The 135,140-nt window shown below is 42.9% G+C and overlaps 10 protein-coding genes across 17 annotated transcripts; 7 read left to right on the forward strand and 3 right to left on the reverse strand.

Annotated features, from left to right (window-relative positions):
• The first annotated feature begins 13,367 nt into the window (after positions 1-13,367).
• thumpd3 (THUMP domain containing 3) lies at positions 13,368-23,961 on the forward strand. 6 transcript variants are annotated; one of them, XM_084542982.1, is made up of 10 exons: positions 13,368-14,175; positions 14,286-14,363; positions 14,452-14,871; positions 15,395-15,525; positions 19,195-19,264; positions 19,679-19,794; positions 19,891-19,995; positions 20,171-20,294; positions 22,027-22,111; positions 22,557-22,621. In XM_084542982.1, exons 1-9 carry the CDS (start codon positions 13,930-13,932, stop codon positions 22,069-22,071), a joined length of 1,335 nt encoding a protein of 444 aa, XP_084399108.1. In that variant the 5' UTR covers positions 13,368-13,929; the 3' UTR covers positions 22,072-22,111; positions 22,557-22,621. The 6 variants fall into 6 exon arrangements, with proteins under 6 accessions (XP_084399108.1, XP_084399107.1, XP_084399105.1 ...); XM_084542979.1 differs by lacking the exon at positions 22,027-22,111 and having other exon boundaries at positions 13,373-13,453; positions 13,851-14,175; positions 22,557-23,961; XM_084542978.1 differs by lacking the exon at positions 22,027-22,111 and having other exon boundaries at positions 13,444-13,500; positions 13,851-14,175; positions 22,557-23,961.
• Positions 23,962-24,924: 963 nt separating this feature from the next.
• On the forward strand, positions 24,925-32,810 carry LOC311486676 (prostacyclin synthase-like). The gene is made up of 10 exons (XM_084542629.1): positions 24,925-25,484; positions 26,067-26,190; positions 27,184-27,359; positions 27,878-28,021; positions 28,521-28,648; positions 29,187-29,368; positions 31,171-31,324; positions 31,648-31,829; positions 32,238-32,389; positions 32,515-32,810. The coding sequence occupies exons 1-10, from the start codon at positions 25,426-25,428 to the stop codon at positions 32,663-32,665; spliced, it is 1,452 nt and encodes a 483-aa protein (XP_084398755.1). The 5' UTR covers positions 24,925-25,425; the 3' UTR covers positions 32,666-32,810.
• A 2,167-nt stretch (positions 32,811-34,977) lies between these two features.
• Positions 34,978-71,086, forward strand: LOC311486294 (potassium voltage-gated channel subfamily B member 1-like). The gene is made up of 2 exons (XM_084542092.1): positions 34,978-35,550; positions 67,357-71,086. The coding sequence occupies exons 1-2, from the start codon at positions 34,996-34,998 to the stop codon at positions 69,205-69,207; spliced, it is 2,406 nt and encodes an 801-aa protein (XP_084398218.1). The 5' UTR covers positions 34,978-34,995; the 3' UTR covers positions 69,208-71,086.
• A 4,754-nt stretch (positions 71,087-75,840) lies between these two features.
• On the forward strand, positions 75,841-78,682 carry LOC311487355 (retinol dehydrogenase 10-B-like). The gene is made up of 5 exons (XM_084543608.1): positions 75,841-76,627; positions 77,806-77,904; positions 78,020-78,165; positions 78,239-78,370; positions 78,461-78,682. The coding sequence occupies exons 1-5, from the start codon at positions 76,178-76,180 to the stop codon at positions 78,579-78,581; spliced, it is 948 nt and encodes a 315-aa protein (XP_084399734.1). The 5' UTR covers positions 75,841-76,177; the 3' UTR covers positions 78,582-78,682.
• Positions 78,683-80,292: 1,610 nt separating this feature from the next.
• On the reverse strand, positions 80,293-89,801 carry cse1l (CSE1 chromosome segregation 1-like (yeast)). Its single transcript, XM_084542958.1, has 25 exons — positions 89,717-89,801; positions 88,823-88,915; positions 88,523-88,665; positions 87,325-87,426; positions 87,081-87,226; positions 86,897-86,987; positions 86,644-86,751; positions 85,881-85,973; positions 85,618-85,785; positions 85,398-85,527; positions 85,189-85,254; positions 84,784-84,986; positions 84,597-84,681; positions 84,429-84,490; positions 84,209-84,345; positions 83,776-83,879; positions 83,577-83,674; positions 83,317-83,467; positions 83,017-83,225; positions 82,765-82,862; positions 82,560-82,645; positions 82,380-82,461; positions 81,674-81,820; positions 81,048-81,279; positions 80,293-80,938 (listed from the first exon to the last, which is right to left on the reverse strand). The coding sequence occupies exons 2-25, from the start codon at positions 88,905-88,907 to the stop codon at positions 80,849-80,851; spliced, it is 2,916 nt and encodes a 971-aa protein (XP_084399084.1). The 5' UTR covers positions 88,908-88,915; positions 89,717-89,801; the 3' UTR covers positions 80,293-80,848.
• Positions 89,802-89,989: 188 nt separating this feature from the next.
• On the reverse strand, positions 89,990-101,069 carry LOC311486933 (protein polybromo-1-like). 3 transcript variants are annotated; one of them, XM_084542956.1, is made up of 29 exons: positions 100,397-101,069; positions 100,169-100,266; positions 99,904-100,051; positions 99,674-99,823; positions 99,155-99,271; positions 99,005-99,073; positions 98,816-98,914; positions 98,641-98,726; positions 98,472-98,557; positions 98,058-98,274; positions 97,108-97,249; positions 96,889-96,983; positions 96,499-96,778; positions 96,176-96,281; positions 95,416-96,055; positions 95,112-95,323; positions 94,830-95,015; positions 94,535-94,692; positions 94,179-94,430; positions 93,956-94,101; positions 93,569-93,726; positions 93,299-93,482; positions 92,939-93,140; positions 92,643-92,844; positions 92,386-92,538; positions 91,724-91,882; positions 91,258-91,310; positions 90,660-90,870; positions 89,992-90,416 (listed from the first exon to the last, which is right to left on the reverse strand). In XM_084542956.1, the coding sequence occupies exons 1-29, from the start codon at positions 100,535-100,537 to the stop codon at positions 90,253-90,255; spliced, it is 4,914 nt and encodes a 1,637-aa protein (XP_084399082.1). In that variant the 5' UTR covers positions 100,538-101,069; the 3' UTR covers positions 89,992-90,252. The 3 variants fall into 3 exon arrangements, with proteins under 3 accessions (XP_084399083.1, XP_084399082.1, XP_084399081.1); XM_084542955.1 differs by having other exon boundaries at positions 89,993-90,416; positions 91,724-91,885; XM_084542957.1 differs by lacking the exon at positions 91,724-91,882 and having other exon boundaries at positions 89,990-90,416; positions 92,470-92,538.
• A 3,794-nt stretch (positions 101,070-104,863) lies between these two features.
• Positions 104,864-107,725, forward strand: wdr77 (WD repeat domain 77). The gene is made up of 10 exons (XM_084542170.1): positions 104,864-105,261; positions 105,586-105,771; positions 105,861-106,002; positions 106,089-106,138; positions 106,326-106,396; positions 106,482-106,539; positions 106,808-106,879; positions 106,985-107,093; positions 107,177-107,245; positions 107,327-107,725. Exons 1-10 carry the CDS (start codon positions 105,153-105,155, stop codon positions 107,472-107,474), a joined length of 1,014 nt encoding a protein of 337 aa, XP_084398296.1. The 5' UTR covers positions 104,864-105,152; the 3' UTR covers positions 107,475-107,725.
• Positions 107,726-108,767: 1,042 nt separating this feature from the next.
• On the reverse strand, positions 108,768-118,181 carry LOC311487328 (uncharacterized protein). Its single transcript, XM_084543570.1, has 5 exons — positions 117,933-118,181; positions 115,828-115,916; positions 113,529-113,619; positions 109,867-111,988; positions 108,768-109,768 (listed from the first exon to the last, which is right to left on the reverse strand). The coding sequence occupies exons 1-5, from the start codon at positions 118,009-118,011 to the stop codon at positions 109,678-109,680; spliced, it is 2,472 nt and encodes an 823-aa protein (XP_084399696.1). The 5' UTR covers positions 118,012-118,181; the 3' UTR covers positions 108,768-109,677.
• A 5,052-nt stretch (positions 118,182-123,233) lies between these two features.
• Positions 123,234-126,150, forward strand: guca1ab.2 (guanylate cyclase activator 1Ab.2). Its single transcript, XM_084543969.1, has 4 exons — positions 123,234-123,705; positions 124,400-124,549; positions 124,806-124,896; positions 125,709-126,150. Exons 1-4 carry the CDS (start codon positions 123,508-123,510, stop codon positions 125,837-125,839), a joined length of 570 nt encoding a protein of 189 aa, XP_084400095.1. The 5' UTR covers positions 123,234-123,507; the 3' UTR covers positions 125,840-126,150.
• Positions 126,151-128,248: 2,098 nt separating this feature from the next.
• Positions 128,249-133,025, forward strand: irf6 (interferon regulatory factor 6). The gene is made up of 8 exons (XM_084543455.1): positions 128,249-128,542; positions 128,877-129,055; positions 129,694-129,889; positions 129,995-130,090; positions 130,204-130,476; positions 131,015-131,407; positions 131,509-131,627; positions 131,947-133,025. Exons 2-8 carry the CDS (start codon positions 128,882-128,884, stop codon positions 132,184-132,186), a joined length of 1,491 nt encoding a protein of 496 aa, XP_084399581.1. The 5' UTR covers positions 128,249-128,542; positions 128,877-128,881; the 3' UTR covers positions 132,187-133,025.
• The last annotated feature ends 2,115 nt before the right edge of the window (positions 133,026-135,140 follow it).

Genomic DNA, 135,140 nt, shown 5'->3' on the forward strand with positions numbered 1-135,140 from the left:
TAATGTGACTGTGTATACAGATTTAGGTCCCCAACAAACATGATTAGTAGACACTTTCTCACACCCCAACCTTGTTCCAAACTTAAAAGTTGTCTTCAACTTAAATGTAATATGGGCACTTGATTCTGTCCCTGTAAGGAAGATGTGTCCCCATAATTTGACTGTGCTTAGAGTAAACACTACCACAACACTAGAATTCATGGAAGACACACACGCACTCTGACCATAAAACATGTCTTTCCCTTTAAATTTAATGAGCTATGGTGACATATCCCCATCTGTGAACAGATTAAGGTTAACACAATACTATTAATATCTGGACCACGTACACTCACCTACACTTAAAATATGTCATAAAACCTTAAAATGTAATGATTCACCATGGACACTTGGTTTTGTCCCTGTAATGAAGACATGTCCCCATAACGTGGCCATATTAGATGCCCAGCAAACATGATTAATTCAGACTCTCCCACACACAACCTTGTTCCAACTTTAAAAGAAGTTTTCAACTTAAAATTTCATGATTCACACATGGACACTTGGTTTTGCCCACATAAGGGAGACATGTCCCCATAATGTGACCATATAAGCAGATTTAGGTCCCCAACAAACATGATTAATACACACTCTCTCACACACCAACCTTGTTCCAACCTTAAAAGATGTCTTAAAATGTAATGATATACACTACGGACACTTGATTCTGTCCCCATAAAGAGGACGTGTCCCCATAATTTGACTGTGTTTATAATACACGCTACCACAACGTTATAAATTCATGGACCACACACACATACTCTAACCATAAAACATGTCTTTAACTTTAAATTTAAAGAGCTATGGTGACTACACTTTTGTCCTCATATAAGAAAGACACATCCCCATACTGTCAATGTGAACAGATTTAGGTTCCCACAATATGATCAGTACCTGGGCCACATACACTCACCTACGACTTAAATATGTTTTAAAACCTTAAAATGTAATGATTCACACTATGGACACTTGATTTTGTCCCCGTAAGGGAGACATGTCCCCATAATGTGACTCTGTAAACAGATATAGGTCCCTATTAGATGACTGATAATTACACCATACACACTCTCTCTCACACACATCCTTATTCCATCCTTAAAAATTGTCTTGAGCTGAATATGTAATGACTTACGGATATATTGACACTTGATTTTGTCCATTTGAGGAAGACATGTTTTACATAATATGAATGTCTTTTTTAAAAAAAAGAAAAGAAAAAGAAAAGAAAAGATCGCCACAACAAAACATGTCTTTGCCTTAAATGTAGTAATTTACGCAATGGACCACAGATTTAAGTTCACATAACATGAGTAATACACACACATGCACAAACACACACACACCCTAACCTTAACACGTGTCTACACCTTAAAATCCAACTGTTAACACATTGGAGACATGAGTTTTGTCCCACAGGGAAGACATATCCCCATAATGTGACAGATTTAGGTCCTTAGGTCCCCGCTACATGAGTAAGACCTGGAACTCGCACACATGGACACTTAAACTAATCTTAAAACATGTCTTTGCCTTTAAACTAAATCATTTGGAATTGATTTTTGTCGCCATATGGGCAGGTCCCCATAGACTGACTGTGTTAACAGATTTAAGTCCCCACAACGGAAGTAACACCTGGGCCACACACGCTCTTACATACACTGTGTTACATCAGATGAGTCACCTCAGCGGACATTACATTGACTTTAATTCACTTCCTTGAACTATAACCCCTACTCTGCCAACCCCTGATCTAAACCCTAGAAGGGAGATGTTTCATGTCCCTAAAGAATGAGGGACATGATAGAAGGACACACATTTGCATTTGATGCAGATGGATTTCATTATGGACACCCTTTCTGTTCACATTGTGCATGCCATGCTCAGAGGATGATTATCACCATGTCTCTACCTGTACCCACCACCTGTATGCTCAAAAACAACCATATTAAATTTAACTGAGCTAACAATAACCCAACCTAACAACGTGCCCCTCTTTACGCTTCATCACCATGGAAACCTTGCATTTTTTTTTTTATCCCAGCATTACTTTCACCATGGCTCCTGTTTAAGAGGTGTGGCACATCCCTGCGGAGGCTGCGAGGGATAATCTGGTGGTTAAATGGCTCAGGCACGATGACACACCAGCAACTCAACCACCACACATGCTTTGATGTGTAATCATGAAGGCGCTGCTGCGGTTGCTGAAAATGTACACAAGCCATTGCATTTTATAAGACAATTTGTCTTGTGCACCACCCTACTTTGTTCCTAACATGTGCATCTTCTTGCCCGTGATGCCGTCACTATGGGCTGCACCTATTCTTGCTGACAAATCTGATTCTGACAATTAAAGACAAGCATGAAAACAGGAATGTCCTTAACCGCAACTATGTCTTTTGCCTCCTGAGTATGTGAAGGTTGGGAAATGTCCAACATGCAGAGAATGAATGGAGAAGAAAAAAATCCTATTGGAAAAATCGCTTCAAAACACTGAATGTTAAATTTGATCACAATGCTGTTAAGTATTTTAAGAAAGGAATGCAGAAAATCCAGTTCAGTTTTGTTCAGCTTTGTGTTAAAATAAATTATGCCCGCACTCGTGTGTCAACATGATGACAGTGATGCATTCCAAACACGAAAGTAAATCTAGCGTATTTGAATTTACTCTCTTGAAGGAAAGCATTATATTGACGGGAGCTGATGCCAGCAGTGGGAAGAATAGAAAAGAGAATCACATAAAGAGCTTTACGTGCATTTTTCTCAATGACCAGCTGGTGCCACGAGACAAAAGAAAGATTAAGCTGCCGAGAGCATTGTGGTAAGTAAACAAGTCAGTTAGGGAGAAGAGTCTGTAGATCAGTCCTGCAAATCTAAAACTCTCCACACTCTTAGAGGCCCAGACTGGTGCACGACTCGAAGGGTGATCAGCTTAAGCCCCCCGAGATGTAACACAAGTGAAACCACAGAGCACTAATGGGTCCGCGGCCTTGAAACTGAACCCCGGCCCCATTTAGAGAAACGTCCACTCACTGGGAGTACACTCTCTGTTTGTGTGCAGTGTTGAGCAGATCTCTTTATCTTTACACTACCTGGCAGAATCACATGTCACTTAAAAGGGACCTTGTGATATTTTATCAATAAATTAAGATGACACGACAGCAAAGAAAGACGTGAACATCACAGCAAATTACCCTTTTAAATGCTTGTTTTTTGAGCTCTTAGAATGATGTTATAGTAAAAGAAGTGCGGAAGAACAAGTGAGGTTAAATCAGAGAGTGTGTTACCCGTGTTGCCAGGTGAAAGCAGTGAGACAAAAAAACACAATCGGTGACAAGCAACCAAAGGCAACACAAGAGGAGTAGGATCAGCCCAGAAGACGCGAAAAGAGAAAAGAAAAATGAATGCCTTTTGAGGCCGCGCATCATGTGCATTAAATCTATTCCCAAATATTTATCCATCATCTGCAACCACACCAACCACAGCAAGCCAAACACAGGGGCCCACCGCGTGAAGGGAGTAGGGGCGCACTAAAGCGGCACCGATTTCAACAGCGTCTTCACCCAGCAACAAACCAGGATCCTAACCACATTATGACAAATTAACGTTCATCATACAGAGATCCCACAGGCTGCTGGTGAAAAAACGAAGGGAGCCTTTGCACACGGGGCGTGAAGAAAACACTGATGCTCGTGTCATTGGATTGACTGTCACAGTCAGTCAGCTGTTAATGCTGCATGTTTTTTTTACCAACGTAGATAGCAAATAAAGGTGAATGCATTTAAGTCTGCTGTAAAAAGAAATACCAAGGAAAGCAGCAGGACCGACACACTGGCTCTAAACGAGGCAGGGTCGACGCTGCACGGACAATGCACACAAACATCACACTCACACCGCACCTTTCACTTGGGTCTCATAGTCGGCTATGATCTCCTTGTCCTTCTTGTATTTCGTGGATGACATGGCTCCTCTGGTTCTTAGGGTGAGACCCTATTAGTCGAGGACTCTCCTGGCTCTTCGGCGTTGATCTCCGACTCGCAGCGTTGCAGCGCGATCCTCCTTTTTTCTCGCTCTCCTGCTTTCTTTTCTAGTGGCCGTGCACCGGAGACAACAAAGGCTTTAAAGCTGCTGTGTTCCTGCAGCCCTGCAGTTTAAACAGAGGGAATCGGTGCATAGATCACACTTGAGCAGCAGGGTAATGTTGCATTCTCTTTTTTCTTTTTTTTCTTTGACTGCCTTCTCTGGCAGGAGTCCTCCTCCTCCTCCTTCTTCTTCTTCTCCTCCTCCTCCTCCTCCTCCTCCTAGTACCAGTCAACTCGCACGGCTTCAGCGGGAGGAAAGAAATACGCGGACGGGCTCGAAACTATAATAACAACATGATGAAGAGAGAGGGAGACTGAGACGGAGACAGGGAGCGACGCTTGAGGGTTTCAAGCAGTCAGGTCCTGGTACCTTCTATGCCCGAAATGAGCGGACATGCGTACGAGGAGCGAAGCAGCGACACAACACACAATTCAGACTCTCTGACAAATTGCGCTGCAGGGAAACAGGAATTTAAAAGATCGTCACGTGAGCCTCCTCATATTGTCAACCATGCCTCCTTCTACTCCTTCCCCCGCCCTCACACACACACACACACACACACACACGTACTCTAACCATAAAATATGTCTTTACCTTTAAATTTTATAAGCTATAGTGACTAGAATTGTAGAAAAACACATCCCCATTTAGATTTCCACAATATGATTAGTACCTGGACCACATATATGTTTTAAACCCTTAAAACATAATGATTCACACTATGACACTTGGTTTTATCCCCATAAGGTAAACATGTCCCCATAATGTGACTGTGTATACAGATTTAGGTCCCCAACAAACATGATTAGTAGACACTTTCTCACACCCCAACCTTGTTCCAAACTTAAAAGTTGTCTTCAACTTAAATGTAATATGGGCACTTGATTCTGTCCCTGTAAGGAAGATGTGTCCCCATAATTTGACTGTGCTTAGAGTAAACACTACCACAACACTAGAATTCATGGAAGACACACACGCACTCTGACCATAAAACATGTCTTTCCCTTTAAATTTAATGAGCTATGGTGACATATCCCCATCTGTGAACAGATTAAGGTTAACACAATACTATTAATATCTGGACCACGTACACTCACCTACACTTAAAATATGTCATAAAACCTTAAAATGTAATGATTCACCATGGACACTTGGTTTTGTCCCTGTAATGAAGACATGTCCCCATAACGTGGCCATATTAGATGCCCAGCAAACATGATTAATTCAGACTCTCCCACACACAACCTTGTTCCAACTTTAAAAGAAGTTTTCAACTTAAAATTTCATGATTCACACATGGACACTTGGTTTTGCCCACATAAGGGAGACATGTCCCCATAATGTGACCATATAAGCAGATTTAGGTCCCCAACAAACATGATTAATACACACTCTCTCACACACCAACCTTGTTCCAACCTTAAAAGATGTCTTAAAATGTAATGATATACACTACGGACACTTGATTCTGTCCCCATAAAGAGGACGTGTCCCCATAATTTGACTGTGTTTATAATACACGCTACCACAACGTTATAAATTCATGGACCACACACACATACTCTAACCATAAAACATGTCTTTAACTTTAAATTTAAAGAGCTATGGTGACTACACTTTTGTCCTCATATAAGAAAGACACATCCCCATACTGTCAATGTGAACAGATTTAGGTTCCCACAATATGATCAGTACCTGGGCCACATACACTCACCTACGACTTAAATATGTTTTAAAACCTTAAAATGTAATGATTCACACTATGGACACTTGATTTTGTCCCCGTAAGGGAGACATGTCCCCATAATGTGACTCTGTAAACAGATATAGGTCCCTATTAGATGACTGATAATTACACCATACACACTCTCTCTCACACACATCCTTATTCCATCCTTAAAAATTGTCTTGAGCTGAATATGTAATGACTTACGGATATATTGACACTTGATTTTGTCCATTTGAGGAAGACATGTTTTACATAATATGAATGTCTTTTTTAAAAAAAAGAAAAGAAAAAGAAAAGAAAAGATCGCCACAACAAAACATGTCTTTGCCTTAAATGTAGTAATTTACGCAATGGACCACAGATTTAAGTTCACATAACATGAGTAATACACACACATGCACAAACACACACACACCCTAACCTTAACACGTGTCTACACCTTAAAATCCAACTGTTAACACATTGGAGACATGAGTTTTGTCCCACAGGGAAGACATATCCCCATAATGTGACAGATTTAGGTCCTTAGGTCCCCGCTACATGAGTAAGACCTGGAACTCGCACACATGGACACTTAAACTAATCTTAAAACATGTCTTTGCCTTTAAACTAAATCATTTGGAATTGATTTTTGTCGCCATATGGGCAGGTCCCCATAGACTGACTGTGTTAACAGATTTAAGTCCCCACAACGGAAGTAACACCTGGGCCACACACGCTCTTACATACACTGTGTTACATCAGATGAGTCACCTCAGCGGACATTACATTGACTTTAATTCACTTCCTTGAACTATAACCCCTACTCTGCCAACCCCTGATCTAAACCCTAGAAGGGAGATGTTTCATGTCCCTAAAGAATGAGGGACATGATAGAAGGACACACATTTGCATTTGATGCAGATGGATTTCATTATGGACACCCTTTCTGTTCACATTGTGCATGCCATGCTCAGAGGATGATTATCACCATGTCTCTACCTGTACCCACCACCTGTATGCTCAAAAACAACCATATTAAATTTAACTGAGCTAACAATAACCCAACCTAACAACGTGCCCCTCTTTACGCTTCATCACCATGGAAACCTTGCATTTTTTTTTTTATCCCAGCATTACTTTCACCATGGCTCCTGTTTAAGAGGTGTGGCACATCCCTGCGGAGGCTGCGAGGGATAATCTGGTGGTTAAATGGCTCAGGCACGATGACACACCAGCAACTCAACCACCACACATGCTTTGATGTGTAATCATGAAGGCGCTGCTGCGGTTGCTGAAAATGTACACAAGCCATTGCATTTTATAAGACAATTTGTCTTGTGCACCACCCTACTTTGTTCCTAACATGTGCATCTTCTTGCCCGTGATGCCGTCACTATGGGCTGCACCTATTCTTGCTGACAAATCTGATTCTGACAATTAAAGACAAGCATGAAAACAGGAATGTCCTTAACCGCAACTATGTCTTTTGCCTCCTGAGTATGTGAAGGTTGGGAAATGTCCAACATGCAGAGAATGAATGGAGAAGAAAAAAATCCTATTGGAAAAATCGCTTCAAAACACTGAATGTTAAATTTGATCACAATGCTGTTAAGTATTTTAAGAAAGGAATGCAGAAAATCCAGTTCAGTTTTGTTCAGCTTTGTGTTAAAATAAATTATGCCCGCACTCGTGTGTCAACATGATGACAGTGATGCATTCCAAACACGAAAGTAAATCTAGCGTATTTGAATTTACTCTCTTGAAGGAAAGCATTATATTGACGGGAGCTGAGTGTGTTTCTTGACAGATGCTGTCATCTGAATGCTCCACTGCTTTTAGCAGTCCAGAGGACTCCGTTTGTTGCCTGTCACCTCAGCTATTCTCAGTTCAGAAGGAACCAGGCTGTTGACTCACAATGTGGCAGCACAAACCTGCATACCGACACACTGTAGAGGCTGCTTTTTATTTCCATCTGCAGCTCACAAGTGTCAATGTATATTTTTGAGCTGACAGGTAGGAAGATATTTTTGACAGATTTTTATTCTACCTTATACTGCATGTTAAAAAAAAGAAGAAAGAAACAGATCGAAAAAAAACGGGGAAAAAAGGGTTTTCCTTAAACATCTTCAGTGTCACAAACTGTCATATTCTAACTTAAATTTTTAACTATGGACTTGTGGCTTGTAAGAAAGTAATAAACCAGTTAGCATTTGTTAAGGGTATTACATTTACACAGGTATCTGCTTTATTCAAAAAAAATAATGAAAAGTAAATCACATGTTCTTATATACCAGGAGCCCTTTGTCTTTGATTTTTGAATTTTGTGATTCAGCTCGTTCAACAGACATATAAATCAGCATTTTATGTGGTGATGATATTAATGAGTTTTCAAGAAAATATGATTTTGCCTAAAAAAGCGTGTCGCTCTAAGTCTCATATTAGCATGCAGCAAGCCACACCAACCTAGAAGACAATGAAAAATGAAGATATTACATTTCACAAACGAGGCGGAACAATTAGTTTGTCACCCTGCAAGCATCTAATTCAACAATAATTCAGTCAAAGAAGACCTGTGCGGTATTTATCTCACTAACACTGTACGTGAAGACTTACTATAGCCCTGCTGCTGCTTCCTCTCCTGTAATGACTTAAAAAATCAGGTTTGGTTTTTTGCTACCTTTGCTAGCACAGCATGCACAAACCTCTTCACATGAGTAAAAGCCCCAGATGAATTTGAAATGGCCTCTGGAAGTACAATGCCTGGCCAAAAAAACGTCACCACCTGGATTTCACTAAGCAAATAGAATAATTATTGCATGGGTGATTATCTTTCAGCTGGCAACAAGTTATTTAACCCCAACTGATGCAATGAGGAGTTTCTTATTTCTTAAACAACCATGTCGAAAGACACATTCCATGGTCATTGAAAAGATGTTAGTCTGTTCGAGAAGGGTCAAATCATTGGCATGCATCAAGCAGAGGAAACATCTAAGGAGATTGTAAGAAACTACTAAAATTAGGTTAAGAACTGTCCAACACATTATTAAAAACTGGAAGGATAGTGGGGAACCATAGTCTTTGAGGATGAAATGTGGTCAGAAAAAAATCCTGATAGATCGTGATCGGTGATCACTTAAACATTTAGTGAAATCATATCAAAGAAAAACAACAGTAGAACTCAGGGCTATGTTTAATAGTGAAAGTAAGAGCATTTCGACACGTACAATGTGAAGAGAACTCAAGGGATTGGGACTGAACAGCTGTGTAGCCTTAAGAAAACCACTAATCAGTGAGGCTAACCGGAAAAAAAAGGCTTCAGTTTGCTAGGGAGCATAAAGATTGGACTCTGGAGCAATGGAAGAAGGTCATGTGGTCTGATGAGTCCAGATTTACCCTGGTCCAGAGTGATGGGGGCATCAGGGTAAGAAGAAAGGCAGATGAAGTGATGCACCCATCATGCCTGGTGTCTACTGTACAAGCCTGTGGGGGCAGTGCTATGATCTGGGGTTGCTGCAGTTGCTCAGGTCTAGGTTCAACAACATTATGTATCCAAAGAATGAGGTCAGCTGACTACCTGAATATACTGAATGACCAGATTATTCCATCAATGGATTTTTTCTTCTCTGATGGCACGAGCATATTCCAAGATGACAATGCCAGGATTCGTGGGGCTCAAATTGTGAAAGAGTGGTTCAGGGAGCATGAGACATCATTTTCACACATGGATTGGCCACCACAGAGTCCAGACCTCAACCCCATTGAGAATCTTTGGGATGTGCTGAAGAAGGCTTTGTGCAGTGGTCAGACTCTCCCATCATCAATACAAGATCTTGGTTAAAAAATGGATGGAAATAAATCTTGTGACATTGCAGAAGCTTATCGAAACAATGAGCGTGTGCTGTAATCAAAGCTAAAGGCAAAATATAAGAGTGCAACTATTTCTTTTTTTTTGGTGGGAACTTTTTTTTTTGGCCAGGCAGTGTATATGTGTGTATCAATGTCTGTTTGTGTGAGTCTGAAAGCAAGAAAGAAACCAAGGAAGGGTTAGTGTCCTCTTCCAAGTTTTCAGCCCTTATCTGGAACCTACACTGAGGAGTGAAGCCATGAGAGAGTGGACACATCACTTGTGACAACCATGAAAGAGGCTGGGGTTCTTCTTTTGTATGTGTTTACCACAGACGAGTCAGGAGTGGTGACCTTTCGGCCATCCCTTCATCCCATCCATCATCCCTCTGTCGCAGCTACATGCAACATGCAGAACAGCCGGATTAACTTTCCAAATCATAATGCCTTTAATATGTACAGTACTGCATAGTCTGAGAGTAGAAAGTGGCAGAACCACCCTTAACCGGCTGATTACACACATTGTAAATCACTCACTCACAAGGACGAGTGAAATCACATATGCTCCAGATCATTAACATCAAAGAATTACAATTCTGTAAATTATACTTGCAGATCAGCACTTCCACCAATTTAAAGAAGTACATCTTCAGAATAATTCACAAAATACAGTATGTTGGGGGAGAAAGGGTCCGTTCATAAACAGAACAGAGCATTCTTACTGTTTCATTTCAACAAGGCTGCTGTGGAAAAAAAAAAATTGACCTTTTAATTGAATCTCTGCCCTGTGGGAGTCTTTAACTAGGCAGCACGTGTCATGACAGCCTCTGCTGTCTGAATCCAGGACAAGAGTTTTAGGAGAAGCCCGATTTGGATTGAATACAGCTACGTGACATTTGATCAGTGGAGACAAAAAGGGGGGTTGTGTTGTTATGATGGTGCAGGTTCACTTGCAGCATAGACAGAGCGGATCACTGTCCCGAAGTTTTGTGTGACGTTAATAATGACTGAAGCTTAATCTATGAATAAGGCAGATGTTTATATGTATGATGCAACACATTGCATGCATACAGTAAGTACATGTGCTATACACTGGTCAGCCACAATATTATAACCACTGACAGGAGAAGTAAATAACATTGACCATCTTGTGACAATTCAATGTTCTGCTGGGAAACTTTGGACCCGGCATTTGTGTGTATGTTACTTAGACAAGTAGCACCCACCTAGACCAGACCAGGCACCCCCACCCCATAGCAATGACACTCCTTGATGGCAGCAGCCATCCCCAGCAGGATGCAGCCTGACACAGACACACACACAAAAACGGTTTAGGAACAACTCAAAAAGTCACAACGGTTTTGGAGACCCACACAATATTAGGAAGGTGGTTATAATGTTTTGCCTGATCAGTGTAAATATTAATACAAAGATATTAAGACAAAGATTCTAGCAAATTGAATTTCACACCGATAAGTTACACCCTTGTGTAGTGAGCTGGACAGTAGTGCTTCACATCTTAAACCCAGTGTATTGCCATACCTTCCAACGTTTTGATTCGGTACTTGTGCAGGTTATTTACACGTGCAATAGGTTAGTGATCTTTAGCCTCTGGATGTAAGGTGTACAGTCTTATTAAGGAGTACATTGCACTGCACTGCTATATGTTTTTAAAGCTTCGTAATATGTCATCAAATCCTATTTAAACACATAGGGCACATACAGGTTATTTCTTGAAGCTGACTTTAAAGCATAAATGCAGATACTCTGACTACTGCCCTTTGACACTGATTGACGTACTTTTGTTAGGGATCATTGCAACATTCGACAATGAACTGCAAACCACTGACTCGCAGCACTGTAGTATTTGACAGTTTTTTCCGTGATGAGGAATTACACTGTCATCATCAGTGATTAAGTACTCACGCTGAGAGAGAGAGAGAAGGTCTCTGTGTGCATTTACCTTTCCAAAAATAATGGGTTTACATATATATATCTGTCATATCAAGTATTCTGAGAAAAAGTTCTGAAGAATAATGTCAGTGGGGGCCTTTTCAACACTGTGAGAGAATACTATAGCAAAATCCCGCAGGGTTTAATATACTCGCTTTGACGATAATCCCTCATGCTTGTAGGCTCGTCTTTTCTTCTAGTTGCATGTTATTGCAGCTGAGGATGAGAGCGTCTCAGCAGGTCTCTTTGTGATGCACGCAGGTCAGTGAGGGCTGGCATCCACTGTCTGCAGGGGGAATATATCTATGCATTATGCAAAAAGTTGTCTTTGCCAACGCCTTTACAGCATCGTTGTGTTGCCAAAAAGTTTTCTGCGGTGTCTGACTGTACTCTGTGCAACACTGGCCATCTGTTGTGCAGGACTATTCGTTCCCTGACATGAACAAACGCCCACTTGTCTGTCAGACTTCGCGCTGACTAATCAGTTGACCTGTGACAAAGAGTTAGAAAACAGCAACACGTTTTTAATAAACATAGCGTATGCAGTGTGAAGAGGCATGCGACAAAAAAAGAAAAAAAATGACATGATGCAGACAAAAAAATATAAATTACAATCACATTAATTAAGAGAAGCAACGAGGATAGACAGCACTGCAGATAATCTTCTTCCACAAGAGTTTGTTAAAGAGAGAATTATCTTTGACTTCCCGCTGGCAGAAGTTCAATTAATCACAAAGGGAAACGTGACACAGAGGAGAAGACGGTCAATTCTTATCATAAACCTCATTAATCACAAATGACAAAAGGGGGAAACGAGATTATGGATGACTGTAGAAGATCTCGGATGGGCCACTGGAGGGATGAATAATTTTCATTAAAAGTGGCATAGTGCTGGCATTATGAGACACTGGTCTGATAAATGTTTGAACTCAGTATATTTGTCTGGTTGCTGACACAAGACGAAACACAAATATCAGGAAACAGTGTTTTTTTTCTTAGCTCAGTGTCCATGTGCAAATTACTGCTACAAGTAAATGTGAATGACAATCCATAATTTGTCTAAAGGCGGAAATAGATTTATAGATTTCCACATAGTCTTTTTGATGTCTCTATCTTTCTTGTTGTGCCTCTCTGGTGTTTGTTTACATGATGTACTGGGTAGCTCAGTGTTCTTGTTCCCCGCTCAAACCATTATATCATGGCGCCCTCTGCCGTTCATTGACGGTAGATACCTACCCGGAAGTTTTAGCCGGCGAAGAAGAGTTGGCATCAACGAGATTTCCTGTTAGAAAGACTTTCAGAATAAAACAAATACTAACGCAGTGATTTAGTTATCAGCACATTTACCTGATGAAAGTGTCAATGAAATGACTAAAATGCTTCATATAAAGAGGATGACAGCAGTAATTACACGTCTGGCCTGATCAAACGTCTATCGGCTTTCCATTTGTCTTCGTACAAAATGTAATATGCACCCTAGTGTACCCTAGTACCCTACCCTAGTAGAAGTGCAGGCTTTTAAAAAACATGTTCACATTTTTTTCCCCCGTATAGCATTTTGTTTGTTCATGGAAATACGGTTTGAGTTTATTTATTTACTCATATTGTTGTATTGATTGAGTTTCAAAAAGTCACCATTTAGTGATTTTATTCTTAAAGAAACATAGTGAAAGTTTAGTGTGAGGACTCAGAATCATGTTTTCGTTTTAATCTTCTCTTCATGGTTTGTTTCTGAGGTGATGCTTTTATTCTGAAGTGACGTCGCCGGAAGCGTCGGTCCTGTAGCTGCTGAGCGGAAACATGTTGTAGCCTCCTCGTGTGTGACAGGTTGGTCCGACTCCAGTTCGCTAATAACAACAACACAGTCTGTCAAGGTTATTATCGGCTTTGCAGTTCAATCGGTGGGCACTTTGCACAAGTGCACATTATTATGGGGCAGAGGTTTAACCTAGAGGCCGTGTCAGTGGCTAACATTAGCTTGCTGTTTACATGTAACCAACTTTTTGGTTCATTGAAGCTAATGCTAGCCTGCTAAGTTAACTGACAGCGTTATTTATCCGGCAGTGAAGCCAATAGCATCTTATTGACCTTATAAAAAATCACAGTATTTCATGCTACGTGATAGTGCACAACCGTTTTCTAAAATACACCCTTGTCTTATACAATATGGCTGATGATAAAAAATGTATTGAAAGAATGCTCTCTCATAATTCTCCCTCCCCAGGTGCACCAGCTTCCACGCACATTACCCAGCCACACATACATTACTTGTGTCTAATCAGGGGCAGCCCCACAGATCCAACATGTCTTCCCATGGGGATGAGGATGCAGAGCAGGGCTCTAACACAGTGGGACCTTCCACTCATTCCTCCACTGAGACAGACGGCACCAGTGGGGACATCATCACTGTCACCATCGGAGCCACGGTGCCAACAGGGTTTGAACAGACTGCTGCAGAGGAGGTCAAGGAGAAGATAGGTGTTGACGCGCGGATCAGTAAAGACCGTGGTCGGATATACTTTCCAATAACTACTGATAAGCTTTTCCTGGTAAGAAATTTGCTTTCTCATTGTCACATTGTGCTGTTAACATAGAAAATTCTCCTCAATGAAATAAAAATCTGTTTTTCTGGCTGATTATTGAACCCCCCCCACCATAGGTCCATCTTCTGAGGTCTGTAGACAACCTGTTTGTTGTGGTTGAGGAGTTTGAACACTACCAGTTCAAAGAATCCAAGGTAAGCTGGGCCTCACTCTGCTCTGTTGTTGCCGATGTTCAATGCATATTTGTTGTTGTCAGCGTAACAAACACGGTGGTTTCTGTAGGAAGAGACACTACTGGAGTTGCAGCAACTTGCCTCCAAGCTCCCCTGGACCGATGCCCTGGAGGTGTGGAAACTGAACAGAGGCCTGAAAAAGAAGAAGGGTCACCGGAAAGGAGGAAATGCCGCCAAAGTAAAAGCCAACAACGATTTAGCTGTTGCGGATGCTGATAAGATGGACGTCCCTCAGGTGGTGACAGCTGCTGAAGGTGACACGAAGGTGGAGAGCGCGCCCGACCCGGAGACCTGCGAGCAGGACACGGAGGACGCAGCACCCGAGGCCAAAGTCCTCAAGTTTCGAGTGACGTGCAACAGGGCCGGTGACAAACACAGCTTTTCCTCTAACGAGGCAGCCAGAGACTTCGGCGGGGCCGTACAAGAGTTCTTCCAGTGGAAAGCTGACATGACGAAGTTTGATGTTGAGGTAGGGATTCCTGTTCAGACTGGAGCGTTACAAGCGGAATAACATCACACTTGCCAAAAACAACTGTGCTTGTTCAGATTAACTTAAAAACAACAACAATATTTAGTAGCATTCTTTCCTTCAGATAAGCTGTTCTCATGAGGTAACACGTTGAAAAATGCTTCATTGTTTTAAACACTGGACATCACGTTCCTTAAAATGTGGGAAGAAAAGGTTTTCACAAGGTCAGTAAGAGTAGGAGTAATATCCTTTTACTAAAGATAAGCTGCTGATAATTATAAGTACTGCTGGTTTTGAGCAAGGAGTGGCAGTAAGTGAAAGGATGCAGAAACAATGAACTAAAACTTCTTATCTTAACCCAAGTCAGAATGGCTTGCAGTGATTTAATTTGGATGTTTCGTAGAAGTTGTAGCAGGGCAAGAAAAGACTGAAAAGTCGTGCAATTCTTAAAAAGACCCATCTTGTGTACACAAATGTCTAGGCCGAACAGTCTCATCATATACCTCATCCTCCTCTACTGCAGGTCTTACTAAACATACACAAGGAAGAGGTGGTCATCGGCATTGCCCTCACTGAAGAGAGTCTTCATAGGAGAAACATCAGTCACTTTGGACCCACCACGCTGCGCTCAACCCTGTGCTATGGCATGCTCAGGTAAGAGTCCACGATGCCACATTTTCAGCAGCACTGTCCAAGTCTGTCCCTTCCAGCACTTCACACATTTTGCACCCTGCCCGTTCGTTTCTGTCCCTCCCGGTAACCCGCGTGTCGCGTGACGTGTACTCCACAGGGGAGCAAACATTTGCAGAAAGAATTTGTTTATTCCGCTCACAGAGAAACGATTGCATCGAGCGTTTACGTAATTATCAGGCACTGAAGTTTTCCCTTGTAAATCATTATTTACAACAAACAGGCCGGTCTGTTTTGAGCGAGGTTGTTACACGAGACATTTTTGTTCTGATTATTGTGATAAGTAGTGGAATAATACACTGCCTGGCTAAAAAAAACAAAGTCACCGCCTGGATTTCACTAAGCAAATAGGTATGAGCCTCCTAATGGATAATTACTGCATGGGTGATTATCTTTCAGCTGGAAACAAGTTATTTAACCCCAACTGATGCAATGAGTAGCTTCTCATTTCTTAAACAACCATGTCTAAAGACACATCCTGTGGTCGTGGAAAAGATGAAGGGTCAAATCATTGTCATGCATCAAGCAGAGAAAACATCTAAGGAGATTGCAGAAACTACTAAAACTGGGTTAAGAACTGTCCAACGCATTATTAAAAACTGGAAGGATAGTGGAGAACCATCGTCTCTGAGGAAGACATGTGGTCTGAAAAAAATCCTGATTGATTGTGATCAGTGATCACTTAAACGTTTGGTGAAATCAAATCAAAGAAGAACAACAGTAGAACTCAGGGCTGTGTTTAATAGTGAGAGTAAGAACATTTCCACACGTACAATGAGAAGGGAACTCAAGGGATTGGGACTGAACAGCTGTGTAGCCTTAAGAAAACCACTAATCAGTGAGGCTAAATGGAAAGAAAGGCTTCAATTTGCTAGGGAGCATAAAGATTGGACTCTGTTCCTGAGTGATGGGGGCATCAGGGTAAGAAGAGAGGCAGATGAAGTGATGCACCCATCATGCCTAGTGTCTACTGTACAAGCCTGTGGGGGCAGTGCTATGATCTGGGGTTGCTGCAGTTGCTCAGGTCTAGGTTCAGCAACATTATGTGTCCAAAGTATATTCAGCTGACTACCTGAATATACTGAATGACCAGGTTATCCCATCAATGGATTTTTTTCTTCCCTGGATTCCCCGGAGTTAGTTTTTTATTATTTATTTAGCATTTAATTGCAGTTTCATTTGAACATTTTAATCAGCTGGGCCATCTCGGTTGAAAAGATGTGTTGACATAGGCGAGACTGGGTAAGTCTCCAGATAAGACCCATGGTTAGGGGACATTGAGGTATGCATACAGGTAGATCCAGTACTATCGCACACTTTTTTTTTGTTTTTGTTTTGTTGACATGCATCTGCAGGGCACACCCCGGCTTTTATATTCAGGCCTAACAAAAGAGACGAGGAGCTGCTCGGCCTACTCACATTTTCCCGTGAAGATAAGCACATATGTTGAGGGTATGTGGCAAGGTCGTGTTTTTAGCGTGTCCTTCTGACAGAGGCGATGATCTGTGTAGTGTTTTTGGATGCTGGCTTTGGGCGCTGTCAATGTATTAGAGACCAACTCATCAATTTCACATCCATGAATTATTATCCAGCTAATAGTGAAAAGGGGATTTCAGTTGCACTAAATAAATGTTATGCAAACACCTCGATGTCAGGTGTTGCTGCAGTTGCACAGGTTAAAACTAATCCATATTTTGAAGTGCATTCTGAAAGAACAGCGTGAGTTATGAGAAAAATAACAACTGACTGTCAACACTGTATAACTTGGATCAAGTTCAGGTATTTGACATTCAGAGAGCTGACTAACAATGTTTTAATTGTATTTCAACGGGGTAACGCCTGCGCATGAAGATAAAAATAATGCTGCTGATCGGTGAGAGGTGCAGGGGGGATGTAAATTACAGTAGGGAAGTATCGTTTAGTAGCTGAACCACTTCATGTTTATGAGAGTTCAGTATTCTGGCAAACGAAAAACCATTTGTCCTGGGGCAGAGGTTGTTATCGAAGGAAGTCAAATTAGACCTCAAATTAAAAAAGAAAGAAGAGTTTTTAAAGGTTAAAGTGGTGAGTTGGCAGTTAGTAGGCCAGTATTTAAAACCTGACTGGACAGATCCCTTGTTGTCGTGACTTGTCACAGCAGGGAAAGGACAGGTGTGTTAATGATGGCTTGGAAACGTTGCACCTCAAGGGAAGACCTGGTGGTGAAATGGCATGCGCTAAAAAAAAAACTCCCCTGAGTGGAATGCGGCAAACATTAATTCACCTTTGCTTCCCCTCCTGTGACAACTCAATACATCTGCTGTCAGGAAGGTAAAGGCTCTCGAATGTCAGAATAACGTCGTCGCAGCTGAGGCGAAGCTGTGAAAATGGAACCGCTGTACACGAAATGCTCCGCATTCACGCGGTAACATCAGCAGTAAGTGTGGCGTTACTGCTTGAGCGTCTGACGTTACCAGAGCCTGGTGTGTGTCAGCCGTGGGAAAGTAGCTGCAAAGGAAACTGTCGACATATTTAGCAACATATTTAGAAACGCAAAGGCTTGTGGAAAAGACGACACCATGGGCAATATCAGCATGTGTCACTGACAAAACATTTCAAAGAACACTCTACACAGCCAAAGCCCTATTCGCACAGGACTGGTTTTACCTGGGGACGTCCGGTAATTTGTAATAATTGCAGAGGTCGTCTGTGATTCTAATCCCGTGCGAACTGGCCATGTCCTTAATTTGTAAAGTAAAAATTACACCGCACTCTCGCCCGACGACAGCTGGGATAGGCTCTAGCGCCCCCGGGACCCTTCACGGGACAGGCGGTTACAGAAGATGAATGAATGGATGAAATTACACCGCATATAACATACCTTATTTCTCGTAACGTAGAGGTCCTGTGATAATGTTAATCCAGTAAAAAATCTGGATTTGGGGGTGCGTTTTTACTTTTTCCAAGACTTTTGTTTGATTCGCATCTTTTTTCTGCCTCTTGTCACTTGAGAATTACGAAGAACGTGCTGTAAATCAAAGTTTGGACAGATGTTAGGGTGCAAAGTGCAGATGTCTCTGGCCCATTCACCCATTTAGGCGAATGAAATCCTTAAGTCAAGCATTAATGTGTTCATCGGCAAAGGTGGGACTGATTGAAATACTGCCAGGTTGTTCATGCTTTCTTCCTCAGGATCAACAGTCTCACCGCATCATGTTTTATATTTAAAAATATATATGTTATTATCAATTCAATTCAGTTTGCATGTAAAACGTCCTCTGACATGCAGCGGAGTGAAGCGGAAAGTAGCAAAGACATCATAACTACAGATAGTAAATTTATGCATTTTTTTAGGTAAGTAATCTGAATAGAGCTTAAATTCCAACATGTTTTAAATTACCGTCTACCTCTGCCACGTCTCGAAATGGCTGAAAAGATGTCACAGCTCAGAAGGGGACAGCTGATGTAGACTTTTCCCGTGAACACCGTAAACACAGCCCCCTTTTAAAGGCAGCGAGAGTCTGAACGAGGTGAATGCTGGAGGCGTCCGGGTGACGGTGTCGCAGAAAAAGGTGGAAGCTGCATGTTGGCTTCATGAGATGAGATAAAATGCTAATAAAACCCTTGATGTTCTGTTCTGTTGTCTGTTGCCAGGCTGTGTAAACCTCAGGTGTCTGATGTAATACTTGATCCTATGTGTGGGACTGGAGCCATACCGCTGGAGGTGAGACATGACTTCCAAATAGCAATGTATACACGCCCTTGCCAGTTCACTAGGCACACTGGTGAAAGTGGATCCTCCTTAGTGATAGGTTATACAATCCTGTTTATGTTGGTACAGCGTTAGAAAGGTGGTAATTCAACTGCTGTGTTTAATTAAACACAGTGTTTCTGTTATTTAGCCCAGCCCGCTGAATAAAATGGTGTTTTCAAGATAATAGAAACGTGTCGATACAACAGATGTCAATTCAAATCTAAATCTGCTCTAAATCTTAGCTTCACGAGGCTGCGACTTTAAAATAAGAATAAAACAACCTGCACAACTGCCTCAGATCTAAGACCAGTGAGCTACACAGAATGATCAGCTGATTAGCAAGTACACTGCAGTGCCCTCAGAAAGTTCATTTTTCCTCTACAGGGCGCCATAGAATTCGGCAGTTCCTTCTACATCGCCGGCGACAACAATGACATGGCAGTTAACCGCACCGTCAACAACATATGCCACATCCAGAAACGGAGGGCGGACAAGGGCAGGTGAGAGTGAACAGCGGAACATCTCGGGAGGAAGTTGTTTTGAATGTCGTGCACGCTGCTGATCATCTCCACAATGGCTCTTTGCTTTTCGACCAGCTCGCCCGGGCTGCCCATCGACACGGTGCAGTGGGACCTGTGCAGTTTACCCGTGAGGACCAGCTCTGTCGACATTATCATCACTGACATGCCCTTTGGGAAGAGGTACCATAATAGCAGTGGTGTGAATTGAGGTCACAGAATAATGAAACGTCCACGTGACTGAACCCTTTGACCAGCACCGATCAAATAAATTAGAGAATGCATGAAAACCCACAGTAAACCAAAGCAGTACAGTGACTATGTGGCTGTGCTTTTGTCTCTTTTCTTTTCTTTGAAGAATGGGCTCTAGGAAGAAGAACTGGGACCTTTACCCCTCTTGTCTCAGGGAAATGGCTCGTGTGTGCAGACCGGGCTCGGGGAAGGCCGTTCTCTTGACCCAGGACAAGAAATGCTTTGCAAAGGTAACCGTTGAGCTCATGCAGAAGAGTGGAAAATTGTGCGGAAAAAGTGAAAACCAATATTCCAGTTAGTGATACCTAACGAAGAAATCACTGCGCAAGCCCTGTCCTGTCGCTGTCTTCCTGAGAACTCATGTTAGCTGTGGTTCTGCTTAATGCAGATGCCTGGGTTTCGACTTGTTGGCAGCCTGTGCACGCACCCGACTACTTCTGCAGAGGCCTTATTATTCAGAAACGGAAGCCAAATTCCAACTAATTAACGCAGGTTAATTTATTTCTGTTTGCGGTTATCAGCTGGCACACGGGTGACACACTAAACTGCACTGTCGTCTCTTTCTCGCAGTGATGAATCCAGTTTCTCGAGTTTGGAAATTTGCCGCCACTTGCATTGTTCTGGACAAACGTGATCCCTTCTCAGACATGACCCTGTCGTCAGCCCGCGTTCTGTTGCAGACATTTGTGCAGTGATGATTACATTAAAGGTGGAATTAATCTTTTATTGGTGCCAAGGTGCTATAATAGGTGCCGTGTTATAAATTAGTATTAATTTACACTAGGAAGGGAACAGGTGGATGCGCAAGCTCAGGATATCACTGTTAGCTCTACCATTAATTGCTAACGGATGCGCAACTCCTGCACAACTTCGAATACTCCGCCGCTTGCACGTAGCACGCACGCGTTCCTGGCGCGCTAGGACAATACACAGTGTACACGCTCCACCCGAGGACAGTTGGACTGATTTGCATCAACACCCTTTCATCATCTATTGTTCTGCCTTTTTCACGCTTCGTGATTTTGAGATGGAGGCGTGTCAAGATAAAACTAAACCTGTTTCCATGAAGTAATTCTAAAAATAATGCGTTTAAATGTTACGTGGTTCGGTGTTTTGAAGTCCCTGGCCGGCAGAGCTGACGTCAAGCAGGTGTACTCTGATGTGTTGTTTTACGTGCCAAGAATTTTGACGTTGGCGCTAACTTTATCACGCTTGAGACTGATCGGGATGACGTTAGTTTTGTTGGCATGCCAAAGCTTTCTCTGCTGAGCCAGTTGTGATTTTGAACTGCCGTTTGTTGGAGCTGATTAAGGTTCAATAACAGCGTCAAATTATATGTTTTGCCCAAGCGGAGACAAGTAGGAGCAGAGAGGAAAGTTGCATGTGAATGTTAAAGGTCTTTCTGGATGTAAATGAATGAAAAGTCAGACCGACTGGTGCATCCTCGCGCTGCAAACATCCCTGGAAAGGTTCGTGGGTGGTCCAAGCTGCAGCAACCACCTTAAATACAGATGTGTTGACACCCATCGTCCCGATGGCCACTTCTGATCTGATCACGAATAACGCTGACATCACATAGGGTTTGTGTGCATGGTAAGTTAAAAAAAAAAAGGTGAAAGCTAATGAGCCAGGAAGTCTCTTTCACTCACTGAAAACACACACGCATCAAGATTTTATGTATTTATTTATTTATTTATTTATCTATCATTCGCTCAGATTATGACAGGAAGGAAACGCACCGCTACTTAACACACATCAACATGACGACATCGCTAATATGTTGTTGTATTTAGATAGGAAGTGCACGTAACCCCCTCATATTCAATAATTTCATTTGTTAAAACTCGCTCAACTTTGTTAATTTAGTTTGTTAAGAGATACGACATATTAAAAGACAGCACTTACGGTGATTTGTGTCAGTTTGTAGGCATCGCTCAAAGTCACGGATGTGTGTCTTACCAGAAAGAGGCAGCAATCTGCTTATACAAGAAGACATCCGATGAGTAGGCGTTGTGTCAGCGTTTCCCGGACGCTTTGTGCAAATGTGGTCTGGATAAACATATCTTAACATATCTGCACCTTGGGTGTGTTCGCTCCTGTACTTTAAGCCGCTCACTTGCGGTCAGATCACTCAGGGTGCACATGAATGCAAAGTGTGAACAGGGCCAATGAGGTGACAGGTGTACGTGATTGTTTTTAGCAAAACCATGAAACCGTAAAATGAAGGAATTCACCAAGCTTTATGAAAGGTCCTCTCCATGATCACCGCAGTGTCTCAGCTGTCATCACTGGTGAATGTCTGTGGTTTTTGTATTTACCCAGCTCTCCAACGAGTTTAAACAACCTAATCTGGCCCTTCCATCCTTCATCCTCATCTGAGCAATGCATGTTTAAACCCACCTTAGTCGACGCATCATGGAAAAATCTTCTTTTACACAAAACAAATGTCTCATTTGTTAGTTTGCCCCTCAAAAGATTTATGTCGTCTCCAGGCTGTCTCGAGGATGGGAGGACTATGGAGGAAGCTGTTCACTGTTTGGGTCAATGTCGGGGGTTTACACGCTGGCGTCTACCTCCTCAAGCGGACCAGCGCTGTGTTTGGCCAAACTCCTGAAGATGTCTATGAATCACGAGGAACGGTTAAAACGCAGGAGGACGAGAAGGATGAGAAGGAGATGTCTTAATTTACATCCTGCATCCGAGCTCCGGATTCGTGTTTGAGGCCATGTATTTATATGTTCTTTGCCGATTCAGCTTCTCAGTTCATGTTCCAGGATGACAAACAGTTTTTATGCATTATTTTTGTATCCGTCATTCGGTTAAAAACGGGAACGATGCTGTCATGTTCAGCAGCTTTACTTTATTTGTCATATTGCTGTTCAGAAACGGACGGAAGGATGATTCGTTACACTCCTCTGACTGACCATGTCCATCATACAGGAACTGCTCATTGCCATTTGATCAATAAAGGTTGAGTTTCATTCCATGTAGGAATTCGTACATTATGGTTGCTCACATAGAAACTAATCCCGATAAGAGAGGGGAGTCTCACTTCAGACATTTATATTTCTATACATTAAAAAGCAACGTTTAAGTGAAGCTGCAGTTGTCATCATCCTTTGTCCTCTTTGGTAGAAACACAACAGGTATAAAGATCTGATCTAGTTTATTGTGGACCTTAAAAAAATATAATCTTTTATGTTTAATTATGCAAATAAATTAATATGAATTGGTAAAATACACCGAACAGCCATAACATTATGACCACCTTCCTAATATTGTGTAGGTCTCCCTTGTTGCCTCCAAAACAGTTGTGACTCATCAGAGAATGGACATGGGCCTTCTGAGGGTGTCCTGTGGTGTCTTTTAACAGAATGTTGTTGGTGGGGGCCTTTGGGTCCTATGGGTTGAGGGGAGGGGCCTCTGTGGATCATCCCACAGATACTTAATCAGTTTGGGATCTAGTGAATTTGGAGGCCAGGTCAGCACCTTGTGCTGTTCTTAATGTTTTATTTTATTTTTTATTTATTTTTTTGAGCTGTTCCTAAACCTAGCCCTGCGATAGACTGGTGACCTGTCCAGGGTGTACCCCGCCTCTCGTCCAATGACAGCTGGGATAGGCTACAGCCCTCCTGCGACCTTTCACAGGACAAGCGGTTACAGAAGATGAATGAATGTTCCGAAAGCTTTTTTGTGTCTGTGTCAGGCTGCATCCTGCTGGGGGTGGCTGCTGCCATCAAGGAGTGTCATTGCTATGGGGTGGGGGTGCCTGGTCTGGTCTAGGTGGGTGCTACATGTCTAAGTAACATCCACATGAATGAATGCCAGGTCCAAAAGTTCCCCAGCAGAACACTGAATTGTCACAAGATGGTCAATGTTATTTACTTCTCCTGTCAGTGGTTTTAATGTTGTGGCTGATCGGTGTATGTGATAATTACAGATGTATACAATTACAGGAATAAACTGTTAAATATATATAACTGTTTATCCAAGTGTTACTGAAGCAGAGTTTGAGGGAAAACAACTCTCCAGTAAAGATATGTCTGGTAAAATTCCATATAGTTTTATTAGAAAAGTGAGGTATTCTACAGTGAAACACTGAATAACTGGCATCAATTTTCCAAATGCTTATATTGCTTCTATTGAGACGTGAAATAGAATCAAAAATAATTTCAAAAATCAAAAAGAACTTTCCATTGCGTAAAAAACCCAAACTATCTCTCTGCCTGTAGTACCTCCCATCAGTGATGCATCTTCCCTCACTGCTTCATGTTCGACGTGACGTTCGACGAGTGGGGACCTGAGACAGACGACGTTTAAGCAAAAGGAAGTGTGTGAGTCAGTGAGTGTACGTGGAGGTCTGCAGGCAGGTAGACTTTGAATAAATTAATGCCCCACGCGAAGGAAGGGATATTCCCAAAAAGGAAGTAATGCGGCGGTTTTATTTACCGGTTGTTGTCATAATTCATAAGAGAAAAAAAAGGAGAAGTTTCCAATTTCCAGAGTGTTGAAACTGGAAAAACTGAAGTCTGGCAGCAAGTGATAAACTGCACATACACTCACTTGGTGGTTTATTGGGTACACGTTATAACAGTCATGCATTAATTATATCTTCATGAAGATTGTGGCATTCAGTATTTGTTTAAAATAACTTACAGAGCTGTATTGTGTTGTATGGCCACGTGTTTCTATTATTCTGATAACCCCATGTTGATGGGCTAGACTAAATAACAGAAACACTTAATCCAGTTGAACGCCACCACACACTACATCCTCCAAAATAATTATATAATTAAATTCGAAAACACTTTATTTTATTATTATTATTATTATTATTATTATTATTTTCCACGGTTTAATTCCCACCTTTCTGACACCGGCTCAACATAAACTGAACATTATCACTGTCATGAAGGAGGATTTTGGAGCAGAGCTGCTATATATATTTGTTTTTCACCGGTGTACCTAATGAACTGGCAGGTGAGTTCAGCTCTGTCAGTATTCTTGAACTTCAAACGAACCGTTTATCAGACATGCGGAGTTTTGTGGATGAATTAAAACAAACAAACAAAACACTCGTTTCTAGGTCACAGGTTATCAGGAAGAAGATTGAAGAGTCACTGAAATGTGCGTAAATCGGGACCGAGTCCACATAGTTTTATTCCTGTCGATCTAAAGACTATTAGTCAGATGTCTGTTGTGATTAGGATGACGTCGGTGGCTGTGGGCAGCGCTTGTTGTAATGTTGTGGTAGACGCTGGACACGGAGGGTGTGGGCTGAGACACGTTATAAAAACTCCGCGCCTGAGCTGAGGGGTCCCCAAATTGGTGTGCGGAGAGGAAGAGAAGCAAACCCGCGAGATGATGTGGACCATTCTCCTGCTTGTCCTGCTTTACATGATTTTCAGACGCAGAACGAGGTAAGTGGCGCTGGTTCACCTGTGCTGGCTGTCCTTTACGCACGATATCGTTCGAGTCAATCGAGCCGCTTGTGTGAACAGCTCCTGTTCCAGCTGCTGTCTTCTCATATCACTGTTTATGTGAAATCCACGCGATGCTGCAGTACTTTTATATAGTAAAGTTTATATGTAACTATAGTGTTAATTGTAATAACGTTGTCTTTCCCGCACTGGCAAATCCATTCAGTTGAGTGGCTAAGCTGTTCCAGTTAAAGGAATGTAGTTAAACTAGTTAAATTTTAAGTCTCCTTAAGCTTTTACACCCTGGCTTTTGTTTTTCTTTGAGGCAATTATACAAAGAAGGCTGTGATGTAACTAATCTGTCATTGTTGCAGGATCTTGACTTATATAACCATACTTTAATGGTTAGTTGTACATGTATGTATGGCTTTGTGCACATGATCGCCTGAAGATTAAATGAGAAAAAGTAGTTTAACTCTGGATGAGAATAACTGTATCAGCCACACACGAGCTTTTCTTTCAGCTCAGGAGGAGGATATAATCCTACAGCACTCACAGTCCGTTTGTTTATCTTCTCTTTAGGTCAAAGAATGAGCCTCCTCTAGACAAAGGAATCATCCCCTGGTTGGGCCACGCACTTGAATTTGGGAAAGATGCTTCCAAGTTTATAAGTCGAATGAAGCAGAAACACGGCGACATTTTCACCGTGAGTACAAAAAAAATAAAAAAACAGCATCTGACTAGACCAGTTCACCTTTGAGCGCTTCAGGAACTTTGCTTCCATGTTGTGACAAAAAGCTCTTGTGTGCTTTATTGAGACGTACAATTATTTGTCTCCAAAGTCAAATATGCACTTTATGGACATTTATTGTCAACAAACATTACTATGAAAGTGAAATTTCACAACAGATGATCCCGAAAACTATATCGGTATGAGATTATGAAGCGATTGCAACATGTGCAGCTCTGAAAAAGGGAAGTAAATTGTGGTGTGACATAAAAAAAAAAAGTCTTCTTGTTTCTGTTTAACAAACTATAGTCTGCTGATATCACTGCTGTCTGTCCATTCTCCAATGGTAGACAAACAAACATCTTGGAAATATGTTCACATTGATGTAGCAGTTATACATGAATTTGATGCAATCATACAACATAAAGTTGCATCTATTCAAGATTCAAGATTCAAAGGGTTTATTATTATCACGTGCACAGTATAGAAACATGTTTCCCTATACAAGTAAATTCTTCTTTTGCCGTCCACCCAATGTAAATGGTAAATGGTAAATGGCCTTGCTTTTATATAGCGCTTTTCTACCTATTGGTACTCAAAGCACTTTACAGTCATAGACACATCCACCCATTCGCTCACACAAGCACACACACATTCACACACCGGTGCCACGCACTGGGAGCAACTGGGGGTTCAGTGTCTTGCTCAAGGACACTTCGGCATGTGGCACATTCCGGGGATCGAACCGCTAACCCTCTGGTTCGTGGACAACCCGCTCTACCTACTGAGCCACAGCCGCCCCCTGTAATGTAACATCTTAGAAGTAGTTCTTTGAGTTCATGAGATCTTTGAATTTTGTGCTCGTTCATCCCTCAGAAATCTAATAAACTCTGAGAAGACAGAAATCAGTAACATATTAAACACATTTAACGGTTGCTATTGTCTCCCTTTTGGTCTGATCGTCCGCAGGTGTGCGCAGCCGGCCACTACGTGACGGTGCTGCTGGATCCGCACTCCTACGACGAAGTCATCAATGACCCCAAGTCCCTGGACTTTACCCGCTACGCGCGGGTGCTCATGGAGAGGATCTTCAACCTGCGGCTCCCCCATCACCAGCTGGACAAAGCGAAAGAAGTGATGAAAAGGTACCACTTTAGAAGCATCATGTGTGAACTCTTCATTTTCATGTAAATGTGGAAGTGAAAATGTTTGTGGGCATCGGCCCACTCAGGTCTCATGAGTCAATGTGGATATTCATATAGAGCAGCCTTTATTTGGGGAATATTTTATATATTCTTTCTGCTGTTGCTCATTTGTACTTTTTTTTGACGGTATGATGCAGAACAGAAAGTAATACAGAGTCTCAGATTATCTCACTGAAAAGGAAGCGAAATCTTCTTTCAGCCCTTTTGTTCAGATTGCTTCTGAGTTATGCAGATCACCCCTCCTTTCTTCGCAAACCAGCAATTTGCTAAAAATAGTACGTAAACTATTTTAGCTCTCTAAATCAACAGGTGCTTTCAGTAACAAAACAACAATGTGTGTCACTTGGTAATTTATAGGTTTTCCACCCGTCAGTGTCACGTGATTTGCAGGATTCCCTTCCATGGAACAGCCTCTAATCTTTTCTTCCGCTGTACTCTCTAATCTTTTGCGTCCTCAGGCACTTGCTGGGAATGAATTTGGCCAGCCTCAACTGCTCCATGAGCCGACACTTGCAGGCCTTGCTGAAAGGCGAGACGCCCCAGAACCAGAAAGACTGGAAAGAGGAGGGACTGTTCAACTTCTCCTACGGCCTGCTCTTTAAGTACGAAAAAGCCCCGTTCTCCCGCTCACGCACACACACACACCCACACACACACACTGTGTCAAAGGAAGTGTGTGTTCACGTCAAACTTCCTCAGCTAAACAGTTTACACACTAGTCAATCTTGTGGTCCCCTGTTTGTAAACTCATCAGGAAGAAATGCAGGATGATTACACTGTTTTGCACAAGTGTTCGGGGGGCCCCTTTTCCGGTTGAGCGTCTTAGCCGAGCGGATGTGAATCAAACGATGAGGGACACTCGTAAACAAAGGAGAATTTAGATCCTGACCATTATCTCTAATGCGAAACTGTATGCAACCGATGGCGGTGTTTACTATAGCCCAGGGAGACGATGTACGAAGGTGTGCCGTTGGAAATTGTGTAGGATGGTTATTTCTGCATCACGGCAAAAAAGGGCCCGCGCCTTTTCCTAGGTATCTCACCTGTCGCTCTCTCTCTCTCTCTCTCTCTCTCTCTCTCTCTCTCTCTCTCTCTCTGCAGGGCGGGGTACCTGACGCTGTTTGGAGGAGAGCAGAACAACAACAGCACCGATCCCTCAAGTGTCTACGAGGAGTTCAGGAAGTTTGATGGACTCCTAACCAAAATGGCAAGAGGCACTCTAAAAGCAGGTAAAGCCTTTGGGACTCAAATGACTCACTTTCTCCGACTTCTGATATTTCCAATTACCTGATCAGAAATTTAACAGCGCAAGTCGTGACTCAGGAGGTGTTGTGCATGCCTTCACTACTTACATCTCCCTTGGTTAATGTGCGATGACATAACTTATTGATGCTCCCTCAGGTTTGTTTTGTGGTTGCCATGGCTCGGTGCACTTAGTCAATTGATTACATAGTGTCTCAGGGTTTGTGTGTTTAAAGACTTCATCTCAGACGATAACAGGTGATCTAACTTGTGCCCGTGACTTATTTCATTGCAGCAACTTACTTTATCTCCCCCGGGCTTTGTCTCTCTTTATTGTATTTTGATTCCACCAGTTCCGCCCATGCTGCGCTGAAAGACAGCTAGCCACAATATTGTTAAGTAGCTCCTTCAGCTGCGTCTGTCAAAAACTGAAATATTGCTCCTTCGCCTCTGGCGTTTTTTTTCCCGCCGATGTTTTTTTTGAGCCAAAGTGTTTACATTTGGTGTTTTTAATCTGTGCGACAGAGGAGAAGAGGACGGCGCAGAGAGTTCAGACGAGGCTCTTGGAGCTTTTGGCTCCAGCGGGTCTCACTGAGGAGTCCGGGTCGAGCCCCTGGCTTCACGCCTACAGGCGGCTGCTGCAGGAGGAGGGGACGGATGAGGAGATGCAGAAAAAGGCTGTGCTGATGCAACTCTGGGCCTCACAGGTGAGTCACTGCTCAATGCATGCGCTGAGCAAGGGCTTAAGTTGGTGATCCCATCTAGTGTCGAGTCATGCTCTGACAGCAGAACTTTACCTCAGCGTCTGTGTGAGGTTGTTTCTGTCCTACGTGTCTCCAAGGAAACTTCAAATTCATTCATTCGTTTTCTGTAACTGCTTGTCCTCTGAAGGTCTATCACAGGACTGACACAGAGAGACAGACAGCCACACTCACACCTACGGCCAATTTAGAATCACCGCACTGATGCCTCACAGCAAAAAGGTTCTGGGTTCAATTCCATCTGGGGCCTTTCTGTGTGGAGTTTGCATGTTCTCCCTGTGTGTGAGTGGGTTCTCTCCGGGTACTCCGGCTTCCTCCCACCGTCCAAAGACATGCTGGTTAGGTTCATTGGTGATTCTAAATTGGCCGTAGGTGTGAGTGTGAATGGTCGTCTGCGACAGACTGGCGACCTGTCCAGGGTGTACCCCGCCTCTCGCCCGATGACAGCTGGGATAGGCTCCAGCTCTCCCCACGACCCTCCAGAGGACAAGCGGTTACAGAAGATGAATGAATGATATAAAAGTGCAATACTCTTGCTTGACACACGGGTGTACTGTTCAACAGGACTTGGACTCTGAGTGGGAAAGCTATGGGAGGGATAGGGCCAAAATTCAGTTTCTGTGTTTTGTTTTGTTTTTGTCACAGTTAAGGGTGTTTCTCCCAAATAATCTTTATATAAAAGTGCTCAAAAAACTATTTGCATAATTACGGAAAAGCCTTTAAATTGTGTATACACATACATCCCCACCCGCTTCTTATCCCATCTAAAACAAATGAGTGGGTGAAGTATTCCCTCTGTTCATCTCGATCTTCGGGATCCGAGCCGATCCTGATTTTTGTGAAGGCTGAGTCTTAATCACGTACAACTGCTGGATGCGGTTCTGACTCACCCAGTGATGCCTGTGGGAGTGCTGGAGGGGTTTATTGCATCAAAGGTGTTAATCAGATATTTACTCACTCGTGCTGGCCACTTGCTCATCCCTTTCTTGCACTTGTCACCTTGGTTCATTTCCATTTTATCACGGCATTCTGAGTCACACCTGCAGTTGTCAAATATTCAGATTACCCTGAAACCTCACAATGCGCCGAGGACTCGCGGGACAATTAAAGCAGTGGCTAGAAACAGGCGAAACTCAATCAGCCAGCGTTCTGTTAAGTTTGACTTTACGGTGAGGTGTTTCTGTTACTAGCAAGACCTTCCTCCCACACTCTGTGATAAATCCTCCACAGGTTTGGGTGATGTCATGTCTTCACTTGAATCAAGTTAAAAGGCAAATTTGCCGTCATTTGTTCACTACGTTCCCACAGTGCTCTGCATTTTGTGTTTTCACTCTCGGCAAACGGCCTCATTGTCCTGCCCTTGGAGGCAGGCAGATGGCAGGGGACGCCAGGTTTCCACTGGCTTTCCTTTTTAAGTAAACCATTACTGTGCTGAGCTCCGCCAGTAGTGAAACAATCCAGAGCATGACTCTTCTCATCCCAGACACATGAACGGAATCCATTGTTTTGTTTTTGCCAGCCCTTTAAAAAAAATAATAAATCATTAAGCTTTTTGGTTCATATCAACTCTGTTTCGATTAAAAATGTGCGCTTCGTTACGACTCTGGCAGAGGATCGATACAAGCAGTGTGTGGGTCACGTGACGCTTCTATTTGCTGTTACCAAATAACCACCTGCGCTGTCACTACGCAACGCCAGAGTGGGAGACCTTATCGTCGGTCCTCATGTGAGCCTTTGTTTGTTTCCAGGGTAATGTTGGTCCTGCTGCGTTTTGGCTGTTGGGCTACTTGTTGACAAATCCTGAAGCTCTGGCGGCGGTGAGGAGGGAGTTCAGCCAGATCTCACAGATGGAAACTTCGGAGACTCCTCTCATGGACAGACCCGTGAACACCCCAGTGTTTGGTGAGGGCTTTTTCCAAGACTGTGTAATCAGACCAGCATTGTTCCCATTTAAAAAAAAATAAAAAATACAGCATAGACTGTAGTTTATAAACCTAGAATAATGTGAATTATGCACAATTTTGCATTAAAATGTATTGAGAGAGTGTGTTGGAGCTAGAAGAAAACTTTTTAAACCGATAAATTAGAAGTTACATGATTATATCTGATTATGATTGAAATATGTGACTGAAATAAACTGAAACTTTGCAAAAGTTCATTAAAAGCAGAGAAACACTGCAGAAAGTTGCCGCCGTCTATTAACAACCACTTCCTTCCCTTCTCAGATAGCGCCCTGGAGGAGGCACTGAGACTCACTGCCGCCCCCTTCATCACGAGAGAGGTGGTGCAGGACAAGATCCTCCACATGGCTGACGGCCAAAAGTACCTGCTAAGAAAAGGAGACAGAGTGTGCATGTTTCCCTTCGTCAGCCCTCAAATGGACCCCGAGATTCACCACGAGCCGCAGGTTTGTTGCCGTTCCCAGCTCACTCCGTCAGAAGCTTCCCGCGCCGCCAGCAGGAATAGTAGTAGTAATTGTCTTAGGGGCTCGATGGAGGTAGACTTAAGTGTTATTAGCATCGGCGGTTGTTTATGCGAGGTGGAATCAGCGCCTACACAGAGCTGACCCTGTGTTACTCAGCGAGAGGTCACACCCAGAGCATGTGGGCCACCGAAGGATTAGCAGAGCACGGGAACAGAAACATAGCTAATAGGCGTGGGAAGGACATTTCAAGGCTGCATTGAAAAAAATAAATAAACAAAAACTAGACGTTACATCTTATGACTAAGAGATTTGTTTTCTTTTCTGCTTGCTTGCATCTAATGTTGTCAGTGCACATTTTTCATTTATTTATTTTTTTTCCCCCCTTTCCAGAAATACAAGTACGATCGCTTCCTCCACGAGGATGGATCGGTGAAGAAGGACTTTTATAAAGGAGGGAGGCGGCTGAAATATTACACCATGCCATGGGGCGCGGGGACCAACGGCTGTGTGGGAAAGCGGTTCGCCATCAATACCATCAGACAGTGAGTGCCCCAGATTTATTCCGCCTGTTAACTTTAGGACATCCAAAAGCATCCCAACAGCAGAGTTTGACGCTTTCGCTGAAACGTCCTGATTTCACCGTTTCGTCTTTGTTTCATCTCCTCAGGTTTGTTTACGCGGTGTTGACTAACTACGACTTGGAGCTCTGTGACCCAAATGCTCAGATGCCGGAGATAAACGCCGGCCGTTATGGATTTGGGATGCTACAACCTGAGGGGGACATGCTCGTCCGCTACAAGCCCAGAAGTACACACTAGGAAAACGAACAAAATCACATCAGAAGCACATTTCAGCAGAAGAACAATGTTTATAGTGTCAATATGCCCCTTTGCACTTTCATATTCTATTTTTATATAAAACAGTATGTAATTATTTTTGCTATTTATCAATAAATGTAAATAAGGCATTGTGTAAAATCTGGTGTTGTTGAACTTCTTCAGAGTTTTCGGGGTGCAGAGCTCGACCAGCAGGCTTCCCCCAAATGTTAGGTTTAACCCTAACCGCGACAAGTTTGTCATTTTTTTCTGGGGAGCTGCAAAAAAAAAAAAAAAAGTTAAGCCATCTTCTTGCAGGACACGATCAAGATGCGGGGACTGCCTGTACTGTAAACAGAGACGCTCTCACATCTGTCACGCTGACACACGCCTGCTGTTTGCAGAGTGAATCACAGTGGAAAGTTTGGATTTACATGTTGTTTGCAACTGATCACAGTTTTTTGGGGTTATTTTAATATCAAAGAACATGGATTGTTAGGTGTTTGAGTGACTCGTGTCACTTAAAACGGTTTGCCTCGGTCCCAAAATATGGACTCAATCATGGATGAAATATGAGCCCATTGATTTATGTCTTCTTAATATTTTCCTAGAAAATCTGTAATGGAACCAAGCCAGCCAAGGTTGTCTGAATTATTTATTTTAACATTCAAGAAGCATTCAGGGACAGCTAAGATCAGTGTGGTCCTCCAGGGGGACCTGCTGCTAAAAGGACTTACAGCATGCCTGCCATTTATAGTGCACTGACCTATATTTATCTCCCCTTCTAGGGGGACAGGTAGTATGTTTGGTATGATCTGTGGTAATCCTCCTAAAGTTAATGCAAACAGTTCAGTTATGACATAGTAACTTTATGGTAAATATTTTTATCCAGCTCCGTGCAAGAATACATTTAATGCCGGCCTTTAACTCTGGTGCGAAAAGCAGAAAGGTAGTAGATGTGGCGAGCTGTTACTCGTTGGCTCTGTGAGGGTTAACTACACACAGGCTGAGCCGCTGGAGGAGCCTGTGTGGAATCAGCCCCTGCAGGATCCCGTTCACAGTCACAGGCGCCGGCTTGGAAGCGCGCGCACACACACACACAAACACACACACTAGTACGCAGGTGGAGGAGAAGCACCCGAGCATTCCCGGCCACTCTCAGGAGTCTACTTGTTGATGCGCCTTGGGAGTGGTGCACAGGACAGACGCGGCATCTTGATCTCTGAGTTGATACAGTTCTATATACATATATATATATTTTTTTTTCATCATGTCGGTACACAGCTCATGATGCCTCCATCGGCTCTCTACAGAGCGCCGAAGACACGGACAGGAAGTTTGAACGCATTCACTCTTGAAATGTTGCTGATGTCGTTCCACGAGGTGAACTGGGACACAAATAAGACACGTATGTATTGCATCTGCTTCTCTTTTATCTGTTTCAGCTTTTAAGTTTAGTTGCGCGTTCTGCTTCTGCACCCTACTTGGTTTCAGTTGTCCTCTCTCTGTTTGGCGCAGCTGGCCATCTTTACAATGTTTACGACAGCGATTGATCAGAGATTTGTTTGGATGCTCCCCCAGCACGGAGTTCTGGTGGGTGATTCAGACGTGTGCAATGCAGCAATTGCCTGTGCAAGCGTTCGGATTTTGAAAATAAATAGTCGTTATGTAAACAGTGAGCCATAAACTTGGAGGGCAGTCTGGAGGCTGGTCTCAGGGGGTGGGGGTGGGTGGGTGGGGGGGGGGGGGGGGGGATGATACATTCTGTTATGGACTCCTAATCAAAGTTGATAATCGGTGTCAGCATTAGCGCAGATTAATGCCTCTCCAGAGAACAGTTCAGAAACACGCAGCAGTACCTGCGCGCGGATCGGGACTGATCGCTGTCCCGCCCGGAGGTGAGGCGTTTCAGCACCGGAGTCCGTGGACAGCGACAGACGCCGGTGCGTGGAGTGACAGGCGGGCGTTTCAGCACCGGACAGCGCTCACAAGTGGAGTCCAGTTTATCATTGGCCCGGCTCTCTAACCCCCACACACACCGCCACCCGTGTCAGCAAGAAAATCGGCTGTGCCTCTTAAAGCTGATTAAAATATCTATTTGCTTCTCTGATGAGTGGATAAACCACCTGACATTGCTGCTGTAGGACACCGGCAGCGTCCGTTCAGCACCAATAATTTCTCCCGTTTCTTTTTTATTTTTATTTTTATTTTTAATTTCAGGCACAAGGAACGAAGAGGGACCCTGATGTGGTCTTCTACAGGACCATGTCTTCTTAATCTGCCAGACGGCCTCTCTTCCAGTCTTTCAGAGTGACCGAGTGACTTGAGTCAAGATGATCAAAACGGGGTCTCGGGTGGCCACCACGCTGCCACCGGATACGATGGACATCATCCGGAGCAAGACCCACGCCCGAAGAGTGAAGCTCAACGTCGGGGGGCTTCTCCACGAGGTCCTGTGGAGGACGCTGGACAGGCTGCCCCGCACACGGCTGGGCAAACTGAGGGACTGCAACACCCACGACTCTATCATGGAGATATGCGACGACTACAGCTTGGATAACAACGAGTACTTTTTCGACAGACACCCCGGCGCCTTCACCTCCATTCTGAACTTCTACCGCACCGGGAAGTTGCACATGATGGAGGAAATGTGCGCCCTCTCCTTCAGCCAAGAGCTGGACTTCTGGGGCATCGACGAGATCTACCTGGAGTCCTGCTGCCAGGCCAGGTACCACCAGAAAAAGGAGCAGATGAACGAGGAGCTCAAACGGGAGGCTGAGAACATGAGGGAGAGAGACGGAGAGGAGTTTACCACCACATGCTGCTCCGAGAAGAGGAAGAAGCTCTGGGACCTCTTGGAGAAGCCGAGCTCATCGTTTGCTGCTAAGGTAGTGTCCAACTCAACATTTCACCAGTGCCAAGCTTTCCTGTGCAGATCAAGTGAAAGTAGTGGGTAACCTGAGAGTTGGATTACAGCCAGCTGCAGGCCTCTGGTAGTTAAGACTTAAATAATGAGGTCTCCATGTCTGGATCCTGCCCAATGGGGTTTAAATTTAGAAATCAGTTAGAGACAACAGCAGCAGCAGCAGCAGCAGCAGCAGCAACCAGTTTAACATCCAGAGGGTAGCGCAAACTTTTCTTGGCTGGATCTGCTGAGTGACTTTCTTTTAGCCTGAACAAGTGCTTTTAATCTGTCACTTCCAGCAGGTGAAGGGAGAGAGAGTGAGCGATGGCTAGAGAGGAAGATGTTGTGTACTTCAGAAGCTCTCTGCAGAGTTTTGCTTGCTCATCAGCCTGAATAGAGAAAGTATGACATTGGAAACTAATTTGGTTAGTCTTCTGTAATCTAATCTATAACAGCATTCTCTCCTTTTTTTGTTTGTGCTCTTTTGCTATGAAAACACGACACCCTTTATTGTCTCCCTTAATTGGTTTCAGTCTGATACCTCCCGAGCCAGTAGTGTCTGCACGCAAGGAGTAATTATGTAATGTTTGTTTTTCTCGTCCCTTGCTGTCAAAGTTAAATGCACGTCAGGATTGCAAGAAACCTCCCCGTGCAAACCTCACTCTCCCTCACCCCCAACCTCCTCGCCCCAACCCCCCTCTCGGCTTCATTAGCCACCCCTGACTCATTTCCAGTCCTGTATTCAATCATCCAGTTCATTAACAAGCTCACAGCTCACAGTCCAGGAACCAGAGGACTTCACTTTGTTGGATCAATGAATGTTTTCATTTTAATAGCATTTTTTTTTTTTTAAGCGAAACCAACTTGCTTAAGATGCGACATGAGTCAATATTCACTTAAAATGTTAAATAACTTCCCAATTCCTAATTTTACCTCTGCAACTGATCGCACATTCAGAAATCATGTCCCCTTCGGTCACTTTACAGAGAGAGGGAAAAGTTCAATTACTTTTTCATGTGTCTTGCGTCGAAAAGCCTGATATAGGTAATGGGCAGAGAGCATGCTGAGCTCTCCAGAAACAAAAGAGATCATGGTCAAGTCATTACTCAAAGAAATTTCAAACACCTCCTTGAACAGGGGACATTGCATAATTCATGTGACTCGTCTGTTCAGAGGACCTGCTCTCTCTCTCTCTGACCTTGAATTACTGAAGCTCCGAATTATTTTTCTTAAATATTCAATCCCGTTTGCTTGAAGACCCGTCGTGACGCGCGGTTTTCTCTCGAGCTTGGTGATCTCGTATGTCTGCCCAGCCTTTGGGCAGCAAAGGAACAAGCCTGTTGGATTAAGAAGCAACAAAAGCTTGCTTTCTCTCTTTATGTCAAACTTTTTTTTTTGTCCAGTTTAGTGATTACAGCAAATCTGGCGGACCAGCAGAGGGATTTTGACCTGATCTACATCTGTTCCCACCCAAATCAATTTTTGTTGAGGCTGCCATTTAGGAAGCTTACGGTGACTTTATAATCAAGTAACTTCAGTTTATTTTTCAGTCTGTTCTTAAAACAGACAATCACGCTTCAGTTATTGTCAGCTATTTATACTAGTATTAACTTTTATGCAGATGACTTTGCTGTGTGTACACCAGCAGCCTGTAGTTGACATGCTCTTGCTCCTGGGCTTGGATTTCATTATCTGTTTTAAATTAGACTAAATTATGTATCTTCACTAAAATGAGAAAAAATAAGCCGCAGAGGTAAGTTAATACCTAAAATAAATAAATATGTACTGCATATATATATATAAAGCACAAAAATATGAAATATTCATAGGATGCACTGTTGAATAATTGTTTTATATGCTGTACTTCACAGTGCTGACTAGCATTAGATATTATGCACCTTGTTAGTGAAAACTGATTACGCCGGACCTATAAATAGATTAATATAGGATGTTATAGCCGTTTGCATAATTTTTTAATATTCTTTAATTAATTTTTTTAATAACACTGTAATCCATGTGTGAACGCCGTCCTTTATCTTGTCGCTCTCTGGTCTCTTTGAAAAATAACCGTGACAGCGGCGAGGCATGAGTAAACATGTGTTTGAGACCTTGAATATTTACTCGGCTCGGCTGCTCTTCACTGAGCTCAAATTATTGTGAACTAAAGACCAGCGGCGTGACCAAATATTAATAATTTTCTTACGTAATCGTGTTCACCTTGCAGATTCGTAATGGGCTCAGGATGTGGTCCGCAGCACAGTCTTTAATGAGCATTTTGCATTTGTGCAATATTTAGCAAACTACGACAGGTTTTAAAAGCTCATGAAGTGCCTGTAGGTGCTTTACAGTCATTACTATGCAATATAACACAGGCCCAAGTCTGTGGTTCACTGCGCCAAAGCTCCTATCCTCAACTAAACACATAAGAGCTGTGCATAGTTTACAGTGTGTACAGTTAAAGGGGCCCGGAAACTTTTGAGCGAGAGAGAGAAGGGAGAAGGAGGTGGGAGTTGTTTGACAAATGGACCCATTTCCTAATGGCTTTGTTTTCTTTGTGAGACGGAAAACAGAAAAATGTCAAGCTGAGGTTAAATGGCAGCCATTAAATGCAGTCTTGTTTCTGAAGCTTAATCGAGGAGTTGCAGTGAAAAGGCTACTTTCCATACACATATTCTACCTCATTTATTTTTCAGAGCGGATAAAACTTTTATTGCACATTAATAACACTTGACTAAAGGCCATAGAGAGGAGGTGTGATCCAGAATATCTATAGCTCCAGGTGTCTCCATTCCGGGGCCCCTTTGGAGTTATAACCTACCCAGAAATACAAATGGGCACCAGCGTGCTCTCTCTCAGACAAGTAATTTTTCATATCAAAACACAAGTGAAGGACACAATGTGTGCCGCATGTCCTGCACGGGAGTGTTGAGTCCGTATTTGTACCTCCCTCAAACAAGGAGAGAACTTGTAGGTAACCGTGTCATCAATAAAAGATCGGCTCTCGTTGACACAGAACAGTATGTGCCGAATGCAGATGTCGTAATTTTTATGGTGGGGACCCGGTTAAACCAGAGTATGTGAGCCGGCAAGCAGCAGCACGTCTCTGTTGCTCAGATGAAACACAAACAAACAAATGTAAACTCTGAAACTTTATTTATTCCAAAACCAGTTTTGTCACGGTGAGCAATGGTATCACACAGGAGGGGCAGTTTCTACCTAAGTTAGCTTTCACCAAACATATCAACACTTGCGGCATATATTAGAAATTAGATTAAGTTTTAGGTGGGTCAGAATTAAATTATAACACATTTAGTTTCAGCGTTGAAGCAACATTTGAAAACTTTGAGTTATGTTTTTTAGGTCTGATTGCTCAGGCCTGGTTGAGTTTTAGAGAACAAAACTGTGTCTCCTTAAAGCCTTAATGCTACCCGCTGAAGATGCACACTGCTGTATACTGAGCTACAAAAACTGACACTCATTTCATTTGCCTTGGCAGCGGCTATTTGAACCAATTGCGTGGAAACTTCTCTTCCCAGCGAGCCGGCGAGAGCCATGACTAGAGGCGGTTAGCTGCACGTCTTACCGCACATCAGATATGCCCGATTGACTTCACTGTAAGCACTTTGCTGTGTTGTTTGTGAAGTCTGAGCTCTGCGTTGCGTCGGGGTGGGGTGATCCTCCGCCTTCCTGTTACCTGCTGCACGCTCACCCGAAATGGCCTGGCGGATGACTTTTTATAAGAATGGGAGGAAATCAATGGCAAAGGCATTAAGATGTAAGGGAAGCTGGGTTCGCTGCGGTGACACAACCCTCACCGGCCATTTGAGAGGGTCTGAGACGTTTGACTTCCCAAGGACCGTGGCCTGCTGATAGCGCCGCATTAGCGTGCACTCAGTCACGCCAACTCTGGTAATGTGTTGCAGGGGGATCAGAGGAGACGCGGCTGCACAGTCACTGTGATGTCGGCCTCTGTTGTTATTGTCAGCGGTGATGAGTAATGGAGCAGAGAGTTTCCTCTGTCTCTGTGCGTCTCTGTTTCCCCTTACCTTTCTCTTTACTGTCTTTGTGTGTGTACGCTAACAACCGCGTTTGGCGCTAGCCGACAGGGCGCATTTTATGAGTTGTTTTCAGGGGTTGTTGCTGGGTGACAGCAACTCTTCCGTTGTGCTTAGGTGAGCTCTGAATAGCTATAAATCAATGGCTCACAGTTACCCAGCTGCCAGACTGATTGCAGTGCCATATATCGCCAAGTGGGCTAACACAAAGTCACAGGGACTGCTTGGCAGATTGACAGAACGAAGCAGGCTCTTTTTCTCTTTCTTGTCCTTGCTCTTTTATCATCCTTTCTGTTTTCCTCCATTGTATTCCCTCCTCTTATTAATAAACACAAGCGACCTAGTCAGCATGTAAACACTTGTTATCGTGCAAATCCCAATTAAAGGTAGGAAGAACTCTATAAATATATTTGTTTTATTCATTTATATGCACAGAGATAGCGGCTATCCTCATGCTCCTCAGGGGAATTTCATTTTTTAGCATGTTCACCTCTCCATAGCTTTAATCTGCACAAACCAAATTTCTTACTAATGCCACGAGGTTTTGTAATACTCGCACACATTCACATTATGCAGTACACTTTGTTTTACATGTTGACACCATTCTCATCCACAGAGGTAAGCCTTTGATTGCTTTGTTCTTGTTGTTTCGTGATGCCTACCTTCCCCTCCATCTTTACCTGAAAGAAGCCGCCCTCGTGCAGCGGCTGCCACGCAGGCTGTAATGAAGCCGTGCTCCAAATCGAGCGAGACATTAGCGCCATTGATCTAAAACACGCCTTTGATGCCGTTTCATTAACACGAGGAAGCACATGAATGGGGAACTCGGTTTGGGAAGTGACATGTCTCGTCAGAGTGGCTGCAAATCTGTGGAGAAAATCAGCCCATGTGTGAGCTGCAGGATGAGGATTAAATTGTTTGCCTATTGGTCAGAGTGCGGTCCATATGCATCTTATCTGTTAAGCCTTAATGATTTATCGGAGACTTCAAAGCCTCCTGTTGCAACCTGAACTGCCTCGTTGCTAAAGTTTAGCTAAAGCTACTTTCTGTTGCAGAGTCTTGAAGAACCGTACTGTTCAAGAGTTGGAAACAAAGTTTTACCCGTGCATGCCTCTTCTGTTTCCTCAGAAAATAACCAATGAAGACGGTTTCAAAGAGCAGGATTCAGTTCCTGTGGTCTATAAATGACTTCCCTCATTGATGGAGGTGCTGTGTTACCAGCGCAGACACGCTGCTCAATTTGCCTGCCAGCAACTGTCTTCTCCTCCTGGACCTCTTTCATGTTTGACTGATTATGTGACTACACAAATGACCTAATGCCCAGGCAGGCTATACATTATTTAATTTCCCCCGTGTGGCTATGCATCAGTTCGTTCGCAGATTTTTGCACACAGCGGACAGATAAAAACACTTGACTGATGAAGATGACATTTTGGAGGAAGATACATATTTTCATGTATGTTTAAACATTGTCAGTTAGTCCACCATAGATGATGGGATGGTTACATAAGATAATGGTCTGCAGGAGAACATGATGTTCTCCGTTTGGTGTTATAACATGAAATACACTGCAGAGTTAAAGTGGAAGCTTTCTTTTATTAATAGTCATTGTCATGTCTTCAACATGCACCAGCTTTGCAACTAAACGACTGACAGACACTCAGCAAACAGTGCATGAACACAGCATCAATGAACACAGTAAAGCACTTAGCATCTAAAGATCCAGAAATTTCCATCAAGAGCAAGTGGAGGACAAATGCAGACCTAAAAGGAGAGTGACTATTGACCTTAAATGCATCAGGTGCACCGAGACATGACTTCCTCTGTGTCTGCTTGGTCATGTAAAGGTAACACTGAGTGTACGTAAAGAGGGACCAACCCTCCATGACGTCACCTGAAGAGCGGTTTCAAAGATCAGAGTGGCTCCAGCAGCTGGAATTTCGTCGGCGCCTGACTCCGCCTGACATCAAACTAGTTAAAAATTGGTCAAATAGGTGGAGCTGAGGCTTGTGGGTGACTCCCAGAGGCCTGTGACAGCTCCCATCAGGCACGCATTTATGCATAACATTTTAAACGTGTGAGTTATTATACACAAAAAAAAAAAGCCGTAGGGACAAAACTTGTTTTTTGTTCCAACCTGTTTATTTCTGTTGTAAAGTTGGGCATTTTGACACGTTAGTCAATGGCGCTTGACTTACTTTTGGAGCCAAAAGTGGTCTAGTGGTCATTTTTTTGGCTATGTTGTCACATCACAGCAAGAAGGTTCTGTGTTAAAATCTACCGGCCGACTGGGGCCTTTCTTTTTGGATGGTGGGCTTCCTCCCACCGTCCAAAGACATGTTGAGTTGATTGGTGATTCTAAATTGGCCGTATTGTGAGTGTGAATGGTTGTCTGTCTCTCTGTGTTAGTCAAGGATTCAAGGATTCAAGGATTCTTTATTGTCATTTCAACACATGTTGGTACATGAGGTGGAACGAAATTAGTTTCTCTGGTCCCGATACAAGCCAATAGCAGAAACAGTAAAAAGTATAAGTATAGCATAAAATTAGCTAAGTATAGTACAAAAACAGCAAGAAGTAAGTAGTATAAATATAGACAGTAAACAAAGTGTCAGCACTGTAATAAGTGGAGATTAACTGCAATGACAAGGAATAACAGTAATATCCAGCAGTCCTGTACCACTGAGGTAGTGTGCAAGTGGAAGTTTAAAGTGACATTTGTGCAAAACAACTGCATTCTGTGCAGATGTGTCTGTGGGTGTTTGTTGGAGGGGTGCTGCGCTGAGCTTTGCAGGTTTTCCATGTGTCCGCCACTGTACTAGAGTGTGTCAGTCCCCTTCATAGTTCAAACCAACCTTTCAACTAATCAACATTCAACTGTCATCAATGCACTGTTAACTTGTTGGAAGGCTGCACACACCTGTGTCACTGTAGTCTCCACTTTGGTTGCGTACCCATAATCCTTCACTCTGCTCAAACGGTGAGCCATGCGCAGTACTTTTATTTATTTAGAATGTCTTGATTTGACATCGCGTTGGCCAGACACCGGCATTTTGATGTGAGCAGGTGGCGTGACAGCTGATGAATTTATCATTACCTTTCTAACCAGACAAAACATGGCTTCTTTCTACTAGTGCCTCCTGACACATTTCATTGCCGGTTTCCACGGAGAGAGGTGATCTTGTACGCTACATTAGCTTATCACACAAGCCAGCTGGGGCGACACAGCGTGCTATACATGGACACACACACACACACTACTGCACAAAACCACGACATGGTATCTCAGTGTGACAGACCTACAAAATCCATGCTTTATTTTTAGTACAATGCCTTATCTGACTTTTCCCTATACTCCTCACACATTGACGGGCTTGTGGCTTTAGAGGGTCCTCTCTGACTTTGACCTATAAAAGGTGAGAGGTCAATAGTGAGGGGAAGAAGGCACGACTACTTTGCTGCGGGCCTTCATTCATTATTCAGTCGGGCTTGTCAGCGAGAGAACATCACTCAAGAAGATATAGAGTGGTGTGGGGGAAAAGTGGCCACCCGCTGAGTAACAGAACTTTCCATAGAGTTAGACATTAGGACCCAGAGCCAATGCATGCAAACGCTACTTCTTCTTAAGCTACAGTCGCACGCCAAGGTGTTCATCACTCGCTCGGCTGGCCGAGATTGACGCGACTGAATAATGCAATGAAATCCAGCTGTCAATCCGATGCATATTCCGACAGCAGAGACATTTTCCGAGGACCTTCAGCCTCTGCAGTCCCTCACTAAGCATTCATAGAGTTTTCTTTATGTGACACTCTCCGACTTTCTGCCTTCATCTTAGCTCGAGTGCTACAAGTGTTTTACTTCACTTGTCATCAGTTGGAGACGGCAGAGCAAAAAAGATGGCTTGTGCATTTTTAACCATCTGCCTTCGTCATGCGCACCTCAGCCTGGGTCACGTAGCTGTCAAGCAAGTAGGAAAGAAACACAATGCAATGACACTGAAACTGAGACAGTTCATAGCTTTGGCCTTATGTTTGACTAAGGAGTCAACCGGTTTGCTAGATATTTCACTTAAATCCACTCTTATGCTTCCCCACCAAGATATAATTGTGATTATTTGAGATGATTGAAATGTTTTTTAGAGGGAGATAATATTTCACTGCAACTCTCTCACACTGAATCACTCAGCTGTCTTCTGATTCTTGAACTGAGAGCTGCTTTATAATGACTGAGTGTGGTTTATTGTCACGAGAAGACAGTACTACTGAATATATAGTAATTACTCTCTCACTGTGATGGTTTGCTGAGCAGAGGAGTCATCTTTTGAGTAATGATCGTCGACTGCAGGCCTCTTATTTGAGAAGGGGCTGGTCACATGATACACCGGGGGCAGATAAGGTTTAGCACACATATTCAAATCAGCTTCTCCACTCTTGGTCCATTAGCTAATGTCGGAGATGAGCCTTGCCATAAGAAAGTGTAATATCGGAGCTGCGTGGATGTTTTTTTAGGACAATACAGACTCGATGAACATAACCTGAAACACTTGCAGAGATTCAAACTGCAACAAACACGAGATCTTCTTGGAGTAGGAGTAAATCCACGTGCACACCAGCTGCTCACAGCACCAGACTGAGGAACAGTAATTAACCGAATTTGATACAGAACCCAACACCTAAAGGCCTGCTGGACAAACAGTCAACAACAGGGTTCAGTTAACTCAAGATCACCTTCCGTCTCTCAGCGCGGGGCATCACCTCTGCCATGCTAGACAGGCTGAATTAAAGAAAGCATCGGGTTACAGATGCGGCGAGCGTATCACCTTGCGCCGCTTTGATAGAGGCTGGCGTTCAGACATGAGAGCGCAGTAAACAAAGCAGACATTTCCACTTCCAGCGTGTCATCTTCCCCGGCTAAAGTTTCCGAATGAACCGATGCACACGGCAAAAGAGAAAAACTGAGGCTGCAGGCGCGCACTGTGTAACGGCCGAGAGGGATCGTTCTCATTGTTCTCCAGACGCGCCTCACTCAGTGGCCTCTGATCTCCAGCAAACAGAGTGAGAACGAAGAGCAAACACAGCGGCCATGTTTAAATCATTTGGCGTTCTCGTTTTACAGCTCGCAATCAGAGTGAGACGGGCTCATTCGTGTATAAATACCGATCCAGTTGTGATTGGGAGTGTGAAAATAAAGGAGACGATGGGTCTTCTGCAGCGTGAGGACGCTGAGTTCATCAGGCCCTCATGTGGAGCTTGTGATGGCGGGTGTCTGGTGGTCTGATGGAGGTATCGTGCAGTTGCAAAGGATAACGCGGCTCTTCGGGGTCAGGTTGGTTTGAGTGGGAGTGAAGTGAGAGGCTTTCCAAGCGATCCCACATCTTAATGATCGTCGCAGATTAAGTCAGGGCGGGGGGTTGGGGTTTATGCTTTGCTTTGTTTGTTTGTTGATCTCCTCACCCCCTCTCCTTACCTGTGTGGACTTAGAAGGAGCAGCTGTTGCATCAGGAATGAGTCTGTCTGTCTGTTTGTTACCAGAACTGAGGTACTCTTCTTAGAGAGAAACTGTCATGGGGAGTTGAGTTCGATTCCTGGATCAATGCGTCCTCCTACTCCCTTTAATTCCCATGGAACAGAATAACTCATTCAAACGCATGCGGTCAATAATGACTGACAGAGAGAGAGAAAAGAAATAAAAAAAAGAAGAAAAATCTGCTGGTTAGGGTTTTTTTATTTTTTTTTATTTGCCTTTTCATTAATTTTGTGCAAAAAGTAAGAAAAACAAACACTGAGGTATTTTCAGTTTCAGTTCCTATATCCAGAGGAGTTGTGCTATTTGTTCAGCAGTGTTTACACTAAGACATTTGGAGGGACAATGCCGAAAAGATGCAGTTGTTAATATTACACAGGGTGTTGCTCATCCTAATGAGGCACAGCTCGATGAGTGATGAGGCCACGTTGGTGTGACATCCAGCAAAGCGTCCACCAGATTTTCTACCTTAGCGCGATAATGACACCCCGCTCCCAAGGGGCTTCTATAAATAAATGCGCTGTCATACACATCATATATGCACACGCACGCACTAACGCATATGCGCGGAATAAGTTGCACAATTTTCCGTCTTGTCTCGGGCTTGTTATTTTCCCACTCATTCTCTCCGCGAAACTCACACGTCTTTAAATAGACGCGCTGACGTCGTAATTTTGACGATTGTTTTTCGTTCCGTCTGGAACCGTCGTCTAATTTCCTATCAGAGGACTGTCAAATGCGCAAATACGTTTTCTAAATCAGAAGTAGGTGCAAAAGAGGTGTTCTCTTGTACAGAAGCTCCACGGTCCTGGAGGAACGTCCTCTCATATCACTACGTAAGGCACCTGCCATATATGGTTGAAATGGCAATAAAAAACCTCTTTGACCTTTGGCCTTTTAGAGAGACAAAGGGAGTGTGAGGAAGGTGGTGGGGTTTACTGTGAGGTAGACTGATTGGTGTGATGGCACAATGTCTGTGGAAGGGAAACGTGGTCAGATTGGACTGGTTTCCGTTGACGTCAGTATAGACTGAAGCTCCGTCGAAATGCACACGAGTGAAGATTTTCAGTTATCTGGGTCATTCATTCATTCATTTTCTGTAACTGCTCGTCCTTTAGAGGGTAGCTGGGATGCTGGAGCCTATCCCAGCTGTCATTGGGCGAGGGGCTGGGTACACCCTGGACAGGTCTCCAGTCTATTGCAGGGCTAACACAGAGAGACAGACAACCATTCACACTCACATCTACGGCCAATTTAGAATCACCAATGAACCTAACCAGCATGTCTTTGGACGGTGGGAGGAAGCCGGAGTACCTGGAGAGAACCCACGCAGACACAGGGAGAACATGCAAACTCCGCCTTCTTGCTGTGAGGCGTCAGTGCTAACCGCCACGCCACTGTGCCGCCCTATCCGGGTCATGGTATCTGTAAAACAAAACTGAAACAAAGGCAACTCATCCAACTAAATGAGTGGTAGAGAGATGAGCTTTTTTATTTTGGGACATGCCGTCTGTGGTTTGTGCTCATCTAGGCTAATCGTGCAAAACAAGATACCACCTGTGGGGCTATTTTTTGGTTTGGTGCAGCAGCTTCATTGAGTCTTCACTGGTGATGGTCGGACGTAAAAGTAAAAGTGGTTTTCTCATCTAACTCTCGGCCAGAAAGTGAATTACATTTCCTAAACTGTTTAATAAAGTTTAGACAATAGCACGCTTCATCGGGAGGTTTTGTGCCAGGGCTTGTTTGTACTTGTTGCCAAATGGCTGCTATAATTTGCACCTAATACTTGTTTCATTTGCACTTGACACGGCAGAACAAATAGACCGCTGCAGACCATAAACAATTTTCCAAAGAATATCCACTGAAGTAGAGTAGACAGTAAGTGGAGGGTATAGACTAAGCTCTGCAGTGGCCTACTTAATGCACCAGGACAAAAATAATGTACACCTATCCATGAATTTAGTCTTTAAGTGTAAAATAAGTTTTGAAACCTGCAGGCAAGATTTCAGGCATCAAACGAAATTGCACGAACCGATTTCTGCAGCCTGCACTGCACCATATACTGTATGTGTTTATATCATCCACTGTTACATACGTGCACCTGTGCAGCACACGTGTGGGTGTATTTATCATGCTTCTCCGAACGAGTCCGACTGAGAGCGCGAGACGTGACACGCGGAAAAGAAAAGTGTTTCTGGGTCGACAGAACTGAAACTGAATTCGCTTCTATTTAAAACACAATATAATGACACACATTCCTGTCTGAGAGTGGGTCTGCTGCCAATCAACTGTGTTTTCTCCTTCTGCTGCAGATTCAGATCCGCAGCCGGGCCCGCCGCTCACACATGCGGCGACGAGGAGGCATTTAAGTGATGAGGGAGCAAAAGTCAGACTGAAATATGAGGAATCCGCAGCGAACATATGGTTATGAGCGAGGGGATCAAAGGCCGCATCCCTGTGGTATTTGTATGCTAATATTGACGGTAATTAAGTGAGACTCCCGCGGTGCGCCGACAGAGGGGGAACGAATGTTAATTTGTTGTAATTACATTCAAGAGTAGTGCTTTGAGTAGTAGAGTACAAGCCATACGAGCCTCAGGAGACCGCCTCAGCGGTACCTGATGCTCTTTGCCAGGATGACACCGCAGAGGGAGTCCTTTGGGGTTTAGCTGAAAGCAGTACACCTCCTCAGGTAGCTCACCTGAAACCCTGCGACCACTCAGCACATCAAATGACTCACAACATGCATACGTTTCCAATCCTGGCGAGAAAGCTTTGTGATCATCAGAATTTAGACGCCGTTCTTAGCAAACAGCAGTGCATTACACTAGGAAGCAGTGAAGCTGATTGTCAGTGTAGAGTAGGTGGATTGTGTGAGTTTTCGGTCGGTATCCCACTAATCTCCAGGCAGCAGTCCCAGGAGCCTCTGTTTCCTTCAGTTTACAGCCAGAGCCTCAGCCTACTCACTGCTCTCGTTTCTTATGCGCCTTCCTCCACCGACCAGTCACAAGCACATCACCTTACCTCTGTCTGATGGGGGATATAGGCCATGGCGACACACATATAGGCATGTCGGTCTTAAGTGGGCCAAGAGGAGAGGAGAGGTAATGTGGGTCATAGGTTGAAGGTTAGGAAATTATGGAAGGCGAGCGTGTACAGGGACCAGAGATGCACAGAGCTACACAGTTCATGGTCGGTTAGTATTACTCTGTTGTAGTATATTCTATAGTAGCTTCTGTCTGTTCTCTCGGCTATATTTTTTTCCACTCTGTGCTCTGTCGAGCGTCCTTCTTTAAAGGAAAGGAGGAACAAACATCACCAGTATGGGTCACAGACACACGATATGCACCTAATGCAGCCGGATTAAGCTCATGGTTGTTGGAAATACACAGCCTGGCCACTTTATTCAGTGCGTGACGTGGGTCTCTTAAAGCGGGCGGCTCCATCTCCCAGGAGAACAGAAGCCGAGAGTCTATGGGTAACGTGTAAACTGAGCAGCGTGATGTAAATTGAAAGGGTTAGTGATCTGTGGGAAACTTGACTCCCTCGTCGTTACATTAACACATCTGTGGTTCCTCTCCGAGGACAGAAACACAGAATCATCTGGGAAGGAAAGGGAAGTGTCGCTGTGCAGGTGTCCCGTCGGGCTGAACCCGAGGAGAGGAGCGCAGAGAACTGTTGAGGTTCACCGGCTGATGGATGGACGAATGAATTGATTAACCTGAAACCTGTCTCCTTGGGTTACTCTGAGCTTCACTTCAATATACCCATCAAGCCAAACGATATAGATTATATGGATTTTGGAAACTTCAGCGCCATGGTTATATGAAAAACAACGTCAATTTCTAATCTTTTTGTAAACAGTAATGAGTAGAGACCTCAGCTTGAGGATGTTCCATCATTTGGTTCCTGTGACCAGATGTCTAAAGTCAATGCCTCGCTGAATTGTAAATCATTTAGCTGAATTTGTGCACACAGAAGGCTCCTTCATACCTCTTCATTTCTCCTGTTGGCCCGAGCAGCAGCGAAATCATCAATAAATGCCAGTGCGCCTGAGCAACAATGCAACCGCCATTATGTCTGACAGATGAGGTGGTGCTTTGGGTCATGCGCCGTTCCTTGTTTCCTCCAGACTCTCCTGTTTCCATCATCTTGGTGGAGTCAGTCATTTGTTTCATTGATCCGTGGAAGTTTGTTTCCAAACTCCTCTGGTTGGGTTTGAAGGTCGTGAACTCTGCTATTGATTGTTGTGTACGCTCCTACGCCCTGGAGAGCTTAGCCGTGGGTTTTGACAAATCAGCTCCCCTTGAAATCTCTGATTGATTTGAACTTTTTGATTGTCATTATTGTTTTCTTCACTTGCGGCGACACTTCTTTAATTCTCATTTTAACTACATATATGACTTTCATGAGCTGATCCACAGAGGTGCAGACCAATCAGCATCGTGTGATAAACTGCTGGCACCCATGGGCATTTTTAGGTGTGTTTTAGGGGGAAATCTTTCTCAACAAAGTGGGAAACAATGACCTACAAACGTGGTAACTACATACACTACACGAACAGCTTGTTTTACACTTCAGCTTTTGGAAATATCAAAAGGTCGCCCGGCTTGTCGTATACTTCCTATTTGCCTGTTGCCACAATAAAATTCTAATCGAAGCTTGTGTTATACATAAGACCACGTAGTTAAACCTGACCTCTCCTCCTCCATGTCCCACACAAAGTATTGATGAAGACAGCACGTCCGGGTCATTTTTAATTTATATAACACGGTTCCTCGTGCAGCGAGTCCAGCAGTTTCACAGCAGGACAGGGCTTTGAGAAAATGAGAAGGCTTCTTATTAAGAGCCTCCTCATCAACCCTGTCCCCAGATCAAAATCAGCATTAGACGGAAATCCCAGGGGCTATCCCATGGCAACCTTGGCTCTGTGGATAATGCCAACGACGAGTGTTGCCAAATCTCTAAGGATTTGCTCTCTAATCTTGGTGTGATCTCGCACTGTGTAGGCCTAATGCCAAAAAGTGATTACAGAAGTGCTTTCCGTTCTCTTACGTGCTCAAAGGGGGAAGGGATTTTGTAATTGGTAGCAGATTTTTGAATCCTGGCACCTTTTTATTTTTTTATTTTTTATGTGTGTGTGTGTGTGTGTATATATTACAGATTACACAACTGATTGAAAACAGCCCAAAGGATTGTTTGACAGCTCAGGATATTGTCTGGTTAAAGGTTGACAAATCAAGCTGTTTAATTTCAACCGGGGTGAGTCAGTCTTGGAACAAACGTTGATTAATTAAGTGACTTATAACATAAACTAACTGAGAGATGGTGACGGAGACTCTGTCCAGAAGAGATGAGACTGAGCTGAGCTGTGGGACGGTAAGGAGACAAACACAGATTTATAAGTATATAGCGATGTGGGGGGAAGAGCTTTAGGAAATAAAAGGAGAAGTAAACATTACCTGAATGTTTTAACTGTAACCACAAAATAAGTGAGTGCTTTTCACGTTACCATGGAAAGACAGAGAGAGATGAATGTGAACAACGTGAAGAGAGAGTGAGTGTGAGAGAGAGGGAGAGGGAGACCCACTTAAAAGGTCATAGAGAAATATACTGTAGGCAAGTGTTCAGAGTGTCACTGCAATGAATCTGACTGCCAGCGAGCGTCCCTTCTCATAGATCACACACGAGGCTCGGTTGGCTGGATGGCTTCGTTTAGCAGGAAATCGGACTGCGCCACAAATCAATCTGCCAACAAAACGTGACATATCACTGAACCTCGCCGAAGTGCCTTTTCACTCGCACCCCTCGCTGCTATCCAAATGCGGACTCGCAGCGGCGCAACAGCAGACACGTCAGCATGGGTGGAAGCCCGTCGAAAGGCTCGAGACTTTGAAAGCAAGATGTTCTCTGTGAGTGTCGGGACATCCCGCAGCCTCGCTTTAATACACTGACCGGCGCGGTAGTTGGTAGGCAGGACACCAGCTGCACTAGCAGCAGAAGAGGCAGATTAGTAGCGGAAAGGATAACAGCTGCAAATTAAAACAGCTCCCTGATTGATTTCTTTCATAAAAGGGCGACTACCCATTGGCCGTACGATGAAGGGCTGTTTACTCTGCCTAAAAGGAGGGTTTGCTCGGTAACAGGGACTGCAGCGTGGCCAGAAACTGGAGGTCGGGTCAGATCAGGTTAATTGTGAATGAGCTTAAATGGGTGTTTAGAGTGGAGGTTGAGCAGATCCTTTCTAAAAAGCGCCGCCGGCTTGAGGAGAGCACAGCTAGGGTCAGGACAGGCAGAAGAGGACTCGCCGCGTCGTCGCGTTTTAATCTGGGGTCAGAATCTCCATGTATGGCAGCGATTGGCTGGGCCAGCATGCTTGACTGTCGGCCAGTTTACAGCAAGCTGGATGGATATAGGCCGCGTGCGGAACATCATCCACCAGTCTGACGTGTGTTTAGCCTTTAATTCAGCGAGTGTGGCCCTCAGCCTCCGAGCCTGGGAAACTAAAGTGAGGGCTTGTAATTCTTAGACAATAGCTCAGAACTATAGAAACGTGTGTCTCCCTTTGTCTTAAGTCTCAGCTGCAAGGTTGTGGGGATGGCAGCGGCCTCAAACACGTCCCTCTGTAATTTAGGGTTTGACTCCTCTCGCAAATCATTGTCAGTGTCGTTTTCACTTTATACAACTGGGATGCTTCACCGCTCCAGACAAAGTTTTGACTGGACACGTGGAGCAAACAGTCACAGATGAAAGGGTAATTTTTGAGATCTTTACTAATTTAAAACGCGCAAAGTTTTGTCTTAGTTGTTAGTACACACATTGTCGTAGCGTTGCTATAATAGTGCTGTATTTGTATTGAAGGGAAATTAAGTCCGAGGTGTTCTGAGAGGTTTAATCCATTTTCTTTTTCCATAGAGACTTTTGTGCTGGTTTTTCTCCCCTGTAGCTAAGGGTCTGAGCTTCAAACGAGTGTCCCTTCTTTCTTACATAACAGAGGCGCAGTGACGCAGCTTTTGACACTGTTCAACGTTACACCGTTCTGTACAACTTGTGTACCTCTGCGCCCGGCCGTGTCTAGCGTCAGGGGGAGTAATTGCACACAGGACTGTATTTGCTGACGCCATCGTTTCCTACTTATGTTTATGAGTGCGCATTCTCGCGTGAGTCCGCGCACGAGGGATATTATTTCCTTCTTTATGGATCTGCCGCGTGTTGACTCACTTTATCGAATGTTTATTCCACAGAAAATGTAATTTAAATTATCTTTAATTCTTCTAAAATCTGAATATATTCACTCTTGTCATATAAGAAAAAAACACTGTGAAAGAAATTAAGATGTTGGAATGTTTTGGTATTTCGGCTTGAAAGATTATGTGACTAATACATCACCGTGTCACTGAACTGAAATGTCTCACTCACTCTGCGCTCAATTTATTTTTTTTCCCACACCATCTAATAAATACTAAAATGCCAGAATAGTTTTTTTTTCTCTTTGGTCTCTGTAGGGGAGTATCAGGGAGCACTCAGTCACAACTGCAATTATTTTGAACTGCCAATCTTGCATAGATTGCTTTTGTCTTGATTGTCAGACTGGCTCCTTGGAGTCTCCTGAACTCAATCAGTGGCGAGCACTGATAGAAAACTGAGTTTCAGCATCATCACACGTGGCCTCTGTTTTAAATTGTTTTTGTGAATGCCTTGCTGCACCTCTCATGCAAAAAAAAAAAGCCTCATGTCACCATGGAAACTATCAGTTTTAAATTAAAGTGCTGCCATTTCCGAATGAGGAAATATACACGCACACTCTGTGTTGCTGTCTGTCAGTTCATCAGTGTGTATATGACTGAGAGGAAGCGATGGCTGATCTTTTGTTGTTGTCTTATTTCCCCACTGTTTTTACTCCACGACCATTAATCCCCCCTGCCTTCCATACATGGACGGACTTATTCTCATTTTTGACCATCGGCGTGCAAATCCTCAGACAAGCGCGGATCACGTGCAGCTGCATGCCATTCTGCTCTCACCATATGTTGTGTCAGTCAGCTGGGCACGCGTCTCTGTCTCGATTCAATCTCTGTCCGGTCTTATTACAGTGTGACTGTTCTGAAAATCTCCCATTTTATAGTAAATGTATAGTTTACTACACTGTATGTAAGTACAGTCTGCTCCTAGCCTGCATTCTTGTTCTTTCAGTCAGCACTGAAAGGCTTTTTTTTTTTTTCATAAACAGAATAAAATGACTTGCTTTTCTTGTTATTGCTTGAAAACCTGCTGCAGCTGTGATTGTTAGAGCAATACTAATGTGCAACAGTGCATATAAAAGACTACAGTCCTGCCATTCAAGCGGAGATGACAGTAAAAATGGCAAAAGCTTTTATGATAATGGTTACATGAAGCTAGTATGAGGCTATCAAGGCATGGCTATATGGCCAGTGTTGAGCAAGTGTGTATTGCATGTTTCTCGTTACTAAAACAAATCAAAATATACAGTATGCTATAAATATACACTAAACACTTATGAGGCTGTCTAATGACAACCACTGACACTGGCCTGAACTCAGCTCCTGATGCAAACAGAGGCTACATCAGATAAGGAAGTTCACAACCTCCGTTGCAGAAAGTGACTCATGAGAAGGAATAAATGAAAACGAATTACTGACTCACTCCTGGTGAAAGGTTCATCAGACTCCACACTTTTACACACCCAATCTATTCTGTCATCGAGCTGTGCTATTTGCTCGCCCGGCATTTCCATGGCGACGCCGCGGTCCCATCTCCCCGGCTTCATCTCGAACCTGAAGCTTGAGGCTGATGCGATGCCCTCGCCGTGCCTCAGTGCAATGCTCCCCATTCTTATTCTAAACTGAAAGGCTGCATGACCCAGACCTGTGTGGAAAACTACACATGCCATAGCAAAACGCAAATGTACAATGTGACGTATGGTTTTCTATAGTGTACGTAAGTGCAGATCTGTTCCGAGCCCGACCCCCTTGTTCTCTTAGACTGCACTGTGTCTCAGGCCTTTTAGCTCAGAGTGACTGTTCATTTTAAAGGTTAGATCCCTCTAAACTGTTCTCATGGTAAATGTCAGATTCGCCGTTTCGCCTTCTTTCTTTCTTTCTTTCTTTCTTTCTTTCACATTTCAGCGAGGTCTTTAAATAAAATAGGTCACTTCTAAAATTTCTCGGCTGCCTGTTGCCTCAGGGCTCCGTAGTGCCTGTACATCTCAGCTGCATACATTATACACCATACTCTGCACTTCAAACATCTTTTTTTTTTTCCTCTTGGTTTCGTTTCTACATTATGCATCTCTCACCTCGCTTTACCACCGAGGATGAGTGAGTGGGTCAGAGTGCTGTAGCCTCCAGAGACATCTGGGCCGAAATGAGCAGGGGTTTGGGGGCCGTTTGGTGGTCTGACACTGATGTAGGAGACGAACTGTACAAAGGAGAGATTCTGGTCAGGTAGGAAAATTCCTTGGTCTGCCCCTCCACTCCTACTGAATCATTTAGGAGGAGATGGTGGGTGGTGCACAGAAGGTGTTTCAATTCTACACAATGAAATATAGATGGTTTTACGTTACTTGGCATCTGTGTTAATTGTTCATTCATTCATTTTCTGTAACAGCTTGTCCTCTGGAGCCTATCCCAGCTGTCACTGGGCGAGAGGCGGGATACACAATGGACAGGTCTCCAGTCTATCACAGGGCTAACACAGAGAGACAGACAATCATTGACACTCACATGCACACCACTGACCAATTTAAAATTACCAATTAACCTAACAAGGATGTCTTTGGACGGTGGGAGGAAGCTGGAGAGAACCCGGAGAGAACCCACGCAAACACAGGGAGAACATGTAAACTCCACACAGAAAGGCTGCAGAACCCAGAACCTTCTTGCTGTGAGGCATCAGTACTAACCAATATTCTTAGATCTTGATTTGCCATGTGTTAGGAATAAATTTTGAACATGCTGCCGTCCTGTTTGCCTCCTTCGGACAGTTTATTTTAACAAAAAAGCAACAAACCTTGACAGAATGAAGCCAGAGGCGGCATTCTGTACAGAGTTTGGATATTTAGTGGTGTGTAACGGTGTGATTATTTCCTCCTCGGGACACGCCGAGGCACAGGTGCTTTCAAAAACAAGACCATTTCTGTCATCCGTGCAGTCTTCTGTGCATTCTGCTTCCTCATCGCAAATTTTTCTGTATGAAGCTCTTCGAATTGAGCGGAGCGCTCGTGCCATCTGGCTTTACAACCAGCCGCTTGGTACCCGTCCATCGCTCGAACAGAAATATCTTCTCACGCAGACAGAGGAGGAAGTGACACACGCACAAAGATGGATGTAAAGGTAAAAGGAACAGAGGGAAATAGATTCTGTCAAGCATCCAGTGGCGCAGCACTTTCCTATAACTGCAACCCGGTGAATTTGTCGCCATGGCTACACCGAGCGGTTGGGCCGGGCACACTGGGACCAGTTAAGATAATTTTAGTTTTGATGTATTAGTAGTTTCACAGGTACATGCCGAGAGGTGAGGTGTGAGACTTTCTCTGCAGATGTCGAGACGCTGTCAGCCGTGGCTAGGTGGCGGATCAACGCAACCTTTATGAGGAGATGCAACTCCATCTCCCTAATAGCGCTTCATGAAACGAGTCAGTAATCAGCTATTGTGTTAAAGGGATAATTAATTATGGGATGTAATTACTTTTCTAGCCGAGCTTTAGAAGATCAGTAGCACTCTCGTGTGTAAATGCGGTGCAGTTGCTCAGCTTAGTTTTCCATGAAGAATGGAATCAAGCCTCATGTGCTCAAAATATCAACCCTACCTGCACCTCTAAAGCTCAGCAATCAATAAATTGTCTTCTTTCTTTTATCTGCACACCATTTGATATTGGTATGAATTAAAAATGCATCATATACTGTGTTAATGTGTAAACTTTAGGTGCTGCTAGGCTGATTTGTTAGAGCCAGTCATGTCTTGTCCATCTGTTCTTCCTCCCTTCATATTTAATGGATGGACAGTACTAACTACTCATATAGCTTGGTATGGCAGGGAACAACCCTCGAACTACTGCATGCCTATAAATGTACAGTACCCTTTCATGTGATTACACCGCAGCGTCAGACTTATCTGTCTTGAATGTCATCGGATGTCCAGCGCTGAAACTGATAATGCATCTTATAGGATTATGGCCAGTGACCAGGCCTCTCCTGTTTCAGGTGGTGCTCGCAGTAAGCAGCCTAGGTAACGCTCTCCACTTGGCGCTGACACCCAATCGTGTCACAGGAACCCGGCGTCACCTGGTCCTTATGGTAAACCCCCGACCGCAGCGGGTGGTCACAGTAGATGGGAAAATTAGAGAATGCTAATTAGCTGTCAGCAGACACCAAGGACAGTAAAGACATCCCATCAGCCCCTGCTTGGCATGGGCTGATGGGATGTGGAGATGGTGGGCGAGCAAATAGCAGAGCTTGATGACAGAATAGAGATGTTCCTCTTTATCACGAGGGTGTTGAGTCTAATGTCACTGAGCTGATGAACTTTTCACCGGGAGTGAGTCAGTAATTCGTTTTCATTTATTCCTTCTCAGGAATCACTTTATGAGAACAGAGGGCGTGAACTTCCTTATCTGATGTAACCTCTGTTTGAATCAGGAGCTGAGTTCGGGCCAGTGTCAGTGGCTGTCATTAGACTTGTTTTATTGACGAGAAACATCCGGTCCATGCAATACACACTTGTTCAACGCCGGCCATATAGCCACGGGATGAAAGCCTCATACTAGCTCCATGTAGCCATTAGCATAAAAGCTTTTGCCATTTTTACTGTCATCTATGCTTGAATGGCAGGACTGTAGTGTTTTATACTGTGTGTACTGTTGCACATTAGTATTGCTCTAACAATCACAGAAGAAGCAAGGATCAAAAGATAGTATTTTATTCCTTATACCTATGTTTATTGAGAATCAATGTTTTAATTCTCCAAAATTTCTAATGAGTAAGCAGAATCCTTTTGTTCCTTTTAGCATCCACCAAATTAATAATGAAAATGACAAATTGGTCTTTTTTTTATTTCTAAATTATTTGTTAGTAACAGTACTTGTCTTTCCCTTAATGTTAATAACTTTCCCTATTTGTAGTGACAGTCAAGTCAGATCAGGTTTAATTACAAAAAAAAAAAAAACAGGTAACCTCCTCATCTATTTATCCTCTTGCTGTAATTACCATCACCACGTCTTCAACGAACAGACAAAACACAATCAGCATCTGTCCTGTTAAGCGCTACGCTGCCAAATGGTCCATTTTCACAGAGTTGGTAGTGATTCAGCTTGATATTTTCTGCTCTTCGCCTGCCAACACTGCTGCCACTTTCAGAGCAAAAAGACCATAGCAAAAAGAGACAGCTGGAGCTCCAGCCTGCAAAAAATAAGTATCGAGAACAAAGCCAGATTCTGAGTACTTGTCATCTTCAGCTGGGTGTGATGTGTCTTTCTTCGCTGAGTGGAGAAGTGGAGATGTGAGTGTACTGTGAGCTGTGAGTCTTCCCGGTGTGCTGCATTTCAGGCGCGCACAAAAAAACAAAAAAAGAAAACACCCACCATCAGTCAGGCCTGTACATGTTAGGATCTCGGTTATCATATTTATTCCATTAGCCGAGATCAGCCATGCAGAATGTGTGCGTTATATTCCCTACAGCTTGGAGGAGAGCCTCCTGAGCTTACAGAGGTTTATTACAGCAGGTTTATACACACAGACGGGGACATGCTGTTTGGAAGAAGACATGCCTGTCTCTCAGACTCAGCAGACAGAAAGCAGTTCATTAAAAGTTCAGCTCATTTCACCTCATCTGACACATTTTGAATAGGCCTTGACAGCCATGACATTATATATATATATATATATATATATATATATATATATATGTGTGTGTGTGTGTTTATATATATATCTATATATCTATATATATAGATATATAGATATATATATACACACACTAATCAGGCATAACATTATGACCACCTTCCTAATATTGTCTAGGTCTCCAAAACAGTTGCGACTCATCAGAGAATGGACATGGGCCTTCTGAGGGTGTCCTGTGGTGTCTGGCAACAGAACGTTGTTAGTGGGGGGCCTTTGAGGGGAGGCGTCTCTGTGGATCATCCCACAGACACTTGATCAGTTTGGGATCTAGTGAATTTGGAGGCCAGGTCAACACCTTGTGCTGTTCTTCATGTTTTTTTTTTTTTGTTGTTCCTAAAGCGTTTTTGTGTGTGTGCCTGTGTCAGGCTGCATCCTGCTGGGGATGGCTGCTGCCATCAAGGAGTGTCATTGCTATGGGGTGGGGGTGCCTGGTCTGGTCTAGGTGGGTGCTACATGTCTAAGTAACATCCACACCAATGAATGCCAGGTCCAAAAGTTTCCCAGCAGAACACTGAATTGTCAGAAGATGGTCAATGTTATTTACTTCTCCTGGCAGTGGTCATAATGTTGCGGCTGGTCATTCCACAAATACATCTTAACCAGGTTGTTGTGCTTCCATTTTCAAACAATATTGCAAAAAGTCCAGAAACAAAATGAACAATACTCCAACATTTCAATTTCAAACATGTACGGCTGTGGATGAGAAGTCGCCACCCATGGACCCAATCTGGCCCTCAGAGAATATCTATTTCTATTTTATAGTTCCTAGCTAATTAGTCTACTTTATTCTTTGTTCATCTATGACAGATGACTGAAGTTTAAATGCCACTCTTTTTTAACTGAGGCTTTGGCTGAGTCATTTCACTGAATATTGATGATTCGTACAATTTCACTCCCAAATTATACACCACACAGTTTGGCACAACACTTTCTGGCACGTAGGACATCTGTTATTATGATCTAGTGATCTTCACCATGCACTGCATCTGACAAAAGTGGAGCTCCAGATGTTTCACAGTCAAGGTTTTCAGTCTCGGGCGAAAGGCCAGCGATGGAAAGCGCAGGGGTTTTTCCAGAGGACTGACAATCTCAGGGTGACGGCACTGGAACTAGTTCATTCATCGACCGCAGGGATCTCATTTCACTTTCTCACCTTCTGTTATTTTGTCATTTTTTTCACAATGTCACCTTTGGACCCTTTCTGTTCCTCTCAACTCATCTCTGTCACACGTAGTATAGACAGTTGGCTTCAGGGCTCACTGAGAGCTTGTGTGAAGTGAAAAATCTTCTGAAATGAATTAAGACTTTAAAATCCACACATAAGAATGTACAGACATTTTGCCACCATTTAAATTCATGTATGTCATTGAATTATATTTATTATTCATTTCTAATTCTTAACGCAAACCATTAAACTAACCATCAAACCAACGCAAAATATTTCTCACAACAGGGAATAATGTCGGATTTGCAATGGATGTTGGTTCCTGCGAAAACCATACATCAGCGCACACGCTCTTAATGCACTGTGTCTGTGCGCCTCATCATTTTAGCACCACCTTCACACTTTCGAAAGGACACATCATGCGAGTAGCCGCGAGCTCAGTAATCCATCTCCTTGTCTCCTCACACTACATAGCACGGGATAGGCGCAGGCTCCCCGCTATAGGCTTAAAGGTAGGACAGGGAAGGTTGCTAGGCAAGGTGAGACGAGGCACGCGAGGCAGAGGACACATCTGTGCGGGACGCAGGAGGTCTTGTCAGTTTGGGAGATACTTAATGTCGTTACCTATCCGGTTCAGAAGCAGATGGGGAAATTTAGACTGGGGGCCCTTGCATAATCAGAAACGGTTCTTTGTTTTTCAACCTTATTTTGATGGAAACATAAAAAAAATTTAAAAAAAACCGTATTACTGATAACATTAAAAGTGGCTGCCTTCCAGGATCCTCATAATTAACCTCATTAGTCAAAGTCAAAATGTTATTCCTTTAATATTCTGGAAAAATAATATAGAATATATATAGTTTGGGGAATGTGAATAATATTTAATAAAATTTGAAAAAAATATATATTTACAGATCAGCCACAATATTATAACCAGTGACAGGAGAATTAAATAACATTGACCATATTGTGACAATTCAATGTTCTGCTGAGAAACTTTTAGACCTGGCGTTCATTCATGTGGATGTTACTTAGACATGTAGCACCCACCTAGACCAGACCAGGCACCCCCACCCCAATGACACTCCTTGATGGCAGCAGCCATCCCCAGCAGGACACACACACACACACACACACAAAAACGGCTTAGGAACAACTCAAAAAACATGAAAAACAGCACAAGGTGTGACCTGGCCTCCAAATTCACTAGATCCCAAACTGATCAAGTATCTGTGGGATGCACTGGAACAAGCCTTATCCACAAAGTCTAAAGTTGTTGCTTATTTTTGGTAGATTTATAGTGTCCCTCGACAAGCAGCAGCCTGTCGGCAAATCAGATATTGTTAAAAGCAACAGTAACATTTAAAAAACATAAATGAATAAATATATCGGGTTGAAATTTCAGAGACAGGATCTCCAAGTGTGTGTGAAGTAATTCAATAATTACCATTTAAAGGAACAGTGCTGATTTTTTTGGTTATTTTCGGTGAGGACAACCCACTATGGAGTGAGAAATTGAAGGCAAAGCTTTCGGGTAACCATTCAATCTACGTTCTGTCGCTGCCAGCTTGGAGGAGATCTTAGGGTAGACCCAGAACGTGCAGGAGGGATTATATCCCATCTGGCCTGGGAACAGCTCGGTGACCCGTCATGAGGAACTGAAAAAGGTTGCTAGGACAAGGGACGTCTTGAGTAGCATGCTTAGCCCGCTGCAACCTGACTTCGGATAAGCTGATGAAAATGGATTGATGGATGGATGGATGGATGGATAGCTTATACACAGACTTCAAAGTCATGTGGTAGTCCATATTTCTCTTATTGTCAACTTACTTTTATTTAAATACAGGTATGAGTAGCTAAAGCCAGATCTATCATCATTCTCTCCGCCATTGTTACTATTAAAAGCACACAGTTGAGCAACTTGTTATACCAGGTGACAAACTCCTTCATTAACATGTTCAGTGTAGTTCATTCTGAGTGCCTCTACCTGTACCTGTACATTTTTATAAGATGTGTGTCTCCATTAAGAACCAACATGTGCCCCACCGACTGTATAGGAAAGCATTATACCATTTAAAATGTTTTATAAGATTATTTTCCGACATTAAACTCTTGCAACTTTAGCTCAAATGTATGTGAAATAAAGAAAGAGCACTAAGGGGTTAACCATAATTAGATTATGAAAGAAAGCTGGAGGTGAGATGAGGTTTACTCACTGCAGTATACCTGTGCGAAACTTTCCAAGGAAGGTGATTGCAACCCTGGGGAGGAAGTGTTTATAGCTGCAACAGGCTTCTACCATTTCTCCAGTGAGGAGAGGGCTCTCCTCTTTGTTTACTGGCAGTGTAATTCCATCCATCTTTTCCACTGAAGCCTCTAATAAAAAAAACCAAAACACCCATCCAGTATCTCACAGAGAGAACTACTGCAGAATCACAGCAGCCTCTGTAGGAGGAAGGTCAGCTGTCAGCGCACACAGGCCCATACAACATTTATTGGCAAGTCGCACAAGGAGCACAATAAGAGGATTAGAGATGCTATCTTGCACTTAACATGCCCAAAGAAAATAAGATGAGTGAGTCATAATCCCTCAATTGATTCATGTAGTGAAAAGGGCAAATCCAGTTACAACAAGATTGGCCAAGAAATGAATCAACATTTCACACAGCAGGAAGCAAGGGAAACCCCCTGAATACCAGACACAATATTGTTCAGCGACTACAATGCCACCTTGTTCATCGTGTCCTCTGTTTCGAAACCCAAACGTCAGTCATCTGTCTTGTGTGTCTGTTTTCATTCCTTCTTTACGCAACTGCAGTCTTTATCTGACGCTACTATCTTTTCTCTGAATGCATTCTTCCTCGTATCTTATCTGTTCTACCTCGTATTCTGTGTACACAGGTTTGATTCTGAACTTCAGTGTCACAACTAGAAACTGTGTGTATTTATCAAATGTTGGGACTAAAGGAGAATCTAATAATCCCGTCGTGGTGTGGCGCATGGGTTATCTCAACACCTACTGGATGCACGGCCTTACTTGTGTTCAACTCCGGATGAGTTTAAAGGACTTTGGTGTTGCCATTACTTTTTTAAAAACTGAAAATTACCCAAACTTTTAATAGAAAACTAAGAATAAGGCCAACATTAGTGCCCTTACATGCTAATATAGAAACATTTCATCTGTTACATGAAACATTCAGTGCTAATATTCAAACGTAAACACTGCATCTGCTTGCTAATGCTAGGCTAATATGCGATGCTAATTCCAAACTAAAATTTTATCTGTTAGAAATGTTAATACGCAAATTTTGTATTTGTATAGTTAGGCTAAAATATAATGCTTATATATATATATATACAAACAAACAATTTATCTGCTGTAGCTCTACTTCTTAGCAGCATCGTGGGCAAGCATGTTAGCATTTAGCTTGTTCAGCTTCAAAGAACTGCCAGCAGAAACGCAGTTTTATTTGAGACAGAGAGGAGTTTGCTTATTCATTCATTTATTTTTTATTTGATTTTTTGCAGACTCTCACCTACATCGTTTCTAACATTTCTTTTGCTTCGTTCACTCCGATTAGATTTGGTGAAACACAGATAACAAAAAAATAAGACGTGTCTGATAAAAACCAGAGCTGGGAAAACAGGTTCAAAATAAATGAAACACTTGTGTGTTTTCCCTCCTGGGAAATGAGCTCAACCGCCAATCCCGATGAGACAGCCCCTCTCAGAGGAACCTCCTGCCAGGTGTTTGTAGAAACTCTCCTTTCCCGTCCATTCCACCCTTGATGAAGCATGAAGCAGAACAAACCCTGTGCAGTGAAAGCATTGTGAAAACTAGGCTACGTCTCTGGCTCTGTAACCCGCCACGGCCCCGGAGAGGATCCACTCAAGCGCACCTTTTCCAGGACAGGATAGCTCGCACCTTCAGGAAGATATTAAATATTCAGTCTCCAGCCTCTCTGCTTCTGTAGGGAAGGGAGGATTGGAGCTAATTACTGAGCTGAGAGTGAATATGTGCTTGTGTATTATGCATGTGTGTTTGTGATTGTTAGCGGTGAGTGTGTGTAAATGACTGTGCAGCAGCAGCAGCAGCAGCAGCAGCAGGCATGATCAGATTCACCTTCTGTTTATGCAAACAGGAAGTGGGATGGGTTGCCCTTGTGACCCCCGAGATTGTCTTGAAGAGCTAATGAGGTAACACAGCACTAAACCAAAACCCTCTGCAGCAGTGGTTCTGTCTTAATGCCCTCGCTGCATAGCAAATCACATTCACCCAAATTCATTTCAGCTGTGGTTCATTTGTAAACATGGGGAGAAAACACAATTAAATTTCCTGTTTGTATCTTCCTGCTGTGCCCTGTCAGTTAAATAAACATACTCATATTCCATCTTCTCATTCGGGACACGTCCAAACGAAGCCCAACTAAGGGAACTCATGAGTTTGTGTTGCAGAGCAGAGACAGGACTTGCCTCATTCTGCCTTAGTCACAGATTTTTCACAGTGCTGCTGTCCTCAGTAGACATTACTTTCTCTCTGTGCCGGCGTCTATCTGTGCCGTAGTGAGATCACATCCCTGTAATCTCCGCTTTGGCTGAACCCGGATGGCTTACTACAGGGACGGGAGGGGGGAAAAGGTGAGCAAGGGAGAGAATATGATTGGGAGGTGGAGTTGGTTATCCTTCAGGTGTTCTCTTTACACAACACGCCTAGGTTTAGATTCAGGCCTGCCTTTTGGATTCAGCACAAATAGCTAAATAAACCTTGATCTAATGAGCATCCCGTCCCTGGTTCTGCTCATTTTAGATCTGAGGGCTCAGTTTGAAGTCCTGATGCTGTTTAGTTTGTGATCTCTCTTCAAAAAAGTACTGAAAGCAGTGACACTAACACGGGCTATTTCAAAGGAAGCTTTTACTTTTTGCTTCTATATGCCCCTTAATTCACTCTCAGATCTGAACTGCTGAAGTTGATATGCCCATAGTCTGGTCTAGTCTCCCCTCTGTCCTCTCATATCCCTCCCTGTGGGTTTCCTCTGCTTTTAGTCGCTCTCTCTTCAAAGGCCAAGGTAGGTGTACAAGGCGTCACCTGTCAAGATTAATTGAAGCTTATGGAGGCTGATTGGTGCCAGGGAATAATCCTGTTCGCCAGTCGCCTGGGACACAGCCTCCACAGTGACCTTGTGTTGGATTTCACTCTAACTGTGGGACAAGAATAATAGGTGTGGCACACTTACACAGCCACAACTGTGTAGCCTTCCTAATCCTCAGCAATATGACGAGACCCTATTGTACTCAGCCGATTATATCATTAGTAGGTGGCTCAGTTCTTCGGTAGTCTTTCAGTCAAACTCACTGACCGTGCATGGTGTGCTTTGTTAGACAAGAAGCACTGTGTGCATTGTGCTTTTCCTCTGGCCCTGAGCACTGATGTATTACAGCAGGCTGAACAGAAATAGAAGAGACAGTAAAGAAATTTTAAAAAGCATATCAGTCCAGTTGTCTTCCTCCTTCTTGTAACTGTCACTCACTATAAGGTACGCTTGCCTAAACATCTGCCCCAGAGATCGCATCAGCTCTGACCATATTTCTTTTGAGATTCAGACACAAAAGTCAGAAAGTTAAAAGGGTTGCGAACTGCTATCTGTCAATAAATGCAGCCGCTATTTGGGATCATTTCTGAAATGTGACAAATGGAATCGCACTAGTTTTTCACTTTGAAATGGAGCTTCTCAAGGGACACCATCTTCTGACCGTGTAAAAGCAGCAATTTACTTTATGGATCGTTTTCAGCTTTCAGCGTGTAGTTCAACTTGACCAAAGACTGTTGCTGTACTGAGAGTATCCCAAAAGATTGATTTTAGAGGGAAGTGGAATGTCGGCATATCCCCACACTCGTGCATTATATTTCTTTCTTTGATTTTATTGTTTGCTTTATTATTTTGTTCATTTGAATTGTGACACGTGTGCATTTGCAGTATTTTAGCAGGTTAAGCCATAGTTACAATGATTAAAGCTCACACAGGAACTTCCTGCTTAGAGATCCTAAGAAGCAGGTGAAGGTACGCATCATTCAGTAGACCTAGACAATCTGCAGGATGTTTTGCTGATATCTGATTTATGGATACTTGGACCTTACCCTTCTGGTTACACTGGCCATTCAATGTCACATTCAAATTTTACTTCATGCAAACTTTTGAGGTGGGTTGAATACTGCTTGGCTCTGCTTGTCCTGTTTGTTGTGAGTATAACTAATTAAGAGCTGGTGGTGACAGCTACATGTTCAAGGTAATGAGAAGGATTCTCAAACAGAACAGATGGCTTTGGAGTTGTTGCATATTCTATGCCGTCTTTTAATCTTTAAGTCTTTTATTTGTTTCACTAGAGGCAATCAACGCCACTGAAGAGATGTACTGATGATCAAACATTTGGGTGCATGTTTCAAAAAGATCAAAAGGCTGTATTGGGCAATTAGTCCAGAGCCGTGTGCATTTTGTTAGCGTTTATGTCCGGATCAAGGGCATACCTTGCTTTTGATATGTCGCTTGAGCAACTCAGTTTTACACTTTATAAAGTGAGTCATTTTTCAAAGTGACCACATTAATTAAATATTAGAATAGGAACGGGTGAGTCAGCAGTTCTGTGAGGCTGTATTTAGGCACAGCGTTAAGCTAAAGTGCTAGCATCAGCACGCTTACAATGGCAATGCTAACATGCTTATCTTGGGTTAATGTCTTAGCATGCTAACAATTGCAAATTAGCAACAAACACAAAACTCAGCTGAAGCTAAGAGGAAACTAAACTAATGCCCAAAATAAAATTTTACCAGTGGAGATGTACATTAGATATTCTAGTTGCAGTTAATTTTGATTTCTGTGTATTTTATTACAAAGCCCATGATAGCTGTGTCAGGGTTTTCAGGGTGATGTGGGACCCAGGGGACAAGGCAGGAGTAGGAAAAAACTAATTTAATCAAACAAAAGGAAACACAAAGCGCTGCTAAACGGCAGGATAATCCAAAAACAAAACAAGAAGAACATCTGAACATGACGAGACTAAAACTTGACATAACCTGGCATGGAAACAGCAACTCTATAATAAGACCTGACAATACAAGACATGGAAAAACAGTATGATGCGACAGAGGACAAACCGAAAGGCAGGTCTATATATACACAAGGGCAGAGGAGACACAGGTGAGAACAATCAGGGCAGGGCAGACAATTACACAGGTGGGAAATCACAGGACAGGAAGAAGGCAAGACAGGAAACAAGGAAAAACTCAAAAAACGTGTAACATGAACAAAGCTCAAAACATGAACACAGGAAATCAAAACACAGAACCATGACAAGTTGTTGAAATAAGAATAGAATAGAACAGAACAGAATAGAATAGAATAGAACAGAATAGAATAGAATAGAATAGAATGTCCTTATTTGTCATTGTGGTACAACAAGGTCCCCTTTTAGGTGCAGTAAAAAATAAAATAAAAATAAAAATAATAAATAAGGTAAGGAATGTAAGGGAAACTAGAATAAAAAAGAATATGTACAAAACTATGAGACTATGGACACTGGCATGACATAACAACTGTTATTGCAACATGAAGTTATTGCACTTGTTGATATAACTTATTGCACATTACACATATGAAGTTACTATAAGTTGCACGTATGAAGTTATTGCACACATGTATTGCACATTACTATGGGAATTTTTCACTTTATTTCTTTATTGTTTGAGTTGTTCAGTGCAATTATGGCTCTCGCATAGAAGCCGTTCCTCAGTCTGTTAGTACTGGCCTTCAGAGTTCTGTACTGTCTACCAGATGGTAGTAGTTCATAATTCACTTAAATCCAAAAATGCCAAATTTTTGGTGCAACTGGAAGAAGTCAGGATATCACCAAAGTTAGTGAGATTCAACCTGAGTGAATGGACTGAATGAATGTCTGCAAAAACTTACAGATGCTTGCAGATATTTCAGCCTGAAACAAAGAGGAACTGATAGACTAACACTGCTATTTCAGCGAAATGCCAGTGTGAGCGCAGAGCACTGTGGTGTTTTCCTCAGGCATTATTCTTTATCCTTCAGTACTTTTTAATGTTTCTTTCCCTCTGTGTTTTCCAGATCCTGGCAATTATCTCCATCCTCTTCATCGTGCTGTCCACCATTGCCTTGTCTCTGAACACCCTCCCAGAGCTGCAGGACACTGATGAGTTTGGTCAAGCCACAGACAACCCACAACTGGCCCATGTGGAAGCTGTGTGCATTGCCTGGTTTACCATGGAGTACTTGCTCCGCTTTCTCTCTTCTCCCAACAAATGGAAGTTCTTCAAGGGTCCTTTGAATGTTATCGACCTGTTGGCCATCCTGCCCTACTACGTCACCATCTTCCTGACGGAGTCCAACAAGAGCGTGCTGCAATTTCAGAACGTACGCCGCGTGGTTCAGATTTTCCGGATCATGCGGATCTTGCGTATTCTGAAGCTGGCCCGTCACTCTACAGGTCTTCAGTCTCTGGGCTTCACTCTGAGGAGGAGCTACAACGAGCTAGGCCTCCTCATCCTCTTCTTGGCGATGGGTATCATGATATTCTCCAGTCTGGTGTTCTTTGCTGAGAAGGATGAAGAAGACACCAAGTTTAAAAGCATCCCAGCCTCCTTCTGGTGGGCTACCATTACCATGACCACAGTAGGTTATGGCGATATCTATCCCAAAACTCTTTTGGGGAAGATAGTTGGGGGTTTATGCTGCATCGCGGGAGTACTGGTGATAGCCTTACCCATCCCCATCATTGTGAACAACTTCTCTGAGTTCTACAAAGAGCAAAAGAGGCAGGAGAAAGCCATCAAAAGAAGGGAGGCTTTGGAGAGAGCTAAGAGAAACGGTAGCATTGTCTCTATGAACATTAAAGACGCATTTGGTCGCAGTGTGGAGCTCATGGATGTCATGGTGGAAAAAACTGATGATAAGGAGAAAGTTCATGATAATCACGTGTCCCCTCTCCAGCAGAGAGGGACCCCCAAATTAAAGTCACACGCCAACCTCAGCAGCCCAACCAAGACCCTGGAGCCGAGCTACCAAGAGCAGGCCAAGCCTTCGATCAGCCCTCAGCATCTGAGCGCACAGAAACTGGAGGAGATGTACAACAAGATGGCCAAGGCCCAGTCACAACCCAACGTTAACAGCAAGGAAAAGGGGCCCCTGTCTAAAACTGTTAGACAGAGAGCTGAATTTGAGATGGGAAGCATCCCTGCTGAAGGCATGTCAAGTACAGCGGAGGCAGTGACGGACATGAAGAGCATGTCCAGCATCGACAGCTTCATCAGCTGCGCCACTGACTTTCCAGAGAGCTTGCGTTTTTCCCACAGCCCCGTCAGCAACATGCCAGTTAAGGTCAGCACCAACCCCAGTCTGGAGCCCACCTTGGAAAATGAGCAGGAAGGATCCCAGGACACCTCAACGCCCGAGGCCGGAGAAGGTACCAAGCCCAGCCCGTATTCTGACAGCCCCAGAGGCGTGCGCTTCAACAACCCTCTCAGAAGCCGCTCGCTGAAAGTCAACTTCAGAGGTGGTGAGGATTCAGGGACTGGACTCCTCTCAGACAGCTCGTCTGTCCAAAGCCCCGAGGTGTCCATCTACACAACTGCCAGCAGCAGGACACCCAGCAAGAGCCCTGAGAACTTACTGCCCAGCATCTTCACATTCCACGACGCCACTATAAATAAGTTCATCGACGCCGACACAGATGAGGAGGAGCACTTGCACGATGGTTCGGGCACCAGCGCAACCCAAAGACTCCTGGAAAAAGCCAGCCCCAAGTTCGGGCATCACTCCGCAATCCAGCAGAGCTCCAACCACATGGAGGGCCCCCAGAAGAAGCTGGGAAATAGCACACTGCCGCTAGAGGGACAGGAGAACCACGTGGCTCAGGAACTACAGCCACTTCAGGGAGAGAAGAGTCACTCCAACTCTTAAAGCTACAAAAAAGAAAAAAAAAAAGATTCAGACCACGGAGAGAACAGGCAGGAGAGGAGGCAGCGGAGGAGGTGGAGAGCAAATAAGAAGCACAGTGAACTTCCCAAAAAATATGAAAGGCACTGAAAACATTCAAAGGACCACAATACAAAATACTTCTTCCACGAAAGCGGGTGTGGACGATGGGAAAGATTTTTCTGTTGAGCTCTCAAACTTTTACCTACCAGTGACTCCTTGAGTAAATTGATTAAAGACTCTTAAGAGATTTTAAAAGCAGAAAACAAATGCAGTCTGAAGATTTATACAATTTATACATTTGTTTAGGCCCAGATTCAACATCTAATAAGTACTAGGCTACACGTAAGAGTGCAGTATGTCGTTTTTATAAGCAAAAACAATTTCTGATATTCATGGATCCCACTTTAAAGCCACTATAGCAGAGGCTATAGTTAAATCCGTAGCAATCCACAAAGGGCATTGACACATGGCACATTCAGCTGGGGGTATTTCAAATAACTATATTGTAATACTAAAGGGGGAGCATACATTTTAACTTTATACACAGAGTATACCTAATCACAACGTATCTTACAAATGTGAAATGTTGGGAAAATGTATAGTTTGCTTCCTGTATTCCTCAAAACTGGCCTTAGTTCATGTTGTTTCCATGTTTTATGTTTGTATGAATGAGAAAGAGACAGGTGGCACATGCATACGTGTGTGTGTGTGAGTAATAATCACCTTTCATATCTGTATATATATCTGTATATATATAAAAAAAAAAATGTTATGTAGTGTTCTCTTGTCTTAAGTGTGACCTTTAGGAGGATCAAGTGTTTCTGTTCAGCTGGAGTTTCATTTTTGGACATTTTTTACTGCACAAGAAAACAATTAGATGCCACAGAGAGACACTGTGAGACTGCATCCATCACTTTCCTTGTTGTTCCCATAGTGCCCCGACTGCTGGCAAGAGAGAGCACCTTAACATGATGATTATTTTTATGACGAACCCAGAGGAAGAATATGTGTTGTTTTGTTTTTTTTGTTTTTTCTTGCTTGTTTACTCGTTTCTAAATGTCTGCGTGTGCGTGTCCCCGTGTCGGTGGCGTCATCAGAGTTCATTTTGAATCCGGGCGGAAAAAAAACAAACAAAAAGCAGTCTCGTGTCACTTTGGCAACTTCCTCAGAGGTGTTCCTGTTGTAGCCGACGAACTGAACTCTGCATGAAACGGCAGCGAGCGTAGCTGGAAATCCCATAGGTTTTCAGTGTTGCTCTTCCAGTGTGAATATTGTACATGTATAAGTGCAAAAGTAGACTCTATTACAAAAGGTACACATTTATTGTACAAGGTAAAGAATGAAAAATAATTTATATTTTTAAGATATTTTCTAAAAGACTATATCTTGTGCTTACTTTGTAGTTTTGCATTTAAGTACATTATTTTAATGGAGTTGCATTTACTAGACAATATTCTGTTGCAGGTGAAACCATTTGTATTGTTTGCTACCGTCTCCCTGTAAAATGTCTCTCCTCGATCCTTCGTGCAATGTGAAGAACCAAAGAATCTTGTTCTTTCTGATAACTCGTGCGGATAGTTTTGATGTTGTACCTTAAAATCTTTTGAGCATTCCTTTTCTAAGCGACATAGTCCGACATATTTCAGGGAGCCATACTTGCCCATTCGGGGCAAACATGTAACATGCTCGATGGAGAGCGCGCCGGCCTCTGAAGAAGACTGCAGCTGATGGAGGATCAAAACAAGAAAGGATGAGGATAAAAAAATAATAATAATAATAATATAATAGAGGGAACAGAGCACTTTATTTTACATCCATTGTTGAAAGCTAATTTGATTATTTACACACTGTGGATCTTCCATTATGCTCACATGAGTCCACATGACATCTCTTAGAAACATAAAGACACCTTGCAGCTATGTACAGCTTGGACACACGAACATTAAGTCGGTAGGCTGCTTTAGTTCAACCAAATATCCTGCTTCTCTGAATGCACCTGATTCCAAACGCATCACATTAACCTAGGTGTTGTCATCTGGTGCTCCTTCTTGCAACAACAACCATGCAAGCATGGTTTTATAATATTTATTACTTTACAACATATCATGCAAGCATGCTACGGCTCTTTCTAGTAGTGCAGCTTAAGAAAAATCCTAGTATCGACTGTGTGTGATCGTTTGCAGTCATTAGACAAAAGTTAGATATTTCTGTGCCTTTGCTTTTAAGGAACGCCTACCCTGCACACTGAATCCGTCGCCGTGCCCTGTCTGATGAAGCCCCGATTACAATTAAATAAAACAACAAATAAACACATAGAAATCTGGGTCATCGTGCAGTCGCGCTGATCAGATATCAGATATCCGCAGCCCTCCCTCAAACGTCTTTCCTATACACACTTACACTTAAATGCACGAAGCATTTACATGAAAAAAGGCCCGGTCCACAAAAACAAACAGGTGCAGACTCACTCAGCAGAGAGAACGACCACTGTTTCCATGGTGATGGTTGAGACGACGAGATGGCTCACATTCGAAGCAAGCAATAGCCTAATTTGTAGACATGGAGTCCTTAAAGACTCAAATGACATACTGCAAGCACAGAGAGCATTCTCATTGACTCATTAATTTGTTCGTTCGTTCGTTCGTTCATCTCACTTGTTCTCTGCTTACTTGTGACTTCAGTGAGGCCAATCCAGAAGACATTATGCAAACACAAAACTGGATGTCAGGCCTCTCGATCAGACCGCCACGTCATGGGTTTATTCCACTCTCTCTCGTTCTCATGCTCACACCTCAGCCAATTACAAAAGAACAGACAGAGCGTGACCACATGAGTGTGCGTCTGACGCTTAAGGTGCAACGGCGGTGATGTGAAGCAACACTTGAGCTACCTACTCCAGGAAGTAGCGAGTGTGTGTAATGTGGATGGAATAGGAACAAGCGGCGTGTGACAGACAGAGCCTGTGCAGCAGAGCCTTCAGTCTGATCACAACTGACATCCCTAACGCTGGCTGTAGGACTGCGCTCCTTCGCCTCATGTCCAACCTAAGTCCAAATTAGTCTTTAACAAAGACAGGATCATCATTAAAAACACAATCTTGAGAGCTTCGCGCTGTTTTGTCCCGGGGCATAAAGCAGTCCTCAGGCTAAACCGCTGCCATTATACTCTGTTATTAAGAGACAAAGCCAGCGGCTGAGTTAAGCACACAGCACTCGTGTGCAGTTTTCCTTTTACCGTGCTTGGTATCTGCATCTGTTGTGCAGGATGACAATGCAAAACTGGCATTTGGGTTGAAGCATCCTTTTGAGTGTGCATTCAACTCTTCTATAAATACCACCCTGGCTATGCTAAGGGAGGCTCCAGGCCTGCAGGAAAGGCTCAGTTACAGCAGTGTTTGGTCCAATGGTGAAACAAAAGAGTCAGACAAAAAGGGGAGAAACAATACAGTCACTGGTGATTGGACATCTCAGAGCCCAGCCCTTCACGCCGCATAGTAATGGGATAAAAATGTCAAATTGACAAATGTATGTCGTATGAATTTCACTGCTGAAGGTGTCAGAGGCGGAAGGAAAAATAACAGACAGATAAAAATGGGGAGGGTGTATCTCACAGTGAGGAATGGATCATCACATGCAGTAATTAAGGAAAAAAACGTTGAGCCTCTAACCATTAGTGAACTTTCTTCCAAACAAGCCATAGTTTCATGGACACGGCTCTTTTCAGCGCTGGGTGAACGTTAACAGCGTCCTCGTTGCTTTTTTATAATTTCTTTTTCTTGTTTTCTGAACAGCACTTTATTGATTTGTCTCAGCTTAAATCCTCTGCTGACAAACGGAAATGTCAGCGCACAATATCGGTTCAAACACAATTTCCAAAAGCACAATTTCCAGTGTCATTAAGCCACCAGTTTGTTTTGGGATCAATACCACACACGAGAGGTTCAAGCCAGACAAAGACGCACCATTTAATTTTCTGAATCTTCCCCCTCTTTCAGGGAAACAATCACTCTGTTCAGCTCACACAGGTCCGAGCGCCGCCCCTTACTGTTTTCTGGGGAAAATGTTTGTTTTGTAAAGTTTCATACTTTGTACCCGTTGACTTTGTAGAATATTCTCTTTGTGGTTTCCTTGTTGTTCAACGCATGTAGCGCTATTAAACTTTGACACACTGAACTTGTAAATATCATCTAAGAAGCTTTAGGAAAATGTCTATAACGAGCAGTTTTGAAGCAATCTTCTCCTTTTACTGACTGATGCTTAATAAAAGACGATAATCCAGCGTTGGTGCGACGAGTCTCACTGTATCAACTGAAATGTGTTTGTTAAAAATGGAACTAGTGAACTGATAAGAGAGGGAATGTGAAGAATGAGAGCAAGCTGGTGATTGAGGACTGTGGATGAGGCCTCCGTGTTTTATACAACAGCACCCCCTGGTGGTATGTTCCTGTGCTCATTTTAAAAAGAACTTTAGCTCCTGCACAGTGATTGCCATTAATACTGGTAATAAACCGATCAGGCATAACATTATGACCACCTTCCTAATACTGTGTAGGTCTCCCTTGTGCCTCCAAAACAGTTGTGACTCATCAGAGAATGGAAATGGGCCTTCTGAGGGTGTCCTGGTGTCTGGCAACAGAATGTTGTTGGTGGGGGCCTTTGGGTCCTATGGGTTGAGGGGAGGGGCCTCTGTGGATCATCCCACAGATACTTGATCAGTTTGGGATCTAGTGAAATTGGAGGCCAAGTCACCACCTTGTGGTTGGTCACAAGATGGTCAATGTTATTTACTTCTCCTGTTAGTGGTCGTAATATTGTGGCTGATCGATGTACATTTTTTGTCCATTGAAACATCATAAAGGAGAGAGGAGTAGTTTAATATTAACTGTGTTTAATTCTCAAATCAAAAATGTTGTTGAGGATTTTTAACAATTCACAGTTTGTTTGTTTGTGTGGTCCAGTTCCCATCACATTTTCCCAAAAGTGACAAATTCAAATGTGTTGTTTTGTCGGTCCAAACTCAAATTGTGTTTGCACTAAAAGATAGAAGCACATTCAGCATGCTGGAACCAGAAAAAAAAAACTGAAGAGTTAGAAAAACCCCATCCCATTTGTCTGCCACTTGACCAACAGGTAACATTTAATGTCATTATTTCCCTCTGTTTCACTTGAACGTGATTTATTTCAATTGTCTCTATCACGGGTTTGACTTCTAAACATCTTTTGAAAACCACTAAAGCGTTTTTCTCAGATTAGACTCCGTCATCTGTTATGAAAACGTCTGTTATGCCACAATACGTCATGCTGCATCACGACCAGAGTTTTGAAGGGGATTACATCACAGTCAATGCCAGTCACAACTTGAGGCTTCGCCCGAGACACAAACAGTCTTCACTTCCACAACAAGCTGTGACTCTGCAACTGTGATGGGAAAACTGTAAGTACCTTACAGGCAGCGTTTTAAAACAGCTAAATGAAACGTTGAGTGAAACCAGTGAAGAAAGAAAAAAGAAAGAGCAATCTTCCAAAAATCTGAGTTGTTTTGTTTTGTTTTGTTTTTAACAAAAAGCCACATATATGAGGGATTTATGCACATGTGCTAAGCAGTTTATCACCTTAACATTTTGGTTTAGGGTTGGATAATCCTCCTCACATCATGGATCAGGAATAACTCACTGTAAGAGATGAAAGGAATGTCTCTACGTAACAGGTGGACCAGTCATGGATTACACACTAAAAAACATCATAAAGGAGTTTAACTGTGAAAACTGTGGCAGAGGTGAAAATGAAGACATTTTTTTTGTGATAAGCAGCTCTGAATTTTGATGTAAGCTGCTATGAATGGACGAAGGGGCAGCACTCAAGGGGAAAAAAAAGACAAATTGACGCCCACGCGGATAAACAACAAGCCAGCATTATTCCAGGAGTGCTTTCAACTATGGGGAAAAAACACGATTATCAAACAAAATGTACAGGAAGAAAAGAAGGAAGTATCAAGGGTTTGAGAAAAGATTTGAACTAAAATACACCACAGTTATGTTTTAGGGCATAAACAATAAACTATTAAATGAATATATCGATCTTCAGTGTCACCTTTGCAAACACAAAAACTCCTATCTTGATCTGAGTCCCTTGTCATTGGTCGGTGTCTGTCATTATGTTTTGACCTTTAAACACTGCAGACAAACTATGCAGCAATTAAAGGTGTTGCACAGCTGTCTTCAAATATTTTGATGTCTGAGGCGTCAGGAATGTCAGGAGACTCAGAAAATACCTGCGGTACTGCATACTTTTGACTACACTGCGTATGGTGTAGTTCTAAATAAGGACAGATTTGCAGTTTTTCCAAGTCGGTGATAGCAGTAATCCTCATCTTTTACATATTGGTTGTGCTTCCTAAAGCTATTCTGATGTAAGAATTGGTGATCCACAGTTTACACTCTTCAATCAGATAGTCGCACGATTTACATGTGTATTCACCTCAAATATGAGGCCCAAATAGATGGTGAGATGTGGTAAGAAAGCAGCTGTGATCCAGGTCACCAGCAGTCATACAGTAGCTCAGTTTAAAAATAAAAGTTGTAACCAGCTCAACAGATACCACAGGATACACATCCAGTAATTATCAGTCTGATCCATCATCTTATCCATCCTCATGCTCCATAACATGTGGACTTTTTTGTCCAGAATGTTATTTGTCTCCGGAGTCCAGAAATGTAAGACCAGCTTGTTGTCTTAATCCCTGCTCCAGTCTTATATGAGCGAGTTATGAATGTGCACGAGTTAGTCAGTCAGTCAGTCAAAACGGCCCTCTATTGGTGGTCACCATCACTCAGCGTCCTAATCCGACACACACCGGTTATATAAAATGAGCATCCAATCACGGCTTGGCGGTCTGCTTGTGCCGCTCTTCAGCTTCTCCTGGCCTCAGAAGGACCAGGCTGCTCTGGAGCATCATGATTTTTTTAGTGGACCTGCTGCTGATGCTCATCGACCTGACCTACTCCATCCTGAGCGCCGTCGTCCAGACTTTCCTCCGGCCGAGGCTCAAGTGCGTTGACGGAGAGCTCTGTCTGATCACGGGCGCCGGGGGCGCGCTGGGTCGGCTGTTCGCCCTGGAGTTTGCCAAAGAGGGGGCGCGGTTGGTGCTGTGGGACTGCAACGCGGATGCCAACGAGCAGACCGCCAAACTGGCCCGGGAGCTGGGAGCTGAGGTGCACACGCACACAGTGGACGTGTCCAAGCGTCAGAGCATTTACGAGACGGCGGACAGGGTGAGGGCAGAGGTCGGGCACGTCTCTATACTGGTCAACAACGCAGGCGTGGTGGCCGGACGGAGGCTGCTGGACTGTCCTGACGAGCTCCTGGAGAGGACGCTCCTGGTAAACTGCCACGCGCTGTTTTGGGTGAGGTTTTACGCACGCACTTTACGCACACATTCCTGTCAAACTATGACCCTCCGCCTTATAGACACAGAGCTAAAGCGTTCAGCCAGTTTGACATAGATTATGTAACATCTATTCATTGTCCCCCCCGCCGGCTGGGGTTAGTGTTTGTGCAGCGATGTGTGAAGGGATCAGAGCAGTCTGTGCCGCAGCAGAGCGGCTGGGTCGTTAACACATCATGTCCTGAATGCAAAATGGGTACAGGCTGACCTAAAGATTCAAATGGTGGGCGGTATATTTACTCATCCCCAGAATAAAATGAATCCATGCGAACATAAGAAAGCATGTGATTCTGTTTTTGATCCTCTTAAATCCTCAGCTGCATGCTCATAAATGAAAAGGGCAGGGATGTAAGCTCATTAGCGCCCGATTCAAAGGAAATCAGCGACAGAAGGCGGTGGGGTGGTTGTTTCCTCTTTGAAATGCACCTGACCCAAAGGAGATTGGCATCACTTAAACCCGTGAGCCAAGATGTGTTATGAGCCCCTGTTTAAACCTGAAGCAGATGCCACAATCTGTACATCCATGGCAGGATCAGTTCAGTCAATACATGTTTGAAACACACAGATGGTCTCCATCAGCTTTCAAACTCAGATGCAAATGCATGCAAGACATTAAGGCGGGCATGGTTTTGCACATTCCCATGATTTCAAACCTTAATTTCATTTTGGTCAGGGTTTATATTCATTAAAATGTGCATTTTCAGCAAAGTAAAGCAAACTGTTTCAGATTAAAGGGCACCTGTGGTCAAACATTTTCCTCTACAGGGTCAATGAACTGAACCAGTTCCTTCAGATTTGCCTAGTGACACTAGGTTGACATCCGGGTTTGTCCTAGTTGGACTCTCATCCCATGAAGTGCTTTAAACACCACACTGGTTACAGAGCCTAGTGAATAAAGCAGATTTTGAGTTTTCTTCCAGTTTAAGGCCTCCTTAATTGATAAAATCTCCATTTTTGTTATGGATTGAACAGATGGTTTGAAATGTTTCAAATAATTATGATATAGCTTATTGTGTATTGTTCTTTTTTTTGTTTGTTTCTTTAAACACATCTTGTTTTCCATGTCATGCTGCCCACATTGTGCCTTAAATTGCGTCCCATGGGCAAATAAAGTTTTCTGAATCTGAATCTGGACAGATGACAAAGGCCTTCCTGCCTCAGATGAAAGCGAGGAACCACGGTCACATCGTAACCATTGCCAGCGCTCTTGGGCTGTTCAGCACTGCATGCGTAGAGGTATGCTGCACCACAGAGTGAACAGAAACCACATAGGCAATCATTTACAGACAGCCAGTTCAAATGCTCATCAGCCTGTTGGTATCTACTGCCCCCCCCCCCCCCTCCCTTCCAGGATTACTGTGCCAGTAAGTTTGGAGCGGTTGGTTTCCACGAGTCACTGTCACACGAGCTGCTAGCAGAACATCTGGACGGCATCAAAACCACTTTAGTGTGCCCTTACATTGTAGACACTGGGATGTTTGCAGGTTGTGAAATCAGGTGAGATCACTTCCTCCAGGACTTGAGCTAGTTTGATCGGCAACACTTTGACTTTTTGTTTGCCATCTACCAGGAAAGAGCTGCGGAGTCTGATTCCACCCCTGGAGCCCCTCTACACTGTGCAGCAGTCCATGAAGGCCATTTTAGCCGAACAGCAAATGATCTGCATCCCTCGCATTATGTACATTCCCTTCCTCACAAGAGCGTAAGTATCGATGAAGACATTCATCAATCATCAGCCATTACTCATGACCGAGGTGTCAAATTAACGTGGGACTCTTTCTTTGGGTCCTAGGTTGCTACCTTGGGAGGCAAATGTTGCAACGTATCGCTTCATGGGAGGCGACAAGTGCATGCTGCCCTTCATCAAGAATGTTGAAATGAAGACATCCAACGGCCATATCAAATCGCCCTAAGCTTTTTTTTCTGTCTGTCTTTCAATCTTGTTAAACAATGGACCAAAGGCTCATACTGTATGCTCTAAAATACATGAATTTGTTAAGTGAAGGGACAGCAAAGTGTCTGGTCTCATCATCATTTCCTTGTGATGGATGGATTGAATGAATGTCTGAAGATTCTCAGTCATCCAGGTCATAGTTTATCTAAAACAAAGACAAGCGGCCTTCTTTGAGTTTTCTTGAAGACAAAGAAAACTGAAACAATGCCAGTGGAGTCATTTTATCTTTGTTATAGAAATACTGTTAAGTGTACTTTCGCTCAACCTCTGTACAAATGGTAGGCAAGAAGTTAGGAGTGGCCATTATTAAACTTGAAGGGCAGAGGAACAAAAAGGGAAACATCTTCAAACAAATAAATAAAAGTTGGATTAAAGAATATATATATATATACACTATATTACCAAAAGTATTCGCTCACCTGCCTTTACTCATTCTATGAACTGAAGTGCCATCCCATTCCTAACTCATAGAATTCAATATGATGTCGGTCCACCTTTTGCAGCTATTACAGCTTCAACTCTTCTGGGAAGACTGTCCACAAGGTTGAGGAGAGTGTTTATAGGAATTTTTGACCATTCTTCCAAAAGCGCATTGGTGAGGTCACACACTGATGTTGGTCGAGAAGGCCTGGCTCTCAGTCTCCGCTCTAATTCATCCCAAAGGTGTTCTATCGGGTTCAGGTCAGGACTCTGTGCAGGCCAGTCAAGTTCATCCACACCAGACTCTGTCATCCACGTCTTTATGGACCTTGCTTTGTGCACTGGTGCACAGTCATGTTGGAAGAGGAAGGGGCCCGCTCCAAACTGTTCCCACAAGGTTGGGAGCATGGAATTGTCCAAAATGTTTTGGTATCCTGAAGCATTCAATGTTCCTTTCACTGGAACTAAGGGGCCAAGCCCAGCTCCTGAAAAACAACCCCATACCATAATTCCTCCTCCACCAAATTTCACAGTTGGCACAATGCAATCTGAAATGTACCGTTCTCCTGGCAACCTCCAAACCCAGACTCGTCCATCAGATTGCCAGATGGAAAAGCGTGATTCATCACTCCAGAGAACGCGTCTCCACTGCTCTAGAGGCCAGTGGCGGCGTGCTTTACACCATTGCATCCGACGCCTTGCATTGCACTTGGTGATGTGTGGCTTGGCTGCAGCTGCTCGGCCATGGAAACCCATTCCATGAAGCTCTCTGCGTACTGTACTTGGGCTAATCTGAAGGTCACATGAAGTTTGTAGCTCTGTAGCAATTGACTGTGCAGAAAGTCGGCGACCTCTTTGCACTATGCGCTTCAGCATCCGCTGACCCCTCTCCGTCACTTTACGTGGCCTACCACTTCGTGGCTGAGTTGCTGTTTTTCCCAAACGCTTCCATTTTGTTATAATAGAGCTGACAGTTGACTGTGGAATATTTAGGAGCGAGGAAATTTCACGACTGGATTTGTTGCACAAGTGGCATCCTCTGACAGTTCCACGCTGGAATTCACTGAGCTCCTGAGAGCGGCCCATTCTTTCACAAATGTCTTGTTTCACAGTCTGCATGCCTGAGTGCTTGAATTTATACACCTGGGGCCAGGCCAAGTGATTAGAACACCTGATTCTGATCATTTGAATGGGTGAGCGAATACTTTTGGTAATATAGTGTATCTTAACTGCAGACAGAAAAACAGATCTATACAAGTGCTTCTTTTTATTCACATTAACAAACAGTGCGGAATCAAAGACTAGACGTGAACATATCCAAGGGGAAACATGCAACAGAAAAATATTAAGCATTATGTTTAGTTATGTTCGACTAGCGTCTCCATAACCTCCATAAAAAGGAATTCAAACATACAAAAAAAAAAAAGCACGTTGAAGAAAGCCATCCCATTTGATTCAGATGTTATGAAATCCACAATACTGTTGAATTTTGCCTCTGCTGTTGTCTGCTGAAACCAGACCGTGATATCCAAATTCTTTTCAGCCTTTCATCACACAGTAAACCAAAAGATCCAAACACAAAACGATTAATTCTTTTATGTCAACTTTTGGTCACGTCTTTAAAATCCCATAAAATATACTTCCATCAGAGAACAGATCAAAATGTTTTGTTTTTTTTCCCCCCTCTGGTGAATCCATCACATAACTGTCAAACCAAATCTGTAAAGTCTCAAGTTCAGCTGAAGCAGGTCTGTCGTGTGGCCACAAGGTATCGTGGTCTCTTCAGTGAACACCTTCACATCAGTTTCAAACCAGCTGCACAGTGGCTGCTTGTAAGTAGCCCTGCAGGTACTGGAGGGCTTCTGCATTCAGGCTGGTGCTCAGCATTGAAGGAACCTGCACCAAAGTAACAAATACCACCATTTGTTATTCTGTATTTCTTTAATCCCAAGCACAATTAAATCTCATCTTAAAAGTTACATAAAATTAGCATGTCTGAACGTACCCTTCCAGGACAGGCAGTAGAGAGCTTGTGGAGTGAGTGGGCCAGCAGGATCTTTGGATTGCCAACAGCATCGCCAATCGGATCGTGCTCCTTCTTCCCGGCAAAGGCCAGCTGTGAGAATGCCGTCTGATAGCCCGGTGTGTCTTCAATGTCAATGAAGTGCTCGTCGTCCGGGATGCTGTCGTCTTCTGGCAGCTCAAAAAAGCCAATGAGGGCCTGAAGAAGCGGGGTCCTGAAGACACATGAATTCATTTATTTTAGTTTTAACCGGAATTGGAATCAGAATCAGAATACTTTATTAATCCTTCAAGGAAATTGTTTTGTTGCTGTTGCTCCCATAAAGTGACAGTTGCTAGTTAACAGAGCAAATACAATAGAATAAAAGTAATACAAAAATATATTAAAAAAAAAAAATTAAAAGTTCATCAACAAATCCACAAACATTCATCATCTGTAAGCGGGGTTCACCCTGGACAGGTCTATCACAGGGCTCAAATCCACAAACATAAGAAACGCATTTTATAACTTAAATACTGTATGTGTAGATGATCTAAGGCTTTAAATTGGCAGTATGAAATTAAAAACAAATGCAGTAGATGGGATTCCTTCAGGAATTAATTTCTTACCAGAGTTTAGTGTACTCCGTGTCCATCATTGCAGGACATTCAGTGAGGATCTTCGTAATGCCGAGAGCACAGATCTTCTTCTCAACTGTCCCAGACACTTTCTGGACCTCTGGAATAATGATCTTCTCCAACACCATACCAAACATTCTGCAATGCAAAAGGCTTGGTTACATTTTTTTCCTCCCTCATTAGATCAAACATTAAGAAACACTGGGGATTTGCAAATGCCTTGGATCAGGAAATACTACTTCAGAAGTTAACTATGACCATCTGGTGTTATCCATATAAAGGTCATGCCAGAAACAGAATCAAAACTATCAGTTTGTTTTCCTTTTGCAAGCCAAAAAAAATGTTATTTTAATATGAACAACAGGAAGCAGGATGGAAGGATGCGGGTTGTAAATACACTTCACTCGTAAAATTAACAAAGGTTCAACGAGTCCCATCCTTCACAGGAAACTAGAAGGGCTGATAAAGCTTTGGCTGAAGCATCCCTTTAAATACGCCCTAGAAAATGATGCTACTTGCCAGTGAGCAAAACGGCTTTAAATGAAGCTCCAAGGTCTGACACGCTTCTCGTTCTTTTGTGTTTAAGCGTCAACACACTTTGTTCAACTCGTGAATGATCAAACCGAATAACTACAGTAACACATCAGTGCACTTTCTCTCGACATGTTGTTTGTTTATTTATAGAAAAGCCACTTACTTCGGCTGGATGCTGTCAAAAATCTCCTGAAGTGCAATAGCTCCGTACTTGACACAGTACAAGTTGACAAACACCAAGAAACCTGTGAGAAGGAGAACAAAATAGAACAGTGAATTTTTCTTTGCCTTGCAAGTTTAAAAGCTCTGTCACCGACAGTAAATGTTGTAAGATTGTACGAACTCTTGATGAACTTGGTGGTTTTGGAGCTTTGCAGCCTCTGGAAGAGTAAGATGAAGATCTGTTTCCTGTACTGAACGATAGATTCTCTGCAGATATAAAAAAAAAAAAAAAAAAAAAAAGCATAAATGTCAATGTCTAAACCTTCAACAGGTACAACATGTTATGGTTAATCTCTTCAACTAGAGGCAACTATAAATTGACTTACGGGGGCATGTGCTCTATGATGCTGTTGAGAAGGTAAAAACCTTGGTGGTCGTTGGCCTTGGAGGCAATAAGCTTTTGGAAAACTCCAAGCAAGCCAGGCTAGGGAGGAAAGATGATCAATTATAAACACATTTGTCATAAAATCTATTTTCTCTATTTATATAAAGCATTAAGTCACTAATATTATACTTTTCAAACATGTCATTTTAGATCAAATATCTTCCCTGATGTAGACAGCACTGCCACTACTTACTATTTTATCTGCAGCACTGCCGGCAATGTCGGCGCCTCCTTTCTCCAGGTAGGCCTGAAGCAGCCGAACCAGAGGGGGGATGTTCCCTGTCCTTTCCCATAGCACAGGCTGCAGCAGGTGAGGGAACAAAGCCATATAGGAAGCTGGAATTGAGTTGGAGTGGATCTCCAGGAGGAGAGACATCACCTGGAACACATATGGAAGAAACTCTGCAACAGAAGAGAAACAAAACAAATGAGATCCGTCGACTCTGATCAGATATTAACAAATCTAAGTCTATTTCATGGGTAACTGACATACCCTGGACATCGTTCTGAAGGATCTCAGTGAAGACGGGGAACAGCGCTTCCTCGAAGCTGCCGACAGTAGTGGGGTTGGCCTTGCAGGTGATCCGCACAGACAGGCACAGGGACTCGAACAAGTAGTGGTTAAAGTGAGGCTTGCTGGGATTCTGAAAAGCAGGTAAAAGGTTTGAAAACGGTTGGCAAACGTATCCGCCCGAAACAAGCGCCCTGACAAATCTAACCGTATCTACAAACTGTTAAGAAGTTGTGTGTTACCTTGCTGACTTGGAGGAGCTTATGAGTGAGCTGACCAATCAGAGTGGGAATGTAGGGAACAATGGCCTCCTGCAGCAGGGAGAAGCTGCGCATGATGGCTTTAGAAATGAAGAAAGAGAAATGATGAGGCTGCTAAATAATAATAAAAAAAGTTGGTTTAAAAGACGCTGCGGAGCATGTAGATGGCAGGCGAGTTTACCCTTCATGATGTATTCGTTTTCTGCAGAACCAGGAAGAGCCAGTGCCTTGAACAAATGGTTGAGCAGCTGCTCAGTAAAAGGTGCCATCTCTGCTGAAGTGATACTGAAAACACACAGATTGGATAGCAGATCAACAAACTAATGCAGAAGCTTGAGTAGGCTGCATCATCTCAGCTGTCCATAATACTTATGAAGCAAAGTCGTGGGTGAAACAATGAAGGAAAAGAAGAAAATAAATTGACTATATGCTCCATATTAAAGTAAAGCTTTTAATCTGAATTGTTTCATCTACAGTCACTCCACTGATAATGTTCTCAACTCAACATGGGCACCAAGATATGTCTGCTTTTAAAAGTGGTAGTTTGATTGTTGTGGTTCATTTAAAAGTTATACACAATACAAGTATGTATCAGTATACTGATCGTTACTCACAGTGTTGTGTTGTTGGGGCCTCTCATAGTGAACAACCTCTCCAGAGCATGGGCAGCGTAAGTGTGCTCCACTGTGCTCTCTGCCTGCAGGTGAGTTATCAGTAGAGGAATTGCCTGCAGCAGCTGCTCTTTAGGAAGCTGAAGGGAAAGGAAGTCAGCCCGGATGAATATATTTATTCTCCTTATTATTAAAACGTTATGCAGAAAGCAAGAGTTCGTACCTGACTTCTGAAGATCATAACATACTTGATGGCATCTGCCTTCAGGACTGGGAACTCGTTGACTACAATGAGAGTACAAGTAGAACACATTAGTAAGTAGCAGCATAAATGGATGAAACATTTAAGGATGTTTTAGGAAGAAAGTGAGAAAAGAAATTCAGTGATTACCATTGGAGGATTTTAAGTCTGGGAGAATGTGGTTCACAAAGAATTCTGTCAAATTTACCAACTCATTGGCTTGTGTTATTCCGTGCTGAAGGGGGGGGGGGGGGGGGACATACACAAAAAAAGTTTATTTTTCATTGTGTTAGAGGCTACATGCTCATTAGCATCTGAAAACATCTGTCAACCACACCTTCTGTGTCTGAGCTTTAGAAGCCAGTGATGTGACCAAATAGATGGCAGCGTCCTTGTGTTTCCAGTTCTGCCCAGGGTTCTTGGCGTACTCTGCCAGCATCGAGTTCACGTAGCCGGAGAAGATCGCCGTCACAGGCGCCTCAAAAAATTTACAAAGGCCTCTCACCAAGTCGCAGGCAGCCCTGCGGCGAGTGTCGATGTCTGAGGAAGGAAGAAAAGGGAACAAATGGTTATCATCGAGGACTGTAATTAACTCAATGAGTGAAATAGATGAACCTACTGTTTTCACCACTCTCACATGGCGAGAGAGAAATCCGACAGTCCAAACAGTTAAGGAGGAATAACGCATTTATGTCTTTCTATAAATAGTTTCTCTAAGGGAAAGTGATCATCTAATTCTTACCGGATCCTTCAAGGTCTCTGCGGATGTATTCCTCTGAGTTATCTTCAAAAGCCTCCTCATCTGCACCTAATCAGGCATCAGAGACACTCTGGTCAGTGTCACACAGAACATGAGCACATGTTTGCTTCAAGCGAGAAGAGACCTAAACCAGAGTTTGCTATTGATAACATTTCAGGCACAAGAGGAAAAAAAAAAAGGCATTTCCTTACTTCTGAACTCCATATTGGGCACAATGACCTTCTCACAAATGCTAGTGAGAGTATTCTGGTCCTCAAATAGATTCTTGTAATGTGGCCTTTCACAGACCGAAGCCAAGAACTGGATAGCATTGCTTACAAGCTGCAACCAAGACAAGGTGTACTTTTAGCACAAGGGGAAACTGAGCGTCAAGAACAACAAAGGAACACAATCAGGGCTCAGAACGCTCACCAGGTCATATTTGACTTCCGTGCCAGTAGAAACTAAAAGGTTCCAGATAGCAGTAACAAAGCGCGGCAGGTACGGCTGAAATTCCTCGTCGTACTTCTGGGCGTAAAGAGCAGCGTTGTCGCAGATCTGAGACTTCAGCAGCTCCAGGAGCCCCGCTTCCTCCTCATCCTGAAGAGATGAAGGCAAATAAATGTTTAAAAAACTAAATAAATTCAGCAGCAGTGTTTAAAATATACTGCATAAGTAGAAATAAGACAACTCACTTCTGTTTGTAAAAGCTTATTATCCAAAGTCAGAAGGCCGTGGAAATTGGTCATCCAGGTTTCCATGTTGTCTTCAAAGAACTCTGGAAGATCCTGTGTAACGTTGCAACGTACAATTACAGGCAAACATCACAGATTGAAGTGTTTATCAATTACTAAATGAAGCTAACTTGAAGGCTACATGTGACACTTTTGAGGTTGTTATCATTTGTGAATAATTTCAATATATTTGACTACATAAATTTACCATAATTTCAATTACAGCAAACCTTAGAGGCCGCTTTTGACTGTATGCCATCACAAGATTTCAGTCATTTATTTAAGAGATAAAAATCAACTCTTCAGAGATTCAATTTGTCTAAGTGAAAATAATAGAGATGCACCGATTTATCGGCTGGTGACCGGAATCGGCCGATTTTCACGTGATCGGCCATGACCGGAGACCGGCCGGTCAGTCTGACATATGCCGATTTTTTGCCGGTCAAATGCACTCGGGCGCCGCATGATTTACATCGCGCAACATCAGCATCACACGCAGGCCAGCTGACAGTCTTGCCTGGGCCCGGGATGAGATAATCTTAGATGGAGTCGGCTAAAATCGGTATTGGCAGTTCAAACTCAATGAAAAATCGGAATTGGCCGGGAAAATTGTAATCAGTGCATCTCTAGAAAATAACAAGGTTAATACAGCACTGTCAAGTCCTTTAAACAAATAAATGTAAAAGGCTCTAAAAGCTGTTAGGTACAAAGGAACTGAACGGACCTGAAAGTTGAGGCTGTAGAAAAGCTTGGAGATGAGCGTGAGGGAGGAGAAGAGGACCTTCAAGGCATTGACGTCCGCAGAATGAGTCTGACACAACTCAATTGTGGCCTGCAACAAAGAGAAAAAGCTAAATATAAATACCTCACACTAAAATGTCATCTTAACTTTGTCAGACGTTTTGAGCTTCGGCTGCTTTACACCTCCTAGCATGCTCGTAAGCACTGTGACAACTGCACAACAAGATATCACAAACCTTGAACAGCTCTGTTAGAGGTAGGGCAAACGTGTCCAGTACTAGTTTTATCTCAGACCAAAGCTCGTTTGACTTGAACTCGTGGCGGTACCTTGAAAAGTAAAACAGAGCAGAAACCATTTAAACACTTCTGTATGATGTTAGTCATGAAAAGCACAGTAAATCATTAAGAGGTGGACTCTACCTCTTGAAGAGGGAATGTGCAGTGCGAAGTACTCCATTAATGATGTGGAAGTCTCCGCTTCTGAAGCGAGTCACCATCTCCGTTAAAAGGTCAGGCCATTTTTGAGGGAAGTCTTCCCTTCCTATGATGCTGATAGCATCACTCAGCTGTTAAAATACAATTGACATGTAAACAGGTTGTTATCGAGTCATACGCCTCCACACCTTCAAATTATAACCTTTCAAATGCAACGACAGGTGCGTACCTGTTTCTGGATCTGTTCTGGGCTGCTCAACATCAAATTTACAATGTTTGCTTTGACTGCTGTCCGGTCTGCGTCAGATATTTTGTTTGGTTCATCTTCAACCTTTGACAAAACACACCACATCATTAGGAACACAAATAAACGAGTACAATATAAACAGGGTCCTGTCCGCATGTACCTCTGCACGCAACAGGAAAGTCCTACAACCTATAACAGTTTTGTTGTAAATTCAACCCAATGGCGTTCAGATGACATGGATGATTACGTCACTGTTACTCTTCTGTCCGTCACCGCATGAAGTACACCCATGTGCCCAATTTGTAGTACTGCGGCATGTTGACTGTACCTTCCCAGAAATGCACCGTAACTGCTGCGATTGGTCCAAATGCATTTCCTTGTTCACGTAACTCTGCAAAGTTCTCCTTTGTTCAGGCTCATACTCTTTTTTTTATGTTCTGTGCTGCAGTGATTTTACTGAAACGTATTGATCCACATTTATTTACTTCAACTGCAACATGAACCGCTCGGTTCCACTCGCCACTGTGTGAAGTGCAGAGTGAAACTGAACACAGCTGACCAGTCTCTGCATAGTTTTTCGGTGGCGTAATTACATAAGAACACGGGCACATCGTACACAGGTACAGTTACACCGTCAAAATGCTTTTGACGCATAGGGGGTTACACCGTCAAAATGCTTTTGACGGTGTAACCCCCTACGCTGTAGCTACGCAAATTAAGCTCAAGTCAGTCCCCAACAAAGGGACTCTAGACCAACTTTCTGCTACAAAGCTTAGTGGGTCGTATTGACTTCCAGGCTAATTAAAGTACTCTGATGCATCAACAGGTAGTCTTCCTTTAAACTTTATGTCACATACTCATGAGAAATAAAACATATCAGCTTCACACTGTTTAAATGAATTGTATATTAAAAGTACTGTCCAAATTGCACTGTGTCATTATATTCCTAACTTCCCTGACAGATGCCCTGCTACACCATAAAGTTTAAATACTTCTGTCAAATACTGACAAATCTCATGTGCATGGCAGCACAAGCAGGTAGCTCCTCTTCAGGTCAGATTCCCAGTGATAACCAATAATAATTGGTGAACTGCAATCCATTTCAACTGCACTAAATACTGTGTGTGTGTGTGTGTAGAGCCAACATCCTCTGATCTTAATGTAGAATAGTGAGACTCACAATTCTCCAGTTTCTTTTGATGTAATTCTTGAATGTAACAGCAGCACAGACTCGTATCACGTTGTCCTGGGACTTCTCCAGCAATGTGAGAAGTAACAACGGGTAGTTCTGGTTTCCCTCCACAGATTCAAGAAACTTTTCAGCTGAGAGAAAATAAACAAATAAATAAATAAATAAATGGGTGCTGCAAATCAGATACTACCCAGTTCCACTCATGCTCAGCATAAATAGGTCATTAAATTATAACAATATTTTTTGTGTAATGATTTCCAAGGTAGTGCTTGCTGATAAAGTTGTTACCTGGTCGTCTGACTGCTGGATCCGGGTCCAGTGTCTTTCTCATGAACTCAGTCAGGGTTTGTAGGTTAGCATCATTCAGCTCCATGTTTGCAACTATGGGCAAAAAAAAAATAAAAATAAATAATGAATGAAAGCCAAAACAGTGTTTCGCAGTGTGATAAGAGGCTACGTCCCTTACCATTTATTGGTTGACTTCATCTGAAAGCTTAGCAACCTGTAGACGTTATTTAGCAATACCTCTTTAAAACGTGCCTATTGGTTGACGTAAAATCAAGACACATTAAGTTACCAAATGCGTGCTAACGTGTATTGTCACGACTCTTATCTAATACGTCAACTCCTGGTGCTAAGTTCACAATTACCTTAGTACTGTAGCCAGTCTAGCTTGCTAGCCGTTTACCAAGATAGACAGGCTACATTGCCTCAATCTGGTTTAAGCTCAGTTGGCCCCACTGACTCCAGATCGGTTTGTGCAGAGTAACGTCTGAGCTAGCAGGCTAAAGGTTGTCTAGTCTTCTACAAGTTTAAACAGAGGCACATGGCGGTCGGGATATAGCACGTACTGGGTCGTATGTAAACTTAAATGTATATTTAACAGAGTGTACATCTTGTGTCACCGTCACAAGGTATCTGTTGAAGGCACAACACTACCTAAAGCAGCATGGAAAGCAGTCTCCCAATTCCAGATAATAGACTGATCCAGCAGCCGGTCCCCTCCAAGTCAGTCGGCTAATGTTAGCATTAGCTTGCTAATGTGTTTGCTGCTAAGCACAAAGTTAGCTAATTCCAGAATAGTAGGCATTTACTCGCAAGTAATTAAACTACGACCAATTTAAGATGCTACATTTAGTGTTACAGGAATACAAGATTGTTAAAGTAATTGGGAGGTCTTACCGTTACAGTAAATGTCAGTGAGGATGGGATGGAGAACCACTACAAACCGCACAGAGCTCACCGTGCCAGCTTTCAAACGCCTGGCGTAAAAGGAACTGCGCGGTCAGTGCACTGCGCATGCGCACATGACACGCAAAAGCCGTACGCCACGCCCCTTACTTGGTTGCTGGAGCAGTAGAGCAAGACAATAATCTACAATAAACATTCATAAAGAGGACATAAAGGCAGATGTAAAACGTGTTTGACACTACACTGTAAATGAATAAAGCCAAACTGAACTCTTCACATTTTATTGTGAAAGCATGAAGGCCTTCATCACAAAAATGACAGTCGTTAACAATAATGCACTTGGAACAGTATATCCGGAACGTAACACAAAAAAAAACAAAAAAACATCCAGCTTCAACACCGAAAGCAGCATGTATGAATACAAATATTTCTTCTTTTTTTTTTTAAGACAACACAAAGACTTTTAGTGAGCTTAACCCTCTTCCTGTCTCACAGGTTTGGGAACAGAGGCTCTAAGTATGAGCATGCTACAGGTTGTGCATCTGACGGATGTTTAGAGTGTCTCGCAGCATCAGGTCACGGAGTCGCCAAAGGGCATCTGCCATTGTCTTGTGGGCCCCTTTACTCTTTAGCCAGTGGGACGGTAGTCTACTCTCTTGTTCTTTTGTCAGCCGCACATCTTGTTTTTGAACTGAAAGCACAAAAGAATAAAAATTAATTTAACTGGTGAAAGAGAATAATTTTAATGCATGCGCCTTGCCCCCTAAGAAACCAATTAACATCCAGATATAACAAAAGTACAATTACTGTTCAAATTAAGGTGCTATGAGGGTCATATATGATAGAAGAGCATGATCCAAAAACATGTACCCTAGACAACTATTATTTTACACGCTGTATATTTAATCACTGTCCATACAAAGATAAAATGAACCTGAGAGTGCTTGGTCCCACTTGCTAATTGTAGAGGATTCCGCATTAAGGCCCTCAATGTATCTGAGGTAGGCCTCGGAGTGGAGCAGCCGCTGAGATTTGGCTGGTGGGGTCACAAACATTGGGGTGGAGGGCTGTTGGAGAGACGGTTGTCCCACCTGGCCTTGCCCTGGGTATGGTGGTGGAGCCTGCTGCCCTGCGCCCAAACCCATCTAATGAAGAAATTGTGTCGTTTATTTTATTGTTTCTTTGATTCACACTTGAATTCACACTGAATTTGGTCATCATCAATGTCTACATATATGCATACGTAAAAAGCCGCAATATGCCAGTGGTGCAAAAGGACCCAACGTCCCAAGCAAGACAGAAACAGAGGCTTGAAGCACAAGGTATAGCATTATAGCAAACAATTTAATATTTGTTAAAATAAAAATCATTTCTGAAAATGTGTGTTGATGTGAACTTAATCAGTTTCCTGATATTTTACAGGAGTCTAATATCATGCAAACACACAATCTCTGCACCAAGGCGTCGACATGTTGCTAAACTATACATACTGCACTGAAGTGATTACTTTCTTACAGAGTCTAAAGCATTACCTGAGATCCATGAATGTTTCCTCCTCCAGGGCCACCTCCCATGCCATTGACACCTATGAGCATATATTTAACATCAAGACACTGTCAAAAAGTGGAGCGAGCCCCTTGTCACTGGTTAATATACAAAACACTACATTCAGAATGTAATACTAGGTGATTTTAGTTTTGTTAAAACTCTCAAGAATGCCAATCATTAAAAGATAAATGATAATTTATGCTAGTTCATAAAGTAAAGTACTTTTTTATTCAGTAGATATACTACTTTTTCTTGGTCAGTGACACATTACCGTGAAGCCTGCTGGTCATGAGCTGAACAAAGTCCCACTTGAGACTATGTGCCCTCAACTGACCAGTCATCGACTTAAAGGACCTCGGCCTTTTGGTACAGGTAGCCCCTCCAGCAAGTCAGATTGGTAAACAGGAAGCAACTGCGTGGCAGGTGGGGTGGCTATGACAGCACTCTTACCAAAGTATGGCATTCCAGGGAACCCAGGCATAACGGGCAGGAGATGTTGGGGAAAGACAGGCAACCCCATGTGACGTGGTGGTATGCCAGTCATACAAACCATGCCTTGGACATGGCCCTGCGGGGGCATCATAGCTGACCTATATGCACCCATCATACCTTCTTAGGAAGGAACAGTGGTGACACAAAACAGCAACATGCATTAGTCAAACACGCATCCACTACCAAGCATGCATTAATATGCTGAAATACAGAGTATGCTATCATTTAATCAGCAGATTGTTATGATGGCAAATGAATGGAAATAAAGGCCACAGAATGAGAAATTACAACTATTTGAAGCACATGCACTAATGGCAAGCATTAATTAATATTTCAGTCTCAACTCTCAAATGGTGTACAGCAACTTCTCCACTGTGGATTTTATAATTTTTTTATAGGTTGAAGCATAATGGGTGCTGTACAACATTCAAGGTTTGGGATTGTAAATTACAGTAAGTGAAATAATGTTAGGAGGAACATAAAGTTAGATCACGACACTGCAACACTGCAAACATGGTGGTGAAAAGGAAACTTAAAAATGTGGGTATTTCTAGCAGTTTAGCTTCTTATTCCAGCCTTCTAGTGTACACTGGGATCCATCTGCATCTATGAGGGGTTACCTGACACAGGCGTCATGCTGGGATTTAGCATCCCCATGGGGGTTGGAGGTGGCACAACCCCCATCAGTGCCCCTACTGGGGTACCTGCTCTTGGGGACGTCTGATGCTGGGCCCTGTCACGCTCCTGCTGCTCGGCCACTTTAGCTGCCCGCTCTACGGCAGAAAACAGAGAAGTGTTGTATGGTATGAGCTTCATGGTTTCGCAAACAACTGGATCAATACTCGAATTCGATCAACATCTCTGCAAGAACTTTCACCTTCATACTCTGCTTTCCTGGAGCTCTCCAGGTTCCTCCACTCTGTGCCGACGAGACGACTCAGCTCCCCAAAGGAAAAGTCTGGATGCTGGGCTTTGATGACTGCTCGCATCTCACTGCTGAACAGGATGTAACCACTCATATTGATCTTCCGCTTCGAGCCTTCCTTCTTTGAAAGGCCCTTTATGGATTTTGGTGTGGACTGAAGCCAAACACAGAAACAAAACTTTTTTTAAAAAAAATTCTACACAATTTCAAGAAAATACTACCTTATAATTAAATTCTTTAGCCCCGACCTGTGGAGGAGTGTAAGGCATGATATCCATGTCACTAGACATGGAGGACTGCATCTGAGGAAGAGACTGGTCCCCTAGCTCCCCATCATCATCCCCAAGATCCTCTAGTTCTTCATCAGTCATGTCGGCAAACTTAGCCTCCAGTTCCTCAATTTTCTTGTCTAGCAAGGGTGATGGCTCCTTCTGTGGGACTATGAGCTTCCTGAGTAAGACAATCATGAAAAAGTTCTGTGCAGTTTATCAAGCTTTTCCAAATACATCATTCATTTAGGAAGATTCGGCTTTCTTGTCATTCCCTAGAAAACATAAAAAGATGATAATTAAACCAGACTGTTTGTATTTAATGTACAAACTGTTCACCTAAAATAGTAGGTTTCATCCTCCACCACCTTGCCAGAAAGTGAAAAGCGCTTCAACCCCTTGAACTTCTTCATCTGCTTTTCACTCTCAATGTAGCGACTCTCACAGAGCAGAACGTTCTCTTCAGGCACTTCAGTGGGTCGACATGACAGGTAGTCTTTAAAGGACGACACCACACACTTTCCTGTGAAACCAAAATAATTCTAATCATCATCAATTTATGGTGAAAAAACACTATACTTGGCAGTATGTTGTCAAAAATCAATGTACCTATGATGCAGGTCATGGGACAAGTCTCCTCCAGGTTGCTTAGGAACACTTCCTTCTTGTAAAACATCTTAGTGGGCTCATGCTCCGTTTCTTCGGGATGGATGAAGATGGGGCCGAAGAAGTAGCCTGCTCCGTCTCGCATCCACATTTTCTCAATCCTGTTGAGTATTTAAACAAAAGAATCTGCATTATAAACAATGGAAATTAATGAATAATAACCACATGACAACAACACTGACCAATATGCTGTTGCCTCTATGTCTGAGGATTCAGTATTTTCAAACCAAACTACAACACAGAGTATATGCAGTGATAACTGATAACCAAGAAAACGGACAAAAAAAAATAAAAATATGTCCAAGTTTTCAACATATGCCTTTACTCTACCTGCCCACTCGATGGCGCACAAGTCCATGAGAACCAATGTAAACACAGTCGCCCACTTTCAGCCACAGGTTGTTGTAGCAGAGCTGTTCATAGTACTGACACCCTGGCTCCCCGTTGGTCATATCCATTGGTACATCCTCCCTTTCCTTCAGACACAGATCAGTTTCTTTACAATAACACTTACACTGTCAGTTTCTATAGAAACAACCAGCTGGCTATTCACCTTGTCTATAATACCATCTGTCATTTTGCTTTCATCTGCAATCTCTGGCGGCTTTTCTTCTTGCTTTGGGGCGAACATGGATGCCACGCGGACCACAGGTAGGGGTACCTCTCTGGGAACAAACCGCACAGAGCTCAGGGGCATGGTCCACATCTTGATCTTCTTGAAGGACTTGGACTTGGCCGAGTAGCGTGACTCGCACACATAGACATCCTCAGCTCTGAATCCTTCTGGGTGGAGCTTGAAATATTCCTTAAATCCCACACAAAATACTTAGTCAACACACAATACACACACACACACACAGAGCTCAACAATAAACTCAATAGATGTAGATGAGGAAGCTGTTACCTTACCTTCACAAACATGACCACACATTTTCCCAGAATCTTGCTGATGGGAGCTTTGTTGTAGTAGTCGCTCTTAAAAACTTCCTTCTCCAAGAATTTTCTTGTGGCCAGATGAAATGTTTCATTCGGCCTGTAGAACCAGCATCCATATAGCCACTTCTCACCTGTGTGTAATTAAAGTAGAAAAACTGACTGAATTAGAGAGACGGTAAAATTAATCTGAACTGGACAAACTGACTCAATGCACAGCATGTAAAAAAAAAAAAAAAAAAAAAAAAAGGGGGGGGGGGGGGGGGCTGACCAGTGTCGTCTTGCCAAAGACGTTCAATATAGATGATATGTGGCTGGAGGTTTGGCTCTGCAGGCTCCACATAGACATAGTCGCCCACATGGTACATGCTGTCCTTGAAGCTGCAGTCCTGACTGTACGTGCGCTGAAGGTTCGTCTGCCATGATCCTCCAACAGGGTCCTCCCTCTTCTCTGCCTCTGGAAATTCACAGCATATTCAGTGAAACAAGGCTCTATGCTGAGATAATGTACTGTAGGACACTGTGAGCTCTAATAATATATTTCAGACAATACCTCTTTTCTCTTCTTCTCTCTTGATTTTGTCCTCCTCAAACTCCTTGGGAAGCTTCTCTTTCTTCTCCTTTTCCACGTCACCGTGGAGATGTTTAGAGGTATAGCTGAGGGCAGGGGACATCAAGATCTCTCCATTCTTACACAGCTCATCTCTGATCCGGATGAAGAACTGCTGCAGCTCCACAGCATCTTCAAAGATCTCAGAATCTGTCCTGTAATGAACATGTGGCATTACAATAACTTTTTTTTTTTTTTTTAAATACAGTAATCGCTGGTTTCTACATGATGGTCAATAATATTTTACCTGTTCAGTCGTCTGGCCTTTTCCAGCACTTCAAACATGTGGTCTTGGAAAACATCCAACCTCTTGTAACGTACTCGGTCCACATTGTTTCTGATAATCTCAAAATTGAGCGGTGGCTTCTCAGGGTTTGCAGGATCGACAGCAGGGATCTCAGCAAGTGAGTCACTGTAGCAACGCCCTTCATCATCTTGGTGACCGAGCACAGAAACGAAGAGGCTGCGGACAAGTTCCTGGATGAGGCGGGGCACGTCAGGCACATGGCCGTCCTCTCCTCCCTCCAGGTCACGCCTCGTCTCTAACAGCACCCTGTGCAGCAGCAGGGCGTCGCGGTAAATCAGAGACTCGGGCTCATTGTAAGTGCAGGCGTTGTTGAACATGAGCACCAAGTCCTCTACCAGCGCATCCACATCCTGGTACTTGTTAGCCATCATGTGGCTCCTGATCTTCTCCATGTCCACAGGTTTCTTGATGGCAATGTAGTAATCAGGCAGCTCGGCACGAGACGGCAGCCGCAGGAAGATCGTGCTGAGGCGACGGCCTCGTTTATCTGTGAAGTTCTTGACAGCTTCATAAAGCTCATTTAGCTTCTGCTGTAAGGGTGTTAAGTACTTTGATTTCTTCATGGTAATGCTGTTCTTTCCTGCAATGAAATAAAGCGTATGTGTGTTAATAGTGATCAGTCATTCTGATTCTTAATAAATAACTAATTTACACTCTTGCTTAGATTTGATTTAGTCAAGAGACTGACTGAGTGATTTACTTATTTTCAGCTTTGGGGACATCATGTCATCGTCATCAGTTGCTGGACCAAGATCCCTGCGTCTGTCTTTCATGATCTTCTCCAGGATGTCGGCATCATTGTAGACCTACAGAAACAACAAAAAGATTGATCAGGATTAGATCAATGTTATTGCTTCAAGACAGATTTCACTTGCAGTTAAATAGAACCTATTTTGATATTAAGATCTTAAGACGGAGATCTTTAAGGAGAGAAAACAAGTTAAGCAGTCTATGAAGTTATGAGGAGCTGGAATCCTTAAAAAACATCAGTAAAACACAGACACAACCATGTATGAATGTCACCTGGGAGCCTTCCTCATTGTAGTGTCGTGCATTGCGAAACATCAGCTTCATATCTTCCACCATTGAATCTTCTGTCATGTACTTGTCTGAGCGAATGTTGTGTTCAATGGTCCTGAGGTCCATTGGTTCCAGGATGACCTTGTAGTAATCGGGGTAGTCCTTCTTTGAAGGTTTGACCATAAAGAGGTCACACAGTCTCCGCCCAGTGCCGGCCTCTCGTGCCTCGGTCACAGCAGCTAACAGAGTTTTCATTCTGTTTTTCTTTGTATTCTTCTTGTGACTGGAAAACAGATGCAAAGCGACGAAGAACTGTCACACAAATAGTCCACTACCACACCAACAAAAAAGTACAAAGTTCATAAAGTTCAACAAATATGTGACAAAGTGCACCTTTTTCTTTTTGTGCTACTGGTGTCAGACGTGGCAGAGGAGAGCATGCTGTCTCCATCATCATCATCTCTCTGTAAAAGCTCCTTTCTCTTCATCTGGACAGGCAACAGGTGATACATAAATTTAGTGACTATGCAGACTTTTCTGAAGGTTCTCAGCAAATGTCCAAGCAAATCCAACATGCGTGCACAACTACAACGAGAAAACACTGGGACTGACCTGCTGAATATGTTGAAGTTTGAGTGCACGCTTGTAGATGGAGGAGTGAGGAACGTTATAGCGCTTGGCGTTCTCGAACATCAGCGTCAGATCCGAGTCAACATGCTCGACGCTCTCGTACTCGTTGTTCTTCATCTTGTTCCTGTAGGGGAATTACGGGCTCTCACATTTGGGAAGGAGGGCACAGAAATACTGTACTGTACAGTGAGTGTGTGTGATGCCGTATTTTCCCGTAGAAAATAAAAAGAAAAGTGTCTTGGTGAAACAAAACAGAAAAAAAAAACAATGTAGACATCAACATATTAGAAAATAAATGATGCAGAAATAGAACAGGTTTACATCCAAGCACTGTTTTTAAATAGTTTGATTGGAAAGTTTGTGTAAAAAGTCAAACTTCCATATTATTACAAAACCATTTTAAAGCTTGTTGACCTAGTTGACAGAAATACAAATTCAAAGTAAAAAAACTACAGAAGTAGAGATTTGAATAATAATTCTACTTGAATGTAAAAACTCAAAATTAATTGTGCGAAAATATTAAAGCTGTGTGTAATTCAAATATGGGAAAATATATTTAATATTGTTGAGTATTAAAGGACAAGTGTGTAAGATTTAGGGCAGCCCAAAGTACATTATATTATAGAGTATATGGAGTATATTATACTTTGAGTATAATCTCATGTACTATGAATCATTGCATCTTCTTTAGCTTTGAATGATCACATACCTACACCGAGAGCTGTCATGTTTCTACAGTACCTCAAACCGAATATTCTCTCTAGAAAGGGGCACATTTTTATACTTAAGTGATGGAAAAGGGAGGGGTTTTCAGTTGATTGCAATCTGCAACGTCACCACTAGGTGGCACTAATCCTACACACTAGTCCTTTAAATTTGCTTGACCCTTGAGGACACAAAGAGGCCAAACTGCAGTTCTAGTTCTGTCATACTTGATCTGATGGAGGCAGATGGGCTGACTGATCTGGTGGTAGTAGTCAGGGTAGTCTTTCCTGGAGGGCAGCTGCAGGAAAGGCTCAGAAATCAGCTGGCCCTGACTGTTCCGGGCCCCTCGCACAGCTTCATACAGCTGGAAGATGGGATTGGTCATGTCCATGTTAGAGGTCATGCTCTCTGCCTCAGACTCCCCCTCATCGTAGTGGACGGACCCTAAGAAAGGAAGAGATAAAGGGATAAGACACAATGTTTGATTACAACCATAATAAATCAATTTACAGAGTCTCTTCATCATAATAATAATAATAATACATTTTATTTAAAAGCGCTTTTCAAGATACTCAAAGACACTTTACATAAAAAGGACATCAAATTAGCAAAACAATGTGGGGTGTCATAATGAGGTGTACCAGAAAGTATGCCTTCCTCATCGCTTTCATACTGAAGAGCCATGGTGATTGCTGAGAGACGGTCTCCCTGGGCGGACCTTCGATTCCTTTCAGAAAAATTAATGAAAATCAAACGTGAATTAATCTTCTCCCATAGTATTCCGATTTCTAAGAGTCAATTTCTAGGTACCTGATGCGGATGCTGGACTTTATTGGTTCTCCGTGTTCCATCTCAGACTTTTTTTGTGAAAAAATCTTTTTAATGGTGTTTGCATCCTAAAACACATGAGCAGATGGTAAGAGCACAGGTAAGTATCATCAAACACTGGTGATGATGTGCATCATATTCTCAGTTACACACTGACCTTAAACACCTGTGATCCGGGCTCGTTGTAAGTTTTGGCATTCTTGACTAACATATCTATGTCTTTAGCCATGGCATTGACACTCCTGTAGTGGCCCAACTAAAAGCAAACATATTTGTTGGACATTTTATGAATAAAGTGTTGTAATACACTAAGTAAACATTTAAAAGCAAAGTTGTAATAATGTACCTGAATCTTTTGAGCGATGATTTTCAGATCTATGGGTTCCTTTATGACGGCATAATAATCCGGATATTGCTAAGTGGAAAAGGCAAACTACAAATCAAAGAAAACTCAATTTATGGGTGATTTCTAAAGTCGTACTGAGGGCGCTCATACCATTTTGGAAGGAAGCTTCTGGAACAGCTCGCTGACCAGGCGACCAGTGGGCTCGGTGTAAGTCACCACCGCATCAAGGAGCTGCTCAAGGACTTCTTTCAAACAGGTAGGGGCGCTCTGGTATTTACAAGTAACAAAGGTAAGGGCTAACTTTAAACAAGTTTACTGCATGACGTCCTCTTAAAATCAATAACATTATTATGAGCTTTACTATCATGGTATAAAATATAAATGCTGACTAATGCATGAAGTTTTGATTGCACTTTCACTAAAAAAGACTTATCATTTATTTATAGTTTATCCATTACTACAGATATTTACGTGGCATGACATTAGACATTAAATATGAATGTCTAATATCATGCCTGTCATGTAGCATGCATGCGTTGATTAACCACGGCACAAATATTAAAATACTGAGTTGATTCAAGAGATTAGTATCGCCGATTCTAGCCTGAACATTGATATTACCCGCAGTACGTACTGAATGAAAAGACAAAATATATCCATAAATGTCACCTCATCTTCAGTGGACCCTCCAGGGTTGTCTTGCGCATCGTATCCGTCGTCATCATCCTCATCATACTCCCCTCGCTGAACAAACTCATTCTTGGTTCGCAGGTAAAGGTCCCACAGTTTACAGGCCGCCCTGTATTCAGGACTGTCTGACTACACACAAGAAAGATAAATGAATTTTATATTTGTAGTCTGGACATCACATTTATGTACACACATATCACATTTGTTACCTTATAATAAGTTTTGGCATTGTTGAATAAAAGCTGAAAGTCACTGGTTAGTTGTTCAACATCGTCATACTCCTCCATCTTCAGCTTCTGCTGGATCTTCATCATGTCAATAGGCTGAGACACCACATGGTAATAATCTGGCTGATTCCTGTAAGAAAAGTGGACTTTAATATTTTCTAATATTTGAGTTATTTTATTGATGTTAAATAAATTTCAGTACGTAATCATATGCACACATTTGACAACATTCACCCCCCCTCCTCACCTCCGTTTGGGGGCTCTGATGAACAGCTCACACAACATCCTGCCCTGGTCATCCTTGTAATCTCTGATCGTGTTGTACAGCTCATGGCATACGGCGATCTGCAAGGCAAGGATTAAACACTGAAACATACTCACACGCCTTCCCCACGTCGACTGCTTAATCAGTCCGTGTGGTAGTATAATCCGCACGGTTCATTTTGAAAACAATGACTGAAATTTGTAAAATTACAGGATCCACAGTTGGAATGTTTGAGGTCCTTCTCCTCTTTCGCCCAATTGAAGACACTAACGATGAAGTCTGGCTATCGTCAAAATCTCCTCCACTCACACTGCTAGAGGGAGACGTCGCCCTTCTCCTTTTCAAGGCCATGACGAAACCCCTGAGAAGACAAATTCCAATTAAGTAACTGTGTGTGGAAAAGGCTCCATGACAGGCAGAATGCTGGTGAGTTTTTTAAATGGATGGTCAGCAACACGTAATTTCCCATAGCTACTCAGATACCATAATATAATTTTGGAATCGTTCAGATCAAACACAAAAAGTTGGCTTCAGGTATAAAACAGACACTTTCCCTTCTAAACAAATGCAACAGGTGCTACAATGGGACATTTAACATTCTTGTAATTAAAGGGTTTGTGAAAAAATTGTGTTTGTTCCACTTTTCTCAGGACAATTTACTCATATAAGTTATCTGTCAAAAACAGAAACATGTAAGTCATCCTATTTTTTTCAGGCCTGTTCAAAAGTTAGAGATCAACTTACACATTAAAACAGTCTGCATAAACCATTTATATCACTATGCGCATGATAGTAGATGGCTTACACATACATTAGTTATAGTTAAGCTCATTGAGAATAAGATCTCCCTTGAGACCCAAGATCTAATAACATGTACAGTACACAAGATGGCACTCAACATTCAAAACAACAGTCAAAATACGAACAAGAAAGTCAGGAGAGGAATGAGCACATTCAACTTTAACAATGCTAAGTGTGATGGCTCGCCTGTATAATTTATTGAATAGCACTGACAGCGTCCAGCGGAGAAATAAGCCCCGTTCATAGGGGAGATGTTCAGTGTGAGCTCTGAAGGATAATCTGCTGTCTAGCCAGATGTGCTGGACTGTATTAATCAGATCTCCAACCAGATGTGCTGTAGATGGTAGAGCAGATTAGCCACTGATCACAGGAGTGGCATTTGGATCACCAAGACCTCCACTACAGTGTGTCCTTGGGCAAGACACTGAACCTGACGTTGCTCTGATAGCAGGGAAGCATCTTACATTTCAGTGTGTGTGTGTGTGTGTGTAAATGGGTGAATGAGAGGCACTGTAAAGTGCTTTGGCCCACACTGAGGTAGATCATTTACAGCGTGAATGGGATCAGCCGCATTGTTTTGCCGTTTTATGACTTGCACACTTCTTTGGGGAGTTTGGCTTTAAATTACACTGGGATATAATCACTGTTAAATTTATAGAAAGCCTAATTTCAGTGAAAAATAAATATTAATCATCCACAACCATAGTAAGTCTATGGTATAGACTTCAGAGTAAACAGCAGGGGGCCGAGTGTTGGTCCTTGAGGGACCCCTTTATCACTTGATATCAAACCATAGGGAACAACAATCTGAACTCAGAGATATGCTTAGTACCAGGCGGAAGCAGAAACACCAGTAGCTAGTAGTATTACTGTACTAGAAGCCAGGACTACTTAAAACCTCATGCAATATGTAAATATATTTTGTACCATAACATAATTACTTTTATATAGTTTCTCTTGTCTACCTTATTCTATTTTTTGTATCTTTTTGTATTTTGCACTGTTGTTCCCTGCCGCTGTAACACCCTACTTTCCCCACAGTGCTAAATAAAGTCCTATCTTATCTTATCTTGTCTTAGACATGCCCACATTCACCAACTTGCCCCTTCATTAGGTATACCTGCGAAGACGAATGCATCCTAATATAAAAGTCCTGCACTAAATCTTATCTTCATGACTGTTATAATGTTCTGTTAATGTTGAAACAGAGTCAGAAAGGTGGTAATTCACCTGTGTGACAAACACTAGAGTGCTTCTGTCATTCAGCCTAGTCCACTGACTAAAACTGTGTTGTCAAAATAATAGAGAGGGTGAAACACAATACATTTCACTAGTAGTGCAAACATGAGAACACAGTTGAATTAGCAGCTCTCTGAGATATTTTAAACTAACGCTCAATACAAGAACCTTCATGAATATAAGATTTAGTGCAGGACTATTATATTAAAATGCATTTGTTTTCACTATAGTGTACCTAATGAACCTCACTTGAAGTAGGAGAGCTAATCAAAAACTTGGGACCACTGGACATGCACTTTAATATCTGACCAACAGATTTGGGTAAATCCCAGCTGTTTTTATAACTTCATTCTGCAAGTGTGGCTTTAATGCACCATACATAAATATTTTACATTTTTTTTAACGTGACAGCCTCGCCAGCCCACTGCCATCACCTGGATTGACCTTTCTATTAAGGGAGGACCAGTGATGCTCGCATGTCAGGAGGTCTGCCTTACCCAAACATGTCAACACCTCTCCCTAATGTCACCTAACAGCTGCGGTCCAGCGCGCACACATCAGCAGTAAGCTAGCATGCCGGGCAGCAGCTGTCCGCCTTACCTGAGTGTCACTCAGCGTGGACAGGTACGGACCTGAGGACAGCTAACGTTAGCTACAGTTAACGGTTAGCCTTCTTCAACATCACCTACTTAGAGACAAAGGCATCACTGTAGCGACGACTAACGTTACAAAGCTGCCGCGTAGCGACGACCTTCAGTGGAAGATAATCCACAGTTTATCCACTTGACACAGCCGTGTGCTTACCTTCAGTGAGCAGGCTACGAGGCACACAAAATCTGAACCATCAAGAAAGCCAATCACTTATCGATTTTAGACAGAGCGACAGAAGTGTGAAGTTATACAATAGAAGAAAAACCACTTCCGTTCTTTCACCTTCACAATAAAAGCATGTTTGGTTCGTTGTAAGCGACGTTTACATTATTTACATTATTACTGTTGAGTTTTACGTAATTATTTTTGTCTGCATCCACATTTGTTTTATAAGCAGTTCGCCTTTGGTGATTATTTTAAGGTTTCGTGACCATATCTATGAAACTATAAAAAAAATAAAAAAAAATATAAAGCACTAACACAATGACAAAAACAGACTTCCTGTTAGTTGAAAACCGTTTTATTCACATTCAACTCGCCAAAACAAAACAAAAAAAACAAAAACAAAAAAACACTGCGTTTAGCCCTAACAAAACCAATGTTTCTCTCTAACGTAAAATTAAACTATTTTAGGTTCATATCATATATACCCAGTGGTTTTGCCATCTTCGTAGTATCAAGACAACACATGTTTATTTCATGCTTGAGTCCATTTTATTTAGGCCTATTTAAGCCCATCTGCACAAATGTCCACTTTATTAAAAGGGAGCTTAAAATGTAAATAAACAAGTGTACAATGGCCTCTGTCCTTGAATTCTTCATCTGAAAAAGAAAATCATTAGAAATGTAAACAAATAAATAAATAAATAACAGAAGAAACCTCAGGAAGAACAACCTAAAAAGGATCTCTCAGAAATGCAAAACATGGTGTGAGTGAAGAAGAGTAGCACGGTACATGCACAATAAAGAAGGTAGCGTCAAAAAGAAATTGTAGAATGTAAATATATAATTAAAGAAATGAAGAAGGACACTAAGGGCGAGGCCAATGTTCCTCCTCACCACCCTGGAGACCTGGGAAAATAACAGACAAGGAAAATACACACAATTAACACATAAAGAAAGGATAGACAGAAAGACAGAGGAGACCCAGTGTGACCAGCAGTTTTTAAATGCAGAAGATTGCCTGCTGATATACCTGACTACAGATTTAGTTTTGTCATATCAATAGGTACACACTGGAAATTATGCAAATATCAGCTTAAGAACAATTTGCTTATCAAAATATGTTTTGAACAAGTTTTTCAGAGTTTGACTTTTGACTGAATATGAATATTTATTGTTCAAAAGTCGACATTCTTGTGTATATGACAGTGCTATATTGGCATACACCCCACAGATTAACAGTGACCATTTTCAAGTAACTACTGTTTGTGGATATTTATGATTATTTCAGGTCTCTATTTAGTGATATGGTGACTGATATATCCTAAATGTCCTGCTTAACCCCAGTCAGCTGAATTACTGAAAAAGAAAAAGGTTTAAAAAATGTTTTTACCTCTCTAAAAGGAGAATTTTTATATATTAAGGAAAAAATAAACACTGATTTGTTCAGAACTCAGTCATATAGAGGCAGTGTTACCTGTTGACATTAAACCGGAAAATCATGGCATGTATTATATAGTTTTCTGTTTATAACAGAAATAAATCAGTTCAATTCAATCAGTGAAAACCTTCAATGAATTCCAGAAGATGGCAGTGATTTACCACCAGGGACATCAACTGCACACATTCAAATTGGGAAATATTGAGAAAATCTTCTAAAATATTAGACAAAAATCATAATCTCATCACAAAAACATTTTCACGTTCAGTTTCTGCAAGATATAGGGCCATAAAATATACAAAAACAGGATGGTCGATCAAGGTAGCTAGCTTTCGTCCTTTGGCGGCGGTAACAGGCAGTAATTCTAAAAGACGAAGAAGAAGAAGAATCAACAAAATCAACGAAGAAGAAACCCGAGCAGGAAGTATGTCCACCGGCTCCACGCTTTGCTGCTCACTGGATCATTCATTCGCGAAACCATAACCTCAGTAACTAATTTTAATGAAACACGGCAATTATTTTGTTTTTAGAACACTATAGTTTATAATATTTACCAAATAAACTAAAGACGGAAACGACGGCGCCTCTACTGCAGCGCTAGCTAGCTAACGTAGAAACCCCGCTAAAGTAGTTTAGAAAACCCCCCGTGAAAGTTTCAAGCGCGTCGAGTGGATGAAAGGGGCAGTGGACACCAACATGATCAAGGAAAACCGGTGGAACATACCTCCCAATGCTCCGGCGTGCATGGAGAAGCATCTCTGCGCGGCGCAGTACAGAGCAGGTAGGAGAGGGGGGCAAGCTAGCTGGAGGTTACTCGAGTAAACACGTGGTGCCGCTAGTTGGTTATTGTCTGTTTACATGGTTACTGATCAGCCAGAGGCTTCATGTAAAGGTGTAAACTTATATAGTTGGACAAAATGATTCATACATAAGTGACTCATCATGACAAGCATCTGCACTTTAATGTGTCCCGATAAGCTAATATTTCAAACAAGGACATTTCATGGCTTAAATATGTGCTGCTCTTTTAAATTAGATAGGTAGGCGAAGGGAAGATAGTTTAATCAAAATATTTAACGGGTCTTCTCCTTGATCCTCTTCACAGATGGCACCCTGCTGCTCGGTGCCTCCAGCCTCAGTGGCAGGAGCTGGCAGGGATCTGTGTGGATCTACAGCGACCCTGAGCAGGCCCCCAATGAGGGATTCTGCAAAGCTGGTGTGCAGACCGAGGCTGGTGTCACGGATGTCAAATGGGTGTCAGAAAAAGGAGTCGTGGTCGCATCAGATTCAGGTGAGAAGCACTTTGGGGAGGGATGTGAATAAATCACAGGGATTTATAAATGAATGAATGAATGAAACTGAATGCGTTTGTCTGTGCAGGTGCCCTGGAGCTCTGGGAACTGGCAGAGGATGAGCGGCTGCTGGTGAACCGCTTCACCAAACAGGACCATGACCACATTGTCACCTCAGTGAGCCCTGTCGCAGGAGCAAGCAGTGCCGTCACCAGCAGCATGGACTGCCGGTTAGCCCGCTTTACGTTTGCACATTTGCTCCTGTTTTAATCGATGTAGGGTTCCTCTTTTTAATAAGCGTGCTTCTTTTCTTCAGAATTAAGGTGTGGGATCTCAGTCAGGAAACGGCTGTCACTACCTACAGTGGTAAGAGAACTTTATCATAACTCGAGCAAACATAAGACAAAAACAAATGGACAGGGTTTGGTTTGAATAAATAAAAATATTTTTAGTGTCTCTCCTCCACTAAACCTACACTGGAAATGAAATCTCATCTGCTCTTATGCATTGCAATGTCATTAATGAATATCTCTTAACTTTTCTCTTCTTACAGCGCACACACAGCCAGTGACTTGTGTCGCCTGCAGTCCAACAGATGATTCTCTCTTCATCTCTTGTGGCCAAGTAAGCTACTGATCAATTGCTTTAAAACAAAAATAAGTAGGCAGTAATGTGAACTCAGCCAATCTTATCCTTCCGAATCCTTCAGGACGGCCGTGTGTTGATGTGGGACAGAAGAAAACCAAACAAACCCGCCTCAAGAATAGGTAAGCAACGTGTCCCAGCTTGCACCAGGTTATGACATTTTTACCGCATTGTTGACGGTGCCTGGATTAATTTATTTAAGCAAGAATGCTGGATATTGATGGAAGATAAATGCTGCTGCGTAGCGGTTGTTTATCTGTCTGCTTTGATAAGACGCGATCTCGTTAATCCGGGAATCCGTTTACAGGCCGTCATGGAGATGCCTCCGTGTTTTACCCCGTCAAGGATCATTGCCCTTTGTGATGAAGCATGTCTTGATTTTTGTCTCAGATGTAGAGTCGCGCACCTGCTCCCCTACCACTGTAGCTTGGCACCCCCACCACAGAAGCACCATTGCTGTTGGTAAGCCCCAGCCCCGGATCATTTGTCGACAGGAATTGAAGTTAGAGTCCTTGCATTTCATCTTTTTTTTTTTTTTTTTTTAACCCGTTCATCATTGTGTTTCAGGCGATGAGCTGGGAAGAGTGACTATGAAGGATTTCCTGGGAACAGAGCCAGTCCGTGTGGTAGACGTCCACAGCCGCAGAGTTAACGGGCTTGCCTTCTCCACACATAGGTAAACATAAATTATGTCACAGTCTCACATTTGGTCTTATACTGCTCCTCTACAAAATTGTAACATTTCTTTTCCCATCCCAGCTCCCCTCTGCTAGCCTCTATTAGTGATGACTGTTCTCTCGCTGTGATGAACACTGATCTACAGGAAATGTAAGTTTTTACACTTCATGCTAAAAATACTTGGTCTCCCGCACTACCACTAGATATTAACAACATATTCTTCTTCTATAGACTTAGAGATCGTCGACACCAGGACTTTGTCAAAGGTGTGTGCTGGCTTCAAGGTGCCTCCAACACCGTCACCACAGTGGGCTGGGATCATCTTGTGCTTCACAACACAGTGAATCCAGCTGACGGAGCTCCCAGCTCCTCTTCTTAGACTTAGACCTTAAAGAAGCACGGTTTAAAATAACTACACTCCCCCTTTTTCAGGAGGAGTTAAATGTAACATGTCATTCAGCAGCAATGGATTGAAGTGTCTCTGTGTTATTCAGCACTGCACTACTTATACCTAGTATTCTTCTGTCGTGCTGTGTAGCATTTCCATGTATATTAACTGTGGACGAAACCCATTTGTATTACATAATTTTACATTAAAGGTAACTTAATGTTGTAATAGCAAGAGCAATATACCATTTCTTTGTTTTCATTGAATCTAATATTTTCCTGTGAAACAACTATATTTTTATGAAGGGACAGTTTGAAAGCATTGGGAGGATAAGAACTTGAAGGATTAATATGAGCTATATACACTGATCAGCCACAACATTAAAACCACTGACAGGAGAAGTAAATAACGTTGACCATCTTGTGACAATTCAGTGTTCTGCTGGGAAACGTTTGGACCTGGCATTCATTCATGTGGATGTTACTTAGACATGTAGCACCCACCTAGACCAGACCAGGCACCCCCACCCCAGAGCAATGACACTCCTTGATGGCAGCAGCCATCCCCAGCAGGATTCAGCCTGACACAGACACACACACAAAAACACTTTAGGAACAACTCAAAAAAACATGAAGAACAGCACAAGGTGTAGACCTGGCCTCTAAATTCACTAAATCCCAACTGATCAAGTATCTGTAGGATGATCCACAGAGGACCCTCCCCTCAACCCACAGGAGCCACAGTCCCCCACTAACAACAGCCTGTTTCCAGACACCACAGGACACCCTCAGAAGGCCCATGTCCATTCTCTGATAAGTCTGTTTTGGAGGCACAAGGGAGACCTCCACAATGTTATCATGTTATGCCTGATCGGTGTTATCAGCGGTGGTCGTAACGGTGTCGCTGAGGCAAACATCACTGATGATGCTGCCTCAAAAGAGGGTACTGTGTTATGTGTATGGCAAGTGTGGGCGGTCAGTTCATTGATTAACAAGATTACACCTGTGAGTTGTCATTGTCATGTAAGGCTCGTCTGCAGAGTGACGACGTAGATTGGGCTTAGGCGCCTTAATTGTCCCCTGGTGTCTTCAGCACACTTTAACAAATGTTCAACGTGTTTTCTTCTAAATCTCAATATCACCGTCAGCTACCAACACAATTTCTTTGCAGCAGCAGCACGCTATTACTCCATTATAAAATAATGAAAACAGCTTTTATAAAAATTGAACAACCCTGTTAGAACAGTTCTACACTCAGCATATGGAGGTTTGATCTATACCTGAACGCTGAGCCAAACCTTAGCTGATTATATCAGCAGTTAATGTGTCCTTGTGGATAGTAGTGCATGATTCAGTGTATTTGAAAGGAGACACAAAACTCAGCTGTAATAGCTGGACAGTCATCAGTTTTCTGAAATATAATGTTTATATACACATATAAGGCATTATTCATTTCAATGTGCTCTAAGTTGCATACATTTTCAGAAGAGAAATATGAGCACAAAATGTTTTCCACTTAAAGTTTCTGAACAACGTTTGCTTTAGATGAGCAACTCATTTTAATAAATTTTTTTATACAATCTCGGCATGTACATACAACTAAATCTTATATTATCTACTTTAATTTTACACAAACTTATATGTACATAGATAACAACGTTAAAGTGTAACTAAACCAGCACTTTTACAGAATAACTTGTGCACGGACAGTAAAACATTTCTTAAATCAATAAATACAAGAAACACACTCATCTGAATTGACTATTGGCTTTGCTCCAGTAGACAGAAAAGAAAAAAAAAAGACGGTACGTCTGCATAACGTACGTGTAACAGTGGAAGACTTTGGGTTCTGAATAACATTTCTACTCATTCGAGGGCAGGATTTCACTTCTACAATGAATATCAACCATGTGAGATTTGAGTCTTGAGAACTGAGATTTAAAGCCGTCATTAAAAAAGCAACATATGCAACGTAAAGCTGTACACTAAATAAACAGCAGCAGTCAAAAGTATGTTCCCGTTTGTGAAATATATACTGTATATACAGTACAAAAAGAAAAGAAAACACTTATTTGACAGAGGCACTGAGAAGAAATTTGTCATGGGCCATTGTCGTTGCTTTTCCCTGTCGTACAAATTCCTGCGTCCACCCCTACAATGTGTGCTATATAGCTGTGTCTGATCTCCACAGAGCTTCATGGATCGTCTTTATTAACAAGAGTAATGGGTTGCGTGCTTCCTGGACGAATTTTGAAAGTCAAGCCGTGCTGATGTTTCGTTCCGTTGCTGAAAAGAAGAACACATCATGAGTGAATGGAGTAGAGTAACCAAACACTGAGCTTATTGTCTTCAAAAGTGTCACATCTGAGCACTGAAAGTATTACCTGGTGGGGGCTTTCAATGGCGACGTATCCTGATATTTTTTGACCACTTTTCTCTCCAGCTCCCGCATGTCCAGGCCTGCTGTTTTGTTGGCGGCGGGTGCATTTTTAGTCTGAGGCCTGGCTGTGGGTGCAGCAGTGATCTTATCGTCCTCATCAGACAAAGGGGTGCTCCAGTCATCAGAAGGGGACTCTGTGTCCTGCCTTGAGGGCATCTTGTGGTCCATTTCCAACATCTTCTTTTGCAAGATGCTCAAGAGTGTGGTCTGACTGGGGGTAAGATTCGATGATGGTACAGTTGGGGCCAGCTTGGGGTTTGTCTGGGCTTGTGGCAGTGTTGGGGCCAACTTGGGGTTTGTCTGGGCTTGTGGTAGAGTTGGGGCCAACTTGGGGTTTGTCTGGGCTTGTGGCTGAGTGAGGGCCGTCTTGGGCTTTGTCAGGATCGGTGGCTTTGGCTTGGCATCAATGATTGGAGGTGGGAATTTTGGAGCAGCAGGGATCATAGGTTTTGGAGGAGGAGTTGGAAAGAAATTGCTCACCGGCGACGTTGGTGCCTTTTTCATGGGAGGATCAGGTGGACAGATGGACGGAGGCGGCTCTACGCTCACATCGAAATCTCCAAACTCTGGCGGTGGAGGGAGTAATGGGATATTTAACTCCTCTTTAGTATCCTGATGCTGTGACTCTGCATTTTGTTTCTGCTCTACTTGGTTGTTCACAGTTGGTGCTGCAGCTGCTGTGATGCTGCTAAGAGCTGGACTGGTAGTTTGGGGTCGATGCTGGGTCAGTGCAGGACTGATGGGTTTTGCTGGAGTCTGAATTGTTTGTCTATGTTGCACGGGGCTGATAGACTTCGGGCTTTCTTTCAGTCTCTCTTCTGTAGAATTTTGAGAAGAGGGCATTGGGGTGACGACAAAGGAATTGGGACTCGAGTCACTTTGGTGAATGCTTGTGCTCCGCTGTTCATTTTTCTTGTCACTGTTTTCCCGTGACAGAGCGTGAACCGATCTTTGTTTCTCTCTTTCCTTAGCTGCCATTAAAAGAGCCAGCGGAGATGCTACAGGTCCCTCTCTTGGCCCGTTGGTTTCACCACCTTTCAGGCCGCGTAGTTTACGATCCAACAATGGGCTGTAACTGCGGCTTTGAATAAGAGATCCTTTGACTTTGTCCCTGCTGGGTTCTGAATATACCTGAGCACTGTTCACTTTCTCAAGCTGTGGAGACTTCTGGAGTGGAGACGGGAGCGGTTTGGTTATTTCTGGCTCTGCTGGAACCGTCACTGTTTTGGTCTCGTTCTTTACCTGAGGTTTGGGTAATTCAGTGGGTTTGGGTAATTCAATGGGTTTGGGTGATTCAATAGGTTTGGTAATCTGTACATTTTCCTTTGGCGCTTGAACATCTTTGGTTACAGGAGTTACATTTGCAGTTTTCGGTGGTGTTGGTGGTGCTTTGGGGGAGTTCCCATCCACTTGGACAAGCACATGATTAGAGTTAACAGACCCAGAATCTTCCAGGAGCAGCATCTTCTTAGGTCTGGTGTCACGTGCTTCATACCCACCAATAAGTGGGCTCTTAGGGACATTATAAAGCTTTGCTGTGTGTTGGGGATTGAAGGAAGACAATGTGGGAGTCTGCACAGGGGGAGGTGGTGCTGGAGTCTGTGGTGGGGAGTCAATGGTGGAGACAGAAGAAAATCTAATTGGCTTGGGGGGTGGTACTTTCTGAGTCTTGTGTTGCCTTTCAGCAGGCGGTTGTGGTGGGGCAAATGTTGGATGCTGAGGAACTTTGACTGGTGGCGGACTAGCAATGGGTATGGATGATCCAGAGCTACTGGAGCAAGTAGAGGGAGGTTTCGGGGGAGCCATTGGTGGTGGTTTTAAGGAGGAAAAATCCTCTTGGTCCATGGGCGGTGCTAATGAGGGAGGCTTGGGAGCAGGCATGGAGGGACGCTGAAGGTTTGCCACGTCTAGGCTGTTTAGGTCGCCCATGAAGTCTGGCGGAGGAGGGATAAAAGTCCCTGGAGGCGGTGGAGGGGCCATAGAAGGAGGAGGAGGAACAAATATTTCTCCTTCCACAAGGTCAGGCACAGATACAACAGATCCGTTGGACAAGCGATCTCCACCAACTATGGATACAAAGAAAAAACAAAAACTGTATAACTGAGAGCACTGACAGTATTTAACATGTGCTGCTGCATCCAAATATATTTGACACTGACACATTTGTTATTTAGGTGGTTTACTAAAACATACGTAAGTTAGGATATTCACATCCAAATTCAAGGAAAGGTACAACTGTTTTTATACAAATCACCTATTTCCAAGGGATTGAAAATGATTCAATGATTTTTTTTTTTTCAGTTGCTTCATTCTGCCTTAAGTTTTGCCTTTCTGCAAGTGAAATGCCTGCTTGATCATGTTGGCTGACCACGCCATGGGCAAACATTCAACAACACCCACTCCGGTGGTGCTTTCACAGTTTGTTTTGGGTCATCGTCCACCTGTACTGCGAAGCACTGTTCAATCAGCTTTGCTTCGTTTGGCTGAATCTGAGCAGTAACGGTATTTTATCCATACACTTCAGAATTCATCTGACTGTAAATATCTTCTCTCACATCATGAGTAAACTAAGTGCGGTTGAAAGTCACGCATGACCACACCTTACACTGTGTTTTACAGATGATGTTGTATTTTCACTATACTTTTTTTCTGATTTTAGTTTCATCTGTCCAAAGAATGACGTTGCAGAATTGGTCTGACTTTTTTAGATGTTCGTTTTTGGTAAAGTCTAACCTGATCTTTCTACTTTTGAGGTATTTTGGTTCGTGTCCTCTCTTTATAATGGACCTGGATAATGAAATATCAACCTCCAAGAGAGTGTTCACTCGTCTGGGTGACATTGTGAAGGGGCTTTTCTTTCCCGTGGAAAGTGGTAATCTACCACTCTTCTTTTGTTGACATCTAGGACTTTTTATTTTGCAGTCTTTTGTTTTTCTTCTCAGAATATACTAAACTGTAGATTTGGCCTCTCCTAATGATGTGATTTGATTTGGTTCTGCAGCCTGTTTCACTTGTGCCAAGAGCTTGTTTGAACATGTTTCATAGGTTGACAGAAATTGCTTCCAAATGCAGATGTGACTCATGGAATCTACTCCGGACCTTTCGCCTAATTAACTGATTACGAAGTCGCCTTCGAGCCCCTGAAAACCGTGGGATCATTATATAATTTAAATTCAGTATGTCTTGGTAATGAACCGCGTCTCCAAACACATATGGATCTAACTACTGTACTGTATAGTATAATGGGTGAAATGTTCAGTATATCAGTAACAATAAAACTACTAATTTGAATGTCTTAACACTGAGAAACAGAAGAATAAGAAAAGCTAAAGCCGTTCACTAAACTGAAATTAATGTTTTCCACTGCTGTCTATGAATGCAAACACTCCCATTATGTAAACATACCTGCCATCTGGTATGGCTGCTTGGACATTTTCAGTCATTGAGCAATTCAGTCTGGAGAAACATTTACCTGCCCTGCATTTCCCCCCTGTGACCTCTCAGCTGAGGAGAGGCGCCGCTAATTACCGGAGTCCTTCACAGTTTGAATAATGAGATTCTGGCATCGAAGCCACGTTAAACCTAAGGTACATATCAGATGCTCACCAAAACCGTTGGTCTGTGGACCATTGAAAGGGGGCAGGACCGGGACTTTGGGCGTCGGGACGGCAAATCCATGGAAACTGTCCATCGAGGACTGGGGAAGGAAATGAAACACCGTAAGACTGTTTGTTGTCTTTGACACAATAAACATGGTTCAAGAACAGTAGTAAAGATGAGATAAAGTCTACTTTCTGTTTTCTTTTTTTTTTTTTTGACTGGAAAGTATTCACTCCTGAGGTGAACAAACCAGTTCTTAACTAAGCCGCCAGTGTTCCTTGAGAACAGGTTAGCACGTCCAACACTTGTTGCTGTCGGGCAGAGAACAAAAGTTGCTGCCAAATAATTTTATGTGCCGCTTATCAGTCTTACAAGGAACAACCAGAGTGGCAGTTCATAAATGTCTCTAAACCGGCATTATCACTCATTCTGTACAATTCTGCACTGAAATGCACGACCTTAAGGCTTGTCACGGTAAAGCTGTAGGAGGAGGATTCTAAAGGATTTATTTTTGTGCACCACACGTTCACATACTTTAGGAAGGAGGAACGCTCGGTGAATCAGAGGATACACCTATCATTCATCACAATGTCTGTTGTTCTAGTGGGATTGGCTGAGAAAATCACAGGCTGTCACTTGGATACCTGTGTGTTTGTGTTTGTGTTTGTGTGAGTGTGTGAGAGAGAAAGAAAGAGAGACATGGAAAGTGTTGCCCTTCTCTTCACAGCCCATACGCCGCCAAAAATAAACACAGACGGTGTTGACACAATACAAATCCATTGGACTTAACGGGGTGTACGACCTTCAAAATGGTAGGAAATCATTACAGCAGCACAACATATCTTGATGCCACAGCTCCTTTGAGTAATCAGCTACTGCGATAAAGCGAGGAACTTACAGGAGTTTGGCTAGTTTTGGGGAATTCGGCTGGTTATGAATCAGTGTCACAATCAGTGTGTACAATCTCTTGTACTCTGTGTGCAAATCCAATGGCATTCTTAGAAACAAAGACATCTAAGGATAAAATACCTTTCTCTCACACCTTTAATTTACGCTCTTTAGCTACTGTGAAAGGTATGACCGCATCACAACCGCACCGAGGGCGTGTCGCTGGAGACGGCCCGAATGATCCAGTTTGATGTCATCCGCACGCTCATTCGCTCGCTCGCTCGTTTGTGACTCACTATCATCTGTCGCAGCTAGTCAAGAGTCGTCCCTGCCCATGTGCTGCTGGGTGTGCCACGTTCGCATGCCACAGACGCATTCACACAACACTCCCAAAACACCGAGGTGAGGCATGTGAACCAAAAGCTCGGATGAGCTGTTCGTTTACATTTGCACCACAGCGATATGAAAGGGAGGACTGATCATGTAGTGCATGAGTTATTCATTTTTTTCCAAACTTCTTAAAAATAGCCACTTAAGTATTAGTAATACATCAGGAAAGTATTAAGGGACAGCTACACTTGAAATACACAATGGTGAAAGATTAATGCAAAAAAAGTTAAAAAGAAATCTAGGACAACTGGAAGTGTTACGTCATTTAAGAAGTATTTTCAGCAAGATGCGCTTAAATCATCTTACGCACAAATCATTTTTAATCTGGAAATGTCTCCTCTGTCATAGGAGACTCCAACTGGACACTTTTCATACATGGGAATAATGGCTCCAACAATGTACCGAACCGACTGCTTATCCTATTAAAATCTTACTCTTATAAGTAACTAGTAATTGTAGAATAAAAAAAGTAGAATAGCTCATCTGAAATGTAATATTAAATGGAAGTAAAGGGAACTACAAGTAAGTCGGAGCTAAACTAAAGCGCAGGACTTGAGTAGATTTCCGCAGACCACACTGTCAATATAGTGGTACCCAGTGTGTCTGTCTGCTCGTGTGTGACTATGTAATTGTAATTTATTTCAGTCATTTCTCCTTGACTCTTGTCCTGCATTGTGCTGTGACCTGTGGGATAGCCTCTGTGGCGGTAACCACGTCTGCAGCCGACAACATGGTGTGATTATATCACACTGTGAGTTGCGTCACCTTCCACAGCCTCGCGGCACATTATCATTCCAAGAAAAATGTGAGCGTTGTCACTCCCACATGAGATGTCAGAAAGTGGGAAAGAAAAAAAAAAAAACGAAGCTGTTTACTATCAGGTCATTTGCATCTGCAGGTGTGGAGATTTAGCAGCAGTCCTTCAGCTCCAGGTGAACGAGAGGGCAGAGACCGTTCAGATGCAAATCTGATGTTATTTCATGTCAGAAAACTCACATGAACTGTGAAGCTTTATTTAGATACTCACAGCGTGATGCTTCACCGTGGGCCTGGCTCGCACGCTGGCGGTCCCCGACTCAGGGATGGCAGCCGACTGCGCCACAAACTCCATATGGTCTGAGGAAAAAGAAAGCAGAGCATTATTATCTAACAGCTCCTTGAATGATTTGTCAAGAAAATATAAACAACAGAGTTGGAGAAAGACACAAATAAGACATTGTGCGGATAACAATGAGACATAATATCTACTCTAGCTTTCAACGTGATGTTTTGCTGTGCGCTCAATTGTTGCTCGGCGAAACTGATGACTGAAGTCTTTATAGTTGTTTCACCATTGTGTCGAAGTGAAAGCTCAAACAACTGAAATTACACAACATGTAGCATACGACACAGTAAAGTTAATCACACAGTACATCCAAATAGATGACGTGTGGAGCTTGACAAACGGATGTGTCTTTCTTTCTCAATAAGTTCTGCATCACGTATTTGCTTTTATTCAATATTTACATGTCTTTTATTGTCTGTACCGGGAACAGTGGAGCTCAATGGTCGTTCATTTTCAAGTCAGAAAAGTTCAAAAAGACCAGATTCTCGCATTAGTCTCTACTGAAAACCAATGTCTACAAGCAAAGGTGGGTTTAAGGAGCACTGAGGCAAAGAATCAAGCAACTACTGCAAATGGATCCGTGCTTTGCTCAATATGTTGAAGCACAAACTGTTCTGAGAAGAAAACCTTCTGCTGAACTGTACGGTGCCTGACAATAGGAGAGGTCACCAGGGTGACTGCAGAAAAAAGAAAACTGAGAAAGCCATACATTCCTCTGCTGCTCATTTCACTGCCAGTCACTGTCTGTGTGTCCATTAAATGACTGGTGATGAGAGACGCCTGTCACCGAACGCCACTTAGCCTGTGTGTCCTCCCAGCCCTCCGCGGGGGGACACTTTTCCTCATGGCCGCGGCTGAAGGGCACGACGTTACAACAAATCCCGGCCTCCCCGCTTTGTCTGCGCACTTCAGGCGAAAAGGAAACTCAGGGAAGCGGTGGGAGCAAATCAGCGCGAAGGCTGCGGCGTTAAAACCAGTCTAACCAAATCATCCCTCTGCCTATTGTGTCCCTCGCCGATTTAAATGTTCTCGCTTGTGTTGCTGCTTTGCATGGCCATTGCTCTTTTGTTTCTTGCTTTGGCCAGTCAGGTGGAACTAATGTCACGTAATGGTGAGCAGCAGCACACCAGTAATGGGATATCGCCTTATGAAAGTAGATCCTCTCAGAGATTTGTGATATTGATATATTGCATATCATATTTTGGTATTTTCAGGCCTTGAAGGCTGCTTTAACAGCCAGTGATGTGTAAAATTAACAAAAATACTCAGACACGTGTATAGCGGTAGCTCTGTTTTCCAACAGTTTGCCAAAAACAAACCTGATCAAGGTCCATTTCCTATCTTTTTTCCTTTACACGATGGAGTTTACACTGTGTTTATGTTCTTATAGCAATAAACGGTTCCAGATCCTAAAATGGGTGCATTGGTATGAAGCATTTAAGCACAGATGTTCATTTTGCTCCTCCACCTCACCATTAGACTCTTTTAATAATACTGGGCGACGCCGGAGTCGCTGTCAAATATTGCCTTGTTGGGTGTTTGAGAGAAAAAGTCTGACTCACATAAACTGCACCCAGGCTCCGACTAAACAAGTCCAATCTGTTAGTGGAGCACACCGGGTTGAAACAGTGGGTTTTAGATAGTATTTAAATCCCAGAGTATGTATGGGGTCTTAGAGAAGATCATTCAGATCTAAATGAACACAATTTATGGAGGACGGGTAAAGAAGTAGGAAGAAACATACAACTAGGTCACCCAGATGTTTTTCACCTTTCACCAGTTATTCATGCTTTGATCACATTCACTTGATGACACCTGCTGCTACCTGCTCACCCCATCATTAAAAGCACCAACCCCTAAAAAGTCCCCCAACATTCATTTATATCATTAGTTATGAAACATATATTTGAGCTTCGAGGAAACAGGTTTTTCCATTTCAAGTCCAAGTCCAAAGGTCGTGTTATTCTTGTGCGCTCTCTCTCTCTCTGTTATGTTCTAAAGTACAGGCCCGTCAGCAGTGCACTCACCCATGTCCTTCATTTTGACACTGGTGTCGAAAAGAGACTGGTTCTTCCGACCCAGAAAATTCAGCGTGCCCCTCTTCATCGTCACTAACTGGCGTTAGGTGTAGATATATAAACGAGTCTTCGATCCAGGGCTGATCCTCATCGGCGCATGTCTGATCAGATGTGAAGTAAATCCGTGGTCGAGAGCGCAGGAGGCGGACTTTGGCGACAGGTGCACCGCCGTCCTCCAGGTAAATCTGACTCCAGCGGTTTGGTGCAAACTTTTCGGGACGGACGCAGAAAATGGAGCAAACCCCGCCCACTCCCTTTTCACAACGTGCCTCCCTGCCTCCGTACACTCCCAGCAGGTGAGGCCTCGGCTCTCCTTCTCAGTACGCATTCCTGCGCAAATCTGACCTGAAAGAGACGCTGCTTTAGTCACAAGTTGTCGATCTCCTCTCATCGTCCTCTGGTTTCAGAGCTCTGAGTGACAGTGGTTTGGTTTCATCAATAACTAAATTATAATTATAATGGTCTGGGGACTTTGCAGCATCCAGACAAAGAAAGAAAGAAAGAAAGAAAGAAAGAAAGAAAAGCCAGTTGGGCTTTTATTTAGCTTTGATTTCCAACAGGAAATAAGATGTTGACAGGAAAAGGACCTGTTTATTTCTCTGTTGTGGTCATGGAAGTGAAATAAAACAATTACTCTGCTCATAAACACCTCGACTCAAGCTCTGTCATAAAACACAACCTTATTTTTTACCGTTTACCAATCAGGATGTTAAACTCGGTTCATAAAACACCACGCATGGATCTACTCCAAACTGCACACACGTGTTTTATTAAGTCCACCTCAGTGAGCCAGAACATTAGAGGTATAGGGCACTGTTAGTGAATTAGTAAACACATTGAGGATCCTAGGTTCTTAGGGGCCACAGGCAAAGACATGTGTATAAAGAAGGGGACCCCGGGGTAGGTTGTGAAGCATCTTCCATGCACACAAACATAGGTTTAAGGGGGTTTATGGTTGTCATACCAAAATATGCCAAAGGGAAGTCGTCTGCAGGGGCCTCCTATCCCATTTATTTTCATGGGGCCCCAAACAGTTGCTTTTTCATTTGCCTTTCCCTGACGGTACACCCCTCATTAAACAGTGATATAAAGTCGCTCTTTCTCCCAAATGTTACTTTCACTTTTAGTTTGTTAGACTTTACTGTCTAGTGGTGCAAAATAACATGCATGAGCAACCAGCGGTTCATCACATATAGTTCACTTTACTGATTTACTTGGAGTATGAGTATTTTTTAAAGTCGGGCAGCCTCGTGTTGCTTTCACTTTGTTAAACAGAATACTTAAACCAACGTGGCCCGCATAACTGTGTTCTCTAGTTAAAGTTTAAACACAAAAAAAATAAAATCTCTATTCTTAACCTTTATTTACTATGACTCTACTACGTGTCATCGCTGAGGTATAACCTGACTTCCCATGGCGTCACTTACTTCAGCAGCATGTGACCTAAATAAGCTGGATAACTGCAAAGATGATGTTGAAGAGCCTTGACTAAAGAGGATCAGAAATCCTCCGCGGCTGATCTGACCCCTGACGGGGACCCTACACCAGCCGTCGCCAGCAGCACAGCTTAGCAACGTTTGTTGTTTCTTTTTCTTTGGAGCAGAGGAGATACTACATCTGTTAGTTATCTGTTTACATATGGCACCTAACCAAAGATAGTGGCAGTTTATCAAGTACTACTTACTTTATTATACAGATACTGTTAGTGTGTGACAGTATCATGTACTGGTTTACGAGACATACAACAACTAAAAATGGTCACGACGCTACACACACCGATCAGCCACAACATTATGACCACTAACAGGAGAAGTTAATAAAGTAACAACCATCCTGTGACAATACACTGTTCTCCTTGGAAACCTTTGGACCTGGCATTCATTCATGTGGATGTTACATTGACGTGTAGTACCCACCTAGACCAGACCAGGCACCCCCACCCCATAGCAGTGACACTCCTTGATGGCAGCAGCCATCCCCAGCAGGATGCAGCCTGACACAGGCACACACACAAAAACACTTTAGGAACAACTAAAAAAAAAAACATGAAGAACAGCACAAGGTGTTGACCTGGCCTCTAAATTCCCTAGATCCCAAACTGATCAAGTATCAGTGGGATGATCCACAGAGGCCCCTCCACTCAACCCATAGGATCCAGAGGCCCCCCCAATAACAACACCCTGTTGCCAGACACCACAGGACACCCTCAGAAGGACCACGTCCATTCTCTGATGAGTCACAACTGTTTTGGAGGCACAATATTAGGAAGGTGGTCATAATGTTATGCCTGATCGTTGTGAACTGAATTGAACTGAATGTGGTTGGAAGTTTAAAACTTATTTAGTAAGTGGTAGGTAATACAGTTAAACTGTAAGCACCCACAAAGACTCAATCATATCCAACATAAGAGTATGATTATGTAACTGTGACGAGTCGTTCATGGGTATGCTTTTGATACTTTCAGAACATTGTGCTCATAATCTTAGTTTACATTTGGTCTTAAATGTAGGATGAAAGATGTTCACATTTTAATTCAGCCTGTTATTAGAGAAGTGAACTTTAGGACCAACTTTTATTTAGATACTAGCAAGATTGTTTAAATATTTATGGCATCCATAAAAACCTGTCAGCCCTTTTTTTTTTTTCTCTCCTCTCGGCCACAGTCGCATTGTTCTCGTCTGTCGCACCTAAACCTAGTTGTCCCGGAGACAAACGAGACTGGTCCATCCAGTTCCCGTGTCCTCTGTGTTAATTCACCTGTGCGGGCTGATGCAGGCTGATATGTAAAGAATGTGCTGGCGTGAGCCTTTTAAGTTTTACCTGCTTCACAGCGCTGAACATAATGCGGCGCAGATTTTCCCAGGATGAAACACAGGCGGTAACAGACGTGCATGTCATGAGCTCTTTGTGCAGTGGACTGTTACTGCGCTGTGATTATGCAGTGGGGAGATTTTTCAGCGACAAATGATAACTTTTATTTTTGTATAAACTAAGAGAGTGACTTCATACAATTAAAAAATGTTTTATTGCACCAAGTCATCAGTTTTAGCTTTGTATTTTCTCTTCTGGTGTTTTTCCCTTTGTACAGAGACAGCTCAAAGTTTCCTAAAGTAAAAGGAAATGAAGACCGAAAGACCAGAAACCCTTTTGCATTCCATTATAATGAGACGTGACTTTATTGGAACTGGAAATGTAACTACAGATGATATCTGAGCTTAATTTACTGTGTGCAGAAGAATGTGTGCAGTCACCATGACAGCAGCTACAACGTATGGCAGGTATGCGCGCACTGTCGTTTTATCACTATCATTAATGTGATTCTTTAATTTTAGCATCATATTCTATGTAACATCTGTCCAGAGACTAGAGGTTAAAAGTAAAACTTTATTCATGTGTCAAATAAAACACTGTATAAATAAAACACACGTCTTTCTCCTCCAGTGATAGAAGCAAAGTGGAGCAAATAAAAACTATATGTTTAGGCTAGATGGAGATTTTTTTGTAATGTTGTATCTTGCTGTGACACAATATATGACTATTAGTGATTTCTTAGTGGGTCTGACCTCAGATGGAGGATCTAGCAAGTATCTCTGTGACCGGGGTAAGCTGAGCTGTCATACAGGAAGAGGATTTAAGACTTAGGCGATTTACAAAAGTAGTCAAATATTTAGAAAAAAAATTGGTTTACACACGAACATTTGCAATAAAAAAACTGAAAATTAGTCTTTCAGTTTTCCAACTTTTAGTCCAGAGGCACTGCTGTTGAACTCCTAAACAAATGTCACGCTGCATTTTACGTTTGAACTTGAACGTACACCTGAGTTTACCTTTCCTGTTCACCGAGGTGTCGCCGACCTCTTGAGGTTGCGTTCGTGTCAATACCTGCCTCCACTCGACAGACACTTCAGGCCGTCAGCTGACCGACTGACCTGCAGGTAACTCCAGCTGTGGCCCTCTGTTTCACCTCTGGTGCAATGACAAAGCACATTGATATTTCACAAGACCTCAGTCCAGAGAAGAAGATGATCCACGTCCCATGTTCTGATTTATAATAAAGTTTTATAGGGACTGAACGGTGAAAGGTTCACATCATCCCATGTGGCTGAACCGCCTTGAGGAAGCACCTTACCCCCAAATATCTGCCCCCGGGTGCTACCCAAGTGACAGCTCGTTGCTCCGAGTGTACACAACGAATGGATGCAGAGGAGGAATTTCCTCATTTTCCTCTGGAGCCTATCCCAGCTATCACTGGGCGAGAAGCGGGGTACACCCTGGACAGGTCGACAGGCTAACACAGAGAGACAGACAACCATTGGCATGCACACCTACGGCCAATTTAGAATCACCAGTTAACCTAAAGGGCACGTCTTTGGATGATGGGAGGAAGCTGGAGTACACGGAGAGAACCCATGTGGGAGAACATGCAAACTCCACACAGAAATTCCCCAGACAGTCGATGGAACAGTTCGAACCCAGAACCTTCTTGCTGGGTGGCAATAGTGTTGTGGTGGTGGTTAGCACTGATGCCTCACAGCAAGAAGGAAGCAAAAAGAAACAATTCTATTCTATTTTCCCATATGTGTATTAATGACGGCTGCATTCCACTTACAGGACTTACAGGAAGTCCTGCCTGAGTTACTGGGACACTTAATGGAACAGAGGCGTCACTAGATCCACCTGTGCTTTCTCTGCAGCGGCAGGTCAGGAAAAAGTCTGCCAGGAAAAAGCTCTGTTTCATTTAGGCAGCCAATTCAGAATCACTAATGAACCCAGCATGTCTCTGGACGGTGGGAGGAAGCTGGAGTACCTGGAGAGAACCCACACAGACACAGGGAGAACATACAAACTCCACACAGAAAGGCCCAGTCGACCCATGGATTCGAACTCGGGACCTTCTTGCTGTGAGGCATCAGTGCTAACCACCACTGTGCCGCCCAGTGAAATTTATTTCTCATTAAACGAGAGGGTGAACAAATGAAGAAGAGCTGAAAAAAAAAAGCTCAGGCAAGATTATTTCTTGTCAGCAACAACCAAAGTACAACACATAGGAGATCACTCTTTGATGGTCACATGAATGATATATAATACCACTGTTAGTGGAAGTATATGTGTGGATAACAAGCAAACTATGAAAGAAGCTTAATGATATGACTACATCATATGATGATGTGAAGTCATTCATGTTGTGGGGTACATTAGGCTCCATGTGAACAGATAAATAAGCAGCAATAACTGATCTGACACATGATTTTTTATTTTTGTTTGTCGTCTGGTGCCCTCTCCTGCAGCAGGGTTAATTTAAGCTCCTCGGTCTCTTTAATTAGTTAAGTCTTTGCTGGCGCACAAAGTGGATTACAACTTCTGAGCTTTCCTCACAGACGCACAGAAAGATGATTGGCCGACGCTTCCCGGGGAGTCCCTCTTGCTTGTAAACAGTCCTCTCAGTCTGCGTGTTGATGAACGAGGCGCAGTCCGGCTATGGTTTCTGCTACGTGACTTTTTACCTCTTTCAAAAAAAGCAGCCATGGGAAACGCCAGCGGGTCGTCTTTGGAGGAGCTGCAGGCCTGCGAGAGCCACCACTGGTACAGGAAGTTCATGACCGAGTGTCCTTCGGGGCTCCTCACCTACTACGAGTTCAAGAAGTTTTTCGGCTTGAGTAATCTGACGGAGACATCGGACACCTACGTTAGGGCTATGTTTACAACGTTTGACATGAACGATGTAAGCTGACTCTGCATCTCGTTTCTGGCTGATTTATTCCACATGCTGCGTGAAAAGATGAATGCTCCTTTGTTCACAAAATGATGAAGATTTTGGTTGACGTGATATTAATTTATTTGCATTTAGCTGTTAACATGAATGAGAATACACCGCTTCATTACCAGCATACACACACATTTCTGTTCATTTATTTATTGTCTGTATTTCACAAATGTCATGTCTGTTAATAGACTACAGTAAATACACACCGGTGTAATTTCAAAGGGAACTGGTTCACGTTTGTCTCTCTTGCTTCAGTGGCTGCTTGTGTTTCCACTGGAGGGAACTTGTGCACATTATTTCTGCTAATGTTAGTCAGCTGGAGGAGAACTTAGCCTATTAGAGAGGGGGGCTTATCCACCCCCAACGCTTCATACCCAGCTGACCTACAACCTAAAACAAGACTACTGCAACCTCTTTCTGCATGCACGTGAACTAAGAGCAGGTGTATACTCACTTCTCACTAACTGGGGATGCACGGAGCCTCAGGCATTAATCTGTGTATTTCAGTGATCACGTATTTAATTGCTAGATCAGAATTACATTATTAAAACCTATATAATACAATAAATATGACAGTTTTTTATGAGTACACACTGAATGCCACATCGCTCTGCTTGTGTTAATGTGCTGACTGTCTCCCGTACTCTTACAGGACGGCTACATTGATTTCATGGAGTACGTGGCCGCCCTGAGCCTGGTGCTGAAGGGAGGGGTGCAGCAGAAGCTCCGCTGGTACTTCAAGCTGTACGACGTGGACGGGAGCGGCTGCATCGACCGTGACGAGCTGCTGCTCATAATCAGGGTGAGCATGAGCCTCAAGTTAAAGCTTAGCTTATGGACATATCCCAGAAAATCTCAACTGGTGTCCCAAACCAACCTGCTAAAGCCACCGCGGTTTGAACGGGGTTAGGGGTCAGGGGGTCAGGATTAGAGTGCGGGAGATACTGTGGTACTGCAGGCCGCAGAGGCAGATAGCTGACGCTTAGCTGACATCTGCTGGTTGAAAATGATAGCACGGTGAGTCAGCTACTAACGCTCTTTCCTCTTTGTTTGTTTAGTCCATTCGAGCGATCAATGGAATTTCTTATGAGATGTCAGCGGAGGACTTTGCCAGCATGGTGTTTGACAAGATTGATATCAATGGAGATGGTAAGACACGCAAAATGTGACTAATTATACAGAAAGATGGGAATATATAATTCATACATGCACTCACTTGTCAGATAATTAGGTACATGAGTGAACACAAATCCATTCTGATATAACAGTCCTGCACTAAATCGTGATGATATGAAGGTTATGGCGTTCAGGATTAGTTTAACATAACTGAGAGAGCTGAAAACTGTGTTTTCATTTTCTGTGTTTTGTAGTACTATTGAACTCCATTGAGATGTACCAACACTTTGACAAACCCCATTTTATTCAGAAACACTCAGTCCGGTTTAACAACACCACAGACTACATCCTCCAAAATGAGCATACAGCTTAATTAACACCTCTCTGACGCTGTTTCAGCATAAACTTAACATTAACGGCCTCGACGGAGGATTTAGTGCAGGACTGTTATATTAGAAGGGATTTGTTTTCACTGGTGTACCGAAAGAACTGGCAAGTGAGTACATGTGATTTTTAAAACAAGTGAAAACCTTGAGTTTGCTCATTTAAATGAAATTGTTGCAACATAATAGATCTCAAGCAGTGATAAATACAACATAGACTGTTTTCAGACACATTCATTCATTCATTTTCTGTATCCGCTTGACCTCTGGAGGGCCGTGGGTGCGGCTGGAGCCTATCCCAGCATTTTCAGACACATTCCTCTTTTTTATTCCTATCTATACATATCGCGTTGTCACAATCATTTTATGAGAAGAGGTGAAAAAATATTCTGTTCCAACTTTGTGGCAAATTATTCCTGAATCTTTAAGAATATCAGACGGTGTATTTCTCCCTTTTTCCAGGTGAACTGTCCTACGAGGAGTTCATGGAGGGAATTCAGAATGACGAGATGCTGCTGGAGACACTGACCGAGAGTATGGACCTCTCGCACATTGTCCAAAAGATTGAAGGAGAGAGGAGGGCCGACAAGTGATCGTCCGACGTTGTGAAGCCTCGTGATTATATGTAACTGTGCCACGGCTGAGCGGGTGAATATGTGTGATAATCATCAGATCATCCTCGGGACAAGCGGATATGGAGGATCGGTCTCCAGACATGCGCACATTCACGGACGAACGAAGACTACCCACCTACCCTGAAGATTCTCTGACTGGACACCAAGTTTAGGAGGACATGATCAGCTCTAAAGTTTGGAAACAGAAGTGTGTGTGTTCTCCTCTTTTGCAATCTACTAATAATATTTGCTAGTGAGATGGAAATGCTGCTGCAGGATAAAACGTCCTATAGTGCAGTCTCAGTTTTCAGATGCATCATTACCGACTCCCGCTGACATGAAGCACTGCATGATTTCTCTCCAGAGTCCATTATGTGCCACTTACTTGATATTGTATGTTAAAGAATCACAAGTAGAATTTGAAGAGTCCTTCTTTCCATTCATTTTATAACCTAATATTTCCTTTCTACTGCACTATGACAGTAACGGGTGTATATATTGTATGTATTTTGTTTTGTAAAGCCTTCACAGAAGCTCTGTATTATACTTCAAATTAGTGTGACGTGACATACTGTAGGAAAACTGTGCAGTCATGCATGTTTTAAAATAAAAATCAATGATAATTTCATCAAAATTGTCCACATTTCTTTCTTAACTAGTCTCCAGTCTGATCCAAGTCTCTCAGATTGCATTCATGCCCATTTCTGTGCTGTAAATAAGACTTATTCAAACCTCTTGGAAGTTAAGATACTGCATCAGATCAGTTTCTGTTTATGTCAGATATGGAGCAAGAAGCATTTCAAGCATGAAGAAGTAAGACAGCTCTAAGATTTCTGTCATTTTCTTTTATTCCTCAAACAGTTTTAACATTCTGAAACAAAAATCCACTTGTGCATGACTGTGCTGTCTGTGTCGATGATGGTGTTTGCGGTTCTTGAGGGGTAAAAACTCCAATTTAATTAACTTACAATGACTCCACATGGGACATAAAGTCCTCAATGGGAGAATACGTGATGACTTTGTAGCACAATCGCGTCCAACCATTTTGGCTCATGGGATTCACAGACACGTCAGTGTTCATCACAGGAGAGTTTGACCTCTTGAACTCAGTGGCCAGTTAACATAAACCTAACTGTGGCAACGGAACAAGTCCTCAGACATTTTACTTATCGACCTACATATCAAACCGTACTAAAGTTAAAAGTAAAAGTATAAAAGTATTCATTCCACATCAAACTGGGCTCGGTAAGTTTTCTTATACTGTTGGGTTGTTGTTATTTCTGCATTAACATAAAAGCAGCATTTGATTCAGCTGCATTCAAAGTTTTTAAAGTTCTATACAGCTGACAGATAAATGTGTTGAAGTAAAATGTATTAAATGTTCCATCTGAAACAAAGTAGAAAGCTTAAAATATTCAAGTGAAGAAGAATTTAACGTAAGTACTCTGCTTGAGCAAATGTGTCTGAGTCATCCGTCCCCTTTAAATCAGGATTTACCTTGGCAACCATTGCACGTGTCTGTAAAATCCAACTACATTATTCTTTTCTTTTTTTCTTTTTGTGATGCTGCAGGCAGTTTACATTAAACTCCCTCACTTTGATCGAAAACAACCAAACACACACCCAGCCAATAAAGACCCTTACAGCCTTCTACTTCACCCCAGGACACAAAACAACCCATCGTCAACACAGCGGCGGGGCAACAGGCTCATTATGCATATTAATCCGAAACCAGAGAAAAAAAAAAAAAAAAAAAGGCGCAGGTGCGAACCGGACACACGCTCTCCAAAATGCTGAGCGGTTTCAGGGAGTGGTTTGTTGTCGTCGGCGTGTTTTGGCTCATGTTAGTGACGGGATCATCACCAACCGGGCAATTGACTTGTGCCACTTTACGCACGTATTGTTCTCTCTTTTTTTTTTTTTGTTGTTTTTTTTGGAGAGGGGCACTCCCACTCCGATACAACTGACTAATCGGAGCTAAAAATAGCACTTCAAAGCAAATGACTTGTGAAATTTGAGAGTTTGAATAAAACTGTGTGAAAAATAGCGACATAAGAAGAAAAATTAAAATGTCACAAAAACGCAAACGAGTTATAAAGTTTTTTGTTTGTTTGTTTAGTAATTCTGATGGGACAAAAGGCACATTACACATCACACCCTTCTCTGTATCGATTGTTAATTAAAGAATAAATAATTAAATAAATGTCACTAATTCCTGATTGTTTAAATTTGGACTAAACACGCGATTCTACACGATTAAAAACTCTAAATTCCGATCAGTGTTGTGACTCTTTCACATGCTTGGTGAAAAACGATCACACCAGCTGCTCTGAAAAAAAAAAAAAAAAAGAAAAAGAAAAAAAAGAAAGAAAGAAAAGGTGTGTCACCGGCATGACGTCACGGCCGTACCTGAGTTTCGATGAGGAGAGGGGGAAGGACCGGGCCGAGTGGGAAAAAAACAAAAAAAAACACCAGCTCTTCGCGGTCCGATCGGGATAAACTCTTCAACTCTTGTTACCGTCGCTCGGCGCCGTCGATTTAATCGTCGGGTGGCTCTGTTCGAGGTGGATTTGTCAGGAGTTTTTAGAGGAAAAGGGCGGTTTTGATTCCCAGCTGCTGGTGAACACAGGCCGACCAGGAAAGGGGGAAAAAAAAAACTACTTCCTGCTTTGGCTGGCACAGGTATTTTTTTGTCTTTCTTTTAGTGTCGTGTTTTGCTTGATTTGTTTGTGTGTTTCTTTTGTTTTGAATTACTTTCATTCCCGTTCACGTGTTTAAATATGTGATAAAAATGTCAAATACGCGGCAATAAGCAAAATAATCTCATCTGTCAGAGTGAACCCTTGCAGCTTTAAAGTTTTTTTTTTTTTTTTTTTTTGAAAATCCGGACGCGCAGGATTGCTTAGTGTTGCAGCATTATTGGCAACAGACTGTGCCACTTATCCAACGTAGTTTTAGGATATAATCCACGTTTCCGGTTCATATTTGACCGACTGGTTCGTGTTTTCTGCTTCAGTCACCATGTCAGTCACCCCTCGACGCGTGCGCCTGAAGCCCTGGCTGATCGCTCAGGTGGACAGTGGCCGATACCCGGGTCTGGTGTGGCTCGACCGTGACGCCATGCGCTTCCAGATCCCATGGAAACACGCCACACGACACACACCCCAACACGAGGACGAGGACACCATATTTAAGGTAAAAGGAAAAAGGCTTTTGGAAAAAGAGTAGTCGGATGTTTGTTGGTCCTGAGACAGAACCTGGGAATGCGAACAGTTTGAATGGGGCTGTCACATATGGGGCTTAAATCATTTTATTTTTGTACAAGTTAAGCTTTTCTAGTTCAAACATGTTAAATATTAATGTAAAATGATATACATTTAGAAAAATGCTGTATGGTCTTGTTTACAAAATCTGCTTTTGTAAGCCGTTTACACAGGGCCTCTATTTGGCTTCTAGCATCAAGAAATTTCAAAGTCACCGGATCCTCAGTACAGGATAAACACTGGGCTTGTATTCGGTGTTATTGGATGTAATGTGCAGCTTCATTTTTATTTTTCTGTGACCGTGTGTGCGGATATTTTATGTTTTCACCTTCTGTACACCTGCAGAATTAGATTGAACTAGAACAAAAAGTCACGGAAAAGTAAAAGTACAAAAATTAAACTGTCTGCTTTTAGCCCCTGCTTCTCGAAATTCTTCCAAAACCCTGTCACCTTGGAAAGTTTTAAGGACAAGTATCACCAAAAAAAAAAAAAAGAGAGTCATCAGTCGGTAAAAACAAGACAAATGTGTGCACGGTGATATTGATACTTGGGCTCTACACGTTCCTCCAGGCGTGGGCTGTGGAGACCGGGAAGTTCCAGGAGGGAGTCGACGAACCTGATCCTGCGAAGTGGAAAGCTCAGCTCCGATGCGCCCTGAACAAAAGCCGAGAGTTCAAGCTCATCTACGACGGCACCAAAGAGGTCCCCTTGAACCCCTTGAAGATTTACGTCGTCTGCGACATCCCGCAGCCCCTCAGCAACCAAAGTAAGTCGGGGCCGTTCAGATATGGCTGACTTCCTCCAAACTCGGCGCATCTTTGCGTCATTTCGTAATGTTTCCCGTCTTGTAACGCTGCCTCCAACCCCACAGCTCCTTCAGACACCGGTTCTTGGACTCCCCATGACGACGATGGCGACGATGATATCCCAGATACCCCGGAGTCTCTGCCTCAGTACCCTTCCAACGGTGAGGGAGTTGTTCTAAACCATTTCTGTTTTTGTGGCAGTACATCACCAGTCAAAGCAAAGACATTCAGTTTGATTGCGTTTAATAAATGAGTCAATTCTTTCCTCATTTAGGCACCAGCCCCCCTCCTCTCATTATGTGGTCTCCACTGAGTACGGGGTCACCCATGCAGCCTTCCAGTTGCCCCCCTTCAAATGAAGGCTGGCTCAAAGAGGAGCCTACTAAAGTCTGGCCTAAAGAAGAGCCGGTAGATATGGACATGGAGATGCAGCCCGCACCTCTGGCCGACATGACCCCCGCTCCTCTACCCGATCCCTCGATTCAGCCCACAACTTTGTCGGACGCCCTGTTCGCCTCTCCGGAAATGTGGATCAGTTCCCTCCCAAGTGAGCAGTGTGTTTATAGAAATCCTGATACTGACTAACGGGCCGACGGCAGGCAGCATAACTTCTAGTAAAAAGCAACTTTTGTGTTAACTGATTAATTCCTCGAGCAACAAATGCAGCAACATTTACTACTTCTCTTCATTTTGAATACCACAAACTCAACATATTGAGTGTGGAAAAGGTTGCAGAGGAGAAACAAACACATAAAAATATAATTTTATGCTCAGGAAAAATTGCGACAGCCATTTTTTATCCTTAGTTTATATTTATGGACAACAAATGTGTTAGTTAATTATGAAAGTAGCCATCAGATAATTGATATCCTTATAGAATAGAAAGAATGCAGAGTGGTAGAAAGTAGCTCTTAATTAAATTAAGCCAGTAGAGTCAACACTTTACACTCTATAAGTTAAACTACACTTACATTTTTACTGTAACGTTGTGCTTTTGGATGCTCTGCCCCTTTAAACTGAAGCATTCCTTTAGTCGTGTGCCTAACATGGTTTTTAACATGTGTCTACTTTCCTTTCCGTCGCAGTGACAGACCTGGAGGTGCTGTTCCTGTACAGAGGGAAGGAGATGGGTCCCACAATAACCGTCAGCAACCCGCAGGGCTGCCGGCTGTTCTACGGAGACCTGGGGCCCATGGTCAACCAGGAAGAGCTGTTCGGCCCCGTGAACCTGGAGCAGCTGCGCTTTCCGACCACGGAGCACATTACCAACGACAAGCAGAGGGTGTTCACTAGCCGCCTGCTGGACGTGATGGACAGAGGCCTGATCCTGGAGGTCAGCGGCCACGACATCTACGCGGTCCGTCTCTGCCAGTGTAAGGTGTACTGGTCGGGCCCCTGCGCTCCAAACCCAGCTGCGCCGAACCTCATAGAGAGGCAGAGGAAGATCAAACTCTTCTGTCTGGAGTCTTTTCTCAGTGGTGAGTTGGGTTTTCATCAAATCGTTCATAAATTGAAATACCAATGTCTAAAATTTAATGTGGGAAATAATTCTAATGAATTTCTTTTGGGCGATGTGCAGGCGTGATAGCCCACCAGCGTGGCCAGACACCGAGTCCCCCTCAGTTTGAAATCAGCCTGTGCTTTGGAGAGGAGTGGCCTGATGGCAGACCCAAGGAGAGGAAACTTATCATGGTGCAGGTGAGGAAATGTTGTGGCCCGCTTTTGTGGCCCTCAAGGGGCAATACAAGGCGGTAAATAAGCAGGATAGGTTTGTTTACGTCATAATTGGATAATTCCATTAATTGGAAGTCAATTATCTAATCAACGCAGACTTCTTTGGTAGCTGTCCACTTAAGCGTCTGGCTGCTGTGCAACTTTTTATATCAAAGAGCAGCTTTACGGCCTTGCTACAGATTAAACCTCACTGAACTATAGAGAATCCAAAAGCTATAAAAATCCATTTTATGTTTTTAGTCGCCTGTCGTGGCTCATACTTTGACCCTCCTTCGTCCTTCAGATCATTCCGGTGGTGGCCCGGATGATAAGCGAGATGTTTTCTGGGGACAACACGCGGTCGTTCGACAGCGGCAGCGTTCGCCTGCAGATTTCAATCCCGGATATCAAAGACAACATAGTGACCCACCTAAAGCAGCTGTACTGCCTGCTGCAGACCCACCAGGGGCAGGACGGCTGGACGCTGCCCCCCGGCCCAGGCCTGAACATCGTCCAGGCCCTGCAGGCTCACACTGTGAACTAACATGTATCTGTATATTTCACCCTGCTACTAATAGTTATCTACCGTTGGCAAAGAAGTACTTATGTGTGATCCTATTTAGAAGTGTGCACGATATTCTGTAGGACTCGTATGCTTTCCAGCTTTTCTGTACATAAAATTTGCACATTTTACTCTGGATTTGGTGCAGGAACCTTAGACGGATGTAGCAGCTGCATGGGCCAAAGTCCTGCTTGCTGCAAGGGAACATTTAACATTAACGTTAATGAGTTACAGATATTGCTCTGTGCCTTATTTGACCAGAACGGGTCAGTGATTGCCAGACTTTCTTCCCTAGAGTCAGTCTTTCATGAAACAGGACAAAATCTTTGATTTTTGACCTGTAATATTCTCGACGCAACGCATCGGTCACTGGATTTGTATATTTTAGGAAATGATCAGTAAATGTGAATTAAAGTATGGATGGATGTGCATTTTTCTACAGCTTATAGATTACTATATAGTCCAGCGGTGCCCAGTTTGAGATCTCATTGTCATGTAATTGTGTGCATTAACTTTTTAAGTCGTTCTCCTTCTAGCATGTATGAGTTTTATTGACATCAGCTGGCAATTTTATTATTTTTTTCCACACCAGATATTTTTGAATTTATATCTCATTTAATTTTAAGTTGTTTCCATTCAGCCATTTAACCAAATACCATTCAGCTACATGGGTCTCTTTATTTTTTCTTTCTTATTTAATGGATGCATTGCACTTTGGGTGCTGAATTATGTTTTATGGCTTGTTGAATGTATTTACCCTGCGACTGCATGTTATATTTTATCAATAAAAATACTGAGATAACTTGTCTTTTCGATTGAACTTAATGATTGTTTTCATGACTCCAAAGTAAACTTATCTCAGGGCAAAAAATGTCTGCTTAAAGTAATGCAGGTTGAGATTTAATGAGTTTATGTTAAAGCAGTGCTTTAATTTCATTAAACAAATATTTGTCACGTATTTGATTAAATTGCTGCTCTGTAAAATGTGCACATTGAGCACAGCTGACCTCGAGTGGTTTAGTTGAACAATGGCAGGATTGTTGTCGGTACAATGTGATGTAATGTGTTCTCATCCCGTGATGACAACACCGGCACCCACCCTGAACCTTTGTGGTGAGGTTGACGGTTACATTAGTTTGACTGAAGAGTTAATCAAACAGATGAAAGTATGTGTCTGTTCAAAGTGATGACATTAATGCAGCATCCTATCCCCTCGACCCCGTTTCATCCCATCCCCTTGACTCCTTTCATCCCTTTGCATCCCATCTCTCCCACTGTTTTCATACCATCCACTCGACCCTTTTCATCCCATCCCCTCGACCCCTTTTATCCCCTTGCATCCCATCTCATCACCCTCTTTTTATCCCATCCACTCGACCCCGTTTCATCCCATCCCCTTGACTCCTTTCATCCCTTTGCATCCCATCTCTCCCACTGTTTTCATCCCATCCACTCGACCCTTTTCATCGCATCCCCTCGACCCCTTTTGTCCCTTTGCATCCCATCTCATCACCCCCTTTTTATCCCATCCACTCGACCCCGTTTCATCCCATCCCCTCGACTCCTTTCATCCCTTCGTATCCCATCCTTCCAACCGTTTTCATCCCATCCACTCGACCCTTTTCATCCCATCCCCTCGGCCCCTTTTGTGCCTTTGCATCCCATCTCATCACCCCCTTTTCATCCCATCCACTTGACCCTTTTCACCCCATCCCTTCGACCCCTTTGCATCCCTCCATCCATATTTACCAATAAACATATTTGCATGAATTAAGACGCAGTCTTTGTTAGCGTGTATTGGGGTCATGATAAACATCAATAAATTGAATATTAAAATTTATAAAAGAACTCATAAGACATCAACAGGCACGAGGAAGGCTTTAATATTGTGGACACAGAGGAGCAAATTTCATGTGTCTCATACATTTTGGTCATAAGTTTTATACATTTTTGTGGAGTATATTAATATTTGAACAATAAAATCTGGAAAGTCAAAAACTACAGTTGTGAAATGCTGTGACTTAAAAGGGCAATAATTCCCTCGGCAATGCAGTGGAATGGGAGGTTGCATAAATTTAAATAGCCATGATGACGTAGCTACAGCACTTCAGATATGTACACTAGGTACTTTCAGGTGTCAATTAGCATTGTTGTGATATGTGTAGGTTTCTTTTGAGCCACTGGTGTTGCAGATTTTCTGGTTGGACGTTGTGCATCATTTTAACTCACTTGTAGCACTGCCTGCATATTACATCACTGAGGGATTCTCTCCAGATTGTTTGAGTTTATGGTCGCCAGGAAATGTTAAAGGAATAAAGGAATAAAATATTCCAACTATTCATCATAAATGATAACAGAGTGCAACTTTTAATCTCCTCTTTATGACTGGAAACAGAAGAAACAAAACAAAACACACGAATGCATTCAAATACTGGATGCTGAATGGGTGAGGGTAATCGAGGAAGAAGAAAAGCAGAGGGAAGGCATCCTGGCTCTCTATTAATGACAAATATTTGTGGAAACTTTCAGTGCGAAGTGTTTTCCTCTGTATCTCGTAACCTTTGCTCTGATGGGTCGCCACACTGAAGATCTCACACCCTGATCTGCGTCGACTCCCTGTCTGGCCTATCATTCGGCCACTGGTAGCGGACTTTGTCCTTCGCGTTTACGAGGGAGTCTTGGGTGTATGTTGCTGAGGTGTCAGATCATAATATGAGCTGAGTTTCTGCTGAACGCGTAACAATACAGAGGAAAGTGAGAAGCAACATTCGACTGTCAGCCACTGAAGGTAAGAAGCTGAGATGTTGGATGTCAAGAGGAAAACTGGATATGTCTTTGTTGTGACAGTGATGTGTTGGAAAGGGTTTTGAGAGTTTCGGTTGAGACAGTTAGAAGGACATTTCACATGTGTCGTTAAAATACATTTAAATCCTGTG

This window comes from Chelon labrosus (assembly GCF_963514085.1).
Source record: "Chelon labrosus genome assembly, chromosome: 4".
NCBI lineage: Eukaryota > Metazoa > Chordata > Actinopteri > Mugiliformes > Mugilidae > Chelon > Chelon labrosus.

What these genes read in the sequence shown, in the direction of transcription:
- thumpd3 (XM_084542977.1), top strand. Translation starts at nt 13,930, where the DNA reads ATGTCTTCCCATGGGGATGAGGATGCAGAGCAGGGCTCTAACACAGTG. An exon ending in CTGGAGCCATACCGCTGGAG is followed by an intron (nt 19,265 to 19,678) that starts GTGAGACATGAC and finishes TTTCCTCTACAG; the next exon opens with GGCGCCATAGAATTCGGCAG. An exon ending in CGGAGGGCGGACAAGGGCAG is followed by an intron (nt 19,795 to 19,890) that starts GTGAGAGTGAAC and finishes CTTTTCGACCAG; the next exon opens with CTCGCCCGGGCTGCCCATCG.
- LOC311486676 (XM_084542629.1), top strand. Translation starts at nt 25,426, where the DNA reads ATGATGTGGACCATTCTCCTGCTTGTCCTGCTTTACATGATTTTCAGA. An exon ending in ATTTTCAGACGCAGAACGAG is followed by an intron (nt 25,485 to 26,066) that starts GTAAGTGGCGCT and finishes TCTTCTCTTTAG; the next exon opens with GTCAAAGAATGAGCCTCCTC. An exon ending in AAGAGGCACTCTAAAAGCAG is followed by an intron (nt 28,649 to 29,186) that starts GTAAAGCCTTTG and finishes TCTGTGCGACAG; the next exon opens with AGGAGAAGAGGACGGCGCAG.
- LOC311486294 (XM_084542092.1), top strand. Translation starts at nt 34,996, where the DNA reads ATGATCAAAACGGGGTCTCGGGTGGCCACCACGCTGCCACCGGATACG. An exon ending in GCTCATCGTTTGCTGCTAAG is followed by an intron (nt 35,551 to 67,356) that starts GTAGTGTCCAAC and finishes TGTGTTTTCCAG; the next exon opens with ATCCTGGCAATTATCTCCAT.
- LOC311487355 (XM_084543608.1), top strand. Translation starts at nt 76,178, where the DNA reads ATGATTTTTTTAGTGGACCTGCTGCTGATGCTCATCGACCTGACCTAC. An exon ending in TTTGCAGGTTGTGAAATCAG is followed by an intron (nt 78,166 to 78,238) that starts GTGAGATCACTT and finishes GCCATCTACCAG; the next exon opens with GAAAGAGCTGCGGAGTCTGA. An exon ending in ATTCCCTTCCTCACAAGAGC is followed by an intron (nt 78,371 to 78,460) that starts GTAAGTATCGAT and finishes TTTGGGTCCTAG; the next exon opens with GTTGCTACCTTGGGAGGCAA.
- cse1l (XM_084542958.1), bottom strand. Translation starts at nt 88,907, where the DNA reads ATGGAGCTGAATGATGCTAACCTACAAACCCTGACTGAGTTCATGAGA. An exon ending in GCACATTCCCTCTTCAAGAG is followed by an intron (nt 86,988 to 87,080) that starts GTAGAGTCCACC and finishes TTACTTTTCAAG; the next exon opens with GTACCGCCACGAGTTCAAGT. An exon ending in AACCACCAAGTTCATCAAGA is followed by an intron (nt 82,462 to 82,559) that starts GTTCGTACAATC and finishes TCCTTCTCACAG; the next exon opens with GTTTCTTGGTGTTTGTCAAC.
- LOC311486933 (XM_084542955.1), bottom strand. Translation starts at nt 100,537, where the DNA reads ATGGCCTTGAAAAGGAGAAGGGCGACGTCTCCCTCTAGCAGTGTGAGT. An exon ending in TCTTTGGCAAGACGACACTG is followed by an intron (nt 94,693 to 94,829) that starts GTCAGCCCCCCC and finishes AATTACACACAG; the next exon opens with GTGAGAAGTGGCTATATGGA. An exon ending in GTGGGACCAAGCACTCTCAG is followed by an intron (nt 90,417 to 90,659) that starts GTTCATTTTATC and finishes TTGTGCTTTCAG; the next exon opens with TTCAAAAACAAGATGTGCGG.
- wdr77 (XM_084542170.1), top strand. Translation starts at nt 105,153, where the DNA reads ATGAAAGGGGCAGTGGACACCAACATGATCAAGGAAAACCGGTGGAAC. An exon ending in CGCGGCGCAGTACAGAGCAG is followed by an intron (nt 105,262 to 105,585) that starts GTAGGAGAGGGG and finishes TCCTCTTCACAG; the next exon opens with ATGGCACCCTGCTGCTCGGT. An exon ending in CGTGGTCGCATCAGATTCAG is followed by an intron (nt 105,772 to 105,860) that starts GTGAGAAGCACT and finishes TTGTCTGTGCAG; the next exon opens with GTGCCCTGGAGCTCTGGGAA.
- LOC311487328 (XM_084543570.1), bottom strand. Translation starts at nt 118,011, where the DNA reads ATGAAGAGGGGCACGCTGAATTTTCTGGGTCGGAAGAACCAGTCTCTT. An exon ending in TCCACAGACCAACGGTTTTG is followed by an intron (nt 111,989 to 113,528) that starts GTGAGCATCTGA and finishes TTGTATCCATAG; the next exon opens with TTGGTGGAGATCGCTTGTCC. An exon ending in CCATTGAAAGCCCCCACCAG is followed by an intron (nt 109,769 to 109,866) that starts GTAATACTTTCA and finishes TCTTCTTTTCAG; the next exon opens with CAACGGAACGAAACATCAGC.
- guca1ab.2 (XM_084543969.1), top strand. Translation starts at nt 123,508, where the DNA reads ATGGGAAACGCCAGCGGGTCGTCTTTGGAGGAGCTGCAGGCCTGCGAG. An exon ending in AGCTGCTGCTCATAATCAGG is followed by an intron (nt 124,550 to 124,805) that starts GTGAGCATGAGC and finishes TTGTTTGTTTAG; the next exon opens with TCCATTCGAGCGATCAATGG. An exon ending in GATTGATATCAATGGAGATG is followed by an intron (nt 124,897 to 125,708) that starts GTAAGACACGCA and finishes CCCTTTTTCCAG; the next exon opens with GTGAACTGTCCTACGAGGAG.
- irf6 (XM_084543455.1), top strand. Translation starts at nt 128,882, where the DNA reads ATGTCAGTCACCCCTCGACGCGTGCGCCTGAAGCCCTGGCTGATCGCT. An exon ending in GCAGCCCCTCAGCAACCAAA is followed by an intron (nt 129,890 to 129,994) that starts GTAAGTCGGGGC and finishes CCAACCCCACAG; the next exon opens with CTCCTTCAGACACCGGTTCT. An exon ending in GGAAACTTATCATGGTGCAG is followed by an intron (nt 131,628 to 131,946) that starts GTGAGGAAATGT and finishes TTCGTCCTTCAG; the next exon opens with ATCATTCCGGTGGTGGCCCG.